The sequence below is a fragment of the Balaenoptera physalus genome (assembly GCF_965194825.1).
Source record: "Balaenoptera physalus genome assembly, contig: HAP1_SCAFFOLD_1517, whole genome shotgun sequence".
Classification (NCBI taxonomy): Eukaryota; Metazoa; Chordata; class Mammalia; order Artiodactyla; family Balaenopteridae; genus Balaenoptera; species Balaenoptera physalus.
The window spans coordinates 48244-174000 of NW_028125279.1; the positions used below are offsets into that span (position 1 = coordinate 48244).

At 45.2% G+C, this 125757-nt stretch overlaps 4 protein-coding genes and 3 long non-coding RNA genes across 8 annotated transcripts; 3 read left to right on the forward strand and 4 right to left on the reverse strand.

Moving 5' to 3' along the window:
- Positions 1-27848: 27848 nt before the first annotated feature.
- LOC309653941 (myosin-13-like) lies at positions 27849-60045 on the reverse strand. 2 transcript variants are annotated; one of them, XM_082478669.1, is made up of 7 exons: positions 60013-60045; positions 31651-31745; positions 31353-31477; positions 30265-30574; positions 29981-30184; positions 28166-28371; positions 27849-27936 (listed from the first exon to the last, which is right to left on the reverse strand). In XM_082478669.1, the coding sequence occupies exons 4-7, from the start codon at positions 30427-30429 to the stop codon at positions 27927-27929; spliced, it is 585 nt and encodes a 194-aa protein (XP_082334795.1). In that variant the 5' UTR covers positions 30430-30574; positions 31353-31477; positions 31651-31745; positions 60013-60045; the 3' UTR covers positions 27849-27926. The 2 variants fall into 2 exon arrangements, with proteins under 2 accessions (XP_082334795.1, XP_082334796.1); XM_082478670.1 differs by lacking the exon at positions 60013-60045 and having other exon boundaries at positions 29981-30175; positions 31651-32060.
- On the forward strand, positions 43857-47662 carry LOC309653944. The gene is made up of 3 exons (XR_014259658.1): positions 43857-44029; positions 44381-44911; positions 47611-47662. It is a non-coding gene; the product is annotated as an uncharacterized lncRNA (long non-coding RNA).
- Positions 54485-79440, reverse strand: LOC309653942 (myosin-7-like). Its single transcript, XM_082478671.1, has 5 exons — positions 79324-79440; positions 72858-72935; positions 65282-65355; positions 65099-65186; positions 54485-54527 (listed from the first exon to the last, which is right to left on the reverse strand). The coding sequence occupies exons 1-5, from the start codon at positions 79391-79393 to the stop codon at positions 54520-54522; spliced, it is 318 nt and encodes a 105-aa protein (XP_082334797.1). The 5' UTR covers positions 79394-79440; the 3' UTR covers positions 54485-54519.
- A 236-nt stretch (positions 79441-79676) lies between these two features.
- On the reverse strand, positions 79677-88593 carry LOC309653936 (myosin-8-like; the record flags this gene model as incomplete). The annotated part of the gene is made up of 7 exons (XM_082478667.1): positions 79677-79968; positions 84320-84564; positions 85466-85636; positions 86759-86908; positions 86986-87104; positions 88198-88336; positions 88492-88593. The coding sequence occupies 7 exons, from the start codon at positions 88591-88593 to the stop codon at positions 79677-79679; spliced, it is 1218 nt and encodes a 405-aa protein (XP_082334793.1).
- Positions 88594-88776: 183 nt separating this feature from the next.
- LOC309653937 (myosin-2-like) lies at positions 88777-93415 on the reverse strand (the record flags this gene model as incomplete). The annotated part of the gene is made up of 6 exons (XM_082478668.1): positions 93296-93415; positions 93054-93210; positions 90666-90693; positions 90457-90565; positions 90281-90373; positions 88777-88785 (listed from the first exon to the last, which is right to left on the reverse strand). The coding sequence occupies exons 1-6, from the start codon at positions 93404-93406 to the stop codon at positions 88777-88779; spliced, it is 507 nt and encodes a 168-aa protein (XP_082334794.1). The 5' UTR covers positions 93407-93415.
- Positions 93416-94066: 651 nt separating this feature from the next.
- LOC309653943 lies at positions 94067-103430 on the forward strand. Its single transcript, XR_014259657.1, has 4 exons — positions 94067-95267; positions 97418-97488; positions 99405-101164; positions 102874-103430. It is a non-coding gene; the product is annotated as an uncharacterized lncRNA (long non-coding RNA).
- An 8516-nt stretch (positions 103431-111946) lies between these two features.
- Positions 111947-115951, forward strand: LOC309653939. Its single transcript, XR_014259656.1, has 4 exons — positions 111947-112476; positions 112740-112874; positions 113530-113701; positions 115584-115951. It is a non-coding gene; the product is annotated as an uncharacterized lncRNA (long non-coding RNA).
- Positions 115952-125757: the final 9806 nt, after the last annotated feature.

Here is a 125757-nt window from a genome sequence, read left to right on the forward strand (position 1 = left end):
ATGTTTTGGTTTTCTGGCTGCAAGGCATGTAGGATCTTAGCTCCCCGACCAGGGATTGAACCTGGAAGGCAAAGTCTTAACCACTGGACCTCCAGGCAAGTCTCTCCTTAGCTTTTTCTTTTCCAGGCTAAGTAGCCCCAGTGCTGTCTTTATCTGTTTTTTCCGTGATGTGCTTCTGCATCTCCTTTACCATCACAGTGAGCTCACTCCTGTTAATCTCTTAAGTGTGACATCCAGACCACATGTTGTCCTCCATCAGCATGTGCCCTCACCTCTCCTGACCTAGGTGTCATGCCCGAGGTGGTGACTGCCCTCTGGCAGCCTCCTCACACCGATGGCTCACCACTCACTGTCAAGCAAAGCCCCTCAACGCACGCTGTGTGAGTCCGGTTGCTAAGTCAGATCTTGTCCCCATATTTATACAACTGTACTCTGGGACCCAGGGCTAAAACCATGTATTCCTGGCTGATAAAACTTTCCCTTGTTAGGTCTCATCCAACTCTCTTGGCATGACTCATGGTGTCCCTGGAAACTCTACCCCCAGAAAGTCCCCTAATTATCTGCTTCTTGGTTTTGAGAGCTTGACCTGCTTCCAGCCCTACACAGCTGTGTCCCTCCAAACATCCCCTCTGTTCCTGCCTTTAGGGGTCTTCCAATGGCGATGGCCATCCCAGTCTCCCTGACCCTCAGCACCACCTTCTGAGTGCTCCCCAACCCCTCTTACTGCTGTCAGTGCGCTATGACACTGCTCTCAACTTTCAGCCCTCTCCTGGGAATTTCTCAGCTACTGCATCTTGTCAGCAATGGTGTGGTCATGACTTAATTATACTTTGGTTTTCTTGGTCCTAATTCATCTAGAATTACTTCCAATAAACACAAATCTTGAGGTGGGGAAGTAATTTTTTTTATTACTACAGTGGACATAGGTTTGAATCCATTTCTCCTTATTCTCTCAGCATCATTTGTGAGTAAAGACACAGCTGAGGGGATTCACGGGTGCGGCCTCTGCTCAAAAAACAGCAAAGTTAGACTTGTGTGAAGACTGAATCTTGAGCCTACGAACATCATGTTTGGGGCCAACCTAAGTATATTGACCTGGAGCTTGTGTGTCAAAGTTCTGCAGTGTGTTTTATTCCTGTTAGTGTGATGAGCAAATTTGGGAAGCCCTGCTTCCTTAGCTGCATATTTTGTAATCTGCCTTTAGAAATACTTAAGTAATGGATTTTAATTTCATCAGTTTCAGATTCCTATGAGTGTGGCAAGAATGAGAATGTGTAAAACACTGTTTGCTAATTTCAATTATTGTATTCCCAATCAAGATGAAAGTGACTCTTACCTTCTTGGTTTCCAAAGCAATGGTTAGTGTCCTTCAGGAATGAAGTGGCTTCTGAGAGAGTGATTCCGGAAATCAAAACTAAACAAAACAAAGAACAAATGAACTATGAAGAGTTTAAATAAATCTAGAAATTGTCCTTTTCTAAGTTTAGCTACATTTAAATAGTACACAGTGGATGGTGTGGGATGGAAATACATTTTCCATTTTTCCCTTCGGTTAAGTCATCATTCTTTAAATAATTGGGTAATTACAGCACTGATTAACAATTTTTTTGAGTATCTTCTGTGTGTGCAAAGTACCATGTCAGCTCCTTAAGGGGGTATAAAAAAGGATAAAGACAGTCTCTACCCTAAAGGAATGCAAAATTTAGGAACAGTTAAGAGAAATGCTCAAATAAATCTTTGAACAAGGAAGAATAATACAAATTCTGTAAGCGTCTAAATGAAGTGTTATGGGGACTTAGAGAGATGATGCTTCCGGCTGAGGGTAGGGGGCCGTGAGGGGTCAAAAAAGAAAGGAGGGAAGGAGGGGAATGATCCGGATTGTAACTTGGATGCTTTTAGACCAGAAGTTGAATTCTTTGGCAATGAGAGAAAAGTTGTGAATTATGGGCAAGACTTCTTTAAGAGGTCTAGGAAGGGCACTCTCTTAAATATCCTATATTCTCTTGGAGAAGATGAAGGTAGGGTAGCTGATAACTTACTTGGGACTAAGGAATCTCAGTCCAGAAGTTGATAACCTACATGAAGATCTCAGGATACCATAAGAGTCTGAATAATTTTCAATATCAAATTTAACTTAAACTTCCCATTTACCACACAGTACTTTTATGGAACCTGGGGAACATGTCGTGAAATACCATTTAGGCAGGAAGAGACATTTCAACACTTGCTTTCCTACTTTGGTCGCGTACTCTTGGTCTCTACCTTTTATGAGTCTCTAATAATCTCCAACTATATCCTAAAATTCTCACAACTTTCTCAGGAAAAGATTAAATGATTAAGTATCATATTCTGAATCCTTGGTTCAAACGAAATCACACTTGGAGGCAGAACCTCGGTTTTCTAATGCCAGCTCTGTAAAGTAGCTGTTGTAATTTCCTTGAGCTTTGGTTTCCTTCTGTAAATGAGACAGATGGACCAGAAAATCCCCAAGATTTCTCTTAACCCTGTGAATGTACGACAGAAGGTATTCTGGTGAAGATGGTGGCCAGAAATCAAAGCATCGCAAGCTCCTAAAGCTGTAGAATCCCTCTGAGGGATGCTCCTGCAGTGTCAGACATGACCCAGCCCAAAGTCCACAAGGCATGCCATGCATGAGCAGTCTGGAAACTGGTCATTAATAAGCAAACTAGGATGCATTCTGAGATGAATAAAATGCATGGGAGAATTTCTTCCCGCAATCATCTCCCAGAAGTCCTGACATAAGAAAAAAATTTACATAACCAGCCACAAAAATTTCAAATAATACTTCAAGGCAATCACAGAAGAGATATCACAAATTGGCATGTTTATTTGTTAACTGCAATTATAATACTGACCTAAACAATTAGAGGGGTAAGCACGTATTATATTCAGCTTTATATCCTGCAGGTTAGTTTTTTTTTTGGTGTCATAATTGCTCATATTCTTGTGTTTTTACTCTTTGTAGAAGCTTCTTGAAAGGCCTCGCCATCTTATCTCCCATATTGCCCTTAACACAGTTCCTTACGCTTAGTAGGCCCTCAGCAAAGGCTGCTGTGTTGCCTTCTCTCCTCTCCAGGTAACCTGATCAGGTATAATCACAGCTACATGGAGCAAAAAAGCGGGCACTTGCGAGCACTTACCTTGCGATGCTGTGGTCGAAGCAGTTTCGAAAGTGTGGCCCCCCAGCTCCCTTTATACTCCCAAATGCGCAAGCCCAGCACTCTAACGTGGCTGTATTGGGGGATCACCATTTACTCCTTAGATGTAAATGCATCGTAGCCCTGATCTTTCACTCTTGTTAAGTTACTTGGATAAATGACCTGCGGAGGCTGTATAATGCCAAGTCAGCTGCGTAGGGATTTTGACGTTGGACACAGATCTTTGAGACTTAGAGAGTCCTAGAGGCCGAGCAGAACTGGGGCAGAGTGTGCTAAGAAGGTCAGTGAAGGGCAGAGCCACAGGGTGAATTGTCAAGCGATGGATGATCAATAGCATGGATACTAAGTACGTCTCCTTTACCCAGCATCGTAAACATGAGGTGGTGTGCGCCTCTTCTCAGAAATCTCCGGAAAACATAAGATTGGCCATTTAACACATCCATTCTTTTTTTTTTAAACATTATTTTTTAATTGAAGTATATTTGATTTACAATGTTGTGTTAGTTTCAGGTGTACAGCAAAGAGATTCATGTATACACACACACACACACACACACACACACACACACATCTATCTATATATTCTTTTTCAGATTTATTTCCCTTATAGGTTATTACAAAATACTGAGTATAGTTCCCTGTGCTATACAGTAGGTCCTTGCTGTTTTTCTATTTTATATATAGTAGTGTGTATGTGTTAATCCCAAACTCCTAATTTATCCCCCACCTCCCTTTCCCCTTAGGTAACCATAAATTTGTTTTCTATATGTGTAGGTCTACTTCTGTTTTGTAAATAAGTTCATTTGTATCATTTTTTTTTAGATTCCACATATAAGCGATATCGTATATTTGTCTTTGTCTGGCTTACTTCACTTAGTGTGATAATCTCTAGGTCCATCTAACCCATCTATTCTTCTTTTTTTTTTTTTTTATTAAAGAGGTCTGGAGATCTTGTGAATCAATGATGTCTGAAAAGTAAGAAAGTGCTTGCGAGTGTATTTCTATCATTAATGTGTCGGAAATGATACAAGGCGTTGATTGGTTTAATGAGAATTAATGTGAATAAACTTGAAATATAGAACATGGCATTTTGAAGAGGCATGAAGAATGATCAAGAACAGACACTCAAAGAAGAAATGAATCTATAAAAAACCAGCACAATGACCCTAACCCAAGCTACAACTGGTCTATATGTTCATTAATTTCCCAGTATATAAAGCATGAAGTTAACATGGTTTTGATATGCTTTTCTTTAATGACTAATAATGTTGAGCATCTTTTCAGAGGCTTTTAACCATCTGTATATTTTCTTTGAATAGCTATCATTCAGATCTTCTGTCCACTTTTTTTTTTTTCACACACACACACTGTATTTTATTTTTACAAGAGATAAATAGACTGACACCAAGCATTGTACATGGATGACCACAACAAAAGCAACAATGATTGCAATTACCAAACATGAAACACACTCATACTATGTCATAATATTGACATTCAGTCCAGTAATCCTCCACTGCAACAGCTCCTTTACTTTGCAGTGAAAATTGATTTGTATATTCTTTGCCTCTGAGTCCTTGTGGGATTTTTTTTTTTTAATTCAGACAGAAAGTCACAAAAATTATACTCATCCTCATCAGTTCACTCAGTCCCATGTAATTAATTTTTTTTTTCATCTTGATCTTTTGTTAGCACTTTTATGAGTTCATCAGTTTTTCATTAGAGTTCTGAAAATGCTTATTCATTCAGTTCAGCAGTACAGTCAGTTACCAGAAACCTGTAGTTGTCAGAGTCTTTTCCATGACTTTCTTGAAGATGAAACCCTTATATAGGAACATATTTGCAAAATCATCAGAGTACACCCAGTACTGTCTGTAAATGACAAAAGACTTAAAAATGACCATGGTTAAAGATTTGATGAAAGTTCATAATAATGCAGTTGACAAGAAAATTAGTTATTTCTGAGATATACATTTTAAAGTAATAACTAGGATTATTACTTATAACATTATACCAGAACATATAAGATTTTTAGAAATTTCATGTAATGTCTGAAACATTTATATTAACATATTTCCATACATATTTCCATACAATTATAAATATAAGATTTTTAGAAATTTCATGTAATGTCTGAAACATTTATATTAACATATTTCCATACAAATAACCCAATGAAAGTTTAGTATTAGTTGTTTTGTTTGTTTTTTTATACTGCAGGTTCTTATTAGGCATCAATTTTATACACATCAGTGTATACATGTCAATCCCAATCGCCCAATTCAGCACACCACCATCCCCACCCCACCGCAGTTTTCCCCCCTTGGGGTCCATATGTCCATTCTCTACATCTGTGTCTCAACTTCTGCCCTGCAAACTGGCTCATCTGTACCATTTTCCTAGGTTCCACATACATGCATTAATATACGATATTTGTTTTTCTCTTTCTGACTTACTTCACTCTGTATGACAGTCTCTAGATCCATCCACGTCTCAACAAATGACTCAATTTCGGTCCTTTTTATGGCTGAGTAATATTCCATTGTATATATGTACCACAACTTCTTTATCCATTCGTCTGTTGATGGGCATTTAGGTTGCTTCCATGACCTGGCTATTGTAAATAGTGCTGCAATGAACATTCGGGTGCATGTGTCTTTTTGAATTACGGTTTTCTCTGGGTATATGCCCAGTAGTGGGATTGCTGGGTCATATGGTAATTCTATTTTTAGTTTTTTAAGGAACCTCCATATTGTTCTCCATAGTGGCTTTATCAATTTACATTCCCACCAACAGTGCAAGAGGTTTCCCTTTTCTCCACACCCTCTCCAGCATTTGTTGTTTGTAGATTTTCTGATGATGCCCATTCTAACTGGTGTGAGGTGATACCTCATTGTAGTTTTGATTTGCATTTCTCTAATAATTAGTGATGTTGAGCATCTTTTCATGTGCTTCGTGGCCGTCTGTATGTCTTCTTTGGAGAAATGTCTATTTAGGTCTTCTGCCCATTTTTGGATTGGGGTGTTTGTTTCTTTAATATTGAGCTGAATGAGCTGTTTATATATTTTGGAGATTAATCCTTTGTCCGTTGATTCATTTGCAAATATTTTCTCCCATTCTGAGGGTTGTCTTTTCGTCTTGTTTATGGTTTCCTTTGCTGTGCAAAAGCTTTGAAGTTTCATTAGGTCCCACTTGTTTATTTTTGTTTTTATTTCCATTACTCTAGGAGGTGGATCAAAAAAGATCTTGCTGTGATTTATGTCAAAGAGTGTTCTTCTTATGTTTTCCTCTAAGAGTTTTATAGTGTCCAGTCTTATATTTAGGTCTCTAATCCATTTTGAGTTTATTTTTGTGTATGGTGTTAGGGAGTATTCTAATTTCATTCTTTTACATGTAGCTGTCCAGTTTTCCCAGCACCACTTATTGAAGAGACTGTCTTTTCTCCATTGTATATCTTTGCCTCCTTTGTCATAGATTAGTTGACCATAGGTGCGTGGGTTAATCTCTGGGCTTTCTATCTTGTTCCATTGATCTATGTTTCTGTTTTTGTGCCAGTACCATATTGTCTTGATTACTGTAGCTTTGTAGTATAGTCGAAGTCAGGGAGTCTGATTCCTCCAGCTCCATTTTTTTCCCTCAAGACTGCTTTGGCTATTCGGGGTCTTTTGTGTCTCCATACAAATTTTAAGATGATTTGTTCTAGCTCCGTAAAAAATGCCATTGGTAATTTGATAGGGATTGCATTGAATCTGTAGATTGCTTTGGGTAGTATACTCATTTTCACAATGTTGATTCTTCCAATCCAAGAACATGGTATATCTCTCCATCTGTTGGTATCATCTTTAATTTCTTTCATCAGTGTCTTATAGTTTTCTGCATACAGGTCTTTTGTCTCCCTAGGTAGGTTTATTCCTAGGTATTTTAATCTTTTTGTTGCAATGGTAAATGGGAGTGTTTCCATAATTTCTCTTTCAGATTTTTCATCATTAGTGTATAGGAATGCAAGAGATTTCTGTGCATTAATTTTGTATCCTGCAACTTTACCATATTCATTAATTAGCTCTAGCAGTTTTCTGGTGGCAGTTTTAGGATTCTCTATGTATAGTATCATGTCATCCGCAAACAGTGACAGTTTTACTTCTTCTTTTCCAATTTGTATTCCTTTTATTTCTTTTTCTTCTCTGATTGCCGTGGCTAGGACTTCCAGAACTATGTTGAATAATAGTGGTGAGAGTGGACATCCTTGTCTCGTTCCTGATCTTAGAGGAAATGCTTTCAGTTTTTCACCATTGAGAATGATGTTTGCTGTGGGTTTGTCATATATGGCCTTTATTATGTTGAGGTAGGTTCCCTCTATGCCCACTTTCTGGAGAGTTTTTATCAGAAATGGGTGTTGAATTTTGTCAAAAGCTTTTTGTGCATCTATTGAGATGATCATATGGTTTTTATTCTTCAATTTGTTAATATGGTGTATCACATTGATTGATTTGCGTATATTGAAGAATCCTTGCATCCCTGGGATAAATCCCACTTGATCGTGGTGTATGATCTTTTTAATGTGTTGTTGGATTCTGTTTGCTAGTATTTTGTTGAGGATTTTTGCATCTATATTCATCAGTGATATTGGTCTGTAATTTTCTTTTTTTGTAGTGTCTTTGTCTGGTTTTGGTATCAGGGTGATGGTGGCCTCATAGAATGAGTTTGGGAGTGTTCCTTCCTCTGCAATCTTTTGGAAGAGTTTGAGAAGGATGGGTGTTATCTCTTCTCTAAATGTTTGATAGAATTCACCTGTGAAGCCATCTGGTCCTGGACTTTTGTTTGTTGGAAGATTTTTAATCACAGTTTCAATTTCATTACTTGTGATTGGTCTGTTCATATTTTCTGTTTCTTCCTGGTTCAGTCTTGGAAGGTTATACCTTTCTAAGAATTTGTCCATTTCTTCCAGGTTGTCCATTTTATTGGCATAAAGTTGCTTGTAGTAGTCTCTTAGGATGCTTTGTATTTCTGCAGTGTCTGTTGTAACTTCTCCTTTTTCATTTCTGATTTTATTGATTTGAGTCCTCTCCCTCTTTTTCTTGATGAGTCTGGCTAATGGCTTATCAATTTTGTTTATCTTCTCAAAGAACCAACTTTTAGTTTTATTGATCTTTGCTATTGTTTTCTTTGTTTCTATTTCATTTATTTCTGCTCTGATTTTTATGATTTCTTTCCTTCTACTAACTTTGGGTTTTGTTTGTTCTTCTTTCTCTAGTTTCTTTAGGTGTAAGGTTAGATTGTTTACTTGAGATTTTTCTTGTTTCTTTAGGTAGGCTTGTATAGCTATAAACTTCCCTCTTAGAACTGCTTTTGCTGCATCCCATAGGTTTTGGGTTGTCGTGTTTTCATTGTCATTTGTCTCTAGGTATTTTTTTATTTCCTCTTTGATTTCTTCAGTGATCTCTTGGTTATTTAGTAACGTATTGTTTAGCCTCCATGTGTTTGTCTTTCTTACGTTTTTTTCCCTGTAATTGATTTCTAATCTCATAGCGTTGTGGTCAGAAAAGATGCTTGATATGATTTCAATTTTCTTAAATTTACTGAGGCTTGATTTGTGACCCAAGATGTGATCTATCCTGGAGAATGTTCCGTGCACACTTGAGAAGAACGTGTAATCTGCTGTTTTTGGATGGAATGTCCTATATATATCAATTAAATCTATCTGGTCTATTGTGTCATTTAAAGCTTCTGTTTCCTTATTTATTTTCATTTTGGATGATCTGTCCATTGGTGTAAGTGAGGTGTTAAAGTTCCCCACTATTATTGTGTTACTGTCGATTTCCTCTTTTATAGCTGTTAGCAGTTGCCTTATGTATTTAGGTGCTCCTATGTTGGGTGCATATATATTTATAATTGTTATATCTTCTTTTTGGATTGATCCCTGGATCATTATGTAGTGTCCTTCCTTGTCTCTTGTAACATTCTTTATTTTAAAGTCTATTTTATCTGATATGAGTATAGCTACTCCAGCTTTCTTTTGATTTCCATTTGCATGGAATATCTTTTTCCATCCCCTCACTTTCAGTCTGTATGTGTCCCTAGGTCTAAAGTGGGTCTCTTGTAGACAGCATATATATGGGTCTTGTTTTTGTATCCATTCAGCCAGTCTATGTCTTTTGGTTGGGGCGTTTAATCCATTCACATTTAAGGTAATTATCGATATGTATGTTCCTATGACCATTTTCTTAATTGTTTTGGGTTTGTTTTTGTAGGTCCTTTTCTTCTCTTGTGTTTCTCACTTAGAGAAGTTCCTTTAGCATTTGTTGTAGAGCTGGTTTGGTGGTGCTGAATTCTCTTAGCTTTTGCTTGTCTGTAAAGCTTTTGATTTCTCCATCAAATCTAAATGAGATCCTTGCCGGGTAGAGTAATCTTGGTTGTAGGATCTTCCCTTTCATCACTTTAAGTATATCATGCCACTCCCTTCTGGCTTGCAGAGTTTCTGCTGAGAAATCAGCTGTTAACCTTATGGGAGTTCCCTTGTATGTTATTTGTCATTTTTCCCTTGCTGCTTTCAATAATTTTTCTTTGTCTTTAATTTTTGCCACTTTGATTACTATGTGTCTCGGCGTGTTTCTCCTTGGGTTTATTGTGTATGGGACTCTCTGCGCTTCCTGGACTTGGGTGGCTATTTCCTTTCCCATGTTAGGGAAGTTTTCGACTATAATCTCTTCACATATTTTCTCTGGTCCTTTCTCTCTCTCTTCTCCTTCTGGGACCCCTATAATGCGAATGTTGTTGTGTTTAATGTTGTCCCAGAGGTCTCTTAGGCTGTCTTCATTTCTTTTCATTCTTTTTTCTTTAGTCTGTTCCACAGCAGTGAATTCCACCATTCTGTCTTCCAGGTCACTTATCCGTTCTTCTGCCTCAGTTATTCTGCTATTGATTCCTTCTAGTGTAGTTTTCATTTCAGTTATTGTATTGGTCATCTCTGTTTGTTTGTTCTTTAATTCTTCTAGTTCTTTCTTAATCATTTCTTGCATCTTCTCAATCTTTGCCTCCATTCTTATTCCGAGGTCCTGGATCATCTTCACTATCATTATTCTGAATTATTTTTCTCGAAGGTTGCCTATCTCCACTTCATTTAGTTGTTTTTCTGGGGTTTTTTCTTGTTCCTTCATCTGGTACATAGCCCTCTGCCTTTTCATCTTCTCTATCTTTCTGTAACTGTGATTTTTTTTCTAACCCATCTATTCTTATCCATTAATTTATTTTGTTTAAAAATCCATTGTAGATGGAAAACTTTCTAAAATGTATTATATATTATCTTGATTTATTTAATCTAGTATCTTGAATAGACTTCAACTTTTCCTTGATCACTCAGGGGCCTGGGAGGTGACGTAATAAAGTCGTCAGGGATATTATAGTTTCTTCGCAGATTTTACCCTGCACTAATTGTTCCTAGGTTGCAATGAATTTTTGTGTCACCTTTCTAGTTTTTATATCTACACCTTCACGGCAAGGTACTCAGCTGTATTCTGTCTGTGGTTAGTGTGTTTGCCTCTGTGAGCCCGATCTTCCTTTTTCTAATCTGCTATAGAATGGGAAACAGATGAGCAAGCTATAGGAAAAAACAAACAAACAAAAGGAGTCATAAGTTCCATGGGAAGTTCTAGAAGTCCTAATGAAAAGACATGGTCTTTGTGACAACTCTTATGGTTGCTCGGGGTTGTTTTTTGGCTGAAACATAAGTAATGTTTGACTATGTAGGAATTACCATACATTTTAGAAGTTAGAGCCATTTACAGCAATACAGCCTGACTTGTTTATGTTGTATATGATCAATGTGTACTGAATTATACTCAATATTTTGTAATAACCTATAATGGAATATAATCTGAAAACAATAAAACGGAGTCACTTTTCCGTACACCTGAAACTAACACAATATTGTAAATCAACTATACTTCAATTCAAAAGAAAAAAAGATTCTCTAGTCTTCCAGTGGGTCGTCTCATATAGGTGAGGCATTTCCAAGGACAGTTTGCATTAGTCAAAATGAAATTGTGGACAAAGGAGAAACAGATAGGAATAGGACTTCCACGTAGCATTTTCCAAAGCAGATTTGACAGAATGCTGATTCTGAGAGAAACTGAAATAAAAGGTCCCGTGGCTAAATGAGTTCAGGAAACGTGGCCAACTCTATTCCCTGTTGTTGGAGATTCACCATAAATACTAGCGTGTTAATGGGCCTGAGAAGCCTTTCAGTAAAAAAAGATGAAGAACTTTTTTGTACCTGGTGATCTGATGTTGGAACACCATCTTACTCCCTGCTTGAGAAAACAAGAGGAGAAGGCTGAAGGCTGCAATCCACAGAGAACTCGTCTCATTCTTAGTACCATTTGGCCCAGGAGAAAGCAACAGACAGTGATCAGGCATAAACACAGCTGCTTTTATCCAAGGGACAGTCTTTTGTATGTAACAGATGCTCAGTAGATTTTGTTCCTGTGTATAAATGAATAAGGACGATTCATGGGGAATCTGTGTTGAAAGAGGGCTGAAGTGATAAGGCAGAAAAGAATGGAATCAGACTCAGTCTCACTTAATAGTAATAGTTTATATTTATTAAGAACTCACTACGTGCCAGGCTTTATCCATATTGGCTCACTTAAGCATCATAATAATTTTGTGGGGAAGGTGCTAACATCATTCCCATTTTATGGCTGAAGAAATGTGGGCCACTGAGAGTTTAAATAAACTGCCTAAGGCCACACAACTAGTAAGTGGCAGAAATGGGATTCAAATCCTCTCTGGCTCTAGAGCCAATGCCTATAACCTTTCACTTGTGCAAGCCCATCACTTTTGAGTGCTGGCAATGGGGAAAGGAGATATGAAATAGGGACATTGCTCCAAAGGAGGTGATAATGGACATGGGAAGAGAGTGCATAGACACGAAAAGATAAATTACTTTTCCAAGGTTAAGTGCCAAGATGAGTGAGATGCACAGTGGACTAGATGTATGGACAAGGTATTTAAAACCCGTAAGGTATGTTGTGTATGTAAAATATTCTCGAATTGTTATTAATGATAATGATACTGCTTTGGAGGAGAGAAGAGATCTGAAGGGGATGGAGACTGTGGAGATTATAATAATAATAATAATAAATAATAATAATAATGTTTTTTGTAGTTCTTTCCAGTTTACATAGCACTTTTGTATATTTTATTATGTTTATTTTTCTCTGCAAGCCTTAGGGGGTTATACTGTTTATATTCTTATTATTCCCATTGTCCATATGGGGAACTGAGGCCTAAGGGAGTTAAGTGATTGACCAAAAGACCCCACAGTTAATAGGCAATGGAGCCAGAATTGGAATCCCAGGTTGCTGATTCCAAAGCCTCGCCTTTTCCTCTATCCTCTACTCTCTCTTAAAGGAGGCAGATTTTAAGAGTACAGGGAGGAGGTTCCAGGCTTAGGGAACGTAGGGATTGTGGCTAGAAACAAGACTTCCCAGGGTGTGTTTCAGGAAGGTGGAATGGGCAAGCCTGGATGGAAGGGTTGGGGGTAACACGGAGGTGAGGCTGGAGAAGTGGGCTGGGCTTGTCTGTGATGGGCTCCCAATGCCCATGGAAGGAGTCAGGACATTATTCTGAGATCATTGGGGAACTTTCAAGGTTTTAAGCAGAAAAGTGAACGTGTGTGTGTGTGTGTGTGTGTGTAGACACACACTTATATCTGAAGATTAGTACAGAACTGATGGTAGGATATAATGGAGAGGGAGAACCTGAGGTCCTAGAACCACTTAGCAACTATTTAGAAAATCTTGGTGTACAACTTGCCAAGATGATTATACAAGCTCTGATATGATTTATGGGAGTAGGTGGGCAGTTAGAATTAACCCCTGGATGACCCTATAAATTCAGATGTGTGTTAAAATTCTCCATAGCACCAGAGGGCTGGCTTTCCCAGTGATTGTCCCCTGGTATCTCCGGATCCATCCCGTAGGTTCAAGAAGAGTATTGTGTGGGCTTGAAGTTGTCTGCCTCACTGTCCCATTTAGGCCTGGCAAAAAGAGAACCCCAGGAGGTGAAAGGAATATGTTTAGCTCATTTAAGACCTCTCTGAGCTCTAGACTTATTATTATTATTTTTAACATTTATTTATTTATTTAGGCTGCTCCAGGTCTTAGTTGCGGCATGTGAGATCCTCTTTGTGGCATGCGGGATCTTTAGTTGTGGCATGCACGTGGGATCTAGTTCCCCTACCAGGGATCGACCCCGGGCCCCCTGCATTGGGAGCGCGGAGTGTTACCCACTGGACCACTGGGAAGTCCTCTAGACTTATTTTTCGAGGCCCTATCCCACATTAATATATTACAATCCTCTCAACATAATATTAAACATGCAAGTAATATCTATTTGCATTGAATATAAAAATAATCATGGTGTAAAATGAAGAGGGCCTTGATTAAGCAGTACAGAAATGAGATGTAAAAGGAAAGAGAAAACCCAAGGGATACCCTGAAGGCAGGATCCACAAGACTTTGATGATGCCGAGTTTGAGGAGGAAAAAGGAATCAGAGGATCCTACCTTTCGTACAGCCCTCATTGCAGCCTAGAAATCTAGGGGCATGATACCTGCCCAGGAGAAATAGTGAAGGGGGGGAAATAGGAATTTCGATTTTGGACAGATTGAGATTGAGATGATGGTGATATCCAGCTAAGTAGGTAGAGATAAGGATTCAAAGTTTACATACAGGAGACATTAAGGCTGAAGATGTAGGTCTGTGAGTATGAGGGTGTCACCTGTATGCAGTTGATAGTTGAACTTATTAAGGAAGCTGGGTTCTCAGAGAAAGGCTGCATGTTGCGGAGGTGAGAGGCGGAAATGAAGAGAAAAAGAGTGGAAAAAAAAAGGTTATTCTTCAGGTAAACAAATACCTGAGTGAGATCTTGCTGGAGTCAAAAGAGCCACGTGGATCCATATTTTACTTCTGTCATTTACTGCCATAAATGGCAAGTCCCATCACCTCTCTTCGCAGCTGTGATGTTTCTCCTTCCGCTGCAAAATCAGAAACATAATTCTGTTTCTGCCCAAGTCATGAGGACAGTGTGGGGATCAAATGAGATACGGTCAAGATGTGGCTGTCTCCGCAGGCAGTCTCTTTCCAGCCAGTGCCAAACAGTATGCTTCAATCTGTATCAACCTTGACACAGACCTTGGCAAATAATCCACTAGCACAAAAAACATAAGTGAGCAATGCAGGCTTTACTGAAGATTTTGTAGAGCAGACTAGAAGAGGATTATATTACATCCCCTAAAGTATTCAGTTTCCATCAGCAATGACTTCCACGAAGTCCATTTTCCGTCACACTGATGCAGGTGGTTGATTTCCTTTCTTCCCCTGAGGTGTCTGCCCGACCCCTACGGGTACTCAGTTGTTCCTCTGTTACATGGGGCCCTTTAGCTCTGCCATTGACCTGCATGCCTACTCATCTGGTTACTCAACAAAATAAAAGTCCTCAAGTAAAGAACACCACTTTTATCCTTAGCAAGTTTGGTGATCACCTATTTTTACTCACATATTCCCCTTGGGAGCTTCTTCTTTATCCCACCACTATGCCCTGTAGTCCCCAGCTCACACCCCACACCATCATTCCATCTCTCCCAACCCTGAGAGGAGTTCTGTCAATGAGGGTTTTCTCCAGTCTTGTTACAAAATCATTTTGTCAACTCTAAAGTGATGGGAACTTCATTATTAGTGTCCGAAGAAGTCAAGGGAGGTGGTATTTTCGAGAGGGTGGTATTTTCAAGAGAGAGGATATAGTAAAAAGCTCTACAGGGAAGATGGAGAAAAGGAGGACCATGAAAAGGGCATTGGGTCAGTCAGAGAGGTGATCCTGACATTAATGTCAGCAGGATGGTGGGGGTGGAAACTTTGAAGGCAAGGATTAAGGAGTGAGCAGGTGTTAAGGAGGAGGAAAAAGTTTCCCTGATTTCCCTGGGAGCAAATCTCTCCACCAATCACTATATAAGGCGCATTCAGAGGAAATGCAGATTTGGATGGAGAAAGCAGCAGCAGGGCCAAATAGAGAGGCCCAGGAAACAAGTGTAATCAAGTTCATTCCGCAGAGGGCTACTTGAGAAGAAAGGGCAGTTAATTGTGCTGATAGGAGGATCATCCCTTACCCGTTACAACTATCTAAGAGCTATGTAACAGATGAAATTTCCAAAAGCAGCAAGAAGTTCCCCAGCCAGAAACAGAAATTTCTGGGCAAAAGTCACAGGACAGGTATATTAGTGAATGATACAAATTTATATTTAATCGCCTAATTAAAAATATTGAGTGAGAATATTAGATCCAGAACTAGAGGGGAACCTTGAATATAACCTAATCTAACCCTGATGTTACAGAATCAGAAACTGAGGTTCTGGACAGGTTACCTAATTAATGCTAATTAATTAGACAGACCCCCTTCCCATTCTACTCTCAGATCCAAGAGCGCTAGTTCAGAACTCTTTCAAGTGCAATACATAAACTTCCATACTGCTGGCATTTCTACACTACAGTTTTGCAAAGCAAAAAGTTGATGGGGGATTATCCAGAGAAATATTTAAACTGATTTTCCTTCAATCAGTGAGGACATAGATTTATCAGTTTTACAGGTTGGAAAACTGAGGCTTGGCAAGATTAAGTGACTAGTCATACAGCTAGTAAGTGGCAGAATGGGAGCTAGAACAAGTCTGGTTTGAATCCAAGTCCAGTTTGTGTTTTCACTACAAGACAGCTGTTGCTGTCTTTGCAAGATCCTGTTAAGACACTAACGCTCTCAGAATTATACATGCTTCTCAGAATTACACTCAAACGAGGCATCTTTCTCTGAAGATATCATGGAGAGAGTGTGTGCATGGCCTGGGAACATTGTGTTCAGAGAAGAACTTCTACCAGTTAGGTCTGTCCAGTAAACTGGAGACTTTCTTATCTGGCCTCATAATCTTGACTGATGCCTGTGAGACTTAGGGTCCATGTCATTTGCCCTTTTTTGTCTAGTAGTTGTATTTTTTTGTTGGTTTCTTCAGTGCTTACAGCCTCATTAGAACTAAGAGACGCGTGATCAATTACTTTTAATTTCAACTGTTGGGGTATGAAACAACATACCCTAAAAAAAAAAAAAAAGATTTTATGCCCTTGGCTAGGCATAGCCCAAATGCATATTTACATTGTTAAGAGCTGCATGATAATGTAGTGACTAAGAGTGGACTTTGAGAGTCAGAATACTGAGGTTCAAATCCTGACTTCACTATTTAAACTATTTGAATTTGCGCAACTTATTCTACTTTTCTGAGCCTCAGTTTCTTCATCTGTAAAATGGGGATAATAACAATACCTAACTCATGGGGTTCTTGTGACAACTGAGTTAATAAATGCATGATAGGCTACTTTTTGAAAGTGACATGGAGTGGGTGAGGCCATGTCAACAGCGGAGCCTGAGACTTAGAAGCCAGGAACTTTCTCTAGAGAATGTACCAACCATTGCCTGTGCCAGAGGGCTCTGGAAGCCAGGACAGCATCTTCTATGTTGTTCTTTCATCTCTTTTTTGTTGCTGTTTGGTAAGGCCCATCAGCTGACCACAGCCTCACTACTGGCCATCCAGCCCTCCCATTCTACCCACTACATACAGCCAATTTCCTCTCCAGATGGCTGAGAACACTCTTAAGTCACCGCCACCCCCCACCCCCCACCCCCTCATTCCACACACTCACAACAATAAAACAAGACGAGGAAGATGGAGCCTAGATACCTCAAAGCAGGGTGACCAACCTTCCTAATTTGCTTGGAATTGAAGAGATTCCTGAGACTTCAGTTTTAAAATCAGGACAATCCTGGGCAAACCCAGATAAATTTATCACCCTACCCAAAAGGTGGTTGGGGGTATGATGGCAAAATCCTCAAACTTGACCAAGATGGGGCTAGATGGAACCAGCTTGAGATCTCTCACAAAACCAGGATGGTGATGAAATTCACATATGGAATTGCTAATTTTGAAGCTGTAATGCACAGAGCCGGTAACAGGGAGCATGCACGTATTCAATTGTTTATTCATCAAACATTCATTGAGGGCTTACTACATGCTGGGAAGATTTTAAGCACTAGGGAACAGAACAGGCAAAGTCTCTGCCCTCATGGAAACTCTATTCTAGTGTGTGTGTATGTGGGGACAGACAACAAACAAACAGATATCAAATGTCAATGAGTGATAAATTCTCTGAAGGAAAGGAAAATTAGGATAAGGAAACAGTGGCTGTGTGGGTTTGAAATGGATCAACCAGGATAAGTTTCTCTAAAGAGATGGTATTTGAGCACTTAGAGGAAGAGCAAGCCAGGAGAATATCAACGGGGCACAGTATTCCAGGCAGAGGAAACAAATGCAAAGGCTCTGGGAGGGGAACTTGCCTGCACAGGAACAGAATAAAGGCCAGTAGGGCAGGGATGAGCGGAGCCAGGGATACAGTAGCAAGGAATGAAGTGGCAGAAGCGGCTAGGGGCCAGATGCTTAGAGCCTTGCAAACTAAGGTAAGGATTTAGGGTTTTAAATGCCAGCTGTTATTATAAAGGTAACGCTATTCTTCCATATTCTCTGCTGAGCGTTGGCTCTGTTATCTGCTGTTTTTCTACTCAGCTTTGCTTCACTCTGTCAAACAAAACGTTTAGCTGCTCTTCATTTAGCAAATGGCTTATAAAGACACCGTTCCAGGCATTGGGGATTAGAAGTTGGTTCTCTCAAACAGCTTACCATCTAGTTCGGGGAGGGTGGGTGGATCACAGTATTGAAAACACGTGAAAAAATCAGCAGCCGTGGACTTCCAAGGAAACAGCCGGTAACTACCGAGAAGAAAGGCGGTTTCAATTTCCCAGAGAGGTGAGGAGTTGCTTCCGGTGCGCCCCGGGGCATCATGGGAGGGGTGCGCCCCGGGGCATCATGGGAGGAGTGCGCCCCGCGGCATCATGGGAGGAGTGCGCCCCGGGGCATCATGGGAGGAGTGCGCCCCGGGGCATCATGGGAGGAGTGCGCCCCGGGGCATCATGGGAGGGGTGCGCCCCGGGGCATCATGGGAGGGGTGCGCCCCGGGGCATCATGGGAGGGCTGCACCCTGGGGCATCATGGGAGGAGTGCGCCCTGGGACATCATGGGAGGGGTGCGCCCCGTGGCATCATGGGAAGGGTGCACCCCGGGGCATCATGGGAGGAGTGCGCCACCGGGGAAGGAAAGGCTGGAAGTGATTCCGCCAGGGTTGGGACCAGCCTGGAGACGGTGAGGGGCCCTGGCCGGTGAGTGTACGTTTGGAGTTTGTGAGAGAGGCAGGCGTTTCTCGTCAGCTCCGCGATTCCAGAGCTTAACTGTGCGTGTGGTGGGAGGGTGTGAAGCTGGAAGTGGCGAGGGAATTCGAACCCCCGGCTCTTGACGTGACTGGGCCGCAAGGAAATTTCTGAAAAGTCTCAAGTCGCCAAATTCCATTTGAAGTTTTTCAGTACGTTTATAGGCATTTTATTACATTGCATATACATATACTTATGTAATATATAGGGCTAAATCCATTTTTGGGTACTAAAAACTGTGGGTATCAATAGAATTATTTTTCAGAATATACCGGAAAAAAATGATTCTGTTGCTCCAAAGATACCACCTTTCCCATCCATCCTCTTAACAACATTTTTCATACTTTGAGGGCTCCCCCTGTGTTGTACCTCAGTTGCCCCGAGAGAGAGCCATAAGCCGTTGTTTCTGTGAGGAGCTGAGAAAATAGCCCGCCCTCTTGGGAAGGTCAGGCTACTATAATATAAGAAAAGCCCTGTTTTGGGTGTGTTCCCCAAGGGGAATGTTTTTCTCCTTCATCAGCGAAGAGGCTTTCTTTTTCTCTCGTGGGCTCCGGAAGCAGCATCTTGGTGGCGCTTGGAGCCAGGAGGGAGGAATCAGGCTGGTAAATTCCATCCTTAAGGAAGTAAGGTTCTTTGCAGCTGCCCACAGCTGATTCTTCAGCCTCCAACTTAGGAAAATGGGACCGACTAAGTCCGCAGTGAAGGTGCCTGGGGACACTGGTGTCAATGTAACATGTGCCCAAACCTCTGTCACAGCCAGGAGGCAGAATTTAAGTTTGCTCACCGACAGCTGCTGTGTTAGCCCTGGAATGGTAATGCTTACGGAAAACTTGGCTGAAAGGCAACAGCTTTTAGTAGTTGTGCTAATGGTCTCGTCCATCAAATGACCCTCTCCTCTGCACCTTTCTCTTGTCAGTTATACCCATGTCTTTGATGAGAATTGGATATGAAGTCCTCTTAAGAAGCACGTTCCTTTTATTTATTGTATTTAAAAAATACGAGCCTTTAAAAAAATTCCCAAAGTGAGGTACACATTGTAGAAAGATTGAAAAACATAATCAAACATACTGAAGGAAAAATTTAAATCACTCCTAAGATTTTAGCATAGAAATAATCTCTGCCGGAATTTGGATTAAGTCCTTTTACACTTTTTTTTATGTTTGTAAACACACAGTTTTGTTTTCTTTTTTAAACATGTGCTTTAAACAAATACACAATTAGGGTATCAGCCTGTAAGCATGGTTTTGTATTCTGCCTTTGCAACTTAACAGATTATGGGAAATTTTACCATGATATTAACTCTTCTTCTACATCATGATTTTTAATAGTTACATATCGTTCCATCCTATGACTGTACTCAGTTTTCTATTTTGGGGCACTTAGGGTGCACTAATTTTTTTTTCTTTTAAATATTCCTGTAAACATATGTGTGCATATCTTTATGCATATCTTGACGATATTTATAGAATAGACTTTCTGGGCAAAGAGTATGACTGTTTTAAGGTTTGCAGTAGTACAATGCCTGTTATTAGAGTCTCCACAGTAGTGATGTGGCATAAGAAAACAATAAGTATTCTCTAATGATCGTTACGGAGCCCAAGCTCATATTGCTTGCCGCACAACAGGTCAACAAATCGAGAGACGAGTGGTTGGGGCAAGGAATAGTGACTTTATTCGGAAAGCCAGCAGACCGAGAAGATGGTGGGCTAGGGTCCTCAGGTAAGATGGGCTAGAACCATCTTCCCCGAGGTAGAATTCAGGCTTTTTTTATACTAAAAGGGGAGGGAGTGTTGTTCGCTGTTGCAAACTTGGTGTCGGAATCCTTTGTTCTTGTAGCTGTCCACTTAGGTCAGGTCATGGTGTTCCTGTAAACCTTCAACAAGACAAACGTTATTCTCTGTTCTGCAACTTTTTATCTCTCTATGAATGGAAAAATGTTACACCTGTAAAGGCCAGAGCCTTGAGAATTGGCTATCCTGTATATTTCAGGCTATAGGCAACATTAAGTTGTAGCAAAAACAAAGTAAAAAGGTTAAAGTAAAAGAAACAGATCTGATATGGAGTCAGTTTTGTTATTCCCTGGTACATGAGCATACTGATTATCAGGTGTTGTAAATATGCAATAGTCAGTGCAACATGACTGCAAAATAAAATGGCAAATACTGCAAAATTTTCAGAATTTAATGAAGTTGATGAAAGTGGTATTAGAAACCTGCTTAAATTTTGCAAAGCCACTGGCCAGGGTGATGCAGCAGCACTGAACTAGTTAATAATTATAAAACTCTGAACATGGACAATGATGATCCAATAAGTGCTTCAAGGGAGTGAGTTTAGGATCAAAGGATTAGGAAGACCCTTAAAATATCAATGAAGACATCATACAGTTTTTGCAAAAAAGGACATTCTTTATGATTGCATTGCAAAAGTTAAACATAAAGGGTGCCACATCATACAAGATTGTGAGAAGGATGTTCCTTTCCTCCCAACTCCAACATTGATTCATTCTTTGTTCTAAGAATTAACAGAGATGCAGTTATAATGTAAATCTTGTGAAGTATAAGAGAAAATAAATTTATTTCAGTAGTTCTGGCTTGATTTTTATGATAAAATCCCAATCAGACTTTTTCCCCACAATTTACTGTGTAATTTTGGACTTCATTTTAATTAATTTAGATTCACCTTAAGTGGTTGTTTTCTGAGGTACATGATTGTTGATGTAGAAAATCCCAAAGAATTTCCCCCCAAACTCAGAACTATGAAGTGAGTTCAGTAGGGTTTCAGGGTATAACATAAACATACAAAAATCAGTTGTATTTCTTTAGGCTGTATGCTAGCAGTGAACATGTGGACACCAAAATTAGAAATACAGGGACTTCCCTGGTGGCGCAGTGGTTAAAAATCTGCCTGCCAATGCAGGGGACACAGGTTTGATCCCTGGTCCGAGAAGATCCCACATGCCATGGAGCAACTCAGGTCGTGCACCACAACAACTGAGCCTATGCTCTAGAACCCGAGAGCCACAACTACTGAAGCCCGTGTGCCTAGAGCCCGTGCTCCACAACAAGAGAAGCCACCGCGGTGAGAAGCCCGCGCATCGCAATGAAGAGTAGCCCCTGCTCCCTGCAACTAGAGAAAGCCTGCGTGCAGCAACAAAGGCCCAATGCAGCCAGAAAAACAAAAACAAAAACAAGAAGTACAATACAATTTACAATTACTTAAAAACAAAAAGAAAGAAAAAGAAGAATTTAGGTGTAAATCTAACAAAACATGTACAGGACTTGTATGCTGGAAACTGTAAAACAAGGAAGACAGAAATTGAAGAGGATCTGAATAAATGGAAAAACATACTTTATTCACGAATTGGAAGAATCAACATAGTAAGTAAGCTAATTTTCCCCAACCTGGTAAATAGATTTAATGTAATTCCTATCAAAAATTATAACTCTGGCTTTAAAGTTGGACATACAGTATCCTAATTATTATTTTCCAAAGCACTATAATTGTAGTATTTCCCCCAATGAAAAATTTTAACAGCTTTATGGGGATATAATTGATGTATAATGAACTGTACATATTTAAAGAGTCTCGACATATGTAGACACTGTGACACCATCATCTGAATCAAGATAATGAACATGTCCATCACCCGCAAAGTTTCCTCCTGGTCCTTTGTAATACATCCTACTGTCCTTCTGTGCCTCCCATAAATCCTGCCTCTCTATCCCTAGGCAACCACTAGTCAGCTTTCAGTCACTATAGATTCATTTTTTTTCCCTAGAATTTTATATAAATGGAATAATAGAGTCTACACATTTTTGGTCTGGCTACTTTCCATCAGCATTATTATTTTGAGATCCATCCATGTTTTTGTGTGTGTTAATAGTTTATTTTTATCATTTTTAAAAAAAATTTTTACTTATTTTATTATTTTATTTATTTATTGTTTCTGGCTGCGTTTGGTCTTCGTTGCCGCGGGCGGGCTTTTCTCTGGTTGCGGCGAGCGGAGGCTACTCTTCATTGCAGTGTGCGGGCTTCTCATTGCGGTGGCTTCTCTTGTTGTGGAGCACGGGCTCTAGGTGCGTGGGCTTCAGTAGTTGTGGCTCTCGGGCTCTAGAGCACAGGCTCAGTAGTGGTGGTGCATGGACTTAGTTGCTCCACGGCATGTGGGATCTTCCTGGACCAGGGCTCGAACCCGTGTCCCCTACATTGGCAGGCGGATTCTTAACCACTGCGCCACCAGGGAAGCCCAATAGTTTATTTTTATCATTTTGTAGTATTACATTATATGGATTTACCACAATGTGTTTCTCCATTCACCTGTTAATGGCCATTTGGGTGGTTTTCAGTTTGGGGCTATTACAGATAAATATTCTGTGAATATTTGTGTGGACATACGTTTTCATTTCTCTTGAGTAAATACCTAGAAGTGGAACGACTGGAACAAATGGGTAATTTCTTAACTTTTTAAGAGGCTGCCGAACTATTTTCCAAAATGGTTATGCTGTTTTACATGACCACTAGCCGGTGTGAGAGGTCCAGTACCTCCGCCTCTTGGCCAACACTTGGACTTTTAGTCATTGTAATAGGTGTGTTGTGATATCTCATTATGTTTTAATTATTAGTCCCCTAATGATTCATGATGAGCATTTTTCATGTGCTCTGTGTATATCTTCTTTGGTGAAATGTTTGTTTAAATCTTTTGGCTCTTTAAAAATTGGGTGATTTGTTTTCTTTTTAGTGAAGATATAGATTTCTGTATGTATTCTGGACACAAGTCCTTTATCAGGGGTATAATTTGCAAATACTTTTTCTCAGTCGGTGGCTTGTCCTTTCATTCTGTTTAACAGTGTTTTTCAAAGTGCAGAAACTGAATTTTGATGAAATCCAGTTTATCAATTTTTTCTCTCATGGCTTGTGCTTTTGGTGTTGGCATCTAAGAAATCTTTGTGTAAACCAAGGTCACAAAGATTTACTCTTATGTTTACTTCTAGAAGTTTTTGTGATTCTACTTTTGGTTTCCTCTTTGATCCAAACTTTAATTTAGGAGAGTATTTTGAATTTTTTTGTTTAAAACTGTTATTAATTTTAGACATTTTTGCGATTGAGGCCTGTGCAGTTTATACTGTAAAGGAGTGAGGCTGATAGGGGTTGGGAGGCAAGGGAGTGTGGATGGTAGAAGGTGGAAGTGGGACAGGAGTGCATAAAGTACAATTTTGGTCTAGATTGCATTTTTGTTCTACTGCTTCCTCTCTTTCTAGATACGAAACTCCTCATGTTTATACTGCACTAAATCTTTCTTGTTTTATTCTTCCTCTTTTCATAAGTCCTTTCTCTCTCTCTCTCTCTCTCTCTCTCACCCACTCATCCATCCAATCTGTCAGAAAACCCTATGTGCGCTACCTTCACAGTACATCTAGAAACCATCTGCTTCTCGTCATCTCCCAGTGCCTATCTCTCTGGTCTAAGCCACTGTCATTTTTTATCTTTTATTTTGCAGTAGGCTCCTAACTGGTCTCACAGTTTCTACCTCTGCCTCCTTCACTGTATTCTCAATGCAGCAGAGTGATTCTTTTTTTTTTTTTTAAAGACTTATTTATTTATTCATTTTGGCTGTGTTGGGTCTTCTTTGCTGTGCACGGGCTTTCTCTAGTTGCAGCGAGAGGGGGCTACTCTCCCTTGTGGTGCAGAGGCTTCTCATTGAGGTGGCTTCTCTTGTTGCGGAGCACGGGCTCTAGGTGTGAGGGCTTCAGTAGTTGCAGCATGCGGGCTCAGTAGTTGTGGCTTGCGGGCTCTAGAGCACAGGCTTAGTAGTTGTGGTGCATGGGCTTAGTTGCTCCGCGGCATGTGGGATCTTCCAGGACCAGGGCTCGAACCAGTGTCCCCTGCATTGGCAGGCAGATTCTCAACCACTGCGCCACCAGGGAAGTCCCCAGAGTGATTCTTTTAAAATGTGTGTTAATATCACTCCTCTGCTCAAAACACTCCAAAGATTTCCCATCTCACTCTGAGTGAAGAAAAAAGTCCTCAGGTGGCCCTGAAGCCCTACATGATCCCTGGGGCCCCAAGTTCCTCTCTTATGCTGTAACTATCTTGCTCATTCTCCTCTAGCCCTGCTGGCCTCCTTCCTGTCCCTGGGACATGCCAAACTGCCCCTGCCTCAGGGCCTTTGCATTTTCTTTTGTTCCCTCTGCCTGGAATACTCTTGCTTCCTTCAGGTCTCAGCTCAAATGTGTTTTTCTTAGAGAGGCCTTGCTTGACTCCTCTCCACAAAGTACTAACTGCCTCCCTCTTACTTTTTTTATTTCTCATGAGCACTTACCTGACACATTACACAGCTTCTTATTTTTTTTGTAGATCTTTTTACAAAAATTTTATGTTGGAGTGTAGTTGATTAACAATGATGTGTTAGTCACAGGCGTACAGCAGAGTGATTCATTTATACCCATACAAGTATCCATTCTTTTTCAGATTCTTTTCCCGTTTAGGTTATTACAGAATACTGAGCCGAGTTCCCTGTGCTATACAGTAGGTTCTTGTTGATTATCTAGTTTAAATATAGTAGACACAGCTTCTTATTTGTTGACTGCCTTTCTTTCCTTGCAGAATATAAGTTCCCAGAGGGAGGGAACTATGCTTTGTTCACTGCTATTCCCATAGTACTGAGAGCAGTGCCCGGCGCATAGTAGATGCTCAGTAACCACCTGTGGAGTGGGTGCATGAGTGTGTCCTGTCTGAAGGGGTAACCTCAGTGAGTGGTTTCCTTAGTAATTTGTAACAGTCTAGAGAGACTTAATAAAATTAAGTCCAGTAAAAGGTAATTGTGTGTGTGTGTGTGGTGGAGCTGGAGATGGGAACGGGGATGTGGGGTGGTGAGGGAGGTACAGATATTGAATGTTCCACAAAGCCATATATAATGTTAGAATAATAATAGCTAGGTGAGAACTGTGTTTGAGAGTAAATAATTTTGGAAGTAAATGAGTCTGGTTCAGTTTATCAGTTCACTGTAGTTTTTATTTATTCAACATGAAGAGAAAAACATCACAAAGCAAGTGACCCAAAATAGCACATTTTGTGCATTTCTTCAGCCCCTTGGCAGCATCAGGCAGATGTGTTCGCTCTGCACTGACTTGTGTGTGAATCTCCCGGCTCTTCACCCGCAGCTTGTTGACCTAGGACTCGGCAATGTCAGCCCGTTCCTCGGCCTCCTCCAGCTTGTGCTGGAGCTTGCGGAATTTGGCAAGATTAGCATTGGATTGTTCCTCCTAAGAATAAAGATGTGAGAGTTAGACTTGGTGGTTCTCATTGCACTTGTCACAAACAGGATTATTTCCTCAACTCAGATATTTCCTTCTAACGGTTTGTCATATCTGATTTCAAATGCAGACAGAACTTGTAACTTCAGTTACATTTTTTACTCTAAAGAATGAAAGAAGAAGTAGTTTCGAAATGGAAGAGACGAGCTCATTATGTCAAACCCATGTATACGTGAAGTCTATTTACGATGTATGGACTGAGTGGAAAGGAGGAAGAGACCCATGTGCGCTCGCTCACAGAGGTTAGACAGTAAATGTAAGGTCAAATTCTAACTTCGGGAAAATCCCAGTTGAAATGTTTTTGCCATATATTTTGACTCTGGTATACAGAGACGCTGCGGGTCGGGGGATGGGGATAGGAAGAAAGTATGCCCTTTGTTGGTTGCACTTACTACCATTCGTGCCTCTCCCTTTCGTGTTCCCTTTTCTTACCTCTTACCCACTACATTGTGTCTGGAAGAGTGGGGAACAACCAGGAAAAGTGAAGCTGGAGAATCTTCCAACACATCCTAATTTGCTACAGCGAATGTGCAGGGATAAGTCCCTGCTGATGACAGTGGTAGTGAGGGAAGGAATCAGCTGGGGTAAAAGATTTCTGTTTGGCTTTTGGGAACAATTGATTTTGTGCATTTCTAGAGGGAGAGGAATATTTATCATGGTGTTAGATTTTCTGCTGGATATTCTTTGCAGCTATCAAGTAAGGTGGGTTATTTGGAATTTTCTTTTTTCCCCCCAACCCCTACAAATTGCTTAATAATAAAAATATCTCGTCCTGTGGTCTTATTCTATAATTAGGATTTGGGGGTAAATTCATATTTATATCCTCTCTCTTAAAATAAGAATGACATATTCTTACTTGGTCTCTTGCTTTCTCATGAACACATTCTCTTAATATACTTTCTACCCCCAACGAAGTTTCCTTCTTCCCTCAAGGGCTTAAAGATACTTACAGCCTCCTCAGCTTGTCTCTTGTATCATTTCACCTTTGCCTGTAATTTATCTACCAGGTCTTTCAGCCTGAGAACATTCTTGCGGTCTTCCTCAGTCTGGAAGTTTGAAAAAAATGGTCTGCATTGAATCCAACAAAATCAACCCACTACAGGTGGTGAAGTAAATCACTTTGATATGATGGCAGGTGGGCCTGGGGTAAATGTGGTCAACTCTGAGGCTTCCTTCATAGTATTAACAGTAGCCACTCTTGTTAAATGTCCACTGTGTGCAGGCACTATATTGGAGAGTTATACATGTCTCTAATCCTTACCTCCCTACTCTGGTGAGTAGATGTTTTTATTCTATTTTACAGGTGATGAATTAAGGTTGAGAGTGTTAGGTAACCTATCCGAGTTTAAAAAGTAAGAGGCCAAACTAGGACTAATACCAGTTTATCTGTCTTTGAAACCTGTATTCTTTCCTCACTTACACGATTTTCTAAAGGCCTTCCTGATTTTCCTAGCTTAGGAAAGGGTCTGTGATAGGTGATTGTGTCATTTGCCCCTTATGTATATCGAGTTAACATGTAGCTATTTGTGAGTACCACATAGTCACCAGGTTTTCAATTTCCCTTTGTGCAGGAAGTCTGGATATTCTAGAAAGCTCTTCCCCTTACCTGGTAGGTGAGTTCCTTTACTCTTCTCTCGTGTTTCCGCAAACCTTTAACAGCCTCAGCATTACGTTTCTGCTCACTTTCAACCTCTCCTTCAAGCTCACGTACCTACAATCAAGAAAGATACTTATATAGTCAGTCTTGGGGGATGTTAATTAACTCAGGACCTACTGACGATATTGGGTGGCTGTCCCCAGCCACAGGATAAGGATGGGAGTCAATATACAAGAAGAGAGAAGGATCGGGGAGTGCCGTTTTCACTTCCCGGATTCAGAGAGATTGAGAGACCCACCCTGGCCTCCAGCTTCTGGATGTGCTTCTTGCCACCCTTCAGGGCCAGCTGCTCAGCCTCGTCCAGGCGGTGCTGCAGGTCCTTCACTGTCTGCTCCAGGTTCTTCTTCATCTGCTCCAGGTTCTTCTTCATCCGCTCCAGGTGGGCGCTGGTGTCCTGCTCCTTCTCTGTCAGCTCCTCGGCCATCATGGCCGCCTGGTTAAGTGCACAAGAGGCATCAGTGGGCCACCCACCCCTCCTATGCGGGCACATGGAGGGTGCTGTGAGGCTGGCACTAGGCACGCTGATGCTTTCCTCCTTGCCGCAGTCACCACTGATGCTGCATGGTTCCCCTCCCACTTTGCCTCTGCTGAGGCTCCGTCTCCTTCCGTCTCTCCGGGAAGCCACCACTGACTGAATGCAGGGGTGAGGAGAGAAAACCTACTTGCAGGTCCCAAAGGGGCGGCGTAGAAGCCCCTTTCTTATCTCCAGACAGCATCTCTGATAAGAAAGAATGGAGCGCACATCCGTGACGGCCTTCTTGGTCTTCTCCTCTGCATTTTTGGACTCCTGGATAGACTTCTCCACCTCTGCATGGCATTGGGCTATGTCAGCTTCCAGTTTTTTCTTGGTATTTATCAGGCACGTGTTCTACAAGAAAAATTAGATAAGAGGTTCGGGCTACATTTGGACACTTACAACGATTGGAAGGGAGAGGGTTGGGTGGGGAAAGAAGTCAAGCTCGAGAACGTTCCATTTCTTATTTTTCACACAGGTGAAAAAAAATTAAAAAGACTTTCATTTTTGATAGGACAGATATCCCAAAACAGGCCCGAGAATTGTACATAAAAGAATTGAGTAAATGATAAATGTGGACATTCAAATATTTGAGGAAGGATAAATTATTTAGTTAAAGGTGCTGGAACAAGGAAATTGTTGACATAACTATGTAAAATGAAAAATAATTCTCATGATCAAAACATTGTACAGAGTTGTTAGGATGATGACAATCGAGAAAACATTTGCAATGTGCATTACTGAAAAAATATTTCCTTCCTTAATATGTAAAAAAGACACATCATTAAGAAAAAAGGGCAAAAGTACAATTAGCTAAGACACACCAGAAGAAATACAAATAGCCAACAAATACGACAAAATGTTCCACCTCATTAGTAATCAAACAAATAAGAATTTTTAAAATGAGGCATTTTCAACCATAAAATCGGTGAAGATTAAAAAAAATAATAGCTAAGCACTCTCACTTATTTTCCCCATGGGAGTAAAAATTGGGACAACTTTGTTAAAGACCAATTTACAACATATCATAAATGTCTTTGCTGTTTTGACCATGAATATATACTTCAGGAATTTACTTACCTTTAGGAATATTAAGGAAATAGTAATCATGGATATATGTGAAAATTTAGTTATGAAGAAGTTAGTCATACAATCTTCTAATCATAAAAATTTTTATTGGGAACAGTCTAAAAATATCCAACCGTAGAAGACTGATTAAATAAATGTGCCATAATACACAACTAAAATGGACTGCTTTTCTGCCATTAAAAAACTGTATCATAGAAAACTATTTTAAAATATAGAAATATGTTCACAACACGTTGTTAAATGAAAAAAAGTTGCAAAAGGATTGATCACGTTTACAAAAAATATCATATTTATGTATAGAAACAAGAGCCTAGAATAGGAGATCCCAAAATGCTAACAATATGGTTGGTATTTTTCTAGTTTTTTGGCTAATTCAAAAAATAGTTTTTAAAGCAAGGAATTTTGGGGGAATTCCCTGGCAGTCCAGTGATTAGGGCTTTGTGTTTCCACCACGCAGGGCGCGGGTTCGATCTCTGGTTGGGGAACTAAGATCCCGTATGCCATGTGCTGTGGTCCAAAAAAATAAGAAATGAAACAAGGAATTCTTTAACTTTCCTAAAAGTAATTATTTCAAAAGACAATCCTAATTTTCTAAGCTTGCAGCTTAAATGTTACTGCCTCTGTGAAGCCTTTTCCACCCCTTTTATGCAATAATTTGTCATGCCTTGCTCTGATTTCCCCATGATCTTTTATCTTCAGATAAAAGAAAGCTCAGCAATCTGTCCATCTAGAGACCAAGTAATTCCAAGAACTAGGCCTAATGAAAGTTTGTCTTGACCACTAGCCTGGAAGGAGTGGTGGGAACTCCTCTCCGTCAAGCCTGGGTCCTGCCTGCCTCCAGGGTGGACCCAGAGTGGAGTGAGGATGGACACACGTGGGAGTGAAGGAGCTGCACGCGGTCGCTGGCCTCCAGCAGCTCGTGCTCCGCCAGCTTGCGGGTGCGCTCCGTCCGCGCCAGGGCCACCTTCCTCTCCTCTGGCTCCTCCAGCAAGAGGCCATTCCTGCACTCCACGAGGGCCAGCTGTTCCTTGAGGTCCTCGCTGCTCCTCAGGGCGTCATCCAGATGCAGCTGGGAGTCCTTCACGAGAAACCAGGGGTGAGACCGGAGCCCAGGGCAGGCTGAGGTCCCGCCAGGTCCTCCAGGGGCCGTGCACTCACCTTGAGCTGGCTCTGGACTGAGCACAGGTGTTTCTGGGTCTCTGCCACCTGGCGGTTGGAGTGGCCCAGCTGAATCTCCATCTCACTGAGGTCTCTCTCCATCTTCTTCTTCAGCCTCAGAGCAACATTCCGGCTCCAGATCTCAGCATCCAGCACGCTTTGCATGGCCTTTGCTGCCCGCTGGCTGTTTCTTTTCAGCTGCTCGATTTCTTCTTCCTTCTCAGTGATCTTGGCGGTCAAGCTCAGATTTCAGCTGGTTCAACTCTAGCTGGACAAGCAAAATCTTGCCCTCTTCATGCTTCAAGGAACCCTGATAAAAGTAAAGGAGTGATTGGGATTGCCGGGGTCAGCCACCTTCTTGAATGAGGTTTTTCATCCCCATTAGGATAAAAAGGGTATTATTAGGCTCATTTTACAAATAAATAGAACAGTACTCAAAAAGGTCAAACAGTTTGCTCCCAAATTGTTACTAGTAATGAAACTAGAACTGAAGCTTTGTTGTTAACAATCTTATGTCTTGAGAAGGACAGAGCATCGTTTTCAATTAGTAAAAATTTTGATTACTGTGTCTTTTTAAATAGTGACCATAAGTCTGGAGCCAACCTCTGCTCAAAAAAGACAGAGAAAGACAGAGGAATTGCTCTCCTGTTATCTTGCATAGTGCAAATTTCCCTAGACCCTCTTAAGCATCCGCCCCTCACTGGCCACAGCTGGTGATAGCATCAGGATCCTGCACTCTTTGGACCACACAGAATTCCCAGCAGCCAAAGATGACCGTGTATAACTCTCTGTTAAAACTAAGGGATTCTGAGCTGGCTCTCAGGATGTTTGGTGATTGAGTTCTTGCTTTCTGAGAGGAAGACGTTGAGGACATAATGAACAAGTTTATTTATTCAATAGGAGAAATACGATGGACTAGAGAACACTCATGAGGCGAGGCAGCAGAGAGCAGCTGGTCCCCCCCCAGGGCGGGGGTGGGGCTGGATTCTTCCCATTGGAGCCCCAGTGCCTCCTGCAGGAAGGGCCTCTGGGAGTGGTCTAGTCCCCTTCCTCAGCGCCCCGCCCTCCTTCACATCTCAGACACGTGCCTCCACCTCTTCCAGGGCAGCCTGGAGGTCTGACTTTTCTTGCTGCACTTGCTTCCTGGTCTTCTCCAATTCCTGAAGATTCTTGCTCATTTCCGCAATCTGCATGGTTAAGTCGGAAATCTCTTCTGCAAAGCACAGGCTTGATTTAGGCTGTTTTCACAGGCTCTGTCTGATAGCACCGGCATTTCCCAGGGAATTTGGTGATTGGTGATTCATTCATGACCTTCATATAGGAGAGGACAAAGACAGGGAAACCTTTCGGGGGAGGTGTCGACAAGACACAGGTGTGTGGCCTCACCTGAAGATGCAGAGGGAGGAACAACAGAACACCTGTATGACCCTGAACCTTCACACGGTACACAAAAGGGTCACAGAGAGGACCGGGGGAGACTACTGTGGAGAAAACGCATAGAATCATGGTCTCAGACATAGAAGGGGCTTTAGAGGGCATTGGGTCTGGTCTAGTTTTGTAGGACAGCGGTCTGAGATCCTAAGGGATCTACTGACAGGATCAAGGACACAAAGCCATGTAGAGACAGAATCCATGGAAGATATGTGCTGTAGAAGAGCACGGAACTTAGCAGCCCAGCGAACCCTCTGTTTTTGAGAACAAGGCTTGGCTGTGACTCTGCCTTACATTGGGGAAGTTTGGGTCCCAGGGTAAAGTGAATAGATGTGAGGATTTTGTGGGGCATCGGGAAGGAGGAGGCTGTGGCTAAAAGGGGGAGTGGTGGCCAGAAGAGAAGGGGGGCTGTCACACACATGTGATAGGGAGAGAGATGGGGGCTGTCACACCCTTGTGACGGGAAGACAGCTGGGGGCTGTCACATACTTGTGATGGGGAGACAGCTGGGGGCAGTCACATACCTGTGATGTAGAGACGGCTGGGGGCTGTCACATACATGTGATGGGGAGAGAGTTGGGGGCTGTCAGGCACCTGTGGTGCGAAGACAGCTGGGGGCTGTCACATACCTGTGATGGGGAGACAGCTGGGGGCTGTGACTCACCGGTGATGGGGAGAGAGGTGGGGGCTGAAACTCACCTGTGATGGGGAGAGAGATGGGGGCTGCCACCTACCTGTGATGGGGAGAGAGCTGGGGGCTGTCAGGCAGCTGTGATATGGAGACAGCTGGGGACGGTGACACACCTGTGATGGGGAGACAGCTGGGGGCTGTCACATACCTATGATGGGGAGAGAGCTGGGGTCTGTCACTCCCCTGTCATGGGGAGAGACCTTGGGGCTGTCACACACCTGTGATGGGGAGAGAGCAGGGGGCTGTCACTCACCTGTAATGGGGAGAGAGCTGGGGGCTGTCACACACCTGTGATGGGGAAAGAGATGGGGACTGTCAAACACCTGTGATGGGGAGAGACCTGGGGGCTGTCACCTACCTGTGATGCGGAGACAGTTGGTGTCTTTCAGATACGTGTGAAGTGGAGACAGTTGGGGGCTGACACACACCTGTGATGGGGAGAAAGGTGGGGGCTCTCAGGCACCTGTGACGAGGAGACAGCTGGGGGCTGTCACATACCTGTGATGGGGAGAAAGCAGGTGGCTGTCACTCACTTGCGATAGGGAGAGAGCTGGGGGCAGTCGCACACCTGTGATGGGAGAGAGCTGGGGGCTGTCACTCACCTGTGATGGGGAGAGAGCAGGGGGAGGTCACACACCTCTGATGGTGAGAGAGGTGGGGACTGTAAAACACCTGTGATGGGAAGAGAGCTAGTGGTTGTCACTCACCTGTGATGTGGAGAGAGCAGGGGGCTGTCACACACCTGTGATGGGGAGAGAGATGGGGACTGTCACATACCTGAGTCCCTGAGACAGCTGGGGGTTGTCACATACCTGTGATGGGGAGAGAGCTGGAGGCTGCCACTCACCTGTGATGGGGAGAGAGATGGGGGCTGTCACACACCTGTGATGGGGAGAGTGCTGGGGTTTGTCACACAAAAGTGATGTGGAGAGATATTGGGGCTGTCACTTACCTGTGATGGGGAGAGAGATGGTGGCTGTCAATCATCTGTGATGGGGAGAGAGCTGGGGGCTGTCAAATACAAGTGATTGGGAAGAGTGCTGGGGGCTGTCACTCACATGTGATGCAGAGAAAGCCGGTGACTGTCACATACCTGTGATGGGGAGAGAGTTGGGGGCTGTCATGCTCCTGTGATGCGGAGACAGCTGGGGGCTGTCACATACCTGTGATGGGGAGAGAGTTGGGGGCTGTCAGGCTCATGTGATGCGGAGACAGCTGGGGGTTGTCAGATACCTGTGATGGGGAGAGAGCTGGGGGCTGTCACTCACCTGTGATGGGGAGAGAGATGTGGACTGTAACATACATGTGTCGCTGGGACACCTGGGGATTGTCACATACCTGTGATGGGGAGAGAGCTGGAGGCTGCCACTCACCTGAGATGGGGAGAGAGCTTGGGGCTGTCACTCACCTGTAATGGGGAGAGAGATGGGGACTCTCACTCACCTGGGATGTGGAGAGAGCTGGGTGCTGTCACCCACCTGTGAAGGGAAGACAGCATGGCGTTGTCACGCACCTGTGATATGGAGAAAGCTGTGAAAGGTCACACACCTGTGATGGGGAGACAGCTTGGTGTTGTCACATAACTGTTATGTGGGGAGAGCTGGCGGCTGTCACCTATAAAGGGGGGACAGCTGGGGGCAGTCACATACCTGTGATGTGGAGACAGCTGGGGCCTGTCATATACCTGTGATGGGGAGAGAGTTGGGGGCTGTCACGCACCTGTGATGCGGAGACAGCTGGGGGCTGTCACACACCTGTGATGGTGAGAGAGATGGGGACTGTTAAACACCTGTGATGGGAACAGAGCTGGGGCTGTCACACACCTGTGATGGGCAGAGATTTGGGAACTGTCAAACACCTGTGATGGGGAGAGTGCTGAGGCTGTCACATACCTGTGATGTGGAGAAAGCTGGAGGCTGTCACATACCTGTGATGGGGAGAGAGTTGGGGGCTGTCAGGCACCTGTGATGCAGAGACAGCTGGGGGCTGTCACATACATGTGATGGGGAGACATCTGGGGGCTGTGACTCACCGGTGATGGGGAGAGAGGTGGGGGCTTTGACTCACCTGTGATGGGGAGAGAGGTGGGGGCTGTAACTCACCTGTGATGGGGAGAGAGCTGGTGGCTATCTTACACCTGTGTTGGGGAGGGAGATGGGGTCTGTCAAACAACAGTGATGGGGAGAGACCTGGGGGCTGTCACAAACCTGTGATGCGGAGACAGCTGGTGTCTTTCAGATACCTGTGAAGTGGAGACAGTTGGGGGCTGACACATACCTGTGATGGGGAGAAAGGTGGGGGCTGTCAGGCACCTGTGATGCGGAGACAGCTGCGGGCTGTCACATACATGTGATGGAGAGACATCTGGGGGCTGTCACATATCTGTGATGTGGAGAGAATGGGGGCTGTCACATACGTGTGATGAGGACAGAGCTGGGGTCTGTCACTCACCTGTGTTGTGGAGAGAGCTGGGGGCTGTCATTCACCTGTGATGGTAAGAGAGCTGGTGGATATCTCACACCTGTGATGGGGAGAGAGATGGGGACTGTCACACACCTGTGATGTGGAGACAGCAGGCGGCTGTAACATACCTGTGATGGGGAGAGAGTTGGAGGCTGTCAGGCATCTTTGATGCGGAGACAGCTGGGGGCTGTCACATATATGTAATGGGGAGACAGCCGGGGGACGTCACTCACCTGTGATGGGGAGAGAGCTGGGGTCTATCACACACCTGTGATGGGGAGAAAGATGGGGACTGTCAGATACCTGTGATGCTGAGACACCTGGGGGCTCTCACTAACCTGTGATGGGGAGAGAGCTAGGGGCTGTCACATACCTGTGATGGGGAGAGAGCTGGGAGCTGTCACGCACCTTTAATGGCGAGAGAGCTGGGGGCTGTCACACACTTGTTAAGGGGAGATGGATGGGGACTGTCAAATACCTGTGATGGGGAATGAGCTGGGGCTCACACATATTTGTGATGCGGAGACAAGTCGTGGCTGTCACATACCTGTGATGTGGAGATACTGGGGTCTGTCACATACCTGTGATGGGGAGAGAGTTGGGGGCTGTCGGGCACCTATGATGTGGAGACACCTGGGGGCTGTCACATACCTGTGATGGGGAGAGAGCTGGGGGCTTAAAATCACCAGTGTTTGAGAGAGACCTGGGGGCTGTTACTCACCTGTAATGGGGAGAGAGCTGGGGGCTGTCCCACACCTGTGATGGGGAAGGAGATGGGGATTGTCAAACACCTGTGATGGGGAGAGACCTGGGGCCTGTCACACACCTCTGATGGGGAGAGTGTTGGGACCTGTCAGGCTCCTGTGATGCGGAGACAGCTGGGGGTTCTCAGATACCTGTGATGTGGAGAGAGCTGGCGGCTGTCACTCAGCTGTAATGGGGAGAGAGATGGGGACTGTCTCTCACCTGTGATGGGGAGAGAGCTGGTGGCTGTCACCCACCTGTGAAGGGGAGAGAGTTGGGCGTTGTCACGCACCTGTGATATGGGGACAGCTGGGGACGGCACACACCTGTGATTGGGAGAGACCTTGGGCTTGTCACATACCTGTGATGTGGAGAGAGCTGGGGGCTGTTACTCACCTGTGATGGGAGGAGAGATAGGGGTTGTCTATCACCTATGATGGGGAGAGAGCTGGGGGCTGTCACATACCTGTGATGTGGAGACAGCTGGGGCCTATCATATACCTGTGATGGGGAGAGAGTTAGGTGCTGTCGGGCACCTGTGATGGGGAGACAGCTGGGGGCTGTCACTCACCTGTGATGGGGAGAGAGCTGGGGGCTGTCACACAGCTATGATGGGGAGAGAGCTGGAGGCTCTCACACAGCTATGATGGGGAGAGAGCCGGGGGCTGTCACATACCTGTGATGCGGAGAGAGCTGCTGGCTGTTTCATACCTGTGATGTTGAGACAGCTGGGGGCTGTAACATACCTGTGATGAGGAGAGAGTTGGGGGCTGTCAGGCACCTGTGATGCGGAGACAGCTGGCGGCTGTCACATACCTATTATGGGGAGAGAGCTGGGGGCTCTCACTCGCCTGTCATGGGGAGAGACCTGGGGGCAGTCACACACCTGTGATGGGGAGCGAGCTGGGGGCTTTCACTCACCTGTAATGGTGAGAGAGCTGTGGGCTGTCACACACCTGTGATGGGGAAAGAGATGGGGAATGTCAAACACCTGTGATGGGGAGAGACATGGGGGCTGTCACATACCTGTGATGCGGAGACAGCTGGTGTCTTTCAGATACCTGTGAAGTGGAGACAGTTGGGGGCTGACACATACCTGTGATGGGGAGAAAGGTGGGGCCTGTCAGGCACCTGTGACGAGGAGACAGCTGGGGCTGTCAGATACCTGAGATGGGAATAGAGCTGGGGGCTTTCACTCACCAGTGATGTGGAGAGAGCTGGGGGCTGTCACACACCTGTGATGGGGAGAGAGATGGGGACTGTCACATACCTGTGTTGCTGAGACAGCTGGGGGTTGTCACATACCTGTGATGCGTAGACAGCTGGTGGCTGTTACATACCTGTGCTGTGGAGACAGCTGGGGACTGTAACATATGTGAGATGTGGAGAGAGCTACGGGCTGTCAGGCACCTGTGATGCGGAGACACCTGTGGGCTGTCACGTACCTGAGATAGGGAGAGTGCTGGGGTCTGTCACTCACCTGTGATGGGGAGAGAGCTGGGGGCTGTCACACACCTGTTATGGTGAGAGAGATGGGGACTGTCACATACCTGTAATGCTGAGACAACTGGGGGCTGTCTCTCACCTGTGATGGGGAGAGAGCTCGGGGCTGTCACACACCTGTAATAGGGAGAGTGCTGGGGCGTGTCACTTACCTGGGATGGGGAGAGAGCTGGGGGCGGACACACACCTGTGATGGGAAAAGTGATGGGGACTGTCAAACACCTGTGATGGGGAGAGTGATGGGGACTGTCAAACACCTCTGAGGGGGCGAGAGCTTGGGGCTGTCACATATCTGTGATGCTGAGACAGCTGGTGGCTCTAACATACCTGTGATACGGAGACAGCTTGGGGCTCTCACATACCTGTGATGGGGAGAGAGTTGGGGGCTGTCGGGCACCTGTGATGCGGAGACAGCTGGGGGCTGTCACATACCTGAGATGGGGCGAGAGCTGGGGGCTGTCACTCACCTGTGATGGGGAGAGAGCTGGGCGCTGTCACACACCTGTGATGGGGAGAGAGATGGGGACCGTTAAACACCTGTGATGGGGAGAGAGCTGAGGGCTTTCACATACCTGTGATGCGGAGACACCTGGGGGCTGTCACATACCTGTGATTGGGAGAGAGTTGGGGGCTGTTGTTCACCTGTGATGCGGAGACAGATGGGGGCTCTCATATACATGAGATGGGGAGAGAGCTGGGAGGTGTCACTCACCTGTGATTGGGAGAGACCTGGGGGTGTCACACACCTGTGATGGGGAGAGAACTGGGGACTGTCACATACCTGTGATGAGGAGACAGCTGGTGTCTGTCACATACCTGTGATGGGGAGACAGCTGGGGCCTGTTACTCACTTTTGATGGGGAGAGAGATGGGGGCTGTCAATCACCTGCGGTGGGGAGAGAGCTGGGGCTTGTCACATACCTGTGATGCGTAGACAGCTGGTGGCTGTTACATACCTGTGCTGTGGAGACAGCTGGGGACTGTAACATATGTGAGATGTGGAGAGAGCTCAGGGCTGTCAGGCACCTGTGATGCGGAGACAACTGTGGGCTGTCACGTTCCTGAGATAGGGAGAGCGCTGGGGTCTGTCACTCACCTGTGATGGTAAGAGAGCTGGTGGATATCTCACACCTATGATGGGGAGAGAGATGGGGACTGTCAAACACCAGTGATGGGGAGAGACCTGGGGGCTGTCACACACCTGTGATGTGGAGACAGCTGGCGGCTGTAACATACCTGTGTAGGGGAGAGAATTGGAGACTGTCAGGCACCTTTGATACGGAGACAGCTGGGGGCTGTCACATATATGTGATGGGGAGACAGCCGGGGGACGTCACTCGCCTGTGATGTGGAGAGAGCTGGGGTCTATCACACACCTGTGATGGGGAGAAAGATGGGGACTGTCACATACCTGTGATGCTGAGACACCTGGGGGCTCTCACTAACCTGTGATGGGGAGAGAGCTGGGGGCAGTCACATACCTGTGATGGGGAGAGAGCTGGGGGCTGTCACATACCTATGATGGGGAGAGAGCTGGGGGCTCTCACTCCCCTGTCATGAGGAGAGACCTGGGGGCTGTCACACACTTGTGATGGGGAGAGAGCTGGGGGCTTTCACTCACCTGTAATGGCGAGAGAGCTGGGGGCTGTCACACACCTGTGATGGGGAAAGAGATGGGGAATGTCAAACACCTGTGATGGGGAGAGACATGGGGGCTGTCACATACCTGTGATGCGGAGACAGCTGGTGTCTTTCAGGTACCTGTGAAGTGGAGACAGTTGGGGGCTGACACATACCTGTGATGGGGAGAAAGGTGGGGCCTGTCAGGCACCTGTGACGAGGAGACAGCTGGGGGCTGTCAGATACCTGAGATGGGAATAGAGCTGGGGGCTTTCAATCACCAGTGATGTGGAGATAGCTGGGGCCTGTCAGTCACCTGTGACGAGGAGACAGCTGGGGGCTGTCAGATACCTGAGATGGGAATAGAGCTGGGGGCTTTCAATCACCAGTGATGTGGAGATAGCTGGGGCCTGTCAGTCACCTGTGACGAGGAGACAGCTGGGGGCTGTCAGATACCTGAGATGGGAATAGAGCTGGGGGCTTTCAATCACCAGTGATGTGGAGATAGCTGGGGGCTGTCACACACCTGTGATGGGGAGAGAGATGGGGACTGTCACATACCTGTGTTGCTGAGACAGCTAGGGGTTGTCACATACCTGTGATGGGGAGTGAGCTGGAGGCTGCCACTCACCTGTGATGGGGAGAAAGATGGGGGCTCTGACTCACCTGGGATGGGGAGAGAGCTGGGTGCTGTCACCCACCTGTGAAGGGAAGAGAGCTGGGCGTTGTCACGCACCTGTGATATGGAGACAGCTGGGAAAGGTCACACACCTGTGATGGGGAGAGAGCTTGGGGTTGTCACATACCTGTTATGTGGAGACAGCTGGGGGCTGTCATATAACTGTGATGTGGAGACAGCTGGAGCCTGTCATATACCTGTGATGGGGAGAGAGTTGGGGGCTGTCACGCACCTCTTAGGTGGAGAGAGCTGGGGGCTGTCCCATACCTGTGATGGGGAGAGCGCTGGGGGTTGTTACTCACCTGTAATGGGATGAGAGATGGGGCTGTCAATCACCTGTGATGGGGAGAGAGCTGGGGACTGTCACTCACCTGTGATGGGGAGAGAGACGGGGGCTGTCACATACTTGTGATGGGGAGAGAGCTGGGGCTGTCACGCACCTGTGATATTGAGACAGCTGGGGACGGTCACACACCTGTGATGGGGAGAGAGTTGGGGGCTTTCAGGCAGCTGTGATGCGGAAAAAGCTGGGGGCTGTCACATACCTGTGATGGGGAGAGAGCTGGGGGCTGTCACTCACCGGTGATGGGCAGATAGCTGGGGGCTGTCACACACCTGTAAAGGGGAGATGGATGGGGACTGTCAAACACCTGTGATGGGACGTTAGCTGGGGCTCACACATATATGTGATACGGAGACAAGTCCTGGCTGTCACATACCTGTGATGTGGAGACAGCTGGGGCCTGTCATATACCTGTGATGGAGAGAGAGTTGGGGGCTGTCAGGCACCTGTGATGCGGAAACAGCAGGGGGCTGTCACATACCTGTGATGGGGAGAGAGTTGGGAGCTGTCGGGCACCTATGATGTGGAGACACCTGGGGGCTGTCACATACCTGTTATGGGGAGAGAGCTGGGGGCTTAAAATCACCTGTGATGGGGAGAGACCTGGGGGCTGTTACTCACCTGTAATGGGGAGAGAGCTGGGGGCTGTCACACACCTGTGATGGGGAAGGAGATGGGGATTGTCAAACACCTGTGATGGGGAGAGACCTGGGGGCTGTCACATACCTGTGATGTGGAGACAGGTGGTGGTTGTCACATACCTGTTATGGGGAGAAAGCTAGGGGTTGTCACATACCTGTGATGGGGAGAGAGTTGGGTGCTGTCAGGCTCCTGTGAGGCGGAGACAGCTGGGGGTTGTCAGATACCTGTGATGGGTAGAGAGCTGGCGTCTGTCACTCACCTGTAATGGGGAGAGAGACGGGGTGTGTCTCTCACCTGTGATGGGGAGAGAGCTGGGGCCTGTCTCCCACCTGTGAAGTGGAGAGACTTGGGCTTTGTCACGCACCTGTGATATGGAGACAGCTGGGGACGGCACACACCTGAGATGGGGAGAGACCTTGGGCTTGTCACATACATGTGATGTGTAGACAGCTGGGGGCTATCATATACCTTTAATGGGGAGACAGTTGGGGGCTGTCCCATACCTGTGATGGGGAGAGAGCTGGGGGCTGTTACTCACCTGTGATGGGAGGAGAGATAGGGGTTGTCTATCATGTGTGATGGGGAGAGAGCTGGGGGCTGTCACATACCTGTGATGGGGAGAGAGCTGGGGGCTATCACACACTTGTGATGCGGAGACAGCTGGGAGCTGTCACATACCAGTGATGGGGAGAGAGCTAGAGCTAGGGGCTTTCACTCACCTGTGATGGGGAGAGAGTTGGGGGCTGTGACTCACCTGTGATGGGACGAGAGATGGGGGTTGTCACTCACCTGTGATGGAGAGAGAGCTGTGGGCTGTCACTCACCTGTGATGGGGAGAGTGATGGGGGCTGTTAAATACCTGTGATGGGGAGAGAGCTGGGTACTTTCACAAACCTGTGTTGGGGAGAGAGATGGGGACTGTGAAACACCTGTGATGGGGAGAGTGCTGGGGGCTGTCACACACCTGTGATGGGGAGAGAGCTGGGGTCTGTCACCCACCTGTGAAGGGGAGAGAGCTGGGCATTGTCACGCACCTGTGAAATGGAGACACCTGGGGACGGTCACTCACCTGTGATGCGGAGAGAGTTGGGGGCTGTCGGACACCTGTGATGGGGAGACAGCTGGGGGCTGTCACTCACCTGTGATGGGGAGAGAGCTTGGGGCTATTACACAGCTGTGATGGGGAGAGAGCTGGGGACTGTCAAACACCTATGATGGGGAGAGAGCTGGTTGCTGTCACATACCTGTGATGGGGAGAGAGCTGTTGGCTGTTTCATACCTGTGATGTGGAGACAGCTGGGGGCTGACACCTACCTGTGATGGGGAGAGAGTTGGGGGCTGTCAGGCACCTGTGATGCGGAGACAGCTGGCGGCTGTCACATACCTATGATGGGAGAGAGCTGGGGCCTGTCACTCACCTGTGATGGGGAGAGAGCTGGGGGCAGTCGCAAACCTGTGATGGGAGAGAGCTGGGGGCTGCCACTCACCTGTGATGCTGAGAGAGATGGGAACTGTCAAACACCTGTGATGCGAGAAGAGCTAGTGGTTGTCACATACCTGTGATGTGGAGACAACGGGGGCTGTCACATACGTGTGATGGTGAGAGAGTTGGGGGCTGTCAGGCTCCTGTGATGAGACAGCTGGGGGCTGTCACCTATAATGGGGAGACAGCTGTGGGGTGTCACATACCTGTGATGTGGAGACAGCTGGGGCCTGTCATATACCTGTGATGGCGAGAGAGCTGGGGGCTGTCACACACCTGTTAAGGGGAGATGGATGGGGACTGTCAAATACCTGTGAGGGGGAGTGAGCTGGGGCTCACACATATTTGTGATGCGGAGACAAGTCGTGGATGTCACATACCTGTGATGTGGAGATACTGGGGTCTGTCACATACCTGTGATGGGGAGAGAGTTGGGTGCTGTCAGGTACCTGTGATGTGGAGACAGCTGGGGGCTGTCACATACCTGTGATGGGGAGAGAGTTGGGGGCTGTCGGGCACCTATGATGTGGAGACACCTGGGGGCTGTCACATACCTGTGATGGGGAGACAGCTGTGGGCTTAAAATCACCAGTGATGGAGAGAGCCCTGGGGGCTGCTACTCACCTGTAATGGGGAGAGAGCTGGGGGCTGTCCCACACCTGTGATGGGGAAGGAGATGGGGATTGTCAAACACCTGTGATGGCGAGAGACCTGGGGCCTGTCACACACCTCTGATGGGGAGAGAGTTGGGACCTGTCAGGCTCCTGTGATGCGGAGACAGCTGGGGGTTCTCAGATACCTGTGATGTGGAGAGAGCTGGTGGCTGTCACTCAGCTGTAATGGGGAGAGAGATGGGGACTGTCTCTCACCTGTGATGGGGAGAGAGCTGGTGGCTGTCACCCACCTGTGAAGGCGAGAGAGTTGGGCATTGTCACGCACCTGTTATACGGGGACAGCTGGGGACGGCACACACCTGTGAGGGGGGAGACCTTGGGCTTGTCACATACCTGTGATGGGGAGAGAGCTGGGGGCTGTCACATACCTGTGATGGGGAGAGAGCTGGTTGCTGTCACACACCTGTGATGGGGAGAGAGGTAGGGGCTGTCACTCACCTGTGATGGGGAGAGAGCTGGGGGCTGTGACTCACCTGTGAAGGGACGAGAGATGGGGGTTGTCACTCACCTGTAATGGAGAGATAGCTGTGGGCTGTCACTCACCTGTGATGGGGAGAGAGATGGGGGCTGTTAAATACCTGTGATGGGGAGAGAGCTGGGTAATTTCACAAACCTGTGTTGGGCAGAGAGATGGGGACTGTGAAACACCTGTGATGGGGAGAGAGCTGGGGGCTGTCACACACCTGTGACGGGGAGAGAGATTGGGACTGTCACATACCTATGATGCTGAGACAGCTGGGGGCTGTCAGTCACCTGTGATGGGGAGAGTGATCGGGACTATCACATACCTGTGATGCTGAGATAGCTGGGGTCTTTCACATACCTGTGATGCTGAGGAAGCTGGGGGCTGTCACATACATGTGATGAGGAGAGAGCTGGGGGCTGTTACTCACCTGTGATGGGAGGAGAGATAGGGGCTGTCTATCACCTGTGATGGGGTGAGAGCTGGTGGCTGTCACATACCTGTGATGGGGAGAGAGCTGGGGGCTGTCACACACCTGTGATGTGGAGACAGCTGGGGGCTGTCACATACCAGTGATGGGGAGAGAGTTAGGGGCTGTCACTCACCTGTGATAGGGAGTGAGCTGGGGTCTGTGACTCACCTGTGATGGGGGCTGTTAAATACCTGTGATGGGGAGAGAGCTGGGTACTTTCACAAACCTGTGTTGGGGAGAGTGATGGGGACTGTGAAACACCTGTGATGGGGAGAGTGCTGGGGCCTGTCACACAAAAGTGATGTGGCGAGAGCTTGCGGCTGTCACTCACCTGTAAAGGGGAGAGAGCTCGGCATTGTCACGCACCTGTGATACGGAGACACCAGGGGACAGTCACACACCTGTGATGGGGAGAGAGCTTGGGGTTGTCACATACCTGTGGTGTGGAGACTGCTGCGGGCTGTCACATACCTATAATGGGGAGACAGCTGGGGGCTGTCACATACCTGTGATGTGGAGACAGCTGGGGCCTATCATATACCTGTGATGGGGAGAGAGTTGGGTGCTGTCGGGCACCTGTGATGGGGAGACAGCTGGGGGCTGTCACTTACCTGTGATGGGGAGAGAGCTGGGGGCTGTCACACAGCTATGATGGGCAGAGAGCTGGGGGCTCTCACACAGCTATGATGGGGAGAGAGCTGGGGACTATCAAACACCTATGATGGGGAGAGAGCTGGGGGCTGTCACAAACCTGTGATGCGGAGAGAGCTGGTGGCTGTTTCATACCTGTGATGTGGAGACAGCTGGGGGCTGTAACATACCTGTTATGAGGAGAGAGTTGGGGGCTGTCAGGCACCTGTGATGCGGAGACAGCTGGCGGCTGTCACATACCTATGATGGGGAGAGAGCTGGGGGCTCTCACTCCCCTGTCATGGGGAGAGACCTGGGGGCTGTCACACACCTGTGATGGGGAAAGAGATGGGGAATGTCAAACACCTGTGATGGGGAGAGACATGGGGGCTGTCACATACCTGTGATGCGGAGACAGCTGGTGTCTTTCAGATACCTGTGAAGTGGAGACAGTTGGCGGCTGACACATACCTGTGATGGGGAGAAAGGTGGGGCCTGTCAGGAACCTGTGACGAGGAGACAGCTGGGGGCTGTCAGATACCTGAGACGGGAATAGAGCTGGGGGCTTTCACTCACCAGTGATGTGGAGAGAGCTGGGGGCTGTCACACACCTGTGATGGGGAGAGAGATGGGGACTGTCACATACCTGTGTCGCTGAGACAGCTGGGGGTTGTCACATACCTGTGATGGGGAGAGAGCTGGAGGCTGCCACTCACCTGTGATGGGAAGAAAGATGGGGGCTGTCACTCACCTGGGATGGGGAGAGAGCTGGGTGCTGTCACCCACCTGTGAAGGGAAGAGAGCTGGGCGTTGTCACGCACCTGTGATATGGAGACAGCTGGGGACGGCACACACCTGAGATGGGGAGAGACCTTGGGCTTGTCACATACATGTGATGTGTAGACAGCTGGGGGCTATCATATACCTTTAATGGGGAGACAGTTGGGGGCTGTCACATACCTGTGATGGGGAGAGAGCTGGGGGCTGTCACACACTTGTGATGCGGAGACAGCTGGGTGCTGACACATACCAGTGATGGGGAGAGAGCTAGAGCTAGGGGCTTTCACTCACCTGTGATGGGGAGAGAGTTGGGGGCTGTGACTCACCTGTGATGGGACGAGAGATGGGGGTTGTCACTCACCTGTGATGGAGAGATAGCTGTGGGCTGTCACTCACCTGTTATGGGGAGAGAGATGGGGGCTGTTAAATACCTGTGATGGGGAGAGAGATGGGGACTGTGAAACACCTGTGATAGGGAGAGTGCTGGGGGCTGTCACACACCTGTAATGGGGAGAGAGCTGGGGTCTGTCACCCACCTGTGAAGGGGAGAGAGCTGGGCATTGTCACGCACCTGTGAAATGGAGACACCTGGGGACGGTCACACACCTGTCATGCGGAGAGAGTTGGGGGCTGTCGGACACCTGTGATGGGGAGAGAGCTGGGGGCTGTCACTCACCTGTGATGGGGAGAGAGCTTGGGGCTGTTACACAGCTGTGATGGGGAGAGAGTTGGGGAGTGTCAAACACCTATGATGGGGAGAGAGCTGGTTGCTGTCACACACCTGTTAAGGGGAGATGGATGGGGACTGTCAAATACCTGTGATAGGGAATGAGCTGGGGCTCACACATATTTGTGATGCGGAGACAAGTCGTGGCTGTCACATACCTGTGATGTGGAGATACTGGGGTCTGTCACATACCTGTGATGGGGAGAGAGTTGGGTGCTGTCAGGTACCTGTGATGTGGAGACAGCTGGGGGCTGTCACATACCTGTGATGGGGAGAGAGTTGGGGGCTGTCGGGCACCAATGATGTGGAGACACCTGGGGGCTGTCACATACCTGTGATGGGGAGAGAGCTGGGGGCTTAAAATCACCAGTGATGGAGAGAGACCTGGGGGCTGTTACTCACCTGTAATAGGGAGAGAGCTGGGGGCTGTCCCACACCTGGGATGGGGAGAGAGATGGGGACCATGAAACACCTGTGATTGGGAGAGAGCTGAGGGCATTCTCTTACCTGTGATGTGGAGACAGCTGGGGGCTGTAACATACCTGTGATTGGGAGAGAGCTGGGGGCTGTCACGCACCTTTGATGGCGAGAGAGCTGGGGGCTGTCACACACCTGTTAAGGGGAGATGGATGGGGACTGTCAAATACCTGTGATGGGGAATGAGCTGGGGCTCACACATATTTGTGATGTGGAGACAATTCGTGGCTGTCACATACCTGTGATGTGGAGATACTGGGGTCTGTCACATACCTGTGATGGGGAGAGAGTTGGGTGCTGTCAGGTACCTGTGATGTGGAGACAGCTGGGGGCTGTCACATACCTGTGATGGGGAGAGAGTTGGGGGCTGTCGGGCACCTATGATGTGGAGACACCTGGGGGCTGTCACATACCTGTGATGGGGAGAGAGCTGGGGGCTTAAAATCACCAGTGATGGAGAGAGACCTGGGGGCTGTTACTCACCTGTAATGGGGAGAGAGCTGGGGGCTGTCCCACACCTGTGATGGGGAAGGAGATGGGGATTGTCAAACACCTGTGATGGGGAGAGACCTGGGGCCTGTCACACACCGCTGATGTGGAGAGAGTTGGGACCTGTCAGGCTCCTGTGATGCGGAGACAGCTGGGGGTTCTCAGATACCTGTGATATGGAGAGAGCTGGCGGCTGTCACTCACCTGTAATGGGGAGAGAGATGGGGACTGTCTCTCACCTGTGATGGGGAGAGAACTGGTGGTTGTCACCCACCTGTGAAGGGGAGAGAGTTGGGCGTTGTCACGCACCTGTGATATGGGGACAGCTGGGGACGGCACACACCTGTGATGGGGAGAAACCTTGGGCTTGTCACATACCTGTGATGTGAAGACAGCTGGGGTCTATCACATACATATAATGGGGAGACAGTTGGAGGCTGTCACATACCTGTGATCGGGAGAGAGTTGGGGGCTGTCACGCACCTGTGAGGCGGAGACAGCTGTGTTTTGTCACATATCTATCATGGGGAGAGTGCTGGGGGCTGTCACTCACCTGTGATGGGGAGAGAAATGGGGACTGTGAAACACCTATGATATGGAGAGAGCTGGGGGCTGTCACATACTTGTGATGGGGAGAGAGCTGGGGGCTGTTACTCACCTGTGATGGGAGGAGAGATAGGGGCTGTCTATCACCTGTGATGGGGAGAGAGCTGGGGGCTGTCACGCACCTGTGATGTGGAGACAGCTGGGGGCTCTCACATACCAGTGATTGGGAGATAGCTGTGGGCTGTCACTCACCTGTGCTGTGGAGAGAGATGGGGGCTGTTATATACCTGTGATGGGGAGAGAGCTGGGTACATTCACACACCTGTGTTGGGGAGAGAGATGGGGACTGTCAAACACCTGTGATGGGGAGACAGCGGGGGGCTGTTACTCACTTTTGATGGGGAGAGAGATGGGGGCTGTCAATCACCTGTGGTGGGGAGAGAACAGGGGGCTGTCACCCATTTGTGAAGGGGAGAGATCTGGGGGCAGTCACGCACCTGTGATATGGTGACAGCTGGGGAAGGTCACACACCTGTGATGGGGAAAGAGTTGGCGTTCACAAATACCTGTAATGTGGAGACAGCTGGGGCCTATCATATACCTGTAATGGGGAGAGAGCTGGGGTCTATCACATACCTGAGATGTGGAGGCATCTGGGGGCTGTCACATACCTGTGATGGGGGGAGAGTTGGGGGCTGTCACGCACCAGTAATGGGGAGAGATCTGGGGGCTGTCAACACCTGTGATGGGGAGAGATATGGAAACAGTCAAACACCTGTGATTGGGAGAGAGCTGGGGGCTGTCACACACCTGTGATTTGGAGACAGCTAGGGGCTGTCACATACCTGTGATTGGAAGACAGCTGGGGGCTGTCACATACCTGTGATGGGGAGACAGCTGGGGGCTGTGACTCACCTGTGATTGGGAGAGAGCTGGTGATTGTCACTCACCTGTGATGGGGAGAGAGATGAGGGCTGTCACTCAGGTGTGATATGGAGACAGGTGGGGATGGTCACACACCTGTGATGGGGAGAGAGCTTGGGGTTGTTCACATACCTGTGATGTGGGGAAGGATGGGCGCTATCACATACTAGTAGTGGGGAGATACCTGGGGGCTGTCACATACCTGTGATGGTGAGACAGCTCGTGGCTGTCACATACATGTGATGAGGATAGAGCCGGGGCCTGTCACACACCTGTGATGGGGAGAGAGCTGGGGGTTGTCACATACCTGTGATGCATAGACAGCTGGTGGCTGTTACATATCTGTGCTGTGGAGACAGCTGGGGACGGTAACATATGTGAGATGTGGAGAGAGCTAGGGGCTGTCAGGCACCTGTGATGCGGAGACACCTGTGGGCTGTCACGTACCTGAGATAGGGAGAGCGCTGGGGTCTGTCACTCACCTGTGATGGGGAGAGAGCTGGGGGCTGTCACACACCTGTTATGGTGAGAGAGATGGGGACTGTCACATACCTGTAATGCTGAGACAACTGGGGGCTGTCAGACACCTGTGATGGGGAGAGAGCTGAGGCTTGTCACATACCTGTGATGGGGAAAGAGTTGGGGGCTGTCTCTCACCTGTGATGGGGAGAGAGCTTGGGGCTGTCACACACCTGTAATAGGGAGAGAGCTGGGGGGTGTCACTTACCTGGGATGGGGAGAGAGCTGGGGTCTATCACACACCTGTGATGGGAAGAGTGATGGGGCCTGTCAAACACCTGTGATGGGAAGAGTGATGGGGACTGTCAAACACCTCTGATGGGGAGAGAGCTGGGGGCTGTCACACACCTGTGATGCGGAGACAGCTGCTGGCCGTCACATACCTGTGATGCCCACACAGCTGCGAGCTGTCACATACCTGTGATGGGTAGAGAGTTGGGGGCTGTCGGGCACCTGTGATGCGGAGACAGCTGGGGGCTGTCACATACCTGAGATGGGGAGAGAGCTGGGGACTGTCACTCACCTGTTATGGGGAGAGAGCTTGGGGCTGTCACACACCAGTAATTGGGAGAGAGCTCGGGGCTGTCACTCCCCTGTGATGGGGAGAGTGATGGGGACTGTCAAACACCTCTGAGGGGGCGAGAGCTTGGGGCTGTCACATACCTGTGATGCGGAGACAGCTGGTGGCTCTAACATACCTGTGATACGGAGACAGCTGGGGGCTGTCACATACCTGTGATGGGGAGAGAGTTGGGGGCTGTCGGGCACCTGTGATGCGGGGACAGCTGGGGGCTGTCACATACCTGAGATGGGGAGAGAGCTGGGGGCTGTCACTCTCCTGTGATGGGGAGAGAGCTGGGCGCTGTCACACACCTGTGATGGGGAGAGAGATGGGGACCGTTAAACACCTGTGATGGGGAGAGAGCTGAGGGCTTTCACATACCTGTGATGCGGAGACACCTGGGGGCTGTCACATACCTGTGATTGGGAGAGAGTTGGGGGCTGTTGTTCACCTGTGATGCGGAGACAGATGGGGGCTCTCATATACATGAGATGGGGAGAGAGCTGGGAGGTGTCACTCACCTGTGATGGGGAGAGAGCTCGGGGTGTCGCACACCTGTGATGGGGAGAGAACTGGGGGCTGTCACATACCTGTGATGCGGAGACAGCTGGTGTCTGTCATATACCTGTGATGGGGAGACAGCTGGGGACTGTTACTCACTTTTGATGGGGAGAGAGATGGGGGCTGTCAATCACCTGTGGTGGGGAGAGACCTGGGGGTTGTCACATACCTGTGATGCGTAGGCAGCTGGTGGCTGTTACATACCTGTGCTGTGGAGACACCTGGGGACTGTAACATATGTGAGATGTGGAGAGAGCTAGGGGCTGTCAGGCACCTGTGATGCGGAGACACCTGTGGGCTGTCACGTTCCTGAGATAGGGAGAGAGCTGGGGTCTGTCACTCACCTGTGATGGTAAGAGAGCTGGTGGATATCTCACACCTGTGATGGGGAGAGAGATGGGGATTGTCAAACACCAGTGATGGGGAGAGAGTTGGGTGCTGTCAGGTACCTGTGATGTGGAGACAGCAGGCGGCTGTAATATACCTGTGATGGGGAGAGAATTGGAGGCTGTCAGGCACCTTTGATACGGAGAGAGCTGGGGGTTGTCACATATATGTGATGGGGAGACAGCCGGGGGACGTCACTCACCTGAGATGGGGAGAGAGCTTGGGTCTATCACACACCTGTGATGGGGAGAAAGATGGGGACTGTCAGATACCTGTGATGCTGAGACACGTGGGGGCTCTCACTAACCTGTGATTGGGAGAGAGCTGGGGGCTGTCACATACCTGTGATGGGGAGAGAGCTGGGGGCTGTCACGCACCTTTGATGGCGAGAGAGCTGGGGGCTGTCACACACCTGTTAAGGGGAGATGGATGGGGACTGTCAAATACCTGTAATGGGGAATGAGCTGGGGCTCACACATATTTGTGATGCGGAGACAAGTCGTGGCTGTCACATACCTGTGATGTGGAGATACTGGGGTGTGTCACATACCTGTGATGGGGAGAGAGTTGGGTGCTGTCAGGTACCTGTGATGTGGAGACAGCTGGGGGCTGTCACATACCTGTGATGGGGAGACAGTTGGGGGCTGTCGGGCACCTATGATGTGGAGACACCTGGGGGCTGTCACATACCTGTGATGGGGAGAGAGCTGGGGGCTTAAAATCACCAGTGATGGAGAGAGACCTGGGGGATGTTACTCTCCTGTAATGGGGCGAGAGCTGGGGGCTGTCCCACACCTGTGATGGGGAAGGAGATGGGGATTGTCAAACACCTGTGATGGGGAGAGAACTGGGGCCTGTCACACACCTCTGATGGGGAGAGAGTTGGGACCTGTCAGGCTCCTGTGATGCGGAGACAGCTGGGGGTTCTCAGGTACCTGTGATGTGGAGAGAGCTGGTGGCTGTCACTCAGCTGTAATGGGGAGAGAGATGGGGACTGTCTCTCACCTGTGATGGGGAGACAGCTGGTGGCTGTCACCCACCTGTGAAGGGGAGAGAGTTGGGCGTTGTCACGCACTTTTGATATGGGGACAGCTGGAGACGGCACACACCTGTGATGGGGAGAGACCTTGGACTTGTCACATACCTGTGATGTGGAGAGAGCAGGAGGCTGTTACTCACCACTGATGAGAGGAGAGATAGGGGTTGTCTATCACCTGTGATGGGGAGAGAGCTGGGGGCTGTCACATACCTGTGATGGGGAGAGAGCTGGTGGCTGTCACACACCTGTGATGCAGAGACAGCTGCGTGCTGTCACATACCAGTGATGGGGAGAGAGGTAGGGGCTGTCACTCACCTGTGATGGGGAGAGAGCTGGGGTCTGTGACTCACCTGTGATGGGACGAGAGATAGCTGTTGTCACTCACCTGTGATGGAGAGATAGCTGTGGGCTGTCACTCACCTGTGATGGGGAGAGAGCTTGGGTCTGTCACCCACCTGTGAAGGGGAGACAGCTGGGCATTGTCACGCACTTGTGAAATGGAGACACCTGGGGACGGTCACACACCTGTGATGCGGAGAGAGTTGGGGGCTGTCGCACACCTGTGATGGGGAGAGAGCTGGGGGCTGTCACTCACCTGTGATGGGGAGACAGCTTGCGGCTGTTACACAGCTGTGATGGGGAGAGAGCTGGGGACTTTCAAACACCTATGATGGGGAGAGAGCTGGTTGCTGTCACATACCTGTGATGGGGAGAGGGCTGGTGGCTGTTTCATACCTGTGATGTGGAGACAGCTGGGGGCTGACACCTACTTGTGATGGGGAGAGAGTTGGGGGCTGTCAGGCACCTGTGATGCGGAGACAGCTGGCGGGTGTCTCATACCTATGATGGCAGAGAGCTGGGGGCTGTCACTCAACTGTGATGGTGAGAGAGATGGGAACTGTCAAACACCTGTGATTTGAGAAGAGCTAGTGGTTGTCACATACCTGTGATGTGGAGACAATGGCGGTTGTCACATACATGTGATTGTGAGAGAGTTGGGGGCTGTCAGGCTCCTGTGATGAGGAGACAGCGGGGGGCTGTCAGATACCTGTGGTGGGGAGAGAGCTGGAGGCTGCCACTTATCTGTGATGGGGAGAGAGCTTGGGGCTGTCACTCAACTGTAATGGGGAGAGAGATGGGGTCTCTCACTCACCTGTGATGGGGAGAGAGCTGGGTTCTGTCACCCACATGTGAAGGGAAGAGAGCTGGGCGTTGTCACGCACCTGTGACTTGGAGACAGCTGGGGAAGGTCACACACCTGTGATGGGGAGAGAGCTTGGGTTTGTAACATAACTGTTATATGGAGACAGCTGGGGGCTGTCACCTATAATGGGGAGACAGCTGTGGGGTGTCACATACCTGTGATGTGGAGACAGCTGGGGCCTGTCATATACCTGTGATGGGGAGAGAGTTGGGGGCTGTCACGCACCTGTGATCCCGAGACAGCTGGGGGCTGTCACACACCTGTGATGGTGAGAGAGATGGGGACTGTTAAACACCTGTGATGGGGACAGAGCTGGGGCCTTTCACACACCTGTGATGGGCAGAGATTTGGTAACTGTCAAACACCGGTGATGGGGAGAGTGCTGGGGCTGTCACATACCTGTGATGTGGAAAAAGCTGGAGGCTGTTACATGCCTGTGATGGGGAGAGAGTTGGGGGCTGTCAGGCACCTGTGATGTGGAAACAGCTGGGGGCTGTCACATACCTGTGATGGGAATTGTGCTAGGGGCTGTCACTCACCTGTGATGGGGAGAGAGCTGGGGGCTGTCACACACCTGTGATTGGGAGACAGTTGTTGTCTGTCACTCACCTGTGATGGTAAGAGAGCTGGTGAATATCTCACACCTGTGATGGGGAGAGAAATGGGGACTGTCAAACACCAGTGATGGGGAGAGACCTGGGGGCTGTCACATACGTGTGATGTGGAGACAGTTGGTGTCTTTCACATACCTGTGATGTGGAGACAGCAGGGGGCTGACACATACATGTGGTGCGGAGAAAGTTGGGGGCTGTCACACACCTGTGATGGTGAGAGAGATGGGGACTGTCAAACACCTGTGATGGGGACAGAGCTGGGGCTCACACATACCTGTGATCTGTAGACAGCTAGTGGTTGTCACATAACTGTGATGTGGAGAGAATGGGGGCTGTCACATACCTGTGATGTGAAGAGAGCTGGGGGCTGTCACTCAGCTGTAATGGGGAGAGAGATGGGGGCTGTCACTCACCTGTGATGGGGAGAGAGCTGGGCCTTGTCACACACCTGTGATATGGAGACAACTGGGGATGGTCACACACCTGTGATAGGGAGAGAGCTTGGGATTTTCACATACCTGTGATGTGGAGACAGCTGGCGGCTGTCACATACATATAATGGGGAGATAGCTGGGGGCTCTCCCATATCTGTGAAATGGAGACAGCTGGGGCCTGTCATATACCTGTGATGGGGAGAGAGTTGGGGGTTGCCACGCATCTGTGAGGCGGAGACAGCTGTGCGTTGTCACATACCTATCACGGGGAGAGTTGGGGGCTCTCACTCACCTGTGATGGGGAAAGAGCTGGGGGCTGTCACACACCTGTGATGGGGAGGGAGTTGGGGACTGTCAAACACCTATGATGGGGAGAGTGCTGGGGACTGTCACACACCTGTGATGGGGAGAGAGATGGGGACTTTCAAACAGCTGTGATGGGGAGAGTCCTGGAAGCTGTCTTATACCTGTGATTCGGAGACAGCTTGTGTCTTTCACATACCTCTGATGGGGAGAAAGTTGGGGGCTGTTAGGCACCTGTGATTTGGAGACAGCTGGGGGCTGTTACATACATGTGATGGAGAGACAGCCGGGGGCCGTCACTCACCTATGATGGGGAGAGAGCTGGAGTCTATCACACACCTGTGATGGTGAGAGAGATGGGGGCTGTCAAACACCTGTGATGGGGAGAGAGCTGGGGGTTGTCACTCACCTGTGTTGTGGAGAGAGCTGGGGGCTGTCACTCACCTGTAATGGGAAGAGAGATGGGGGCTGTCACTCACCTGTGATGGGGAGAGAGCTGGGGGCTGTCACTCACCTGTCTTGTGGAGAGAGCTGGGGGCTGTCACTCACCTGTGATATGGAGACACCTGGGGACGGTCATACACCTGTGATGGGGAGAGAGCTTGGGGTTGTCACATACCTGTGATTTGGAGACAGCTGGGTACTGTCCCATACATATAATGGGGAGACAGCTGCGGGCTGTCACATATCTGTGAAATGGAGACAGCTGCGGCCTGTCATATACCTGTGATGGGGAGAGAGTTGGCTGCCACGCAACTGTGAGGCAGAGACAGTTGTGGGTTGTCACATACCTATCATTGGGAGAGTTGGGGTCTCTCACTAACCTGTGATGGGGAGAGAGCTGGAGACTGTCAAACACCTATGATGGGTAGAGAGCTGGGGGCTTTCACATACCTGTGATGCAGAGAGAGGTGGTGGCTGTGACATACTTGTGATGGGGAGACAGCCGGGGGCCGTCACTCACCTGTGATGGGGAGAGGGCTGGGGGCTGTGACACACCTGTGACGGGGAGAGAGATGGGAACTGTCACATACCTATGATGCTGAGACAGCTGGGGGCTGTCAGTCACCTGTGATGGGGAGAGTGATCGGGACTATCACATACCTGAGATGCTGAGATAGCTGGGGTCTGTCACATACCAGTGATGCTGAGGAAGCTGGGTCTGTCACATACCTGTGATGAGGAGAGAGCTGGGGGCTGTTACTCACCTGTGATGGGAGGAGAGATAGGGGCTGTCTATCACCTGTGATGGGGAGAGAGCTGGTGGCTGTCACATACCTGTGATGGGGAGAGAGCTGGGGGCTGTCACACACCTGTGATGCGGAGACAGCTGGGGGCTGTCACATACCAGTGATGGGGAGAGAGTTAGGGGCTGTCACTCACCTGTGATTGGGAGTGAGCTGGGGGCTGTGACTCACCTGTGATGGGGAGAGAGATGGGGGCTGTGTAATACCTGTGATGGGGAGAGAGCTGGGTACTTTCACAAACCTGTGTTGGGGAGAGTGATGGGGACTGTGAAACATCTGTGATGGGGAGAGTGCTGGGGCCTGTCACACAAAAGTGATGTGGCGAGAGCTTGGGGCTGTCACTCACCTGTAAAAGGGAGAGAGCTCGGCATTGTCACGCACCTGTGATATGGAGACACCAGGGGACGGTCACACACCTGTGATGGGGAGAGAGCGTGGGGTTGTCACATACCTGTGGGGTGGAGACTGCTGGGGGCTGTCACATACCTATAATGGGGAGACAGCTGGGGGCTGTCACATACTTGTGATGTGGAGACAGCTGGGGCCTATCATATACCTTTGATGGGGAGAGAGTTGGGTGCTGTCGGGCACCTGTGATGGGGAGACAGATGGGGGCTATCACTCACCTGTGATGGGGAGAGAGCTGGGGGCTGTCACACAGCTATGATGGGGAGAGAGCTGTGGGCTCTCACACAGCTATGATGGGGAGAGAGCTGGGGACTATCAAACACCTATGATGGGGAGAGAGCTGTGGGCTCTCACACAGCTATGATGGGGAGAGAGCTGGGGACTATCAAACACCTATGATGGGGAGAGAGCTGGGGGCTGTCACATACCTGTGATGCGGAGAGAGCTGGTGGCTGTTTCATACCTGTGATGTGGAGACAGCTGGGGGCTGTAACATACTTGTGATGAGGAGAGAGATGGGGGCTGTCAGGCACCTGTGATGCGGAGACAGCTGGCGGCTGTCACATACCTATGATGGGGAGAGTGCTGGGGGCTCTCACTCCCCTGTCATGGGGAGAGACCTGGGGGCTGTCACACACCTGTGATGTGGAGAGAGCTGGGGGCTTTCACTCACCTGTAATGGCGAGAGAGCTGGGGGCTGTCACACACCTGTGATGGGGAAAGAGCTGGGGAATGTCAAACACCTGTGATGGGGAGAGACATGGGGGTTGTCACATACCTGTGATGTGGAGACAGCTGGTGTCTTTCAGATACCTGTGAAGTGGAGACAGTTGGGGGCTGACACATACCTGTGATGGGGAGAAAGGTGGGGTCTGTCAGGAACCTGTGACGAGGAGACAGCTGGGGGCTGTCAGATACCTGAGATGGGAATAGAGCTGGGGGCTTTTACTCACCAGTGATGTGGATAGAGCTGGGGGCTGTCACACACCTGTGATGGGGATAGAGATGGGGACTGTCACATACCTGTGTCGCTGAGACAGCTGGGGGTTGTCACATACCTGTGATGGGGAAAGAGCTGGAGGCTGCCACTCACCTGTGACGGGGAGAAAGATGGGGGCTCTCACTCACCTGGGATGGGGAGAGAGCTGGGTGCTGTCACCCACCTGTGAAGGGAAGAGAGCTGGGTGTTGTCACGCACCTGTGATATGGAGACAGCTGGGAAAGGTCACACACCTGTGATGGGGAGAGAGCTTGGGGTTGTCACATACCTGTTACGTGGAGACAGCTGGGGGCTGTCACCTATAATGGGGAGACAGCTGGGTGCTGTCATATAACTGTGATGTGGAGACAGCTGGAGCCTGTCATATACCTGTGATGGGGAGAGAGTTGGGGGCTGTCACGCACCTCTTAGGTGGAGAGAGCTGGCGGCTGTCCCATACCTGTGATGGGGAGAGCGCTGGGGGTTGTTACTCACCTGTAATGGGATGAGAGATGGGGCTGTCAATCACCTGTGATGGGGAGAGAGCTGGGGACTGTCACTCACCTGTGATGGGGAGAGAGATGGGGGCTGTCACATACCTGTGATGGGGAGAGAGCTGGGGCTGTCACGCACCTGTGATATGGAGACAGCTGGGGACGGTCACAGACCTGTAATGGGGAGAGAGTTGGGGGCTTTCAGGCAGCTGTGATGCGGAAAAAGCTGGGGGCTGTCACATACCTGTGATGGGGAGAGAGCTGGGGGCTCTCACTCACCTGTGATGGGCAGATAGCTGGGGGCTGTCACACACCTGTAAAGGAGAGATGGATGGGGACTGTCAAACACCTGTGATGGGAAGTGAGCTTGGGCTCACACATATATGTGATGCGGAGACAAGTCCTGGCTGTCACATACCTGTGATGTGGAGACAGCTGGGGCCTGTCATATACCTGTGATGGAGAGAGAGTTGGGGGCTGTCAGGCACCTGTGATGCGGAAACAGCAGGGGGCTGTCACATACCTGTTATGGGGAGAGAGCTGGGGGCTTAAAATCACTTGTGATGGGGAGAGACCTGGGGGCTGTTACTCACCTGTAATGGGGAGAGAGCTGGGGGCTGTCACACACCTGTGATGGGGAAGGAGATGGGGATTGTCAAACACCTGTGATGGGGAGAGACCTGGGGGCTGTCACATACCTGTGATGTGGAGACAGGTGGTGGCTGTCACATACCTGTTATGGGGAGAAAGCTAGGGGTTGTCACATACCTGTGATGGGGAGAGAGTTGGGTGCTGTCAGGCTCCTGTGATACGGAGAGAGCTGGGGGTTGTCAGATACCTGTGGTGGGTAGAGAGCTGGCGGCTGTCTCTCACCTGTAATAGGGAGAGAGATGTGGTGTGTCTCTCACCTATGATGGGGAGAGAGCTGGGGCCTGTCACCCACCTGTGAAGTGGAGAGACTTGGGCTTTGTCACGCACCTGTGATATGGAGACAGCTGGGGACGGCACACACCTGAGATGGGGAGAGACCTTGGGCTTGTCACATACATGTGATGTGTAGACAGCTGGGGGCTATCATGTACGTTTAACGGGGAGACAGTTGGGGGCTGTCACATACCTGTGGTGGGGAGAGAGTTGGGGGCTGTCACACACATGTGAGGCGGAGAGAGATGGGGATTGTCAAACACCTATGATATGGAGAGAGCTGGGGGCTGTCACATTCCTGTGATGGGGAGAGAGCTGGGGGCTGTTACTCACCTGTGATGGGAGGAGAGATAGGGGTTGTCTATCACCTGTGATGGGGAGAGAGCTGGGGGCTGTCACATACCTGTTATGGGGAGAGAGCTGGGGGCTGTCACACACTTGTGATGCGGAGACAGCTGGGGGCTGTCACATACCAGTGATGGGGAGAGAGCTAGAGCTAGGGGCTTTCTCTCACCTGTGATGGGGAGAGAGTTGGGGGCTGTGACTCACCTGTGATGGGACGAGAGATGGGGGTTGTCACTCACCTGTGATGGAGAGATAGCTGTGTTCTGTCACTCATCTGTGATGGGGAGAGAGATGGGGGCTGTTAAATACCTGTGCTGGGGAGAGAGCTGGGTACTTTCACAAACCTGTGTTGGGGAGAGAGATGGGGACTGTGAAACACCTGTGATGGGGAGAGTGCTGGGGGCTGTCACACAGCTGTGATGGGGAGAGAGCTGGGGTCTGTCACCCACCTGTGAAGGGGAGAGAGCTAGGCATTGTCACGCACCTGTGAAATGGAGACACCTGGGGACGGTCACACACCTGTGATGCAGAGAGAGTTGGCTGTCGGACACCTGTGATGGGGAGACAGCTGGGGGCTGTCACTCACCTGTGATGGGGAGAGAGTTTGCGGCTGTTACACAGCTGTGATGGGGAGAGAGCTGGGGACTGTCAAACACCTATGATGGGGAGAGAGCTGGTTGCTGTCAGACACCTGTGATGCGGAGACAGCAGGCGGCTGTAACATACCTGTGATGGGGAGAGAGTTGGAGGCTGTCAGGCACCTTTGATGCGGAGACAGCTGGGGGCTGTCACATATATGTGATGGGGAGACAGCCGGGGGACGTCACTCATCTGTGATGGGGAGAGAGATGGGGTCTATCACACACCTGTGATAGGGAGAAAGATGGGGACTGTCACATACCTGTGATGCTGAGACACCTGGGGGCTCTCACTAACCTGTGATGGGGAGAGAGCTGGGGGCTGTCACATACCTGTGATGGGGAGAGAGCTGGGGGCTGTCACGCACCTTTGATGGCGAGAGAGCTGGGTGCTGTCACACACCTGTTAAGGGGAGATGGATGGGGACTGTCAAATACCTGTGATGGGGAATGAGCTGGGGCTCACACATATTTGTGATGCGGAGACAAGTCGTGGCTGTCACATACCTGTGATGTGGAGATACTGGGGTGTGTCACATACCTGTGATGGGGAGAGAGTTGGGTGCTGTCAGGTACCTGTGATGTGGAGACAGCTGGGGGCTGTCACATACCTGTGATGGGGAGAGAGTTGGGGGCTGTCGGGCACCTATGATGTGGAGACACCTGGGGGCTGTCACATACCTGTGATGGGGAGAGAGCCGGGGGCTTAAAATCACCAGTGATGGAGAGAGACCTGGGGGTTGTTACTCACCTGTAATGGGGAGAGAGCTGGGGGCTGTCCCACACCTGTGATGGGGAAGGAGATGGGGATTGTCAAACACCTGTGATGGGGAGAGACCTGAGGCCTGTCACACACCTCTGATGGGGAGAGAGTTGGGACCTGTCAGGCTCCTGTGATGCGGAGACAGCTGGGGGTTCTCAGATACCTGTGATGTGGAGAGAGCTGGCGGTGTCACTCACCTGTAATGGGGAGAGAGATGGGGACTGTCTCTCACCTGTGATGGGGAGAGAGCTGGTGGCTGTCACCCACCTGTGAAGGGGAGAGAGTTGGGCGTTGTCATGCACCTGTGATATGGGGACAGCTGGGGACGGCACACACCTGTGATTGGGAGAGACCTTGGGCTTGTCACATACCTGTGATGTGGAGACAGCTGGGGTCTATCACATACATATAATGGGGAGACAGTTGGGGGCTGTCACATACCTGGGATGCGCAGACAGCTTGTGGCTATCACATAGCTGTGATAGCGAGACAGCTCGGGGTTGTCACATACCTGTGATGGAGAGAGAGTTGGGGGCTGTCCGGCACCTGTGATGCGGAGACAGCTGGGGGCTGTTACATACCTCAGATGGGGAGAGAGCTGGGGGCTTCACACACCTGTGATGGGTAGAGACCTGGGGGCTGTCACTCACCTGTTATGGGGAGAGAGCTCAGGGTTGCCACACAACTGTAATTGGGAGAGAGCTGGAGGCTGTCACTCACCTGTGATGAGAGAGCTGGGGGCTGTCACACACCTGTGTTGGGGAGAGTGATGGGGACTGTCAAACACCTCTGTGGGGGAGAGAGCTGGGAGCTGTCACATATCTGTGATGCGGAGAGAGCTGGTGGCTGTCACATACCTGTGATTTGGAGACAGCTGGGGACTGTCACATACCTGTGATGGGGAGGGAGTTGGGGGCTTTCAGGCACCTATCATGCGGAGACAGCTGGGGGCTGTCACTCACCTGTAATGGGAGGAAAGATGGAGGCTGTCACTCATCTGCGATGGGGAGAGAGATGACGGCTGTCACTCAGCTGTGATGGGGAGAGATGTGCGGGCTGTCACATACCTATGATGGGGAGAGAGCTGGGGGCTGTCACACACTTGTAATGGGGAAAGAGCTGGGGGCTGTAACTCACCTGTTATGGGGAGAGAGCTGGGGGCTGTCACATACCTGTGATGCGGAGACAACTAGTGGCTGTCACATACCTGTGATGTAGAGACAGCTGGGCGCTGTCACTTACCTGTGATGGGGTGAGAGCTGGGGTCTGTTACTCACCTGTGATGGGAGGAGAGATAGGGGCTGTCTATCACCTGTGATGGGGAGAGTGCTGGGGGCTGTCACATACCTGTGATAGGGTGAGAGCTGGGCGCTGTCACACACCTGTGATTGGGAGAGAGATGGGGACCGTTAAACACCTGTGATGGGGAGAGAGCTGAGGGCTTTCACATACCTGTGATGCGGAGACAGCTGTGGTCTGTCACATACCTGTGATTGGGAGAGAGTTGGGGGCTGTTGTTCACCTGTGATGTGGAGACAGCTGGGGGCTCTCATATACATGAGATGGGGAGAGAGCTGGGAGGTTTCACTCACCTGTGATGGGGAGAGAGCTGGGGGTGTCACACACCTGTGATGTGGAGACAGCTGGTGGCTGTCAGATACCTGTGATAGCGAGACAGCTTTGGGCTGTCACTTACCTGTGATGGAGAAACAGTTGCGGGCTGTAAGGCACCTATGATGCGGAGATAGCTGGGGGCAGTCACACACCTGTGATGGGGAAAGGGATGGGGACTGTCACATATCTGTAATGCTGAGACAGCTAGGGGCTGTCACACACCTGTGATGGGGAGAGAGCTGGGGGCTGTCACATATCTGTGATGGGGAGAGAGTTGTGGGGTGTCTCTTACCCTTCGATGGGGTGAGAGCTAGGGGCGTCACACACCTGTGATGGGGACTGTCACATACCTGTACTGCTGAGACAGCTAGGGGCTGTCACACACCTGTGATGATTAGAGAGCTGGGGGCTGTCACATACCTGAGATGGGGAGAGAGCTGGGGACTGTCACTCACCTGTGATGCGGGGAGATATGGGGAATGTCACATACCTGTAATAGCCAAAGCAGTCTTGAGGGAAAAAAATGGAGCTGGAGGAATCAGACTCCCTGACTTCAGACTATACTACAAAGCTACAGTAATCAAGACAATATGGTACTGGCACAAAAACAGAAACATAGATCAATGGAACAAGATAGAAAGCCCAGAGATAAACCCACGCACCTATGGTCAACTAATCTATGACAAAAGAGGCAAAGATATACAATGGAGAAAAGACAGTCTCTTCAATAAGTGGTGCTGGGAAAACTGGACAGCTACATGTAAAACAATGAAATTAGAATACTCCCTAACTCCATACACAAAAATAAACTCCAAATGGATTAGAGACCTAAATGTGAGAATGGACATTATAAAACTCTTAGAGGAAAACATAGGAAGAACACTGTTTGACATAAATCACAGCAAGATCTTTTTTGATCCACCTCCTAGAGTAATGGAAATAAAAACAAAAATAAACAAATGGGACCTAATGAAACTTCAAAGCTTTTGCACAGCAAAGGAAACCATAAACAAGACGAAAAGACAACCCTCAGAATGGGAGAAAATATTTGCAAATGAATCAACGGACAAAGGATTAATCTTCAAAATATATAAACAGCTCATTCAGCTCAATATTAAAGAAACAAACACCCAATCCAAAAATGGGCAGAAGACCTAAATAGACATTTCTCCAAAGAAGACATACAGACAGCCACGAAGCACATGAAAAGATGCTCAACATCACTAATTATTAGAGAAATGCAAATCAAAACTACAATGACGTATCACCTCACACCAGTTAGAATGGGCATCATCAGAAAATCTACAAACAACAAATGCTGGAGAGGGTGTGGAGAAAAGGGAACCCTCTTGCACTGTTGGTGGGAATGTAAATTGATACAGCCACTATGGAGAACAATATGGAGGTTCCTTAAAAAACTAAAATTAGAATTACCATATGACCCAGCAATCCCACTACTGGGCATATACCCAGAGAAAACCGTAATTCAAAAAGACACATGCACCCGAATGTTCACTGCAGTACTATTTACAGTAGCCAGGTCATGGAAGCAACCTAAATTCCCATCAACAGACGAATGGATAAAGAAGTTGTGGTACATGTATACAATGGAATATTACTCAGCCATAAAAAGGACCGAAATTGAGTCATTTGTTGAGACGTGGATGGATCTAGAGACTGTCGTACAGAGTGAAGTAAGTCAGAAAGAGAAAAACAAATATCGTATATTAACGCATGTATGTGGAACCTAGCAAAATGGTACAGATGAGCCGGTTTGCAGGGCAGAAGTTGAGACACAGATGTAGAGAATGGACATATGGACCCCAAGGGGGGAAAACTGCGGTGGGGTGGGGATGGTGGTGTGCTGAATTGGGCGATTGGGATTGACATGTATACACTGATGTGTATAAAATTGATGCCTAATAAGAACCTGCAGTATAAAAAAACAAACAAACAAAACAACTAATACTAAACTTTCATTGGGTTATTTGTATGGAAATATGTTAATATAAATGTTTCAGACATTACATGAAATTTCTAAAAATCTTATATGTTCTGGTATAATGTTATAAATCATAATCCTAGTTATTACTTTAAAATGTATATCTCAGAAATAACTAATTTTCTTGTCAACTGCATTATTATGAACTTTCATCAGATCTTTAACTGTGGTCATTTTTTCGTCTTTTGTCCTTTACAGACAGTTCTGGGTGTACTCTGATGCTTTTGCAAATATGTTCCTATAAAAGGGTTTCATCTTCAAGAAATTCATGGAAAAGACTCTGACAAGTACAGGTTTCTGGTAACTGACTGTACAGCTGAACTGAATGAATAAGCATTTTCAGAACTCTAATGAAAAACTGATGAACTCATTAAAGTGCTAACAAAAGATCAAGATGAAAAAAAAATTAATTACATGGGACTGAGTGAACTGATGAGGATGAGTATAATTTTTGTGACTTTCTGTCTGAGTTAAAAAAAAAATCCCACAAGGACTCAGAGGCAAAGAATATACAAATCAATTTTCACTGCAAAGTAAAGGAGCTGTTACAGTGAGGATTACTGGACTGAATGTCAATATTATGACATAGTATGAGTGTGTTTCATGTTTGGTAATTGCAATCATTGTTGCTTTTGTTGTGGTCATCCATGTACGATGCTTGGTGTCAGCCTATTTATCTCTTGTAAAAATAAAATACCGTGTGTGTGTGTGAAAAAAAAAACTGAGGTGTAATTGGCATATAACATTTTACTAGTTTCAGGTGTACAACATATTGATCCGATATTTGTATATATTTTGAGATGATCACCACAATAAGTCTGGGTAACCTCCGTCAACATACATAGTTACAATTTTTTTGTTCTTGTGATGGGACCTGTTTCAAATGCTTTACGTGTACTGGCTTATTTAATTCTCACAACAGCCCTCTAAGGCGGGTTAAATGAGTTAATATTTACAAAATGAGTCAACACTTTATAAGGGCTCACTCAATAAATAAATGAATTAATAACTAAGTGAATGCATAAAGAAAATGCCATTTTAATCCTCCTTTTATAGACCAGAAAGCTAAAGGACTCAGCTGCGGTCCCTTGGGCAGTAATAGGTGGAGCTGGGATCTTTTCCTTGATCATCTAATTCCTCTGCTCTCCTGTAACATTGCTGAAGCAGGACCTTGATGCCAGAAGCCCAGCCTTTGGGATTCAACAGCTTGGCTGGTGAGAGAGCTGCCTCATAGCCACAGTCTGTGTGATGGTTTCTTCTTTCCTTTGAGACAAACGGCCCTGAAACTCAGCCATATTTGTGAATCCAGGATTGGTGATGGTTTAACATCTACTGTACCACATGGTGTTCTATGTCTATATACCTGGTCTCTGACTCTCAGTTTTCTCATTTATAAAATGGAGATGATTATGCTTATCTTGCAGTGAAGTGTTGTAAACAGTAGAGATAACATAATAATGGGACTGCATTAGGCTCAGAAAACAGTTGTTATTGATGCTGTTTTTATTATGGAACACCTAAGCTGATTATTTGCCAAATATAGTGGCTCTTCACTTTGGGGGGAAAGGTTTTTAAGAATTTTATGAAAGGTATGGATTTAATGTACCTATATATGTACATAATATTTTGGATATAATTTCATAGTAGGGATGCCAGATAAAATATGCCCAGGATGCCCAGTTGAATTTGAATTTCAGAGAAACAGTAAATCTTTTTTTTTTTTTTAGTATAAGTATATCCCAAATATTGCATGGGTCATATTTATACTAAGAAATTTTTCATTGTCTCATCTGAAATTCGAATTTAATGGGGCGTCTCATGGTTTTCATTTGCCAAATCTGGCAGCCCTATTTCATAGACTGAGAAGTGATAAAGGCTATCATGAGCCTGTCCTCAGGGAAACACACATGCACGTGCACACAGACACATGTACATACTCACGTGTGCACCCACACCCACACCCACAGAATTTTGCATACGTTTCAGGGAGTCCTGTTCTGATGGATTCTTACTCACCAGGAGTCTTGGTCTCATTGGGAATCAGACATCGCACAAAGTGAGGATGAGTGCTCCTTAAATTGGCCATCAATTTGTTTAAATTTTCCTGAGACACAAACCAGAAGAAGCACATTAACCTTAGCAAACGCCGTTGCACTGGGCAGAAATACAACCGAATGTGGAAGCTGCCAAAAAACAAACCCTGAACACAGCGGACACGGTCTGGAAAGAGGAGCCCTTCTTCTTCCCGCCCTTCTTGCTCACCCCGGCGTCGCCTGGAGACAGACACAAGAGGATGTGTCTAGTGAGTCCTGAGGACACAGTGGTGGCCTTTCCTACCCACCTGCCCCACCAGTTTTATTGAGATGTAACTGACATATAACACTGTATATGTTTAAGGTGTACAACATAATGATTTGATATATGTATATATTGCAAAATGATCACAGCATTAGGTCTACTTAACATCTATCCCTTCACTTACAGTTTCTTTTTATTGTGATGAGATTTTTTTTTTTATGGCTGTGTTGGGTCTTCGTTTCTGTGCGAGGGCTTTCTCTAGTTGCGGCAAGTGGGGGCCACTCTTCATCACGGCACGCGGGCCTATCATTATCGCGGCCTCTCTTGTTGCGGAGCACAGGCTCTAGACGCGCAGGCTCAGGAGTTGTGGCTCACGGGCCCAGTTGCTCCGCGGCATGTGGGATCCTCCCAGACCAGGGCTCAAACCCGTGTCCCCTTCATTGGCAGGCAGACTCTCAACCACTGCGCCACCAGGGAAACCCTTGTGATGAGAGCTTTTAAGCTCTACTCTTTTAGCAACTTTCAAATATACAACACAGTGTAATTAACTACAGTTACCATGCTGTACTTAACAACCACGGAACTTATTTATGTCATAATTGGAAGTTTGTACCTTTTAACCCCTTTCACCCAGTTCTGGCACCTCTCACCCGCCACCTCTGGCAACCACAGATCTGATCTCTGTTGCTATGAGTTTGGTTTTTTAAGATTCCACATATACGTGAGATTATACAGGATCTGTCTTTCTGTGTCTGACTTATTTCACATAGCATAACGCCCTCAAGGTCCACTGTTGCCAATGGCAAGATTTCATTCTTTTCTATGGCTGAATAATATTCCATTATATATGACCTTTTCTTTATCCAGTTATCCATCAGTGGACACTTAGATCGTTTCCATGTCTTGGCTATTCTAAATAATGCCACAATGAACGTGGGAGTATCTCTTTGGGATAGTAATTTCATTTCCTTTGGGTATATACCCAGAAGTGGAATTGCTGGATCATATGGTAGTTCTATTTTTAATTTTTAAAGGAATCTCTATACTGTTTTCTGTAGTGGCTGCACAAATTTACATCTCCACTAACAGTGCACCGTTTTGTCAGTGGTGGCCTTTCTAAACCGCTTCCTCCAAACCCTGAAGTGAAAGTTTGGTTTTCTTTTGACATAGGAGAGCTGAGGTTTTTTGGTTTGTTCATTTTCATATCCTGATTCTTAAAATTCCTCTAAACTACTCAGATTTGGGAACACTGATTTTTATCACTGTGGGAACGGAGTGGGGTGGGATATGGGTGGCATTTAACTGGGAGTATAATTTAGACTCTCTGTATCCAAGGAGAATCTTTTCCTTGAGACATCAGACATGAAATCCAACTGAATAGTTGGCAAGATTGAGATGTTCCTCTTGGTGAGTGTTGATAATTCCTAGTAGAAAGTTCAGATAGCCCAGTGAAAAGTAATGACTTGAACATAAAGTACTGCCACACTTGTTTAGCCAATTACAGGCAACAAGGTGATAGGAGACATTATGGCCTAGTGCAATGGTTCCAAACTTTAACATGCACCAGAATTACCTGGAGAGCTTGTTAAAACACAGATTTCTGGGCCTCACCCCCAGAGCTTCTGATTCAGTAGGCATGGGATGGGGCCTGAGAATATGCATTTCTAGCAAGTTCTTAGGCAATGCTGGTGGTGCATTCATCAGCTGATGGTGAATTCATCATTGTGGTCCAGGGACCACACTCTGAGAACTGCTGGTGTAGGGCCTTCTGACTCCAAGAGTGGTCCTTGAACACGTTGCATCAGCATCACCGAGGAGTTGTTAGACATTCAGAATCTCAGAACCACCCCGCATTACAAAACCAGAATCTGCACTTTAACAAGATCTCCAGGTGATTTCTAGGCATAGTAGAGTTGAGAAGTACTGGGCTTAAGGCAGGGGTATCCAAACTTTAGTTATGTGTAGCAGTGTCGGGGTGTGACAAACAGTGTTTAATTAAATACCTGCTTTAGAACTCACTGCTCAGCGTGTGTGTGTGTGTGCATGTGCGTGTATGGTGTGTTTATGTATCTTTCTGCCTCTCTCTCTCTGTCCACCCTCCCGCTCATACCCCCCGTCACTTCTTTCCAAACCATCCCCTTTCACAGACCTTCTCTTTATGTGTTTTCCTTGCTTAGAAGCTAGAAAAATTTGGCTTAAAGTCCCGGCTCTGAACTTGGTCGAACCGCTTAACTTCTTTGGGCCACTAATTTCACTTAAAATGAAGAAGCAAGCCTAGCTCATTTCTAAGGCCCCTGCAGGTTGTGTGACTTTTCTGGTTCCTTTTCCTCATCTGCATTTGCTTTTCCTGTTCCCTCTGGACCTCTTCCCGTATCCTTCCTGACCCTCTACTTCTTTTCCCCACAACTCTTCCCCTTCTCCCTTTCTTTCTCTGCTTTTTCCTTTCCATACATTCTTCTGTAAGTGACCATAAAATGGGGTTCAATTACACACATGTATCCCCATATCTCTCTTAAGAAATAGTTCATATGTTTTGAATAAAGCCTTTTATGTTTCCTATTAAAAGTGGGAAAATTGAACATTTTATGGTTGTCTCTTGGAACTTCCCCCACCCTCAGTCTTACACTTTATGAAATTACTCTTCATTGGTAACTGACTGTTGTTTGAATATGCCTCCTTGAGATTCTGGGGGGATCTAGTCCTACAGAAAGAGGAGCAACTGCTTCCCTCTGGATCTTATTCAGGATAAGTTGCATTTCGATGTTACTTTGGCCAGCGGCTCTGCTGAACCATCTGTGTGCTCGTGGTTAAGTTTTCATAGTTAAGAGATTGGAACTCAATATAGCACCACAAAGAGGACCTCTGGCTTGCAGGCTTCATGCGGTTTAAATTTTCTCAGTTACTGCCTGGTGGAGAGGAAGAATTCATCCATATTGTTTCCTCATCTGTGAAGATAGTCCCTACTTTTGTGGCTTAAGTGAGTTTTACGACAGCAGCAGTTCTCAAGCTTTGTTTTCTCAGAACCCCTTCACACTCTTAAAAACCATTGAGAACCCAGTGAGTTTGGTTTATGCAGGTCATATCTACCAATATTTATGGTATTAGAAGTCAAAATTGAGAAAATCTAATTCATTTAAAGTTCCTATCAAATTCATTGCATGTTAACATTAATGACATATTTTTATGAAAATGACTATATTTTCCAAAACAAAAAAATTAGTGGCAAGAGTACCATTGTTTTTCATTTTTGCAACTCACTTTAATGTCTGCTGAGTAGAAGATGGATGGGTTTTCATGCCTGCTTCTGTATTCTGTCTGTTGCTGTATGGTTTTATGTTTTTTCTGTTTTTTGTTTTTTGGTTAAAGTAGATATAGAAAATCTTTCACAGATATATAATTTGGGAAAGGAAAGAGTATTTTAATTGCCCTTTCAAATAATTGCGGAAATTCTTTTTAGATACTATACCAAAACTTGACACGTGGTAGGTTCTGTGGTAGTTCCTTAAAGGCTAGTTGCAATGTGGAATCTGAAACCATATCAACAAACATTATGATCTGTTGGTCTGTGCTGAACTTTGAATGAAACTTTTACCCATGTGTAAACATCATACATTGATCATTTGGAAAATATTGTTCACTGAATTATACAGAACTTCCACATATTGGCACGTTTCATTATACAGTATAAAAAATCACAATCATTAATATCAGTACTGATCTCATTAGAAAATTCAAATATTAGGACGTTGTCAAGCTAATGATAGTAGATACAAGTCTTCCAAAATTTTAATTTTTGCTTGAAAACTCAACTATATCATTAGTAAAAAATACTGTCAGTAGTTTTCCTTGAAAGGATAAACACACTTCACTGCTTTTTGAGAAACTGTGTGCCAGATATACAAGTCTGAGAAACAATAGTTTGTCCGCTAGTCATTCTTTCAAGTAAAAATGGTGCTTCATGAATCAAGTGGCTGGTTCATCTTGCAACTCAGACAACTGCACATGTGTTTTTCCCTGAGACAAATGTCAAAGTCCAGTGTGCAAAAGGAGTGCTTTTCATGAACTTCCTGTTTGATCATGTAGAATATTATAAAGATGTGGATAAAAGTGAGATGTAATCAAATTAATACTTTCCATTGCTGCAAAATTTAGGTCATTTTTCAATGAAGCTTGCTTTTTAAAAAATTCATTTATTTATTTATATTTATTTTTCGCTGCGTTGGGTCTTTGTTGCTGCGTGCAGGCTTTCTCTAATTGCGGCGAGCGCTACTCTTCGTTGCGGAGCACGGGCTTCTAATTGCGGTGGCTTCTCTTGTTGCGGAGCATGGGCTCTAGGCATGCGGACTTCGGTAGTTGTGGCACACGGGCTCAGTGGTTGTGGCTCACGGGCTTAGTTGCTCCGCAGCATGTGGGATCTTCCCGGACCAGGGCTCGAACCCGTGTCCCCTGCATTGGCAGGCGGATTCTTAGCCACTGTGCCACCAGGGAAGTCCTGAAGCTGGCTTTTTAAATTCAAAAAAATTCTTTTTCACTGTCAGTGTATGGCTGTGAAGAATACTATGACTATTAGTACAGCTTGGTGCCATGTCTTGATTTGTAATAAAGTGTCCGATCGTCTATCCATCCTTGCTTTTGCATGATTAAGTCAACACAGTGAAGAAAGCACATGGCATCTGGGTATTTTGAAAATTGTTTTGACCTCATGTACCTCTTGAAAAGTTCTTAGGAATCTCCAAGGATCCATGGGCCACAGTTTGAGAATGGTTGCACTATAGTGTGAGGGAATCTCATCAGGCTACAAGTTTATGATCTGATGTCATTTAGCTTGACTTAGTGTTCAGCCTGCTACCCGAAGTGTTGAAAGTTGATCCACATCAAAATCATCTGCAACAGAATCTCTGTGGTTGGGACTGAGGAAACTGAATTGTTCTCAAGGGCCTCAAACACAGTGATGTTTGGGAGCATTATTTTGCTTTTATAAAGCCACTCTTTCCAAAACCATGGCATAGTCCCAATGGTCAAATACAAAATGATTTTAGGCAACTATTTCTTAATTTTAATAGTTATATTAAAGTCTATTACCTTATTTTAGCAAAATGTAAGATGCCATTGATTGTAAGATAACCTATTTTGTGTCCCACTAATAAAGGAAAACACCCTGCTCATTACAGTACTCCTTTCATTGATTATAAGATGCATCCCAAGTTTAGAGATAATATTTTGTGAAAATGTGAAGAAAGTTAGAATAAAGTAGAATAATATGTGCTAACGACTTAGAGACAGTGAAATATCTGTTTATAGTAGTGATATAAAGGAGTGTTTCTCAAACTTTGGTGGGCATAGGAATCCAACTGGGAATCTTGTTGAAATAGATATTCTGATTCAGCAGATCTGGAGTAGAGTTTGAGATTCTGAATATCTAAATGTCTCAGCTGATGCTGAGATAGACGGTCCAGACTTTCATAGCAAGCATATAGGGTAACTTTGAAAAACACATCTAAGAAGAAAAAGGAATCAAGGTAAATCAAAATATTAAGTGAATTAGCAGTACTGGTCTTAAATGGGTATTGCAAAATTTGTGATAGTAGTATAAGAATGAAGTCTGAAGTTGGGGAAAGACTACAATGACTCATGGTCAAACTATACCTTTAGGTCTCTTAGAAAAACAAGACTTTCTGTCTGGGATTCAAGTCACTGTGTGTGTTGAGGTGAAGATTTTTCTTCTTCCACCCACAGCTCTAACCATGACTCAGAATCCAGTATCTCCTACTTTTACTGCCTAGATGATGCATGAGTTTTCTCAGCGATATTCTTGCAAATGTGTTGTCCAGCCTACTCAAATGCCTTCAAGATGACTTTTTTCCCTTTTGAAAATTTTGGAAAATCATTTGGGGTAGTTTCTGCAGGCCAAAGATACTTCTTGCTTTAAACTGAAATCTGGCTCTCTGTGACTTCAGGATGTTTGATCCTCCTTTCGGCTCTCGGTAACAACAGAAAGAGTTCAAACCTTCTCCCCACAAGACAACACTTCACCCATTTGATGGCTGCTCTGGGTTCTCCTTAGCTTTTTTTTTTTTTTTTTTTAATGTGGACTATTTTTCAAGTCTTTATTGAATTTGTTACAGTATTGCTTCTGTTTTATGTTTTGGTTTTCTGGCTGCAAGGCATGTAGGATCTTAGCTCCCCGACCAGGGATTGAGCCTGGAAGGCGAAATCTTAACCACTGGACCTCCAGGGAAGTCCCTCCTTAGCTTTTTCTTTTCCAGGCTAAGTAACCTCAGTGCTGTCTTCATCTGTTTCTTCCATGATGTGCTTCTGCATCTCCTTTACCATCACAGTAAGCACACTCCTGTTAATCTCTTAAGTGTGACATCCAGACCACATGTTGTCCTCCATCAGCATGTGCCCTCACCTCTCCTGACCTAGGTGTCATGCCCGAGGTGGTGACTGCCCTCTGGCAGCCTCCTTACACCGATGGCTCACCACTCACTGTCAAGCAAAGCCCCTCAACGCACGCTGTGTGCGTCCGGTTGCTAAGTCAGATCTTGTCCCCATATTTATACAACTGTACTCTGGGACTCAGGGCTAAAACCATGTATTCTTGGCTGATAAAACTTTCCCTTGTTAGGTCTCATCCAACTCTCTTGGCATGACTCATGGTGTCCCTGGAAACTCTACCCTCAGAAAGTCCCCTAATTATCTGCTTCTTGGTTTTGAGAGCTTGACCTGCTTCCAGCCCTACACAGCTGTGTCCCTCCAACCATCCCCTCTGTTCCTGCCTTTAGGGGTCTTCCAATGGGGATGGCCATCCCAGTCTCCCTGACCTCCAGCACCACCTTCTGAGTGCTCCCCAACCCCTCTTACTGCTGTCAGTGCGCTATGACACTGCTCTCAACTTTCAGCCCTCTCCTGGGAATTTCTCAGCTACTGCATCTTGTCAGCAATGGTGTGGTCATGACTTAATTATACTTTGCTTTCCTTGGTCCTAATTCATCTAGAATTACTTCCAATAAACACAAATCTTGAGGTGGGGGAGTAATTTTTTTTTATTACTACAGTGGACATAGGTTTGAATCCATTTCTCCTTATTCTCTCAGCATCATTTGTGAGTAAAGACACAGCTGAGGGGATTCACGGGTGCGGCCTCTGCTCAAAAAACAGCAAAGTTAGACTTGTGTGAAGACTGAATCTTGAGCCTACGAACATCATGTTTGGGGCCAACCTAAGTATATTGACCTGGAGCTTGTGTGTCAAAGTTCTGCAGTGTGTTTTATTCCTGTTAGTGTGATGAGCAAATTTGGGAAGCCCTGCTTCCTTAGCTGCATATTTTGTAATCTGCCTTTAGAAATGCTTAAGTAATGGATTTTAATTTCATCAGTTTCAGATTCCTATGAGTGTGGCAAGAATGAGAATGTGTAAAACACTGTTTGCTAATTTCAATTATTATATTCCCAATCAAGATGAAAGTGACTCTTACCTTCTTGGTTTCCAAAGCAATGGTTAGTGTCCTTCAGGAATGAAGTGGCTTCTGAGAGAGTGATTCCGGAAATCAAAACTAAACAAAACAAAGAACAAATGAACTATGAAGAGTTTAAATAAATCTAGAAATTGTACTTTTCTAAGTTTAGCTACATTTAAATAGTACACAGTGGATGGTGTGGGATGGAAATACATTTTCCATTTTTCCCTTCGGTTAAGTCATCATTCTTTAAATAATTGGGTAATTACAGCACTGATTAACAATTTTTTTGAGTATCTTCTGTGTGTGCAAAGTACCATGTCAGCTCCTTAAGGGGGTATAAAAAAGGATAAAGACAGTCTCTACCCTAAAGGAATGCAAAATTTAGGAACAGTTAAGAGAAATGCTCAAATAAATCTTTGAACAAGGAAGAATAATACAAATTCTGTAAGCGTCTAAATGACGTGTTATGGGGACTTAGAGAGATGATGCTTCCGGCTGAGGGTAGGGGACCGTGAGGGGTCAAAAAAGAAAGGAGGGAAGGAGGGGAATGATCTGGATTGTGACTTGGATGATTTTAGACCAGAAGTTGAATTCTTTGGCAATGAGAGAAAAGTTGTGAATTATGGGCAAGACTTCTTTAAGAGGTCTAGGAAGGGCACTCTCTTAAATATCCTATATTCTCTTGGAGAAGATGAAGGTAGGGTAGCTGATAACTTACTTGAGACTAAGGAATCTCAGTCCAGAAGTTGATAACCTACATGAAGATCTCAGGATACCATAAGAGTCTGAATAATTTTCAATATCAAATTTAACTTAAACTTCCCATCTACCACACAGTACTTTTATGGAACCTGGGGAACATGTCGTGAAATACCATTTAGGCAGGAAGAGACATTTCAACGCTTGCTTTCCTACTTTGGTCACGTACTCTTGGTCTCTACCTTTTATGAGTCTCTAATAATCTCCAGCTATATCCTAAAATTCTCACAACTTTCTCAGGAAAAGATTAAATGATTAAGTATCATATTCTGAATCCTTGGTTCAAACGAAATCACACTTGGAGGCAGAACCTCGGTTTTCTAATGCCAGCTCTGTAAAGTAGCTGTTGTAATTTCCTTGAGCTTTGGTTTCCTTCTGTAAATGAGACAGATGGACCAGAAAATCCCCAAGATTTCTCTTAACCCTGTGAATGTATGACAAAAGGTATTCTGGTGAAGATGGTGGCCAGAAATCAAAGCATCGCAAGCTCCTAAAGCTATAGAGTCCCTCTGAGGGATGCTCCTGCAGTGTCAGACATTACCCAGCCCAAAGTCCACAAGGCATGCCATGCATGAGCAGTCTGGAAACTGGTCATTAATAAGCAAACTAGGATGCATTCTGAGATGGATAAAATGCATGGGAGAATTTCTTCCCGCAATCATCTCCCAGAAATCCTGACATAAGAAAAAAATTTACATAACCAGCCACAAAAATTTCAAATAATACTTCAAGGCAATCACAGAAGAGATATCACAAACTAGCATGTTTATTTGCTAACTGCAATTATAATACTGACCTAAACAATTAGAGGGGTAAGCACGTATTATATTCAGCTTTATATCCTGCAGGTTAGTTTTTGTTTTTTTTGGTGTCATAATTGCTTATATTCTTGTCTTTTTACTCTTTGTAGAAGCTTCTTGAAAGGCCTCGCCATCTTGTCTCCCATATTGCCCTTAACACAGTTCCTTACGCTTAGTAGGCCCTCAGCAAAGGCTGCTGTGTTGCCTTCTCTCCTCTCCAGGTAACCTGATCAGGTATAATCACAGCTACATGGAGCAAAAAAGCGGGCACTTGTGAGCACTTACCTTGCGATGCTGTGGTCGAAGCAGTTTCGAAAGTGTGGCCCCCCAGCTCCCTTTATACTCCCAAATGCGCAAGCCCAGCACTCTAACGTGGCTGTATTGGGGGATCACCATTTACTCCTTAGATGTAAATGCATCGTAGCCCTGATCTTTCACTCTTGTTAAGTTACTTGGATAAATGACCAGTGGAGGCTGTATAATGCCAAGTCAGCTGCATAGGGATTTTGACGTTGGACACAGATCTTTGAGACTTAGAGAGTCCTAGAGGCCGAGCAGAACTGGGGCAGAGTGTGCTAAGATGGTCAGTGAAGGGCAGAGCCACAGGATGAATTGTCAAGTGATGGATGATCAATAGCATGGATACTAAGTACGTCTCCTTTACCCAGCATCGTAAACATGAGGTGGTGTGCGCCTCTTCTCAGAAATCTCCGGAAAACATAAGATTGGCCATTTAACACATCCATTCTTTTTTTTTTAAACATTATTTCTTAATTGAAGTATATTTGATTTACAATGTTGTGTTAGTTTCAGGCGTACAGCAAAGAGATTCATGTATCTGTGTATATATATATATATATATATATATACACACACGCACACACACACACACACACATATATATCTATATATTCTTTTTCAGATTCATTTCCCTTATAGGTTATTACAAAATACTGAGTATAGTTCCCTGTGCTATACAGTAGGTCCTTGTTGTTTTTCTATTTTATATATAGTAGTGTGTATGTGTTAATCCCAAACTCCTAATTTATTCCCCACCTCCCTTTCCCCTTAGGTAACCATAAATTTGTTTTCTATATGTGTAGATCTACTTCTGTTTTGTAAATAAGTTCATTTGTATCATTTTTTTTTTTTAGATTCCACATACAAGCGATATCGTATATTTGTCTTTGTCTGGCTTACTTCGCTTAGTGTGATAATCTCTAGGTCCATCTAACCCATCTATTCTTATCCATTAATTTATTTTGTTAAAAAATCCATTGTAGATGGAAAACTTTCTAAAATGTATTACATATTATCTTGATTTATTTAATGTAGTATCTTGAATAGACTTCAACTTTTCCTTGATCACTCAGGGGCCTGGGAGGTGATGTAATAAAGTCGTCAGGGATATTATAGTTTCTTCGCGGATTTTACCCTGCACTAATTGTTCCTAGGTTGCAATGAATTTTTGTGTCACCTTTCTAGTTTTTATATCTACACCTTCACGGCAAGGTACTCAGCTGTATTCTGCCTGTGGTTAGTGTTTGCCTCTGTGAGCCCAATCTTCCTTTTTCTAATCTGCTATAGAATGGGAAATAGATGAGCAAGCTACAGGAAAAAACAAACAAAAAAAAGGAGTCATAAGTTCCATGGGAAGTTCTAGAAGTTCTAATGGAAATACATGGTCTTTGTGACAACTCTTATGGTTGCTCGGGGTTGTTTTTTGGCTGAAACATAAGTAATGTTTGACTATGTAGGAATTACCATACATTTTAGAAGTTAGAGCCATTTACAGCAATACAGCCTGACTTGTTTATGTTGTATATGATCAATGTGTACTGAATTATACTCAATATTTTGTAATAACCTATAATGGAATATAATCTGAAAACAATAAAACGGAGTCACTTTTCCGTACACCTGAAACTAACACAATATTGTAAATCAACTATACTTCAATTCAAAAGAAAAAAAGATTCTCTAGTCTTCCAGTGGGTAGTCTAATATAGGTGAGGCATTTCCAAGGACAGTTTGCATTAGTCAAAATGAAATTGTGGACAAAGGAGAAACAGATAGGAATAGGACTTGCACGTAGCATTTTCCAAAGTAGATTTGACAGAATGCTGATTCTGAGAGAAACTGTGAAATAAAAGGTCCCGTGGCTAAATGAGTTCAGGAAATGTGGCCAACTCTATTCCCTGTTGCTGGAGATTCACCATAAATACTAGCATGTTAAGGGGCCTGAGAAGCCTTTCAGTAAAAAAATATGAAGAACTTTTTTGTACCTGGTGATCTGATGTTGGAACACCATCTTACTCCCTGCTTGAGAAAACAAGAGGAGAAGGCTGAAGGCTGCAATCCACAGAGAACTTGTCTCATTCTTAGTACCATTTGGCCCAGGAGAAAGCAACAGAGAGTGATCAGGCATAAACACAGCTGCTTTTATCCAAGGGACAGTCTTTTGTATGTAACAGATGCTCAGTAGATTTTGTTCCTGTGTGTAAATGAATAAGGACGATTCATGGGGAATCTGTGTTGAAAGAGGGCTGAAGTGATAAGGCAGAAAAGAATGGAATCAGACTCAGTCTCACTTAATAGTAATAGTTTATATTTATTAAGAACTCACTACGTGCCAGGCTTTATCCATATTGGCTCACTTAAGCATCATAATAATTTTGTGGGGAAGGTGCTAACATCATTCCCATTTTATGGCTGAAGAAATTTGGGCCACTGAGAGTTTAAATAAACTGCCTAAGGCCACACAACTAGTAAGTGGCAGAAATGGGATTCAAATCCTCTCTGGCTTTAGAGCCAATGCCTATAACCTTTCACTTTTGCAAGCCCATCACTTTTGAGTGCTGGCAATGGGGAAAGGAGATATGAAATAGGGACATTGCTCCAAAGGAGGAGATAATGGACATGGGAAGAGAGTACATAGACATGAAAAGATAAATTACTTTTCCAAGGTTAAGTGCCAAGATGAGTGAGATGCACAGTGGACTAGATGTATGGACAAGGTATTTAAAACCCGTAAGGTATGTTGTGTATGTAAAATATTCTCGAATTGTTATTAATGATAATGATACTGCTTTGGAGGAGAGATCTGAAGGGGATGGTGACTGTGGAGATAATAATAATAATAATAAAAAATAATAATAATGCTTTTTGTAGTTCTTTCCAGTTTACATAGCACTTTTGTATATTTTATTATGTTTATTTTTCTCTGCAAGCCTTAGGGGGTTATACTGTTTATATTCTTATTATTCCCATTGTCCATATGGGGAACTGAGGCCTAAGGGAGTTAAGTGATTGACCAAAAGGCCCCACAGCTAGTAGGCAATGGAGCCAGAATTGGAATCCCAGGTTGCTGATTCCAAAGCCTCGCCTTTTCCTCTATCCTCTACTCTCTCTTAAAGGAGGCAGATTTTAAGAGTACAGGGAGGAGGTTCCAGGCTTAGGGAACGTAGGGATTGTGGCTAGAAACAAGACTTCCCAGGGTGTGTTTCAGGAAGGTGGAATGGGCAAGCCTGGATGGAAGGGTTGGGGGTAACACGGAGGTGAGGCTGGAGAAGTGGGCTGGGCTTGTCTGTGATGGGCTCCCAATGCCCATGGAAGGAGTCAGGACATTATTCTGAGTTCATTGGGGAACCGTTCAAGGTTTTAAGCAGAAAAGTGAACGTGTGTGTGTGTGTGTGTGTGTAGACACACACTTATATCTGAAGATTAGTACAGAACTGATGGTAGGATATAATGGAGAGGGAGAACCTGAGGTCCTAGAACCACTTAGCAACTATTTAGAAAATCTTGGTGTACAACTTGCCAAGATGATTATACAGGCTCTGATATGATTTATGGGAGTAGGTGGGCAGTTAGAATTAACCCCTGGATGACCCTATAAATTCAGATGTGTGTTAAAATTCTCCATAGCACCAGAGGGCTGGCTTTCCCAGTGATTGTCCCCTGGTATCTCCGGATCCATCCCGTAGGTTCAAGAAGAGTATTGTGTGGGCTTGAAGTTGTCTGCCTCACTGTCCCATTTAGGCCTGGCAAAAAGAGAACCCCAGGAGGTGAAAGGAATATGTTTAGCTCATTTAAGACCTCTCTGAGCTCTAGACTTATTATTATTATTTTTAACATTTATTTATTTATTTAGGCTGCTCCAGGTCTTAGTTGCGGCATGTGAGATCCTCTTTGTGGCATGCGGGATCTTTAGTTGTGGCATGCACGTGGGATCTAGTTCCCCGACCAGGGATCGACCCCGGGCCCCCTGCATTGGGAGCGCGGAGTCTTACCCACTGGACCACTGGGAAGTCCTCTAGACTTATTTTTCGAGGCCCTATCCCACATTAATATATTACAATCCTCTCAACATAATATTAAACATGCAAGTAATATCTATTTGCATTGAATATAAAAATAATCATGGTGTAAAATGAAGAGGGCCTTGATTAAACAGTACAGAAATGAGATGTAAAAGGAAAGAGAAAACCCAAGGGATACCCTGAAGGCAGGATCCACAAGACTTTGATGATGCCGAGTTTGAGGAGGAAAAAGGAATCAGAGGATCCTACCTTTCGTACAGCCCTCATTGCAGCCTAGAAATCTAGGGGCATGATACCTGCCCAGGAGAAATAGTGAAGGGGGGGAATAGGAATTTCGATTTTGGACAGATTGAGATTGAGATGATGGTGATATCCAGCTAAGTAGGTAGAGATAAGGATTCAAAGTTTACAAACAGGAGACATTAAGACTGAAGATGTAGGTCTGTGAGTATGAGGGTGTCACCTGTATGCAGTTGATAGTTGAACTTATTAAGGAAGCTGGGTTCTCAGAGAAAGGCTGCATGTTGAGGAGGTGAGAGGCGGAAATGAAGACAAAAAGCGTGGGGAAAAAAAAAGGTTATTCCTCAGGTAAACAAATACCTGAGTGAGATCTTGCTGGAGTCAAAAGAGCCACGTGGATCCATATTTTACTTCTGTCATTTACTGCCATAAATGGCAAGTCCCATCACCTCTCTTCGCAGCTGTGATGTTTCCTCCTTCCGCTGCGAAATCAGAAACATAATTCTGTTTCTGCCCAAGTCATGAGGATAGTGTGGGGATCAAATGAGATACGGTCAAGATGTGGCTGTCTCCGCAGGCAGTCTCTTTCCAGCCAGTGCCAAACAGTATGCTTCAATCTGTATCAACCTTGACACAGACCTTGGCAAATAATCCACTAGCACAAAAAACATAAGTGAGCAATGCAGGCTTTACTGAAGATTTTGTAGAGCAGACTAGAAGAGGATTATATTACATCCCCTAAAGTATTCAGTTTCCATCAGCAATGACTTCCACGAAGTCCATTTTCCGTCACACTGATGCAGGTGGTTGATTTCCTTTCTTTTTGCCTCTGACTTGGCAAGTTCATCTTTGGTTTTCTGGAACTCTTCCTTCATGGTGGCCATCTCCTTCTCTGTCTTCGCACTCTTCAGCAGGGGCTTGATCTTGAAGAAGAGTTTCATCCAGGGCCAGTGCTTGACGTTCATGAAGGCATGTACATTATACTGGATGCAGAAAAGGACTTCTCTGAAATGACCGAAAAGTATCAGTGTAGATTGATCCATTAGAGACAATGTTATTGTTAGTATTATTTTTTTTACATACAAACTCCCCTTTTAATGACCCCCCCCCACATGTAAATGATGTGTCAAATTCTGTATATTTTATATGCAGGACACACACACACACACGCCCTCACACTCAGAGCGGTCCTCAGTATGACCACTCTGCTAATGTGCACTGCTCATACTGAACGATTGTGTGTTCTCAAGTCCCTGTCACATTAGCAAAGAAGCTGACTTTAGAGGAAGAATACTTTGTATATATGAGCAACACGTACCATTTTAAGAACATTTGAGAAATCACAATATTAGTGACTTGGGAGTGGGTGTGGCAGGTGTAAGTTAATTGTGCTGCTTGGCCTTCGGCACACTGACGTGACCTGTGAAAGGGCATGGCTTGCTTTCCTAATTGCCCACCTAAATTGAGCTTATGGTTTATCCTGTTTTCTTTGAAACCTCTCCTCTTATTTTAATTGCTGCCGAATTATCTACTCCATAAACAACTTTTGTTAGTTTCTTCACATAATAGACTGGCTTTTCTCAAGTCCTTTCAAATGCCTACTTCTTACCTGCTCAGTTAGATTGTTAATGTCTGAAGAGCATTTAGCTACAAAATTTGTTTTATTTAAATAACATTTTAAAATAGTAATAAAAGATATTCCTGCACACTGTAGCAATAGACTGGCAAGGTTTACCTGCCTTATAACAATGTGTGTGCCTCTTCAAGCTTGTTAAAATGGAGATTCTATTTCTGTAGGTCCAATTTATAAGAACCATATCTCTGAGAAGGCAGATATCATGACATAAACCATAATGTTGACACATGGAAAAGACTTGGGAAGACTTACACCACAGACGTAAATAAGTACAGATGAGCAAAATGAATGCAAAACGTGTGTGTAAGGACAGGGAATGCAGTAGTGCTGGGTGGATGGGTTGGATGAGGTTAATTAGAGGAAGCGGAAATGGAAGTCTTGAATTGGTAAAGAGATAAATTAGGCTGAGAGGGGAGGGCTTGTACAAACAAGAGAGAAGGAGATAAGCAAATTGTTTAGCCTGGCTGGAAAAGGCTGTGCGGTGGGAGATGATAGATGAGGTAGGGAATAGAGAGTGGCCTTGACAGACACACAGGCAACTTGGATTTGATGTGGGAGACCGTGGGGAACCGCAAACAGATATGGCATGATGAAAATAGTGCTTACTGCAAATGATTCCTGCTGCTGTATGTGAGATGAGTGAAAGGGAGAAACTGAGGGAGGAGAGAAGTTTTGAAGGGAATCCCAGTGTGAGGGGTTAAGCAGAGGCTGATGTGTTGTAAGAGTGAGTTCCGAACTGGGTGAGAAGTGCATGTTAACCACAAAATGAAAGAGTTACTGAGTAAGGAAGACCGATGTAAAGTCTCTAAGAGACCTTACAGTCCTTATCCTCTGCATGGTTACCTCCTTTGCAACATCTTCTGATATTCTACCCTCATTAGGAATCCCCTACAGATGGCTTGAGTTCTTGTTATAAGCTGGACCAACTTTTCATCTCTCATTTCTTCCAGAAGACCCAGCAGGCCAGCTTTGAAGAAAACCTGGAGAGAGGGAAAGTTCCAAATCATCGCCAGACTACAGGAGATACAGCCATGGCAGAGGACTTGGATCAGGTGTAAGTAATAGCCATACCTCTGTACGTCCAAATTTGTACTGGGTGTGATCAATATCAGTAGAGGCAAGAAGTTTCTCAGAAGCCTTCTTGCTGTCAATGAACTGTCCATCTGGAATAGCACTTGCATTTAAAGCTCTGTATCTGTTCAGTCGAAGAAAAGTAGAATGATTAGGAAGGTGTGATCATATATGAAAACGAAACGACACCAAAAAAAGTCAGTAAAAAGAGAAAAAGCAAAAGTAGAAAATCCAGCTGTCCTTTTAGGTTCAGGTAGTGAAACAATATGATTTTTCCACAAGCTAATGCATGCTTCCGTCCTATTTTTAAGAAATGCCACCTTCTCTAGCCTGTATTCTGTTCTTGCACCACAAGACTATATTATTTGACTTAATTTCGTAGTATTGATGAAGCAGGATACATAAAAACAATGAACAGAGGACAACAGTGAAAATGATTAATTAGTCACAGCATTCAGTGAAATATGACAGAGGGAGACTGGCCTTTGTTTAAAATCCCCATATAAGATTCGGCTTGGGAACCCCTTCCTGCCAATGCGGATGGCCTCCAGCACACCGTTGCACCTCAGCTGGTGCAGGACAAGATCATGCTCCATGGCGCCTAAAAATAAATCAGAGTACTTACTACTGGGCACTGAATTTTCAAACTTGTGCCTGTTTGATTATTTCATGCTCTTAGATCTTACCAGGAGTTTAGTTTCGTTGGGAATGATACACCGTACGAAGTGAGGGTGTGTGCTCCTCAGATTGGCCATCAGTTTATTTAAATATTCCTAGAAAACCAGGTAGAAGGGACTTGATGAGAAAGTTCTATTTCAGATTGCCTTTTTTGGTAATTATATGGAACGAACCTAGGCACTTTCTTAACTATATTAGGTAAAAGTCTATGAGGCTTCAGTTGTTCTGTGTTTTAAAGGTCTCAAGAGTTCTAGCCTGCCAAATAACTGAAAGGCTAAAGTGCTGGGAAGAAATGCAGCTCTCCCTGGTATTCATTTATGACACCTAGGATCTATCCTGTAAACAAACTGCAAATTCAGTAGCCTTGACACACAGCAAGTATTCTTGACCGGGAATCAGAAGACAAAAGACTACAGTCTCGCTTTGCCACTAATGAGCTCCTTGACTCTATAAAATCCCGTTTCTCTTTCTGGGCCTCATCTGAAAATAGTTGAGATTACCTCTAAGGCCTCTTTCATCTCTCTCTGTGCTAATATTTTTCACAGTAGTAGTTTACAGTGGTAACCTAGGTTAGCCACTGTCCAATGTTTGCCATTCCTTCCTTGAGTGTATTATTCCCTGGGACCTGTAACCTCTTGTTTTTTGGTTTTTGTTTTTGGAAGAGTCTAAAATCATAAGACTACATGACCTTGTGTGAGTGGATCTTGGGTACCTGAGAATGATCACAGTCTGAAGCATATGGGGGGAGTTATTCCAGAAATAGAGTAACTGATTATGACAGACAGTGGTGTTTTACTCCACCACAGAAAACTAGCAAGTAGCTATTTCTCAGTATTTCTTAGGTATATTCGTTGAGAAGGCAGAGGTGCTTTATTTTTCATATCTCAGTTAACTATTAGGAAATAAAGTGAGTAATGTGAGTTTCTAATCTTGCAATTATGTACAAGGATAAGTTGATGAAACAAGGGCATATTTGGTGAAATAATGCAAATTGGTAGTGAGAAAAAAAGAACAGGGCTGTTTTCTTGTTTAGGTCATACATAGTATCTGCATTTTAGTTTTAAAAAGAACGAGACTTAGCCATAGAAATCCTGACAAAGCAACCATTAGACCAGATGCTCCATATGTTCCCCTTTAGAAGAGCCAGTTTTTAAGCCATCTAAGAGAATCACATTATTTGTAGTAATGTTATTATTACTGTTATTCTTAAGAGAGATTTTTCTATCTTAATCATCAATCTAAATCACTAGGTTTGGCTTTAGATAATTTTCAGCTATTACAAAAAATTAAATCCACCTCAGAGGACAAAGATGTGATTTGGTGGAAGGATGTCCTAAAGGGTGTGTCTCAGGCTCAATTCTCAAAGGGGAACTCAGGAACATTGTCAAAGGGCAACATTAGTGGAATAAAGATACGGCTTTCCACAGGGAGACCTTTGAAGTCCAGCTGTGCTTCCTTAAAAATCGGCCTTATTATATAGCGAGAAAGCTTCGAAGGGCATTTTGGAATTCCTGAATACATTAGATGAGCATAATAAGGAATAAGAGGTAAAACATTCAGCCCTACAGGAGGAGTATTGCTTTGGCTGTACCCTGACAAGAAGGAATATTTGAAGTAATTCCTGTTAACATTCCATTCCCTCCTAATTTATTCTAAATCCTTTATTCTTATCCTAATTATGATAAGTCATAGAAACTGAACAGATTTTTCGAATGAAATTTGTACTTCACCCTGAAAAGGGCTAACACAGTCTGGAAAGAAGAGCCCTTCTTCTTAGCACCTTTCTTTGCGCCACTGTCTAAGATAAAAAGAAAACCCATCAACGAAAGTAGAGTCCCAGAGGCTGGAATGGTATGTGAACGTTCTGTGGGGAGAGGTTAATTTAGATCAGGGGCACAGAAAGTACCAGCTTCAGCACTAGCATATGTGGAAAAGAGACTGGCCAGAGTCTTCACTGCAGACGTCTGGTACAGCCCAACCACACTGCCATTCAGGGGGTCCTTGTTCTTGTCCAGCCAGCCGGCGATGTTGTAATCCACGGTGCCCGCGTAGTGAACCAGCGAGAAGTGGGCCTCGGCCCTGCCCTTGACCACTTTGGGCTTCTGGAAGTTGGCACACTTGCCCAGGTGCTGGTCATACAGCTTGTTCTTGAAGGAGGTGTCTGTGACCTTGGGGAACATGCACTCCTCTTCCAGGATGGAGAAGATACCCAGTGGCTGAATTCAGAAAAGTAGACATTGGTGTCAACCTATCTGGTCTCAAAAGATATAGACATAGTGGCTGTCGTTTGATTGAATTATGAGCACTCCTAATTAAATATATTTATAAAGTAAACCAGGGTCATAGCTCAAAGAGGTCCTTTTGTTATCACTAGAATGACTTTTCCACCATTCTTTCTCACATTCAATCCATAGCATTATTTTCAATTAAAAGAATAGCTGGATATAAACTCCAAATGTCAGCACTGCATAAGTGGGGGCGACTTATTAAAATGTTCTGTGATTATGTGATTACCACATTTCCCCCTGTTTGGTGAATTAATCTATTGTCAGAGTTTCATTTTTCTATGAAAAGGACTTACTGACTTAGAATGATGTTTACTTTATATGCAATAACTTAATGGTATAAATAATGCAAACCTTATTTAAGACATTTTGTGCATTTAATCCCTTAAAGATAGATTATGAAGAAGCATAGCAATTTGACTCTTGACTTCCAAACAGGTTACCTTTGATGTAAGCCCTAGCTGTGTGACCTGTGCATTAATTTTGATTTAGAAAATAGTGATTTCTATTGTTGACATCTTGGATCATAGTGGAGATAGATTTAGAACAAATGAGGTAGTTCTTCTAGTGAAGCAGACCATCTCATAGAGATGCTGCTTTAAACTTGGATCTGAGTCAGTGTTAGAACAGAACTTGTTACGACAAAATGAAGGTAAACACTCTCTGATTCTTCTTACGTAAAAGTTGAAAAGAGAAAGTCATTTCTAAAGTAATTTTCTAACTTGTTCTGATATCAGTCTATTTAAGATTACAGTAATACATTCTGGAGTTGCTTAAGGCACTTGGGAAAGTTATCCTTTCAGTTCAGGTGTCCTTTAGAAGTCAAACAGACCTTCTCGATGAGCTCAATGCAGGCGGCCAGGTCCATCCCGAAGTCGATGAACTCCCACTCGATGCCCTCCTTCTTGTACTCCTCCTGCTCCAGCACGAACATGTGGTGGTTGAAACACTGTTGCAGTTTCTCGTTGGTGAAGTTGATGCACAGCTGCTCCAGGGTGTTGAACTGCACAAAACCAAATTTCCAACATTAAGTGGATTTTTATAGCAGTAGAATTCATTACTGAAAAATCTTTTATTGAAAATATGTGGAATACAATAACGAAATAAAGTTTAAACTGATTGTTGTCTCTTCAGAAATCCCAGGGAAAAAATAATCATTTTTGACATGAACCCTTTTCATGATTTCTGAGCATTATTTAAAGGCACAGCTGTCAATCACACAGCAAGAGTTCTGGTAGAATCTACCTCTTTCCACCTCTGAAGATTGCATGGGCAAAAATGTGCATTAAAAGTATAACCATGATCCTATGAGTTATGGTTCAGATTTAAGGGTGAAAGTAATTCATTACAAAGCCTCACTTCTTTTACCCCCCCCCCATTCAAGATAAAGGTCACATTTTCACTTTTGGCGTCACCTTATTAAGGAAAGCTTTTCTTAAGACCTTTAGTTGATGTGCAGAGTGAAATTAATAGGCTAATTGCTCTTCTATTCATATCAAACATTTGGTAAATCCTCATTGTCAGGTCTGTGAAAGTGGGGACCTGATGTGGTATAGAAATTGAAGATCTGATGGAGTCTTTATAATAATTGACACCCTCATTTTATAGATGATAAAGCTGATGCCCCAGAGGGGAAATGGTGTGTGTCAGATGAATCTGGAAGAGGGAAGACTATGAACTGTCACTACGCTTCTACCTCTAGGCCGTTTCTCCTCCATGGGAGGTACCTTGTGTATGGACCAAACGTTACATAGCCAGGTTCCTGTCGTGGCTTTGCCTTATATGGCTGGAGGATCTTTAGCAAGTGTTTTGATTTTCTTGCATCTGTTTCTCCACATGTAATTAGAAGTAATATTAGTTACTCCTTCATGGGTTGTTGTGAAGATTAAATGAGGTAAGATTTTGAAGTGCTTAGTAGAGAAGCCAGAAATACAGGCTTCGTGATAAATGTTAGCTATTATTATTACTTCTGTTATTATCCAGTTACCTCCTAGCTGTTTCGTTCTAGGTGCCATGCTGGAGAGAGCAATGTAGACACTACAAGTGTAAATGAATAATAATACTCAGTATATCAAAACCCAAATTGCCTTTCTCCCACTTTTTATTAATATGAAGATAAACTCACATCAAAGATCTCAAAGCCAGCAATGTCCAAGACCCCGATGAAAAACTGCCTGGGCTGCTTGGTGTCCAGCTGCTGGTTGATGCGGGTGACCATCCACAGGAACATCTTCTCGTAGATGGCTTTGGCCAGAGCGCCCACTGCATTGTACACCTTCCTAGACAGAGTAATGTTTGTTGGCACTATGAAAGGCCTGGGATGTGTGTGATTCATTGAGGTTGTGCGCTTACCTGCTGCACAGTCTGGCCTTTGGTGACGTATTCATTGCCGACCTTGACCCTGGGATAGCAAAGGGCTTTGAGTAGATCAGCAGAGTTCAGACCCTGGAGATAGGCAGCTTTGTCAGCAACTGCAGAGACACAATTCAAGGAATGTTGTTTAACAGCAGATACTTCTTCAAGGTAGTCTTTCCATTTTCCTCCATCCATTTTCGTTATTATATAAATAAAAAGCTTTAAATAATTCTATAGAAGACCAGGTGAGGCTCTCTGTATATTAGAGCATGTACTTGCTAATAAATGGTCAGTCAGTTACACTGGCCTTTGGTGATTTGTTGCAAGCAACTCCTGAGAAATTTAACAACAATAAAAATATGTCCAGTGTTTATGGAAATAATTTATGTAACACAAAAGCCAGAGTCCCTGCTCTTAAGACACAGTAGGTGGGGGTGGAAGGTAAGATAAATACACCTTATCTCAATTTAGCTCCTCCCAATTTAACCTCAACGAATTAGTTTCTTTATCTGAAAATGTGAGGATTAAATTTTAGTGCGTGATTCCTACAGAGTCCCCTTCAAAAATTTTGTCAGTGGCTATGATGTAAATGAGGGAGAGAGAATGTTGAGCCAGGGTGGTCAGGAAAGGCTTAAAGGAGCAGATAACTTTAGCTTCCGTGGTAGATCCTGTAAGTTCCATGTTCTTTCCATACATAGAGTATATGATTTTTCTTTCTCAGTTTCTTTTTTATCTTACTTGTTACCTAGATTGTCTGAAGGTTAAATGTAGACAACACACACACACATGTGCACAGATGTCCTCCAACCCCAGCTCTGTGTTTGGGCGAGACCCTGTATCCCTCCACTAGGTTTACCCAGCTGGTACTGAAATAGACCAATATGCCAAGTTATCCTATATACCTTCTCGCCATTGCTAAGGCAAAGCAAGCTCATGGTTCTGTCTCATTCCCTCTCTAATGATCTGGCCCCAGGTTGTGCTTTTTAGATGTATCCTTGCAAGTGGCTATTAGGGTTCATTTGGGCTGCATAGAAAGATGGAGATATGGAGATGTGAGGAGGGAAAGGGGGTGAGGAAAGCATGCAGTGTGTGTAAATGTGTACCTGCCCCTCAGAAGTCCAGCTACAAAGGAAATGTGAGTTTAGAATAACCTTTTTTTTTTCTTGCCATATTCTCTAATTTAAACCCAGATGGAGGTTCATTTGGTACCTTCGGTGCCATCTGGCTCCGCTTGCTCCTCACGCTGCTTTTGCTTGAATTTCATGTTTCCATAATGCATCACAGCCCCTGTGATCTTGTAGATGGACACTTTCTCCTCAGGAGTAAAGCCCCGGATGTCAATGGCACTCTGCCAGGAGAAATGACAGGACAAAGTTAGGGCAGAAGAGACTTAACATATTTTGGAGAATTTACTCTATATTCTAAGGTAACCACACTTATAGTGTGGTTGCTATTGTCATTTCCATACATAATGGATTTTTAAAAAGTGAGTGTGTGTCTTACATCAGTGGCCATTAGCTCTTCTTGGTCATCAATGCTAGTGACTGTGATCTCCCCTTGACTGACGAAGGCATAGTCATATGGGTTGGTGGTGATCAGGTTCATTTCTGGATACATAGAATTCAGGGTGTATGTTTTACATTAGAAGTTGTTAACAAAAATATTAACTTTTGTCTGTGAACTTAAGTTCATCCTTACCAATCAGATCTGCCTTCTTATTGGAAGTGATCTGATAAAAAATATGGTAGCTTCTTTCTGCCTTTAACTGGAAAGTAACTCTAGACTTTTCTAGAAGATCTGGAAAGAGAGGGAAATAGACATTGAATTAGAAAAAAATATCAATGCTGCTGAGATATTAAATGAACTGCAGTGTCTTTGGCTAAAATTGGGGACATGACGTTCGGCTCCATTGAGATTTCAACGTGATGATGGATCCTGTTGGTACTACACGTAAGAATTCCAAATACGTATGGCAATTACCCAAGGTTCTCACCATCTAAGAGCAGAGAGTGAAGTATGCATGCTCTAGTAAAAATCAACTTTGCATATGGATGACCTGCGACCTCTGTATTATAGTTGATCCTTAATATCCCCTCCATCCTCAGATCACCTTAGATTCTTTGGTGAGGGACTTACCTTGGAAACACCTACCAAAGCTCAGATTGGGCTTCCCTGGTGGTGCAGTGGTTGAGAATCCACCTGCCAATGCAGGGGACACGGGTTCGAGCCCTGGCCTGGGAAGATCCCATATGCCGTGGAGCAACTGGGCCCGTGAGCCACAACTACTGAGCCTGCGCCTCTGGAGCCTGTGCTCCGCAACAAGAGAGGCCGCGATAGTGAGAGGCCTGCGCACCACGATGAAGAGTGGCCCCCGCTCGCCGCAACTAGAGAAAGCCCTTGCACAGAAACGAAGGCCCAACACAGCCAAAAATAAATAAATAAATAAATAAATTTATTTAAAAAAAAAAAAAAGTTCAGATCAAGAGCAAATCACAGGGGGCTTCCCTGGTGGTGCAGGGGTTAAGAATCCGCCCGCCAGTGCAGGAGACACGGGTTCGAGCCCTGGTCTGGGAAGATCCCACATGCCGCGGAGAAACTAGGCCCTTGAGCCACAATTACTGAGCCTGCGCATCTGGAGCCTGTGCTCCGCAACAAGAGAGGCCGCGATAGTGAGAGGCCCGCGCACCGCGATGAAGAGTGGCCCCCACTTGCCGCAACTAGAGAAAGCCCTCGCACGGAAACGAAGACCCAACACAGCCATAAATAAATAAATTAATTAATTAAAAAAAAAAAAGAGCAAATCACAGAAATGTATTGTAAGCCTATAGATAACTCATAGGAGTCCATAGATAGTCCTACTGTTTTTCCTGGAGAAAATGTCATAGTTGCTTCTGAGGCAGGAATTGCAGAATGTGTTATAGAGCCATCAGTCTGAGACTGAGGTAAATAGAGCACGCAGCGATTATGGATAAGTTTGGCATTAGCTCACGGGCAACACCGCCAGCAGGCTCAGTGCTCAACAAGTGTTGCAAAATATCCCTGCAAATGACATCACTTGTTTCTCTGTTTGATTTTCAATGGTCCTGTTACTCACATGTTTCAATATCAGCAGAAGCCAGTTTCCCTGTGGTACCGAAGTGGATCCTGATGAATTTACCCTTGCAAGTGAAAAAGATGATGTTATATACAAAACTGTTAGCACACGAGTAACAAGAGGTTGAGTTAATAACTCAGACATGCCTTTTCGGGCATTTAAGACCTGAGAACACCCTTCTGTGACCCAGAGACTCACAAAGCTAGAGGAGTTGTCATTCCTCACAGTCTTGGCGTTGCCAAAAGCCTCCAGCAGGGGGTTGGCACTGATGATTTGATCTTCCAGAGTCCCCTGCAGAGGCAAGAACAGTCCTCACATCTGGGGCTTCCTGCACGCCCTGCCAGTCTTGATTCTGACACGCCAGTCAGACCCACTTGCATTTTGCCAGTTTCCTCCTTCTTCTTCTCTCCAGTAACTGCAATTGTTGCAAAGTACTGGATCACACGCTTCGTGTTCACAGTCTTTCCTGCCCCAGATTCTCCACTGTCAAAGAGAAACCAGAGAAGAGATCAGAACTACAGCTCACATTGTCAACATCTAAGACGATCATCACAAACCGGAGAAGAAGAAAAAAATCACATACGTGATCAGGATGGACTGGTTCTCACGTTCTGTAAAAAAGAAATCAAGACCATCAGTTTTTAAAGATAGTACACATTCAGTACAAAGATTATTGACTCTGTAAAGATTAATCAGTTTATCCTTTTTAACATTTTGAAGATGTTGCCTGTGATCTTGGTTTTGTGTGTAGCTCCCAGATAGTACTTGCCTCTTGGAGTAAAACTTATGAAAATGAGAGGCAAAGAATCATCTGTTTCTTCTTAAAATATTATGAATTTTAAAACCTATGGGAAGTTTCAAACGTATACAGAGGTAGAGGCAATAATGTATAAAGAGCTCCTATGTACCCATCATACAGTTTCAACAGTTATTATTTGGCCAACTTTGTATAACCTGTACACCCATCCTAAACTCACTTGGTTATTTTAAAGAAAATTCCAGGCATCATATAATTTCATCTGTAACTACTTCAGTAAGAATCCTACAATTCTGAAGTTTCATTTAACAGATGAAGAAACAAACCCAGAGACAAATAAGTGACTTTTCCAATAGTTACATAGCTTATCAAGATGTTTAGGTCTATTTGACTTCCAGTTTATATATTTTTCTGCTACCTGGCCTCCTCCTGGTTTTTCATATGAATTTGACAGCTGGTAATACTAAAAAAAGAAGGGATCTGGAACTGTAAATGTTGGCGTTCATTTACTTTTATTTTCCTTTTTATTTTATACACGTTTCTAAGTAATAAAAATAAAAATTGTCACTAGTTATATGACTGATATGTTGGATATATACCAATTTTCTGATTTGTTAAATCTTTAATTCTATACTGATACAGATTTTAGAGCATTCTCAAATCTAAAAAAATCTATTCAGAGAAATAGATGCTAATTTGGGTGCTATTTAGATGTGGATATAGACTTTAGAGAACTTCAAAGCTCTATTCAGGGAAGTAGAGACAGATTTTGGAACATGTTCAGATTGATTTCTTTTTCCAATAGAAGAAAATACAAGAAAGAGCATATCACATCTAGTGGGAGCATAGATAAGAAAACAATGTTCTAGTCTCTAACCTCGTCAAATGCCACAGTTTGGGGTGGTTTTTATACAAAAATCATGTTTGGAGATAAGTAATCTTGAATTTGGAGCAGCCCCAAAACTTGGGGGAGTGGGGACCTCTGTAGGGGTGGTGGTGTACAGAGCAGTGTAAATGCAACTGTTAAGTGTTAAAACCTCTGGAATGAGCCCACATTTGGATAATTTCTGGAAGGTAGCTAGCTTCTGCTGACAACTAAACAGCAGTTTCCTGGCATGATATCCTTGTAGAACTGCTGGCCAATTTGTAATGGAAGATTCCTATTTTATCCCTTTCTCCACCCTCTTCTCCTTTAAAAGACAATTTAAAAACAGTGCAAAAAAACAAACAATCAAATAAAAAAAACAAAAAGGAACAAAATCTTCTCCAGTTTCTAATATCTCATGGAAGAACAGGAAACTCAGGAATTTAGAATATTTCCAAAGGCAACACATTTGGTGTGTGCCGATAAAAGGTTTCCATGCTGTATTTGGGCCTACAGTTCGCATCAAAGCCATTTGTTTATGCTTTGATAAGACAGGAATAACAGACTTTGATATAATTTTTAAAAAATATTTTCGGGACTTCCCTGGTGGTCCAGTAGTTAAGACTTTGCCTTCCAATGCAGGGGTTGCAGATTTGATCCCTGGTCAGGGAGCTAAGATCCCATGTGCCTCGCAGCCAAAAAACCAAAACATAAAACAGAAGCAATATTGTGACAAATTCAATAAAGACTTAAAAAAAAATGGTCCACGTCAAAAAAAAAAATCTTAAAAAAAAGTATTTTCAAAGAAAGAGGGATTTCTATTTTCTTCTATTCTTGTAGGAAAATGCTTCAAAATCTTTGAGAGGAAAGTCATAGCTGTTTCTTTACTCCTGTTCTACCCCAAAGGCTAGTGATATTAGCTGTGTCTTTTAAAGATAAAGAATTCACAAAGCTTTCCCGCTATGGCTGGTAACTATTTTCCTTGATTGCTGTGGATGTGGATATTTTTAAAAAATCTACTTGAACTTTTTTTCTGTCCAAATCAGAAAGTAAAAAATGTGAGAAAGCAACAACAAATATGTTTACAGAGGTCTACTAATTATTTCAACTAGGCTTCTGGCTACCAGCTGGGTTAGCTTGGGTAGGTCAATGAATTCAGTGAGCTTCACTTTACTCATCTATAGAATGGCTGCAGGGAAGAATATGTGATATTACAGCTCTGAAAGCTTCTTGAAAGCAGTGAAGCCCCATGTGGCTGCAATGTGTTATTGTAATCAAAGCCCAAAGTCTGTTTGTTCGTTAAAGATTTTATTTCCACATTTCTGTAAATAGATGCATCACTCACTCACCAGTCATCATGAACTGATAGGCGTTGTCAGAGACGGAGAAGATGCGGGGCGGGGCCTCCTGGCGCTTTTTGCCTTGGTAGGCAGCCCCCACCTCGGGGTTGTACACCGGCAGCCACTTGTAGGGGTTGACGGTGACACAGAAGAGGCCCGAGCAGGTCTGAGAAAATCAGAATATTCAACGTGTGGGATTTGTTTTTACTTGGAGAGATAGGTGGAATAAAGAGAGGTTGAAGGGCGCTCACACAGATCATCCAGGCTGCGTAACGCTCTTTGAGGTTGTACAGCACTGCTGGCTCGTGCAGGTGGGTCATCACGACCATGTCCTCAACCTTGTCATATTTGGGAGGGTTCATGGGGAAGACTTGGTCTTCTCTGACAGAGTCTGGCAAGTAAAGTAAGAGACAAGTTGGTATTAATGGTTGGAGGTAGGATTTATGTTTATCTGCTTTAATTATAAGACTACAGTTGTGGACACTTTCCATTATATTATTCGGTGTCTTTTAAATAAAGGCATGAAAATACATTCATCTTAGCGTTTGATGGTAAGAAAATCTGTTTCCTCTGATGAGCTAGAATACGTACTACTCTTTAAAAAGTACTTTTTTCCTCCCACATTTCCTTGTCCCAGGTTTATTTATCAGTTTATTTCATTTTACTTAAATGGGTTTAATTTTTCATTTTCCTGGCCATTTATTACAAGAAACTTCAATTTGGGGGACAGTAATGGGGATATTAATACATTGTTTATCTAAGTAGATAGTAATTGTTTTGATAGGAGAAGCTAGTTTTTGTTTCTCCCAAGTTTGGGGATTTAGACTGGGAAGTGAGAAATTGAAGGGAAATGCTGGAGGCCAAGCCTAGTGGCTTTAAAGTCCTGTGGGTAGTTGGGAAAGGGAGAAATGAGGTTACTGCTGAGAATTTCTTCTACCTTCCAAATCTTATGTCTGTTAATGGACCAGAAGGGTGTCTGTATTGGCAGTAGGCTTAGAGATTCTGAGCAACGAAGGCTTCAACTTGAAGCGAGGAGGTGGAGGAATAAAGCGGGGAGTATTTTCTCCTTATGTTTTTACTTACTGCTCCACGTTCTGTCTTTACAGTTACTTTCCCTCCTTCTTTGCTTTGTATGATGCTCTTCACATAGGATTCCTTGGGCTCCGCCACAAAGGCTGATGATTTAGCATTGAAGGGCCTGTTTTGGGCTTCAATCCGCTCCTTTTCCGATTTTCGAAGGTAGGGAGCAGCTTCGCCAAAAGCAGCCATCTCACCGTCCAAACTCGCACTCATGGCTGCGATTTATTTAGAGAGAATTTTGCCTTGGGGAAAAAATGAAGGAGAGGAGAAATAGAAACCGGAAGTTATGCATGTGAGCTAGGATTTGAAATGAAGGAAATGTTGAGGCTCCATCGCCTGCCTGGGCTGTAACTATTCTTCCAAGCTGTTGCTGACCAGTGTTCTCATACAGTAACCCTAGCACAGGGCTGGTTTGGCATGAGACTGCAGTTTGAGGCTTCATTTTTAGGGCTTTGAAAATTTCCTTCCCAGATGGTGTATCTTGATCTTCAGGGCTAGGGCATCTACAACTGAGTGAGAACGGAATCCTTGCATGTTTTATTCTCTAAACTGTAACAATATCTATAGCTAAGACTGTTGTTGATGGATTGTTTTATAGCAACTGTCATTCTTTAATCCCCACTTTTCCTTCTGCATAATGTTTGCATCTGCCATTTGCTAGGACAGTCATAGAGTTAGGAGGGAAGGTTTGTTTTGTGCAAATGGAGATTGATATCTTCCAAGCTATCGAAAACATCTTTGCCTTTTAGATGGCCATTTTTTCTCTCACAAGCCAAATAATTATTTTTAATGTCTACTTAATGTTAATATTTGGTGTTATATCTCTTGGTGGGTCATTAAAAAAACCCATAATAAATTCTTATCATTCTAGGTTTTTTGTTTTTTTTTGTCATTTGGCTTGTTACCAAGAGACTTAGCATTGCCTTAATTCCAAAATCTCTTTTAACATTCTCCTTTTGGCATGAGAGATTTCAACTGTCAGTTAACAGATCTAACCACAGAGAAATGAGAGCTTCAGCACGAAGAAGTTTCTTCATCCCACATAAATTCCACAGGCTTCTTTTCTTTCCGTCCAGAAAAAGAAAAGAGACAAAAATTTAAGAGTTCATCGCATGTATGTGAGCCATTGTCCTCCGTCGATAGGTATGTCTCTCAGTGTTGGTGTGTTACTTCGGTTGGGTCTTCCCTTTGCTCTCAGGCAGTGAATTACTTGGGGGGAGGGCCAGGATCTCTTCTAAATTAGGTATGATATTTAGCCCTCTGTGGGTGTAATACTTGTGATTTTTTAAACGAACAATAACAAACCTTTCTAAAAACTACAGTGAATCATGAAAAGGTAACTAAAATACTATGGTTTTAACAAGATGTTTGTTTTTGTTTACATTTTTAGATTAAGAATTTTTCTGGGTATTTAAAAATTATTGGTAAAATGTATAAGTATTCAATGCTTGTCAGGAGGGGGAGGTTGGCGTGGAATAGTCCATTGCCCCTGGACAGTTCTAAGTGCAGCTGAGAACTCACTGTCAAAATTCATTCTTTCCTAAATGGTCCTTTAATCCTGGAATTCAGGTGAGGGTGGTCTCTGAGAATAAGACATTCTGAAAAAATGATTTCCCAGCATTTATAAGCAGACGTTTGGAAGCACAATCTATTTACATAACTGCAAAAATATGGAAATGGTGTACAGTGAAGAGCTGCCCCCAGCTTCGTTAGCCTAAATGAATCCCCTCTGTCATCAATGAATGAATAAAGCAGAGTCTTACCTCTGGCTTCCAAATGAAGATGCAGGTTCAGAAGCGTCTAACACTGTAAAACAACAAGTTTCTTATTTAGTGAAGCTCTGAAATTCCAGTAAGGTAGTTACAGAATTAAAGTATTTCCCTGGTCTGAAACTTGGCTGTATGAAAATAAAAGTCAAAGTTGGGAGGAACAGTCTCATGCTCAGAGATGGGCCACGGGGTAAGCTGTTTCTGCCCCCGGAGTCCTTCAGGTCCCAAGGCCCCCATCACTTACCTCTGGGTTCTTGGTGGAGACGAAGCAGGAGGGCTCCTTCGTGCTTATGTAGGGGCTGATGTGCTGATGCTGCAGCTACCTCCTCTTTGTTAGAGCAAGACATTCGGCAGCATGAACCCTCAGAATAACTTGTACTGACGTTTGTCATATTTGGATATAATTAGAAGTATTCATATCACTTTGAGTATGTGAACCAATCTCCTATAAATAATTTGACAGCGACCAATTTGCTGGCAGAGATTGCTTTCTAGTGTGCTGGGAAGGTAATCTTTGACAGTGCCTGGTGGGGCCTCCTAAGAGCTATATTCATTTTGGCAAACTCTCTCGCACATGCCTGTGGTGACCCAGTGATCACATACTCAGCGACACATTGCTTTCAGGACCCTATAACCACTTTTCCTTCTTTGGTACCACAGGAACCCCCACCTCCTGCACACCCTTGGGCTGCTGCCAAGGCTCCCCCTTGGAGTCTGGGCTCGGGCAGCAGGGCCAAGGTGAGAGGAGATGCTATCCTGAGTCTCTACCGTCGGGTCAGTGCCCATCCACCCAACACTGAAAAAAATGATTATTTATTACAAAATTATATGTATTCATTGTAGGAAAAAATACAGATAAGCAAAGAGAAAAAAGCTCTATAATCCCAATATGCAGAGATAAGATATAGACATATAAGTACATATATGTCTTACAGCCTACTTTAAAAATTATATCACAGGTAATTTTCATACCACTAATGAAATTTACACCCTTATTCTTTCTTTTTTAAATTAATTAATTAATTAATTAATTTTGGCTGCGTTGGGTCTTCGTTGCTGCGTGCAGGCTTTCTCTAGTTGCGGCGAGTGGGGGCTACTCTTCATTGCGGAGCACGGGCTCTAGGTGCACGGGCCTCACTAGCTGTGGCATGTGGGCTCAGTAGCTGTGGCTCGCGGGCTGTAGAGCGCAGGCTCTGTAGCTGTGGTGCACAGGCTTAGCTGCTCCGTGGCTTGTGGGATCTTCCCGGACCAGGGCTCGAGCCTGTGTGCCCTGCATTAGCAGGCGTACTCTTAACCACTGCGCCACCAGGGAAGTCCCTACACCCTTATTCTTTAGACAAATTATATTATGATCATTCTTTTAAAATTAGAATCTTTTCTTTTTTTAATGGCTAGGGATATTGAGGTATAATTTATATACAGCAAAATTGACTCTTTTTAGCTGACGGTTATATGAAAGTTTTTCTGCTGCTATTTAAAAAATTTTTTTAATTTACAATAAAATTCACTTCTTTTGTTTTATAGTTCTATGAGTTTTTGCATGTGCACTCTTTCTTGTAACCACTGGCATAGACAGGATGCAGAACTTCATTTCTGTGAGTTTCGATAAACATGTGCTGTTGTGCAACCTCTTACGTTCTATTTATACGAAAAATTAAAGCCTTGTAGATTAGACTAAAATTAATTGGATTGCATCTAATGTCTCATCAAATATGATATTTGATGTATACTTTATATCTGGCTTTCTAATCATTGTAATCATAAATGTGAATTAAACTGTTCCATTTGTAGATATAAGGCCAAGAGAATTGAAAGCATACGCTTATACAAAGACTTGCACATAAATGTTCATAACAGCATTATCCATAATAGCTAAGTGGAAACAACCCACATGTCCATCAACAGACAAATGGATAAATAAAAGTGGTATATCCATACAGTGGTATATTATTCAGCCATGAAAAGGAATGAAGTACTGATACATGATACAACATGGATGAACCTTGAAAACACTAATGCTAAGTAAACGAAGCTGGATGCAATGTGTTCATATTTGAATAACAAGAACAGGCAAATCCATAGAGACAAACAGTAGATTAGTGGTTGCCAGACAGTGGTCTGGAAAGGAGAGATTGGGGAATGACCGCTAACGGGGTTTCTTTTTGAGGTGATGAAAATGTTCTGGAATTAGATAGTGGTTATGGTTGCATAACTTTGTGAATCTACTAAAACCACTGAATTGTTCATTCAAATGGTGAATTTTATACTATGTGAATTATATCTAAAAAATGCATTGGATTTTACCAGTGTTTTTTCTGTATCTATTGAAATTATATTTTTTTCTCCTCTCACTTGTTAATATAATGAACTGTGTTAGATTTCCTCACTTTTACTGTTATGCAATTCATGAAATAAAACCTATTGATTTAATGTTTAATTTCCTGCTGCTTTAAGTTTACGCATTTTTTTTTTAAATGTGGGATTTCTGCATCTGAGTTCATGTGGGACTAGGCCATAGTTGTCTTTTCTTGTGCTATCCTTTTCTGGTTTTGATATAGGATCGTGCTAGTTTTGTAAAATGAGTGCCTCCCATTTGTTTCTATTTTCTTCAACAGTGTGTTTAGGATGTGAATAATCTGTTCTATGAAGGCTTGGAACAGTTCCTTCAGGAAACTCTTTCTGCCTGTAGCCTCTTTGGAGGAGAAATCTTTCACTCTAATTTAAGGTTTTTCATGACTATTGATTAGTTTGTTCAGAGTTTCTACCTTTTTTTTTTTTTTTTTTTTTTGCCCATTTGGAGAATTTATATTTTCCTAGAAAATTGCCCATTTCATGTGGGTTTTTAGATTTTTTTGTGCCTATCTTTTTATAGTTAAAAAAACTCCTGTGTAGGCATCTATTCCTTTTAATTTTTTTAACATATTTTAATTTTGTTCTTTTTATTTTAAACCGTATTTGTCAAAGTTTTGTCTTTTGTGTTGGTCTTTTTAATTTAGATTTAGCAAATAAGGTTTTTTCTATTTTATTATTTTCTGCTTTTAATCTTATTCATTCCTTTATTTCTTAGGTTTATTATATCAGTCTTTAATCTAGCATCTTGAACTGAAAGCTAACTTCATTTATTTTCATTCTTTCTTATGATCGTGCATGTTTATTTATGGTTATAAATTTTTCTTTGGTTACTACTTTGGCTAAATCCCATGGGTTGATATGTAGTACCCTTGTATGATTGTCCTTCAATTATAATTATTTTAAAGCTTCTATTTCCATTCCAACTCCCAAATTATCTAAAGTTGTTTTTTTTTTTTTAATTTCCAGATGTATAAATTTGGGCTTTGGGGAGAGGATTCTCTTTTAGCTGATAGTTCTTTTTATCGTATGTGTGTGTGTGTGTGTTAGATTCTTCTATTGATATTTGCCTTTTAATATGTCATTATATTGTACATTAGTCATTTCCAATTCTGTTTGCAGTTAATTTTGAAAACATTGATTCAAGTTTATCTATCCACAGAGGATCTGATTGATTGAAGATGATGAAGGATGGTTTTGGGATGCAGAATTTTCTAAATCCTCCTGGAAGTCTGGCAACGTCTCCCTCCAGCCACAAGGCCCTGCCCCACACCCTGCAACAACCAATCTGGAAAACCAGACTTCAACCTCTGCAACAATAGGCCCCAAGGGTCAGGACTTGGCCAGTGACTCACAGCGTCGTCATTTTCAGTCTTTTCCATGTAGAACCAAATGCGGGGAAAGCCAAATATATTCCCCTAAGTAATCACTTAGGACGCCCCTCTTCCTATCAGCTTGTCTCCAGCCTCCCCCATCACAAGCTCTGGGCAGGACATGCCTTCCTTTTTTTGCCACCAGAAAGTGTCCCCACTCTTATGTGTGCCTGAGTCTCAGCCTGATGTGAGTGGTGGTGGCTGACTCCCGTGCTCTATAGACAAGTTCTGAGTAAATAGTGTCTGTTCTCATTTGGGGGGGTGTCTTTTTTCATATACACAGAGCTTAGTATGACAGGAAGCAAATAAAACTCATGATAATGTTTCCCATATTATTTAAAAAACACATTTATTAATCACCATTTTTTAAGTTGAGACATAATTCACATACAATAAAATTCACCCTTTGAAAAGTGTAGAATTTAGTGCTTTATAGTCTATTCACAAAATTGTGCAACCATCGGCACTAATACCAGAACATTTCATCACCTCAGAAAGTCTGAAAACTCTAGGTAGGATTCAAGTCTCATGGTTTTCTTCTCTTTCCTTCGATTTGCCTGCTTAGAGTAAACAGTGTCTCTGAGAGAGAATACTAGCAGCTGAGTTCTTGGCAATTTGTCCCCAAGTGAGTGGGGACTTGCTTTTTCTCCTGAAACGGTAGCTCTGTTTCCACCACTTGAAGTGAGTGCTCTAAGTGTATCCAGGAGGGAGTCAAGGCTCTGAGCACTAGTCCTGTCATCTGGCATCTCTGTGAGGATCGTGGAGTAGGGCAAGCGCTAATACAGCAACCTTCTCCTTTCCAACATTTACACCGACGTGCTCCAGACTCCATGAAGGCAGTGATGGTAAAGAGGGCACATGAGAGGTTATATTTCTCTCCCCTCAGCCATGGTCTTGACGAGGCTGTGACTCACTCCATAAGCGAGTCTGCGATGCAGTGAGCTCTGTCATGTGATGGACACAAGTGGAGGGATGAGCAAGGGCAGAAGTTCAAGGCCTGGTAGGGGAGGAGGTGTGTGGACGGGTAAGTTCAATACGTCCAGGGTCAGAGGTGCTGGCTAGAGGGCTGTGCAGGGCTGAGGGGGCAGGAGAAAGAGAAGAAACCCTTCAGCAGGACTGGCCCAGAGGGCAGAGTGGAGCCAATTTTGCTTTTCTTTTTTTTTTTTTTAATCCAATTTTTAATCTGTTTTCTCAGAATACAATTGACAATTTTGAAAACTCTAAAAAGTCAAAACAAAATACTCCCCTTCATTCTTGTTCCAAACCAGCCATTTTCCCCCTGTATAGGTAATTTTGTTCAGAAACTGGAAGCACTTTACAGAAAGCATTTTTCCCTTAATTGGTGCATTGAGGAGGATATAGTAGGTAGAGGAAAACTTAGGATACTATGGCCATATTTGAAGCTCTGGAGAGTCCTGAACCATCGAGAGTCTCCTATTAGTCTGTGAGCAGGGAAGACAGGAGGAAGCTACAGGAGACACAATGATAGTCAAAGTGGTGAGGTCCCAGGAAACGAGGAGGGAAAGAGGGACCTCAACCCACAGGAAAGGTCAGTCGGGGATCATCTTATCGTTTGGCAGCCCCGAGACCACTGGCTTGTGAAGTTGAGCCTGTCTGTCCTCATATCTGGTCATGAATGCATGGTATGTGTCGAGGTTAGGGAGGCAGCAACTGCGGACCCCAAGTTTGATATACACTCTGTTCACGCACACAAAATGGTGGACATTGCATCAAGGCTCTCTGACTTTTTAATGACTAATTCACCTGTAGCTTTTATTTATTGGGTTTTGTTATGTTCAGACATGTCATGTCAACTCATTTAATCACTCAACTCTCTTGAGAGGTTATTAAAGTATTTTCCACATGAGAACAGGGAGTTTTTTATTGGGGAATACTTTGCCTGTAGTCACTGCTGATAAATGGAGGAACATGTATATTGCCTGCCTTGTGCTAAGTCTGTAGATTTAACTGAAAGCATTGGGGAGAAGGGATATTTATGAATTCCCAAGTACACATTTTTGAATTGCCAGTCAGCTCACAATTAACATTCTGTTGTGGACTGTGCAGGTTATTTCACACCACCCTGCATGTGATGCTCCTTTATCATGAAAGTCACTCTGTATTCAGAGTGTGCCCAGTTCTGTGATGCATCTGAAAAACATACGCCAAGTCAGCCCAGAGGAACATTGGACTTGACATCAAACAGGGTTTGCGCTTTCGATACACACAGCTGCCTTTTCTCAGTACTGTCGCCCTCGACCATCACCTCTGGACATTTGGGGACATGGGGCAGCCTGAACCAGAATGTCCAGCATGTTTTTAGGAATCAGTGACTTTCAAGTCAGGTGACTGTGAACTTCATCCAGAATTGGGGTAATGTCAATTGCAGGTTTCTTTGAGTGAAATGTCTCTGGAATCTTGTTGAAGTCAATGTAGAACAATCCCTCCAATAGTGCCACAATTCTGTGAACGTATCAATCTTATTAATCTAACCTTCTGCATATTCCTTGGCCTTAGAGGAAACGATGGCTCTGTTGTTACTGGTGCTAAACTTCAACACAGCACCCACTGTTTCAGTCCCTCCCTTTCGGCGCTTTTCCTCATCTTGATCTCGCCAACATCCCACCCATTTTATTTTTCGTTTGTTTTACCCTTAAAGATATATTCTAATTGTCAATATCCTATAATATGTTTCCAATTACTGGTATATTCCTCCATTTCATACTTTTTCTCTGTGTTAAAGATCAATATTTTAAACATGTTCACAGACGGTAGCTTCAAGAAGAACCCATTTAGCTGAAGGTCAACAGTAAGTTTATGGGGATGAACCCCGCTGTCCACATTAGAGACATGATCTTAGGGTAAGAGGAATTCAGCACAACCACCTGACTGAAAGTGGACTTAAACGCTGGCCCCACAGAGGTTTTTGAATACTTTGCATTTGGAACCATATTGTCCCAAAGGCAAACTGTACCTTGAGTTTCAAAAGGGCAGTTGCTTAAATGTAACTCATGTATATAGTGTTTGAAAAACAAAGAAGACCTAAAAGTTAATCAGAAAACAATGGCAGTGAGAGGCTACGAAATAGAAAAATCTATGTGAATTCAGCAAAGTGAGACTCTGTGAATGTAAGTAACATGGGGGGTAGTTAGTGGAGACCATCACTGAGGGAGCATCCTAGAATTCATGTGTAGAGAACTAAAGAAATGAATTTTATGTGAGCAAACTTTTAACAGTCTTTCCTTTCCTTATCAGTAGCAGAGACTTCACACTGGAGAAGAGCCCACTGAATGTAACAAATATGAGGCGATTCACATAGAACTGAACTTTCACGCCACATGAGTGGCTTCTCACAGGACAGAAACCCTATGCTTGCAATCAATTCGGAAGAGCCTTCAGCCTTTATTCATCATGGAATTCACATAAGCTAATTTATACTGGAGTGAAACCATGCAGGTCTCATCAATGTGGGAAGGCGTTCAGGCAATGCTGTAACCTTAGATGACATGAGAAAACTCACCCTGAAGTGAACCCCTATATAGGTTATAAATGTGGAAGATAGTTTAGCTGGAGCCTCACATTTAAATACACCGGAAACTCACACTGGAGAGAAACCTTAATGTGATAAATGTGGGACACACTTCAGCAGAGCCTTAACTTTTATTCACACTGATGAACTCACAAGGTGAGAAGCCCTCTCTCTCGAAACACTGTAAAATCTGGGGCTTCAATTATTTTATTCCTTTTATGTTTTCACTTAATGTGCCCCTCATAACTTAAAATTGAATTATAAATAAATTTAATTTTTCACAAGAGTCCTAGTCCTGGAGAATTTGTGGACCCTGCCATGAAAATCCCAAGAACTCAATCAGGCCGGGGTTTATTCCTTCATCAGTATTTTTTAGCCAAAATTTTTTTTTCCCCACCAAGAACCGATAGATATGTCAGGACGGAGAAGTTGGAAGATCATTCCATAAACACAAAAATGTAAAACAACTATACCCCAATAAATAAAATAAGGTAAGATAAAATAAAATAAATCATTGCAGACATGGAGCGTTCCATTTTCAGATTTGGAGAGGGTAGGGGCTGCATGATACGGTCTGGCTCCTCTTCAGATAAATTGCTTTTACTTTGTTGGCCTAAAAACATTCATTATAACCCTAAAGTCCACTGACGTCTAATGGGTGAAAGCATGGTATTGTAGGGGTCTATAAAGCATGGGATGTTGCCTGCAACCTTTGTGTGTCTGTGTTCCTGTCTGTGTACATGCACACGCACACACACAAACATGCAAGCAAGGGAGAGAGCATATAGCATCCATCTGATCCTAAAGAGAAAATATGAGTCTGGAATCAATGGCATAAACGTGTCATCAGGAGAAAGAGCATCTAAGTTACCTTATTCATTAATGTATCAAATTTTCAATTACTAACAAATATTTACTGAAAGCTTCCAGGATTTCAGAACTTGGCTTGTTATGAGGACTAAGTTGTAAATATTACAATGTTCCTATCTTCATAGAACTCTACATAATAACGCAGTCAATTCAAATATACTGCAAAATAAAATTTCTGATATTAAAAATCAACTATACATAAGGGTTTACAAATCGTGTAAGTACAAAATGTTTGCTACTAATTTACAAAGAAAAGTTGCCACTTTATAAAATAAAATTGAGATTTATAACAGTGTCATTATAGAACTTTGGAAGGCCAAAAATTGTCAAAAAGACTGGGTTATTAAAAAATATTTGACAAAATTCTGAACCTTTGAAAAGCTATTCTGCAAGATTTGGGAAGAATAAAGATAGATTTCCATTTCTAACAGCCAAGATAATTGTTCAAAATATTATGAAATGAGTATTTTTAAATTAATTGTTCAATTACAAAATACACTTGAAAATCAATAATGGTTTTTATTAGAATACAAAAACTGCTGCACATGCCTATTAAAATACATTTAGCATCCATTTTATTCGAGATTCAGTGGGGCAACATTTTATTTATTCATTTATCTTCTTCCAGTTTTACTGAGATATAACTGACATAGAGCACAGTGTAACTTTACAGTGTATAATGATTTGACTTACATATGTTATGAAATGATTATCACACTAAATTTAGCGAACATTCAACATCTCATATAGACACAAAATTAGAGAAATAGAAAAAGGTGTTTTTCTTGTGATGGGAACCCTTAGAATTTATTCTCTTAACCACTTTTATGTATAGGAGACAGCAGTGTTAATTATCTTTATCATGTGCTATGTTGCATCCCTAGTACTTCATCTCTCTTATGGCTGGACGCTTGCAGTTTGGGCCACCTTTATCCAGTCCCACCTCTTCCCACGCCCTGCCTCTGGCGACCACAAATCAGACTGTTATTGGATGAGTTTGTTCGCTTGTTGGTTGGCTGTTGAAATATAACTGATCTACAACACTATGTTATTTCTTGTTACACAACAGAGTAATTTGGAATTTCTATACATTTCAAAAGGAGCACCGGGTCCTCTGCATAGGGAGGGGCCAGGGCACTGGCGCCTCTGAGGCCCTGGGCCCCGCCGCCAAGCTCAGGGACAGGCCCCTGTCTGCGGCGGAAGAGGTAGCCTCCAGGGGCCAGAGGAGATGCTGGGATCGCGCCCCTTCTCTCCGTCCTCCGACCCCAAGTTCCCGCGGCGGCGGCTGAGACCCCGGGCCGGGGTGTGCGCCGAGGGAGGGAAGCGGGTGCGGTTCCGGCCCCGCTGGGCTGAGCCCGGCCGGCGGGAAGCCCTCTGCCGGGCCGAGGAGCCGCTGTACCGCCCGTGGTGCTCCCATGACTGCCGCTTCCCCTGAGCCCGGAGGAGCGGGACCGTCTCCTGGGCCTGTAGGCCGCCCCGCTCCTCTCCTCGCCGCCTCCAGGGCTCCCGCCACGCATCCAGCACCTGCGACGTCAGCGAGTGGGCCAGGAGCTCGTGCGGGGATGGGGGGATGGGCCCAGCCGCGATCGCCGCCCCACCCAGGAGCCCTGCCGTGTGCTCCGCCCACCCCGCGGTCGCTCCTTCCCGGACCTGCCGGCCGAGCTGCAGGCGGAGGCAGGGAGACAAGGAAGCCAGAGGCGCCGTCGGGGGTCTCCCGGTCGGTCCGGGGACACCAGGCCGCTTCCATTTCTGGCTCCAGCGGCTTCCTGGTCTGTAGCCTCTGAGCCGGAGGACGCAGCGCTGGGCCGCTTCGCTGTCTGCACGCTGCGCGCACGGCCGGCCCTGGAACAACAATGCGGGGGTCAACTACACACTGCACCCCGCGTGCTACTTCTTTGATCTTTGTCTCTGGTGTGAAAGGGCCCAGATTTCCCATCCTGGGCGAAAGAAATGTTCTTTATAAATATTTTGTAAAAGGTGTTCTGTCCCCTGCCAAAATAAGATGTTAGGTGACTTGAACTGTCAGAGTCATCCGCTGGTGTTGGCCGTGAGGCTGAAGAACAGGTCATGGCCCCAACCCCCTTTGGGTGCACAGAACCCGCAACAGCTGCCAGACTCCGCTGGCCATTAGCCCTCAGAGAAGCTGGACCCTTAGCGGCTGGACTCCAAGCCAGGGGTGGGGCTGGAAAGGCGGCTTTCTGACCTTCTGGGAGCCACAGAAGTTAGTGGTGAATTGATGGATGAGCCCAGCGAGTAACTATTGCTCAGAACTCTTTGGGCCCCTGCACGCGGCCGGACAGGGAGCACAGGGACAGGACAGTGTCACTAACTGCTGGTGGCTGGGGACGCCAGCACGAGGGCACCATACATGAGCACAGGCGGGCACCCTGGGGGAGGAATTTATCCCCTCACATCTTGGGCAGATTTTGGTAATTTGTTTTTTGTTTTGATTTTAGTTTTCATATTTTCTGGCGCAGGGCTAGTACAATCAATTCGTTTTGGAATGCTGGTCTCTAAGGAGGGATGTTTGCACTGTAACTCGAGAGAACAGGCCATTGCCTCCTACATCCCATCGATCAAATTCCACACCCAGCTTGTGCTGGTAGGAACTGCAAGCTAAGTATGGTTTTTATATTTTTAAATGGTTGAAAATAATTCATAAAAAGACTATTTGCAACACACGAAAATTATATAGCATTCAAATTTCCTTGTCTATAAATAATGTTTTATTGAATCACAGTTATACTCCTTTATTTACATTTTACTGTAGCTGCTTTTTGGCTACAATGACTGAGCTGAGTAGAAACGACAGACATCATATGGCGAATTTAAAATATTTACTCTCTGGTCCTTTACACAAGTTTGCCAACCCCTGTTCTAGAAAAGTGGGGAAAAAATTTTTTTTTGAAACATGTATGCTGGGATTTATACTTTTAAAACAGTTAAACTTTTAGCGAATTTTGTCCCTGGAAACAAACTTAGGTAGAAGTAAATATGTTACATTACTCTCAGTAATCTCAGTTATAACAAACACTAATTCACAATTATTCCTGCACTGAGGAAGGGAATCCACCTGCAGATTTTTTCATTTTCATCTAAGAAATAATCACAAATTAGTGTAACTAAAACCTAGCACCCATCTGAATTAGCATCAACTGCAAAAACTGCTAGATATTTCTGAACCTCAAAATAGGACATTGTAAGCCATAAAAGTATTTACTTTACATTTTGCTTTGGTGACATCTCTTGACTGTGGCAGTGTTGTTTACTAAAGTTAATTGATCATGGAGAATTTCATCAAGAATCATTTTCTAGTAGAAAACTATCAAGAGTTAATGCACTATAATTCACACTAGAGTAAAATAAACTAGAAAACAATCACACTGATGAAGCAATGAATATGTAATTTACATAAGAATATAAAAATATGTAACAACAAAAAAATCACTTATTACCTTATTTTCTGTTATTAAATATAAAAACATATTATGCATCTTCCAGGTATTCTTGCATGTGGTAAGCCATTTCTTTCTTAAAAGGGCATTATTGCATAATGAAACACATAGGTAAATGCATTTTTAGATTTTTATTTTGTATTTAGGAAAACACTTAAGTTCAAATTTACCAATAGTGTATATAATCGCATTGACACTATATACACTACAGAACACACTGGGAAATTCTGGATTTTATGATAATAATGTGTTATTCTGGATTGTTTTAGATTATCAAAAAAAAAATAGAAAGAAATTAAGAGTCCAATATAAAGAGCAAGATAGCAATCCTCTTGTCTGTTATCCTTTAAAATGGTAACCGGTTGAATTTTGAATAAAATGGATGATGGAAGGAATTTTAAGAGGCACGTGCAGCAGAATTTTTATCATTGTAAGAATCGTTACTGATTTTCAAACATATAGTTTTGAATTCTAACAATTTTAAAAGTACTTATTTTGGAATATAGAGAACAGCAAACCTGGATCTTAAGACAGGAAATCTAGCTTTGCTCTCCCCAATTCATGCAGACTAGCTTTTCCAAAATTGAGAATTTTGTAAAATATTTTTACTAACCAGTCTTTCTAAAAATATATAACCTTTCAAAGTTCCGGAATTGAGACTGTTTTAAATGTCAATTTTATTTTATGAAGTGCCAACTTTTTATTGTAGACTGGTAGTGATATTTTGTAACTATACAATGTATGAACATGTCTTTTTTTTAAATGTCAGAAATTTTATTTTGCAATTTATTCTTATTGCCTGCATTAGAATACAGAGTTCTAGGAAGAGAAATGTGTTGTGTTATTTATAGTTTAATCATCATAACAATCCAAGTTCTGAAATGTTGGAAGTTCTCATTAAATATTTAATAACGGTAAAGTTGATAAATGAATGAACAAGGTGATTTAGCTTATTTCTCTCCTGCATGAATCCTTTATGCCAATAATTCCTGAGTCGCATTTTCCCTTTATGATCAGATAGTGGCTACAGTGTCCCTCCCTTGCATGGGTGTGTGTGTGTGTGCACTCAGATACACGTACACACAGTAATGTTGCAGCTATCATCTTGGGCTTTAAAAAAATTTTGTTTTTAAAGATTTTTTTTTTTTGAAGTGGACCATTTTTAAAGTATTTTATTGAATTTGTTACAATATTGTTACTGTTTTATATTTTGGTTTTTGAGCTGCGAGCCATGTGAGATCTTAGCTCCCCGACCAGGGATCGAACCCGCATTCCCTGCATTGGAAGGTGAAGTCTTAACCTCTGGAATGCTAGGAAAGTCCCCATGATGGGCTTTATAGGCCCTAGAATACCATTTCTCAACCCATTAGACTTCAATGGACCTCAGGGCTATAACGAATGTTTTGGCCAACAAAGAAAGAGAAATTGAACTGAAAAAGGGCCAGAACTCATCATGCAGCCTGTATGCTCTCCCTAGCTAGCCTTCTTGAAGGTTTAATTGACAAAATAGACATTGTCTCTATGCTGATCTTCCTCCCGGAATTTTTTTTTTTTTTTTTAATCATCACCTTTTGTGACCAGGATTCTTTCTTTATTTATTTACGGCTGTGTTGGGTCTTCGTTTCTGTGCGAAGGCTTTCTCTAGTTGCGGCAAGTGGGGGCCACTCTTCATCGCGGTGCGCGGGCCTCTCATTTTCGCGGCCTCTCTTGTTGCGGAGCACAGGCTCCAAACGTGCAGGCTCAGTAATTGTGGCTTACGGGCCTAGCTGCTCTGCGGCATGTGGCATCTTCCCAGACCAGGGCTCGAACCCGTGTCCCCTGCATTGGCAGGCGGATTCTCAACCACTGCGCCACCAGGGAAGCCTCGGAACTTTTTTTAGTACCATTTTTCTAGATGAAAGAGTAAAGCTTTAAACGTAGACTTACCAATGGCTCTCTGAGGGATCTCCTTTGTGTTTAAATGATTTAGTATATGCACCACTTATTGTTCGAATACATTCTTAAAGTACAACTCTTTTTATGTCTGCAAAGATCATTCACCTTCTCAGTCCTGAAGATATCTATCTGTTCTTCCTGGACAAAACAAACAAAGAAACCCTTGGCTACAAAATGCTAAGTAGGGATTAAACCACCGTCTGACTCTGAATTCTTGAGTTCTTCCTGTCCGTGTACCCACAATTATTCACCTTTGTTTAAATATAATTAATATATAATTCTTTTTTAAAGTCATGTGGGAAATAGTAAATGAAAGTTAAGTAATAGAATTAATTGAAACAGCAGAGGTTAATCACAAAGTATGTGTGTATTTATCCTTGAAGCCATTCATCCTGAACGTGTATACACATATTTGGACGCTAATGTAAGAGTTAACACACATCATACTATGTTTTACATTTTCAGTTAACATTCAACGTTGTTTCCTGATTGATCCCAGTCTTTGTAATTATGATTATAATTTTATAAAGACAGAAAGTGTCTAACTGATCAACAGTGACAGAGTATTAACTGAAAATGGGCCCATTCTTACTCATCCCAATATTTCATGATTTTGAATGACACATACCCACTCAGTAGTGTTTACATATTTGCAAATACTGATCTACTGAAGCAGGTTTGCTTCGTTTCTTCTTACTTGATACTGAATATTGCTTTCAGCACTTCTCAAAACCCTTCACCATCTACATCTTTATATTGTATATTTAATAAAAAGACAATTGCTGAAGGACTTAATTATTGTCTCAATTGCATGCTAACACATTCTTTATAGACTATTTCCCCAGTATGAGTTTTCTGATGTGACTAGCAAGTGAAAGATTTTCCACATTGTCTTTAGAATTGGCATCTCCTCAGTGTGAGCACTTTCTTGTTCACTCAGGAATAAGGAATCAGTGAAGAATGTCCTTCCTTCATTACACTGAGACTATTTTTTCAGTGTGAACCCTCTCATGTCCAATGACGAATGTGACTCTAGCATTCATTTCATCGGATTTCTTCTACAGCAGTGATTAGATGGTGTACCCCTAGAGGGCTCTCCTCGTAGTAAACCTTGGGCTGTCTTCTCTACTGTGTCAGGGATGAAGCCCACTCTGAGTTCTCTGTGCATTCTGAGGCTGGAGCTCCACCTGAAGGCTCTTCCACCACGATTCCAGGGTCAGGGTTTCTCTCCACATGACTTTCCTGGTGGTTTAAAAGGGATCATTTCTGGCTGAAGGCTCCATATCATTGATTACAGACACAGGGTTTCTACTCTGTATAAATTCTCTGGTGTTTATAAAAGTGGGAGCTCTGGGTAAAGGCTGCACCACATGGATTCCAGACATAGGGTGTCTCTCCTGTCAGTTTTCTAGTGCGTGTAAACGTGAGAGCTGCGTTTAAAGGCTCTTCCACATTCATAGCATTTGTAGGGTTTCTCATCAGTGTGAATTCTCCCCGATGACTAAGGTTATGGCTTTGACTAAATGCTTTCTCACATAAATGATATTCATTGTGGTTTCTCTCCTGTGTGAATGTGCTCATGACATCGAAGTGTTGGATGGTCACTGAAAGCTCTTCCACAGTCATTCCAAACATAGGGCTTCTCTCCTGCGTGAGTTTATTGGTGTGAATAAAAGTCAGCTCTCTGCTGTATTACCTTTATAAGGTTCGTCTTCTCCAGTGTGAGCTGTTGGTGTATAAATGCGAGGCTTCAGATGAATTATTTCCCACGTTCAGGACATTTGCAAGAGTGACTCCAGGGTGCACTCTCTCATGTTGTCTAAGGTTGGAGAGTGACTAAAAACCTTCCACATCCTGAGATCTGTATGGTTTCTCTCTAGTATAATTAGCTTATGCCAATTCAGTGATGAATAATGGCTGAAGTCTCTCCCATTTGGGCTGAAAGTATAACACATGTGGATTTAAGGTTGTTGTATGTGAAATGTCCTCATATTCATTGCATTCAGTGGGCTCTTCTCCAGCATGAAATCCCTGCTATTGACAAGGAAAAGGAGGCTGTTAAAAATTACTCACATAATATTTATTCAGTCATTTCTCTACATGTGAATTCTAGGCGTCTCTCTCAGTGATGGTCTTCATTGAAAATCTCCCTATGTTACTCACATTCACAGGTCGTGTTACTTTGCTGAATTCACACAGATTTTCTATCTGGTAAACGCTCACTGGTCCTAGCTTTCTGATTAAGTTTTAGGTCTTCTTTATGTTTCAAACACTATATCCATGAGCTATGTTTAATCACTCACCTTTTCACTGAAGCCCAGGTTAGAGTTTGACATGTAATGTCAGATGACATGGGTCCTCAGATTGCTCCATCCTCCGTTACATCGATAGAAAACCTCCTGGCCACATGTCCAAAGCCACGGAGGGCAGAGCTAGGGTTGAGGTTCTGATGTCGCTGATTCCCACATGGGGAGGAACCGAGGTGACTGAGGGCAAGGGCATCTGGTGGGGCAGGGGGTGCAACAGGGAAGGTGGGGTGCTAAAGGCCTGGAATGGGTGTTGGAGAACAAATGTTGGTGCCTTTCACCAAGTATTATTAAATGAGAATTTTGCGAGAGGTGTCCTTGCTGTGGAGACAAGACTCTCCAGGAGACCATGGTAAGGGTTACCTGGGAATTAGTGTTAATCCTAGGAACTGAATATTAATAAAATAATAACTTTGAACAGTAAGTCAAGTCAAAGTATAACACCCCATAATTTGCATTGTTTTCTGCAAAATGGGGATATTATATCCTCCTTACATGCCGAGTAGCCAATGCAGCCTTGTTTTTGACCATGGGAGGAAAAAGTGTTCCTTCTGTCTGCACATGACTGTGGGTTAGGTGGGAGGGGTCACTCCCAGCTGAGTGGTTGGGGATTCATGCCTGGTGTATCTAACAATACTTTGAAAGGCTGGGTTCTGAAGGCTGCTTTCTTTTTCCTCAGATTTATCTGCTTGATTTTCGGATTGTCCCTGCATAAGGGTGCAGAGGAGGGCAGGTGGTGGCAGAGTTCCTGATAATGAAACAACAGGTGAGAAAACAAACTTACTTTGATTCCTGAATTGATCCATCTTTTGCCAAATGGTCAGGTTTCTACTTTGGGTCCGGATTTTCTAAGTGCACCCAGGAAATATTAACGCCAGTTATGTTCACCACCCTGTTAGGGATATGGCAGGTCAGGGACCAATGAAGAAATACTCTCTTTCCCAACATTTACTTTCACTTGTTCCAGCCTCCATTAAGCTGTGACCTCACAGAAGACGGGAGAGGTTTTTTCCTTCTCTTTTTTTAAAGGTCATCCCTTGGGCACAGCGACCTCCTTCATCATGTTACTGGCTGCAGTGGACTTAGGAATGCGGTGAACACAGGGGCTAGAGAATGACTCAGAGCAGAAATCTCTAGGCCAGTGGGGAGCAGGCGTTTCATCAGGTGAGTCCTGTGTCATAGGTGCTGGTGTGAGTGGGGGTTTGGTGAGAGATAGCAATAAAGAATCATTTATTTTTCCTAATTTTAAAAAGATTAACTTTCTACAGAGTACTCATAAACATTTTGATAGCTTCAAAAAGATAAACGTAAGCTCCTTAACAAAGTTGTTCACATAACCCTTTTCCTTTGTGTTCTTAACCTTCATTCAAATTAGAAAGTTGAATGCAATGTCTGCAGATTCTTATTTTCTTAATTTGGACTGTGTATGGAGGAGAAGGGGCACAGTACAGAGAACAAAATGTAGAGCACTGGACAGCAAATGACAGTCTGGGGAGCTCCAAGACCTCACTCCGCCAGAGTGACATGAATAAAACAACCAGGATCTGCCTGAATGAGCTGGGGTTCTAGCCCAGGGAACCCCAGAAGTGGCAATAATGGGCTTTCTGATCCCACCATTGTCAGCCCTGGTAAGTGTTCTTATTAGACCCGGGGGATGTGTGTGTATGTGCTGTGTGTGTGTCTTTCTTCTCCTGGCAACCCTGGACTTGCCGAGTGTGCATCAGTGTTTCATGAAAGCCATGGCCATGTGGTGCTAAAGTTATAAGACCCTCTCAGTCTTGTATCTTCCTGCGTTGGATACATAAAATTTCTCTAATAGGTCCAGATGCAAATGTTCAGCTGTCTCCTTGGCTCCTACCTGCAATGGCATGGGGATGTCTTTTCCTTGGGAAAGCAGCTCTAGGCTCATGGAGAGAAGAGCGGCACACGTGTAGGGTGGGCAGAGATAATTGGAGCAAGCAAGTGAATTGCTAAGGTCTCCTGATAAGGAGGTAAGAGGCTGGGCACTAAGGGAACCCAGGTCTGCAGAGTCAGGGTTCCGACTGCAGAATTTTCCACATTAGCGTGAGGAGCGCGTCTCCTTCGCGGCAGCCTCCTGCCCAAATCTTCCCAGCCTTGTCGGCTGCTGGGGTCCCGTCGTGCCGTGCCGAGCCGAACCGGCAGGTAGCTACGAGGCGGACGCCCCGAGACGAACTCGAGCGTTTGGGCGGTCGGAGCTGATCCCTCGCCGCCCAGCGATCAGAATCCATCCCGCTGACGTTCGAGCCCGTTGTCGGGAGCCACCAGGCGGCCGCTTTTATATTGTCCCTTCCCTCCTGAGCTTCGGTGACCTTCGCGAGGGATGTGACTCGCCCGCCAGGCGCGGGGCAGAGTTCCGGGAGGCCGCTGACGTTGGCGGCGACCATCCCGGTGATGCGGAGTGGTGAGCGCGTCCTGCTCTCACCGGAGACTGAATGTGGAGAGCAGTGTGTTGTGGGGCCGGCGCTGAGCTCCCTCGGATGGTTGTGGGGAGGTCTGCGCCGGTCGACCAGCACTCCCTGGTGCCCCTTGTCCCGCTGAGACTTCCCGTCCTGCTATGCGTGACCAGGAGAGGATGTCCGTGCACGACGTCGTCCTCCGTGTGTCACGATCCGTCGGTGCGTCCTCGCCGGCTTGGGGACCCGGGTCCATCCCGGTGCAGTCGAGGCAGTGGGGCTGCTCACCGTGGGCCACTTCAGTTTCTCCGTGTTCCACGCGAGGCGGTCACGGGGGCGAAACTTGCCCGAGGCAGGGGCACGGGATGCTTGCCAAGAGACGTGATCCACCCGGCAGATTGAACCGGCGTCTACGCGGGGAGCTCCCGTCCCCAATCCTTGGTCACCTCGTCAGCGTGGCGCTTGCGTTTGTGCAGGTCTCCTCGCCGCGGACTGTCGTGGGCAAGCGGGAAGGGTGCTCGTGGAGGGCCGGCAGTCCCTCCTAGGCTTCGGTGGTCGTAGGTTGTAGTCGTTTCTCTTTGGGAAACAGGGACCGCCCGGGGCCTCCGGTGATGGTCGTGAGCAGACCCGAGCCTGGCCGCGGTCCTGGGTGGGCGTGGTTGTCGGTAGCTTCTCTGAAGAAGCTCTGCAGACAGGGAAAGGCATACAGATGCACGGGCGGATGGGAGGATCCCCCAGGGCGAGAAATGGGACCGATGGTGGCATGGGTCGAGGACGGGTGTCAGGGGCGTGGCGGTGCGCCTTCGCCGGTGTGCGATCTGGATCCTTCCTGTTGAGGTTCACACCAGTTACACGTGACTTGGAGTCTGCAGCGCAAGGTCGACCAGATGGCCGGATTTCGGTATTGGGGTAAGAAGAAAATTTAATGAATTAAATTTTTTTTTGTTGTGAGATTCACTACAATGTGAACATTAGTGAAATGAGAAATCCTTATATTTACAGTAAATCGACATTACTGTAATAACTACTATCATTTGCAATTTTTTCACAAAATGCTGATTTATGAAATTTAAAATATATTTAGTACAATTTTTTGTGATACAAGTCTGCTAATGAGAAAACTGGAATTCTTTTGCAAGGGGGATGCCATTTAGCTTATTAGAGATTCCTATCATCAAAATTTAAGTTGTTAATCCTGACTTATAAGGAGATTTTGCATGGTTTACATATTTCATATTTGAAAATTCTTTTCACACATATATATACTACCAAATACTGCAGTTCATGAGCATATGATTTTAATTGAGCATATTCATTGCTTGGAAGGAATTTATAAAATTCCGTTAGATTCTTCTATTGATATTTGCCTTTTAATATGTTATTATATTGTACATTAGTCATTTCTAATTCTGTTTGCAGTTAATTTTAAAAACATTGATTCAAGTTTATCTATCCACAGAGGATCTGATTGATTGAAGATGGTGAAGGAGCGTTTTGGGATGCAGAATTTTCTAAATCCACCTGGAAGTCTGGGAACCTCTCCCTCCAGCCACAAGGCCCTGCCCCACACCCTGCAACAACCAATCTGGAAAACCAGACTTCAACCTCTGCAACAATAGGCCCCAAGGGTCAGGACTTGGTCAGTGACTCACAGCTTCGTCATTTTCAGTCTTTTCCATGTAGAACCAAATGCGGGGAAAGCCAAATATATTCCCCTAAGTAATCACTTAGGACGCCCCTCTTCCTATCAGCTTGTCTCCAGCCTCCCCCATCACAAGCTCTGGGCAGGACATGCCTTCCTTTTTTTGCCACCAGAAAGTGTCCCCACTCTTATGTGGGCCTGAGTCTCAGCCTGATGTGAGGGGTGTTGGCTGACTCCCATGCTCTATAGACAAGTTCTGAGTAAATAGTGATTGTTCTCATTTGGGGGGGGGGGGCGCTGTGTGTTTCTTTTTTCATATCCCAGAGCTTAGTAGGGCAGGAAGCAAATAAAACTCATGATAATGATCCCCATGTTATTTTAAAAATCACATTTATTAATCACTATTTTTTAAGTTGAGACACAATTCACGTACCATAAAATTCACCCTTTGAAAAGTGTAGAATTTAGTGATTTATAATCTATTCACAAAGTTGTGCAACCATCGGCACTAATACCAGAACATTTCATCACCTCAAAAAGAAACGCCATCCCCATTAGTCCATTCTATTCCACCTATGCTCAGGCCGTGGCTACCACAAATCTGCTTTCTGTCTCTACAGATATGCCTACTCTCAATATTTCATGTGACTGGAATCATAAAATATGTGCCCTTTATGTCTGGCTTCTTATACTGAATATCATGCTTTTGAGGCTCATGTTTTAGAATGTATCAGTACTGTACTCCTTCGTTTGGCCTAAGAATTTTTCTTTTTAAGTGATAAGATTTTACGTACATTCACATGCCATCTGGATTTGTTTTTCTAAAAAATATATTTTCAATTTTAACCATTTAAAGTCTACAGTTGACTAACATTAAGTACCACTTCCCTGCCTGACCCCAACTTACCCGACTCACCTGGAGCTGTCAGTAGGCCCAGAGGACACAAGCCCAGCCATGCTGCCCTTCCTTGGAACTCCCAACGTCATCCAAACTGACCATGACCCCACTATTAGTGTCCCTCATTGTAGCAAAGAGAACTCCGGACACGGAGAGACTCTAGTGAAGAGGGCAGCTGCCCCCAGGCAAGTTGCTGTGCTTGGGACAAGGAAGCAGTGCCCTGGGACCTGTAGTCACCCAGGGGCCCAATTAGGTACAGTGCTGGTCTCCTGAGGGCGTATTATGCTGAGGTCCCCGCCAGGCCCCTATGGAGGAGAACCAGTGAACATTTGGGGACATCTCTTGTCATTCTTTTCTCCCTTCCTTCCTTTCTTTCTCTTTTTCTCTTTCCACCTGGAAGAGGTAAAGCTTGACAAGAAAAAACTAAATGACTCTCTAGACCATACATATTTCAGGGTTGCCTCATGCACCTGTCCTTATTTTCTCCATAAAAACCCTCTAAGGAACTAAGATGTGCTACGTGTTCCATGCACGCTCACCTGTGTGCCTGCCCCACACAGTCCTCCATCTTCCCTTCCCTCTTCCAACACTTCACTCCCCTGTAGGGGCTTAGGCAAGGGCAAAGATTGCTGTGAGTTCCAGCATGATGTCTGCCTCACCCCCTTCATGACTGTCTTGCTGACTCAATAGCCTGTGTTCTGGCTGCTCGGGAATCCCTCGTCTGTCCTCTGCTCAGGGACACTGCTCATCTTTAACAACACCCACCTGTATTCCTCACTGTTCAGGCCCTGGGAAATCGGCTGTCCTGACCTGGGACAGCTTGAAATATAAGAAACTGCTACCTTCTACCGCTGGGGTCAGAAGGCTGGGTGTGTGGTCCAAGGCTCTCGGAGGTGTTTTGCATCCTCCCAGAATCTCCTCTCACCTCCCTAAGAAAGTCAACTACCAGGACAGCTCCAACCAACACCCTCCATTAGATGCTGAGCTGTCAATATTTCCAGCCCAGAAAGTCCACAGCCTGTGCTTTGCAACAGGGAAAACCCTCCCCTCTACCTCCAGTCCATCCAAGTCGTCCCCTGTTCCTCAGCTCGCACAGCCCACAGACGGTTTCTGAGTCTGTTCAGCAGGTGAGGTCCCATAGTTGTCAGGTCCCGAGTCTCTTCCAGCCACCATGTTCCACCCAACGCTACATGATGAGTCCACGGTCCGCTCGGAGTGCAGGGGCCCCTCCCATGTACCTCTTCTGGCACTGTTGCTGGATCTCCTTCCTCCTTATATCAGGGCAAGGAGCTTGGTTTCTCTGGGCCTGTGAGTGGGGAAGGGAAGGAGCGGACGAGTGGCCTAGAGAGTCCAGTCCATTCTGCATCCTGTGGGCCCATGACCCTGGTGGGTGGAAGCAGAGGGTGTAATGAGACAGCGAGGCTCTTGGCCTGCTTGGTGGCTCGGGATTTAGGGCACATTCAAGCGGAGGATGAACCTACTGGAGAATGTTGGTCAACAAACAGTTTCTGCATGTGTAGGAGCTGAACCAGTTCACCAAGCTCTCTCAAAACTAACATTCATTTATAAACACTCTTCTGGAAACAGAGGAAGGGCAGACGATGTTCCAGGAAACTCCTCCCTAACCTCCTGGGAACATTCTGACAGGGTCTTTGAATATGCAACAAATGTGTGCTTTGGTTAAGAAGACATTGGATGATTTGAAGGTACATTTTGGAAATGTAGAAAACTAAAGTACTTCAAAATTAAAATCCTATTTTATGATTTAGAATCTACTGTACTTAGATGACTGATAAATTGTTTAATGAAACCATTGGTAAAAATAAAAGCTGAGAGTTGAACAGTGTTAACATTACTTTCTATTTTCATAATTTTTACATGATAGTCTAAAACTGTGGCATGCTTAACTATTTGTCCACCTATCTCTCCTTCTCCCTCTCTCCATAGTTTTAAGATGTTTGTCACTATTTGGTAGGTGCCAATGCTTCTGTAACATGCACACTTCATTGTGTAGGAGAAGTGGTAACGTTTGTTCACAGGAGTATAAGTGAGGAGGTGATGCGCGGGCGGGCTGGGTCACTGTAATGTGGTGAAAGAAGGGCAGGCATTGTCCAGGTGAGCTGGGCCCTGGCCCCTAGGCTCCTGCTTTTATCCAGACATCTGGGGCGCCCTGATTCACTCTTGACCCAGTAAACAGGAGGCCTAGAAAAGCTCTGTGAGCAGCCCTGGCCAGGATCCCTTCACGTACTTCTCTCCATTTACATTGTGGGTATGGAGTTCCCTCAAAGATCTTCTAAGTTCTCAGTTCTTCTGATTTGTATAATCTTCGCTTTTCTTCTTGCCAAGGATGTCACTAACTAAATCAGCTTTTGTATGATTAATATGAACATATATTATTGATATATTAATCAATATTATTATATCAAAATAATATTTAACATTTTATTTACATTGTATGTACATATATTTATGTAGTATTCTTTTATTATAATAAATTAAATTAATACATATAAATAAACTATTAATATGAATATATATTACACCTGCGAGTCAGGATTTACCGCCTGGGTGCTCAACTCTGCCCACTGAGCCACACTGTGTGCCTGAAAAAATGAAGACTTCAGGGCAAAGTGAAATGTGAGGGGGAGGCAGGCAGAGAAGACCCAACCTGCAGTCACAGTGAAGAATGAGGTGTGTTCTCAAGACCAGCTTGAAGCGCACACTCTTAGTGAGGGGAGTGGATGCAAACACCTTTTCCTGCCCCGTGCACCCCGTCTGGAGTGGGGGTGGGGAGGAAGTGCCCTCCAGGCATTTCTTCTCCGGCTCCTTCCACCGGACCCACTCTCCTCCCGTCTCTGCTGTGACACTTGTGTTTTGCCACATGGAGGTGAATTTACCCTTCCGCCACTGTTCTCCTCCCTCCTGTCTCTGTTTTCTTTCCCCTCCTTGAGCCTCTCAGGCCTGCTATCAGCCAGGCTGGGGCCCTTCATTGCAGCCAGTGTGCTGTCCTTGCCCATCTTCCTCCTTTCAGAGCTGGGATAACTGGGTACCTGCTGTCACTGGAGACTTTCCCTGCTGTTAGTCTCCCCCCGCCAGGTGCTCGGATGTGCAGGACAACTAAAGACCCCTCTGACTTTCCCCGGGTGTGCATGCTAGCACCGACTGGAGGTTGCTAAGGCTTGCCACCTAAGCACAGGCTGTGCGTTGGTTTAAGACATAACCCAAAAATGCAATAAGAAAAAATCTCCCCTGATAAGATTGGCATGACTAAATATATTCAGAACTTCATTGAGCCTATTCTCATACACTCAATTTATTACAGCTTTAGAGGTTTCTAACTTCTACTCAGATTTGTAAAGATTGGTCACTGGGAAATTTATTAGCTGTCATTGTTTTCCAGATGGCAGAGTAAACAGGGACTAAAGGTAGAAACACCTGCAAAATACCTAACATGGTCAAAATTGTCCGACTACTTTTACAATGTTATTGTTTAACCATCCAGACAAATGAGAAATGCCAGAGAAAAGTCAAATATAGATGTGTTTTCGTTCAGTCAAAAAGATGACAGTGAGAGGTGAGGTGAGGAAGCTGGCCCAGTGTGGGTGGTAGGACCAGGAAGTTGAGACCTTATGCAGGCAGCTGTGGCGGCAGCTCTACCACGTTCTCCATGGGGCTGGTCTCTGAGCCCCCTAGACGGGCAGCTTTTCTTGGTAAACTCAGTGTCATGATATCAGCCATTCATCAGGCACTTCTTTGGCTTCACACGTGAGCAGGACCCTTGTAGCTGCAAGGTTTACAAATTAGAGCCTCTGCAGTCACTAGTCTGTGCTCTGTGCTCTCCTCAACTGAGGCTTCTTCTGGTGTCTATCACAGCACCTATACCACGTCCTGAGTGTCCAGGCTTACAGTGGCTCTGCTTGAGACTGGGCTGTGACATTTCTGTGTCTAGCATGTAGCAGGCAGTGCATGAACATTTATTGGGGACAAAGAGGCTAAGCTACACAAGCTTCTACTCCTAAGCTGATTCACACAGCTTGTGACTGCAGCTGAGCTCCAGAGACCTCACTGCCTGTGATGGGCGCTAAAGCTCTCACAGCTTGTTTCATCTGCATGTTCTTTTCCCCCTGATAATATGACCCTTTTAGCTTCTCCTCCTAGAGGTTTGCATAGACCGAGTGGGAAGGACCAAAGTTGTTCCAGTCTTGTGTCAGGCTGTTAAAGCTCAACTACACTGAAAGCTCATGAGAGGTACAGTATCACGTGGGGGTGACTTTCAACAAGAGTTGTCACAGTGCCACTAACCTCAACAAGCTTATTCACTTTTTGTATAAAGGTTTTAGTCCAATACTCTGCTCAAAAAGTGCAGAATGCACATTGTGTGATGTTTAAGCCCGTTGCTCTTGCTCTAGGGCAAGATTTCTCAACCTGGGGATTACAGACATTCTGAGCTGGATGACTTTTTGCTGTGGGAGCTGTCCTGTGTGTTCTGGGATGTTGAGCAGCACCTCTGGCCTCTACCCACTAGCATCTCCTCAGGCGTGACAACCCAAAGTGTCCCCGGATGTAGCCACTTGTCCTCTGGGGATGGGGCATTGGGGAAAAATTGCCCCAGCTGAAAATTTTTTCTCAAGTGGCACCAGTAGATTGCAAGGAAAACCAAAACAACAGCTACAAAAACAACAACAACAAATGACTCACCAAGACTTGCCCAGTGATGGAATTATGACAAACTAAAGAATAGGCTTTCATTGTGTAGTAGCTTCAGGCTATTTTTGGATCCTTCTGTGCAGATCGGACTCAAAGTCCTCCATTCCTTAGTGGTATTTGGCGCAAGGCCCCAAGATGCCTTTACCTCAAGTGTGTTTAATGCTACGTTTGTTTAATATATTACCCCAGATCTGCCCCTCTGTGTGCCTGCATCAACAGCGTGTATCTACTTAGATTATACAATGTGAGAAAACAGAATCCTCATTATTTCAATAGCCCTCAAGGTAACAACTCACAATGAACCTAAACTAATTTTACTGATAATAGTGAGACTTTGCTCCAGAATATGTAGTAAATATTAGGAAACAATCTATTTTACAGGAATAATTCAAAATGCAGTTAAAGAAACTTAATCATCATGACTGTTTACCACCAGAATCAGGTAGTGTAGCATGTTAGGTGGTGCAGCAAGGTGAAGATGACAAGCCAAATATCTCTAACATGTTCCCCACTTACTCATCTCTAAAATATGGGGCACCACTCAGGGTGCACACGGATGTGCCACCCACACCTCTGGCCCAGAAAACACTCACTACTCAACTGCTGGAGTGCCATCAACAGGTATCTTCCAGCCAAGATCCCCTCAGGCAGCCTCACCCATGCACGGGTCCCTCTCAGGGCTGCCACGCCCAATGGTCAAGTGCAGAGGGGCACTTACAACACCTGTGATTGACACATATGCTTCAGAGCCCGAATGGGTTGAGCCAAGGCTTCCTCAGGGCTGGACACCTGAAACTATGTCATCTGCCCATACCTGCTCCCTCTGTGTCCTGTCACAGAGGTTGACACCTAACTTGCACCCTGCTTGCCAAAATCGATCTTAACATTCCCTTCCAGAGAAACTGACTTGTGACGGGGGGAAAGCAATGACGAGAAGTATTTGGGAGCTAGCCTGCTCCGCATTGAGGCAGTCACAAGGACCCTCCACGGGCTAGGTGGAGCACCCATAGTGTCTGAAAGAGCTGACGCTCCGGGTGTGCAAACTCTCACAGGGGAGAGGGCGGTAATTGCCAGTCACCATCGAAGCCAGCAGAGGAGCTTCCGGGTAGAAAGAAAGCAGAGAAAGCTGAACCCCCCACCCAGACCCAGGATTTCGATAAAAGATATTTTCACATATTGAGATATGGGGAAGTCGTCTGGCTTATACATGAGTTAACTTGAATGTTACGCAAACTAGAACAACCTGCGTGTGGCCTATCAAACATACATTGTGCTTCTGCTTTAATTGTTAAAGAAAAGAGTGCATTGACCAGAAGTAAAGAATGTGCATGTTAAAAATAAAGATGAAATGCCTCCCTTCCTGGGACGTCAGTGCTGAAGCTCCTTCAATAATAAGCCTCACTTCCCAGGTGCCAAGGCCATGCTGACTTGCTGTGTATGGGCTGATCTGTGTTTTGTTTGTTTGTTTTGTTTTTGTTTTTGTTTTCTCCCCTGAAGCCTTAAAGGAATGTATCCCTGAGTTGTTTAATGTTCTTTGCTCTGACAATATATAAAACTGTAGTGAAAACCATGCTTCCATGGGACAGTTCCTCAGAGCTATCTGCGGGGTTGTCTTCCAGGCTATAGTCCACAGTTTGGCTCAAAAAAGATGCTTCTCTGTTCCTATTGTAGATTGTTTATTGATTATTTTCATCAACAATTTATCAGTTACTCACCTGTGATGGGAAGACAGATGGGGGCTGTCACATACATGAGATGGGGAGAGTGATGGGGGCTGACACGCAACTGTGATGGGGAGACAGCTGGGGGCTGTCACTCACCTGTGATGGGGAGAGAGATGGGGACTGTCAAACACCTGTGATGGGGAGAGAGGTGGGTGCTGTCACATACCTGTCATGTGGAGAGTGCTGGGGGCTGTCACGCACCTGTGATGGGGAGAGAGCTGGGGGCTGTCACACACCTGTGTTTGGGAGAGAGATGGGGACTTTCAAGCACCTGTGATGGGGAGAGAGCTGTGGGCTGTCACATACCTGGGATGCGCAGACAGCTAGTGGCTGTCACATACCTGTGATAGCGAGACAGCTGGGGGCTGTCACATACCTGAGATGGGGAGAGAGCTGGAGGCTGTCACTCACCTGTGATGCGGAGAGAGCTGGGGGCTGTCACACAAAAGTGATGTGGAGAGAGCTTGGGGCTGTCACTCACCTGTGATGGGGAGAGAGTTGGGGGCTGTCAAGCACTTGTGATGCGGAGAGAGGTGTGGGCTGTCACATACCTGTGATGGGGAGTCAGCTGGGGGCTGTCACTCACCTGTGATGGGGAGAGAGCTGGCGGCTGTCACATACCTGGGATGCGCAGATAGCTAGTGGCTTTCACATACCTGTGATAGCGAGACAGCTGGGGGCTGTCACACACCTGTGATGGGGAGAAAGCTGAGGGCTGTCACTCACCTGTGATGAGGGGAGAGCTGGGGGCTGTCACACACCTGTGATTGGGAGAGAGATGGGGACTTTCAAACACCTGTGATGGGGAGAGCGCTGGGGGCTATCACATACCTATAATGTGGAGAGAGCTGGTGGCTGTCACATACCTGTGATGTGGAGACAGCTGGGGGCTGTCACTCACCTGTGATGGGGAGAGAGCTGGGGGCGTCACACACCTGTGATGGGTAGTGAGCTGGGGGCTTTCAAACACCTGTGATGGGGAGAGAGCTGGGGCTCACACATACCTGTGATGTGGAGACAGATGGGGGCTGTCACATACCTGTGATGGGGAGAGAGTTGGGGGCTCTCAGGCACCTGTGATGTGGAGACAGCTGGAGGCTGTGACATACCTGTGATGGGGAGAGTGCTGGGGGCTGTCATTCACCTGTGATGGGGAGAGAGCTGGTGGCTGTCACACATCTGTGATTGGGAGAGAGATGGGGACTCTCAAACATCTGTGATGGGGAGAGAGCTGGGGACTCACAGTTACGTGTGATGCGGAGACATTTAGTGGCTGTCACATACGTGTGATGTGGAGACAGCTGGGGGCTGTCACATACCTGTGATGGGGAGAGAGTTGGGGGCTGTCACTCACCTGTGATGGGGAGAGAGATGGGGACTGTCACATACCTGTGATGCGGAGACAGCTAGTGGCTGTCAAATACCTGTGATGTGGAGACTGCTGGGGGATGTCACATACCTGTGATGGGGAGAGAGCAGAGGGCGGTTACTCACCTGTGATGGGGGGAGAGCTGGGGGCTGTCACATACCTATGATGCGGAGACAGGTGTGGGCTGTCACATACCTGTGATGGGGAGACAGCTGGGGGCTGTCACTTACTTGTGATGGGGAGAGACTTGGGGGCTTTAAGGCACCTGTGATCCGGAGACAGCTGGGGGCTGTCACATACCTGTGATGGGGACAGAGTTGGGGGCTGTCATATACCTGTGATGGGGATAGAGTTGGGGGCTGTCGGGCACCTGTGATGCAGAGACAGGTGTGGGCTGTCACATACCTGTGATGGGGAGAGAGGTGGGGGCTGTCACACAACTGTGAAGGGGAGAGAGATGGGGACTGTCACATACCTCTAATGCTGAGACAGCTAGGGGCTCTCACACACCTGTGATGGGGATAGAGCTGGGGGCTGTCACATACCTGAGATAGGGAGAGAGTTGGGGACTGTCAATCACCTGTGATGGGGAGAGAGCTGGGGGCTTCACACACCTGTGATGGGTAGAGAGCTGGGGGCTGTCACTTACTTGTGATGGGGAGAGAGCTGGGGGCTGTCACACACCTGTGATGGGGGGAGAGCTTGGGGCTGTCACACACCTGTATTTGGGAGAGAAATGGGGACTTTCAAACACCTGTGATTGGGAGAGAGCTGTGGGCTGTCACATACTTGGGATGCGCAGACAGCTAGTGGCTGTCACATACCTGTGATAGCGAGACAGCTGGGGGCTGTCACGTACCTGAGATGGGGAGAGAGCTGGGGGCTGTCACTCACCTGTGATGGGGAGAGAGCTGGGGGCTGTCACAGAACTGTGATGGGGAGAGTGCTGGGGGCTGTCACACAAAAGTGATGTGGAGAGAGCTTGGGGCTGTCACTCACCTGTGATGGGGAGAGAGTTGGGGGCATTTAAGCACTTGTGATGCGGAGACAGCTGGGGGCTGTCACATACCTGTGATGGGGAGAGTGCTGGGGGCTGTCACTCACCTGTGATGGGGAGAGAGCTGGTGGCTGTCACACACCTGTGATGGGGAGAGTGCTGGGGGCTGTCACACACCTGCGATGGGGAGAGAGCTGGGGCTGTCACTCATCTGTGATTGGGAGAGAGCTGGGGGCTGTCACACACCTGTGAAGGGGAGAGAGATGAGGACTGTGAAACACCTGTGATGGGGAGAG

Excerpts from the sequence above, each read along its gene's own strand:
- LOC309653941 (XM_082478669.1), bottom strand. The coding sequence starts at position 30,429 with ATGCAAAGCGTGCTGGATGCTGAGATCTGGAGCCGGAATGTTGCTCTG. Across the intron at positions 30,185-30,264 it reads CAGTCCAGAGCCAGCTCAAG|GACTCCCAGCTGCATCTGGA; the intron begins GTGAGTGCACGG and ends TTTCTCGTGAAG. Across the intron at positions 28,372-29,980 it reads TGCAGCTCCTTCACTCCCAC|AACACGTGCCTGATAAATAC; the intron begins GTGTGTCCATCC and ends TTTTTCTTGTAG.
- LOC309653942 (XM_082478671.1), bottom strand. The coding sequence starts at position 79,393 with ATGGCAGTAAATGACAGAAGTAAAATATGGATCCACGTGGCTCTTTTG. Across the intron at positions 65,356-72,857 it reads TTGCTTTGGAAACCAAGAAG|GCGACGCCGGGGTGAGCAAG; the intron begins GTAAGAGTCACT and ends GTCTGTCTCCAG. Across the intron at positions 65,187-65,281 it reads CCGTGTCCGCTGTGTTCAGG|GAAAATTTAAACAAATTGAT; the intron begins GTTTGTTTTTTG and ends TTTGTGTCTCAG.